General features: G+C 44.5%; 4 protein-coding genes and 2 long non-coding RNA genes across 14 annotated transcripts; 4 read left to right on the plus strand and 2 right to left on the minus strand.

The window, feature by feature from the left end:
• Nucleotides 1-11,707: 11,707 nt before the first annotated feature.
• On the plus strand, nucleotides 11,708-16,892 carry LOC126074738 (uncharacterized). Of its 2 annotated transcripts, none has more exons than XR_007517021.1 (4): nucleotides 11,708-11,888; nucleotides 11,996-12,174; nucleotides 15,903-16,086; nucleotides 16,708-16,892. It is a non-coding gene; the product is annotated as an uncharacterized LOC126074738 (long non-coding RNA). The 2 variants fall into 2 exon arrangements; XR_007517022.1 differs by having other exon boundaries at nucleotides 15,903-16,077.
• A 10,499-nt stretch (nucleotides 16,893-27,391) lies between these two features.
• CBX5 (chromobox 5) lies at nucleotides 27,392-63,454 on the minus strand. Of its 4 annotated transcripts, none has more exons than XM_049883338.1 (5): nucleotides 63,318-63,454; nucleotides 46,491-46,669; nucleotides 42,143-42,329; nucleotides 38,605-38,702; nucleotides 27,392-36,988 (listed from the first exon to the last, which is right to left on the minus strand). In XM_049883338.1, the coding sequence occupies exons 2-5, from the start codon at nucleotides 46,625-46,627 to the stop codon at nucleotides 36,838-36,840; spliced, it is 573 nt and encodes a 190-aa protein (XP_049739295.1). In that variant the 5' UTR covers nucleotides 46,628-46,669; nucleotides 63,318-63,454; the 3' UTR covers nucleotides 27,392-36,837. The 4 variants fall into 4 exon arrangements, with proteins under 4 accessions (XP_049739295.1, XP_049739292.1, XP_049739294.1 ...); XM_049883335.1 differs by lacking the exon at nucleotides 63,318-63,454 and adding an exon at nucleotides 48,499-48,606 and having other exon boundaries at nucleotides 27,393-36,988; nucleotides 38,605-38,705; XM_049883337.1 differs by lacking the exon at nucleotides 63,318-63,454 and adding an exon at nucleotides 48,258-48,465 and having other exon boundaries at nucleotides 27,393-36,988; nucleotides 38,605-38,705.
• A 573-nt stretch (nucleotides 63,455-64,027) lies between these two features.
• On the plus strand, nucleotides 64,028-70,606 carry HNRNPA1 (heterogeneous nuclear ribonucleoprotein A1). 3 transcript variants are annotated; one of them, XR_007517217.1, is made up of 12 exons: nucleotides 64,028-64,134; nucleotides 64,708-64,824; nucleotides 65,108-65,254; nucleotides 65,376-65,586; nucleotides 65,672-65,764; nucleotides 65,846-65,938; nucleotides 66,273-66,347; nucleotides 66,574-66,726; nucleotides 67,360-67,515; nucleotides 67,693-67,758; nucleotides 70,179-70,273; nucleotides 70,469-70,606. XR_007517217.1 is itself a non-coding variant. In XM_049883343.1 (11 exons), exons 1-10 carry the CDS (start codon nucleotides 64,120-64,122, stop codon nucleotides 67,746-67,748), a joined length of 1,116 nt encoding a protein of 371 aa, XP_049739300.1. In that variant the 5' UTR covers nucleotides 64,028-64,119; the 3' UTR covers nucleotides 67,749-67,758; nucleotides 67,995-68,326. The 3 variants fall into 3 exon arrangements, 2 of the variants coding, with proteins under 2 accessions (XP_049739300.1, XP_049739301.1); XM_049883343.1 differs by lacking the exons at nucleotides 70,179-70,273; nucleotides 70,469-70,606 and adding an exon at nucleotides 67,995-68,326; XM_049883344.1 differs by lacking the exons at nucleotides 66,574-66,726; nucleotides 70,179-70,273; nucleotides 70,469-70,606 and adding an exon at nucleotides 67,995-68,326.
• Nucleotides 70,607-72,464: 1,858 nt separating this feature from the next.
• Nucleotides 72,465-73,978, plus strand: LOC126075515 (uncharacterized). Its single transcript, XR_007517218.1, has 2 exons — nucleotides 72,465-72,882; nucleotides 73,762-73,978. It is a non-coding gene; the product is annotated as an uncharacterized LOC126075515 (long non-coding RNA).
• Nucleotides 73,877-81,197, minus strand: NFE2 (nuclear factor, erythroid 2). 3 transcript variants are annotated; one of them, XM_049883342.1, is made up of 3 exons: nucleotides 80,977-81,197; nucleotides 76,421-76,591; nucleotides 73,877-75,244 (listed from the first exon to the last, which is right to left on the minus strand). In XM_049883342.1, exons 2-3 carry the CDS (start codon nucleotides 76,532-76,534, stop codon nucleotides 74,237-74,239), a joined length of 1,122 nt encoding a protein of 373 aa, XP_049739299.1. In that variant the 5' UTR covers nucleotides 76,535-76,591; nucleotides 80,977-81,197; the 3' UTR covers nucleotides 73,877-74,236. The 3 variants fall into 3 exon arrangements, with proteins under 3 accessions (XP_049739299.1, XP_049739296.1, XP_049739297.1); XM_049883339.1 differs by lacking the exon at nucleotides 80,977-81,197 and having other exon boundaries at nucleotides 73,877-75,668; nucleotides 76,421-76,486; XM_049883340.1 differs by lacking the exon at nucleotides 80,977-81,197 and having other exon boundaries at nucleotides 73,877-75,665; nucleotides 76,421-76,475.
• A 20,417-nt stretch (nucleotides 81,198-101,614) lies between these two features.
• Nucleotides 101,615-121,503, plus strand: COPZ1 (COPI coat complex subunit zeta 1). Its single transcript, XM_049883346.1, has 9 exons — nucleotides 101,615-101,688; nucleotides 112,949-113,017; nucleotides 114,300-114,381; nucleotides 114,963-115,054; nucleotides 116,223-116,278; nucleotides 117,582-117,659; nucleotides 117,822-117,873; nucleotides 119,237-119,275; nucleotides 120,084-121,503. The coding sequence occupies exons 1-9, from the start codon at nucleotides 101,671-101,673 to the stop codon at nucleotides 120,129-120,131; spliced, it is 534 nt and encodes a 177-aa protein (XP_049739303.1). The 5' UTR covers nucleotides 101,615-101,670; the 3' UTR covers nucleotides 120,132-121,503.
• Nucleotides 121,504-123,015: the final 1,512 nt, after the last annotated feature.

Raw genomic sequence — 123,015 nt, forward strand, 5'->3', positions numbered from 1 at the left:
TGGGTCAGCATCTATTCATCTTCTTGGGTATCTCCGTTTTCCTTGGGCCTCTCCACCGCCCCCCCCGTCCCTTACCCCTCAGTCTCCCCTCTGTGGCCCCATCCCAGGCCCTCTGTCTCAGGCCATCTTTCTGCCCAGTCCCTGCTTTCCTGCTCAGCTCTGAGAGGCTCCCACAGGAACCAGGACAACCCTCCAGGGAGGGACAGAAGGGGCCAGGGATCCAGCCCTGAGGACCTGAGGAGGGAAAGAGCAGGATTGGATAGGCTTCTGTCCCCACTCTGGCCAGGCTTAGGCAATGAGGCAGGAGGCACCTTGGCAGGGAAGGTAAAGAGATCAGGACCCTCTACTCCCTGTGGCTCAACCCCAGACAAAACAGACTTAAGGAGAGAGGCACAGGGTGGAGTGACTGATTTACTTGTTGTTTGTATCTCATTTGCACCTTCCTAATTCCCAGCCACCCTCACCTACCCCATCCTTCCAATTTTCCAATTCTGGGCTCTCTCTAGCTCTGTTTAGCCCCTAGAGGCTGGGGGTGGGGGGTGGTGTAGAGGTTAGGGTGGGGCTCCCATGCTGCTGCCCTTGAATCTTTCTCACGCACCTCCTGCTGGCACAAGACTCATTCCTGCCCTGCCAGCGGAGCCTCCTCTCCTATCTTAGTGCCAGCATCTGAACCCTGTGCTCCACCCAAACACGCTCTCCCAGGCATGACTTTTACTGTCCTGCCTTTGACTTTTGCCCGCATGGTCCCCCCAACCTTCCCTACCCTTCTCTGTTTAGCTCAACCTTAGTCATCCTTTAAGGCCAGGCACCAAACCTCCTCTTCCATGAAGCCTTACTCGGTCATACAAACCCAGAGTGATCATAAAACTGCAGCTCTCAGTGCTGAAAGGCACCTCAAGAAAATGAACAGCCTGACTTACCTTCAGGTAGATAATGCCTTGGTGTTGCTGTTGTTAGTTACAGTTAAGTCGGCCCCCAACTCATGGCAGTCCCATGCGTTATAAAATAGAACTGCTCCATAGGATTTTCTTGGCTGTAATCTTTATCTTTATAGCAGTTTTCCAGACCTGTCTTCCGCAGAACTGCTGGGTGGGGTCAAACTGCCAATCTTTTGGTTAGCAGCTTATCAAAAATTGCTTGAGCCACCCAGGCTCCTAGATAATGCATTATTATCCCCGTTTTATAGATGAGGCAACTGAGGCCTAGTATGGGTTAACTAAATTCCCCAGGGTAGTATAATCAACAAGTAGGGAAGAAATGAGAACACTCTTCTCAACATCCCCACCTCCTACCCTCTCCTACAGAGCTATTGGCAGTTCCCTGAATTCTCTTTGCTCTTAGAAACATCTTTGTCCATGGTGGTCTCTCCGCCAGAATTGCCTTTCTCCTCACCTCCTTATGAACCTGGCAAACTCCAGCTCATCCATCAAAACCCAGCTCAACTATCACCTCCTCTGTGAAGCCTTCCCTGATGTTACTCTTCACTCCTAGCACTGTAGGTAAGCTTCCAAGGCAGCAGTTGTCACACTGCTGCCAACAGCTCAGCCTCCCTCCCTAGCCACCAGTCCTTCAAGGGCTGGAACCACCACATCCTGTTCAGCTCCTTCCCCAGAACTCACACAGACAGAGGCACAACATCTTTTAGTTGAACCAGATTTCATTACCTTCCTTCCCCATCCTAGGCTCCCAGAACACAGGAGCATCAACCTACTGGGGAGGTCAGGAAGAAAGGCCAAGAAGTTGGGGCAAAAAATGCAAGATGAGAGGTCCCAGGAGATGATCCAGGGGTGCAGGATGTACCTTTTTGGTTTTCTAAGTAATCACTTTCACCTAACTTAGTACTTAGTGAATGAATGAATGGAGAGAGGAAGGTGGAGAAACAGAGGAAGTAGAGCTGAAGGGGAGAAGGAAAAAAATAGAGACAAGAAAGAAAGGAAGGAAGGAAAGAAAGAAAGGAGGTAGGATGAGGGACAGAAGGGGGAAGAGGCAGAGAAGGGCAAAAAGAGACAAGGGAGGGGAGTGAGCAGAGAAGCAAAGAGAAGGAGGGAGCCAAACTCCTGACCTTTGAGCATGTCCAGCAGAGATCTTGGCCTTGGGCCATAGTCTCACCCCTGCCCCTATTTTCCTGTGTGAGAAATGGAAACATCTGCCCTTCTCCAGGATTAAATGAGACTGCCTGGGTGTGGAGGGGGGAAGGGGGAATGGAAGGACCTACTGTGCACCCTGAGGCCCTTTCACACACATTAGCTGAAAAAGCTCACAGCAGCCCTGAGAGGTAGGAATCATTATTTCCACTCTAAAGATGTAGGGACTGAGGCAGAGAGGTAAGCTATTTGCCTCCATGAGGTGGGGTCTGACTCCAAAACCCTGCTCTTCCCACAACTGCAAGGCCCTCTCAGCACTGAAGAGGCAGAAGACATCTCACTTTCTGCTGGGTAAGTCGAGATGCAGAGGATAGAGGGGGATCAGTCACCTCAACACCCCAAGAAGGGAACTCCCTGCACCTACTCAGTCTTTACCTAATAGGTTGATGATGTTCAATCCAAGAATCTGAAGACCTAACAGGGGCTCTGAAAACACAGTTAAGTAGATGCAGTAAACAGCTCAGTCATTTCCTCTGCCAGAGATCAGCAGCCAAGGGAGTATTTCAGGTGTTTCCCCGTCAACCCCTTTGAAAGGCACCACAGGGATCTCTTGGCTCTCTTCCCCATCCCCAAAGCCCAAGAGTATAGCAACAGCCATGGTTCCCTGAGGCTCAGAGATGCACAGTGGCAAGTAACGGTACCCAGCCCCCTAACCCCACTGGGAAGTATAGATGGGGGGGGTAACGAATCACAGAGGTCTCCCCAGCCCCACAGGACCAGAGCCTCACTCCAGATGAATAGGCAACTTCCCTGTGCTTAGCCTCCCTTAGATACCTAAATCCAGTGGTCCATGCCCCTCTATGTCAGGAAGTCCCTCCTGATGTCTAGCTTACATCTCTCTGGTTATCTATACAGTCCTCAGCAATGATGGGAGGGCTGGAGTCTGAGCTCCAATGGTCAGGAGACTGGCAAGAGAGCAAGCACTTCCCTTCAAGCCTGGAGAGGGGATGGTAATGCAAAAAAGAAGGGTGGCCCAATCTCTTCCCCCTAGTCACAGCAGGAATTGAGTGTAGACAGCTGGAAGGACTTACGGAGAGAAGAGAGGTACTTCCGAAATAGGATTATGACAGGCAAAGGCTGTGTCCCCCTCCAGTGTTCTCCCAGGCTGGCAGAGACCCTCAGCAGCTGCAGGAAGATAGCCCCACTTCCAGAAAGGCCTTGTGCTGGGGTTGCTGGAAATCCTTGCAGCTCCAGAGGAAAGGAGAAAAACCAGGCCCCGGAGCCCCCTTGTGGTCATACGAGGAATGACAGGTCGCCCTGCCTCTCTCTGCCCCAGAGGTCAGAGCCAGAGTCCAGGGCGCAGATGGAGGGGCACAGCGCCCAGTACCCCACCTTCAGTGAAAGGCCCAATAGACAGCCCCAAGGGCACCTGGTCAGGAAACAGAAGGGCCCCAAGAGAACTCTGGAAGGGGAGACGGATAACCCGGCTCAGCGCTTAATCTAATCTGCTACTCTCCATGTATGTGACCCTGGGCACACCTTCCACTCCTCCTGCGCCCCACCCCCCGCACTGACCCACCAATACCTTATAGGAATGTGATAAGAACCAAATGAGATAATAATGCTCTATATGCAAACAACTATGAATAGTTTTTAAAACCGCTTTTCAAATACGTGGGGCGAGGAACTGTGGGGTCAGGAACTGGGAAGAAATTTCAGACTTGGAATGGAGGGTACAGTTGGGACTAATGGGTTCTGTCCTTCCCTAAGCCCCCACTCAAGATCTTTTGGAGGAAAGGGGCAGGGGGCTAGGAGCCCTTAGAAGGAAGAACAAAAAGTACCCCAATACAGAAGATGAGAAACTAGAGTAAGGAAGAGGGTTATAAGCCTATATAGAGGCAGATCAGTCTTTCCCCCTGGATACACATCTTCCTTTCAGGAGTGCTCTCTTTGGCTTTTTGGAAGTTCTCCCAGACATCTAACCTCAATCCTTCCTGCTGGGGTCAGAGAGGATTTCTCCTGGAGATTCCTCTAGCTTTTTGACTTTGTCATAAGCTAAACAAACAATTCTCAAATCCTAAAGAGGAAGGAGGGGCAAAGATTTGCGATGGATGAGAGGGAGGGAGGCAAGGGGGAGTCAGGTAGGACAGGTGTCAGAAAGGAGGTCCTTTCTCCTCTGTACCCGTGAGGCAGGACCCATGAGATGGACTCCTCTTGGAGGAGGGACTTAGGGCAGATGACAGGGAAGAGTTCCCAGGAAAGGGTTGATGAGGACCTTCTCTCTCTCTGAAAATATTTCAGATTATTAGGAACTGGAGATGACAGGGAGAGAGAGAGGGAAGAGGGTAGGAGACGGGAAAGGGAAGAGTCTTATGCATCCCAAGAAGAAAAACCAACACAGAGTGGAAAAGAAAGCTGTGGATCGGAACCATTGGGACCTAAAACAGAAAAAGCTCAGGATTCTCCCACTTATTTCTCTGGGCTGTAGTTTCTTTCCTAGGATGGGGGGTGATAGTATGTATCTGGGAACTGAATGAACATGGTATAATGTCTAGTACTGTAGAAAGTCAAACACAGTGGCTTCCTCCAAACCACAGGCTGACGAGTGAATCAGAGCAGGAGGGGCCCTGGAAGGCCCTAGCCTTCAAGAGGGGCTCTAAGATGTCCCCAGGCTTTAGGATGCTCCCCTTCCCCCACCTTTCGAAAGAGGCCTTAGAAGGTCACCAGACTTCCAACTCTACTCCCGATCACCCAGAACCGATGAGAACCATGGCAGGGCTTATGGGAATAAAGCTAGGCTCCCACCCCAGAGCTCCCAAATCAGACTTTCCAGGCTAGGCCCAGGAATCTGAATTTTAGCCAGCTCCTAGGTGATTCTAACTCAGCCTCTGCTGGTATAGCCTCATGTTGTCATTTTGCAGGGGAGGGAAATGAGGCTCAAAGAGGTGTGGCAATCTGCCCAGGTCACCATCTGAGACTGGGCCCCACATGTACAGGCAGGGAGGGCTCCTCTCCTCCCCTCCAGAGCTCCTCTGTCCCAAACTCCAGGAAAGGTCTTCCTGGCCTTGTCCCTGGGTCCTGATAGGGCAGGGGCCTCCCTCCTACTCTCTGGCCCCTGTCCAGACCCCTCCTCTTTTAGCCACCAGGACCAATGTCCATCCCAGCACCTGACACAAGGGAAGTGTGCAATTGGAATTTGCAGAATGAATGACTCCAGCAGTGATCCCTCTTGGCCCCAGCCCAGAGAGCAGGGACTCCCCTGGAGTCCCCGGATGAAGACAAGGATGAGAGAGAAGTGTTTTCTCCTATTTCTTCCTGTTCAAGTTATATGGGGAGTTAGGACCCAGGACACCTTGGCTCCCAGTTCTCCCTCAACCGGAAGAACATAGGACCCAGCTCTGAGATGTGGTTTCCTTGGGGAGATGAGGGGCTGGTTTATTCATCCTCGAGATAAACCTGTAAGTTCACAGACCCCTCAAGAGACCAGGCAGTGTGGGTGGCATAGAAAGACCAGGGGTTATAGATGTTCCATCCCAACCCCATCCAAAGCTCTGGGCTGGAGATCAATCTGAAGGCTGCTGCTAGATGCAGGGGTGAGGTTCCCCCATCCAGCCTGGCTCATGCAGGAGGTACATCCCCCAGCCTGGCTAGGGAGGAAACCCACCTTCCTGCTCTAGGTTTTCCCAAACAGTCAGGCCCCTCTCTGTCAGCCCCAGGGGGTGCTGGCCTGAGGTCTCTGCTGCAGAAGACCAGAGGGCACAGATCATGAGAAGATCAGGTTGAGCCTGAGGAGGGGAGAGTGAGTAGGCTGTCCATGCAAATTGGTCAACAAGCATTCAAAGTAGCACCTGTGACTCTTGAGTCCCTGCAGGCTGGGAACAGGTGGGATGGAGTCAACCAGAGAGGAACAGAAAAGGGAAGATATGCCAGAGCTTGGAGCGTAGAGACAGCAAGAAGCAGAGAAGGTAGGGAGAGGGAAAGAAAAACCAAAACACACAGGATGGGGCCAAAGAAAGGAGGGTGATCTGCTTCCACATGCCTTCATTTCCCCTGTGAAGCTGTTGCCCGTAACAAGCACTCATCATCCAGCCTGTCGAGGGAGCCCCCAGTCCTCCAATTGTCCAACAGTGGGACCCCTCTATGAATTCTTAGAGCACCCAAGACCCTTTCAGAAATAGCACAGAGCACTGGACTGGGAGTCAGGAGCCTGGGTCTCGTTGCCCATCTGTCACTAATGTGCTCAACGCATTGCCATCAAATCGAGTCTGAATCATAGCCCCCCTATAGGTCAGAGTAGAACTGCCCCATAGGGTTTCCAAGGCTGTAATCTTTACAGAAGCAGACTGCCACATCTTTCTCCTACGGAGCATCTGGTGGGTTTGAACCACTAACATTTTGATTAGTAGCCAAATGCTTAATGACTGTGCCACCATGGCTCCCCTACTAATGCACTCAGTGACTTTGAAAAGGTATCTACCCCCACCAGGTCCTTAATTTCCCCAGCTGTTAAAAAATAGGGGGTGCACTATTGTTGTTATTGTCAGCTGCTGTTGAGTTGGCCCTACTCACAGGGATCCTATGCACAACAGGATCAGACCATTGTGATCCATAGGGTTTTCACTGGCTGATTTTTAGAAGTAGATCACCAGCCCTTTCTTCCTAGTCTAACTTAGCTTGGAAAGCTCCACTGAAACCTGTTCAGCATCATAGCAAAAGCCTCCACTGCCAAACGGGTGATGGCTGTGCGTGAGATGCATCGGCCACGAACCCAGGTCTCTGGCATGGAGGGTGAGAGCTCTATGACCAAACCACCAAAGCCCCCAGGGGGTACACTAGGAGGTCTTTAAGATTGTGTCCACCCACTCCACTCAGAGAGGTCATGATGCCACATGCTTTGAGATGGTATAAGGCAGTGGCAGGGTGGCATAAAGGGCCTAAACTGAAAATCTGGACTCCTAGGATTCTCGTATTTCACAGATGGGGTCACTGTGCCCCAGAACAAGCCCATTGTGCCAGGACTAGGAGGCACTACAGACTTTGGAGCTCAAAGTATGATCCATATACCAGCAGCATCAGCACCAACTGAAGCAGCTTATAGATACACAGCATATCAGCAACGCCCCCCCAGACCTACTCAATCAGAATCTGCATTTAAACAAGTCCTCAAGTGTAAAGTTTGAGAGCACTGAGACAGTGGATAGTTAAGTGCATAAGTTTCCCATGAAGCCACAGAGCTCAGACCCAGGCCTTCATTTTGCTCATCTGTAAAATGGACAAAATCTGCTTCACAGGATTGTTGTGAGGATTATAGCCAATATTGAATGAGATGTGTTTGACACAGTGCTTGGCACATGGTGAGCACCCAATGAGCAATAAGAGATGGTTTGGGAGACCATGGTTTTCACCATTGTATGGGATATATTATGCCTAAAATATCCGTTGCCATTGAGTAGATTCCGACTCATAGTGACCCTATAGGACAGAGAAGAACTGCCCCATAGCGTTACCAAGGAGCTCCTGGTGGATTCAAACTGCTGAGCTTTTGGTTAGCAGCCAACCTTTTTAACCACTGTGTCACCAGAGTTTCCGTACATTATCTCTAACCCATTAAAAAAAAACCCATTGCCGTTGAGTCGGTTCCGACTCATAGTGACCCTATAGGACAGAGTAAGGGGCAACAGTATGTCTAGTACTTGGCAATTGGTTGGGACAGCCTGGTTTCCTGCTGGCTGTGTGATCTCAGGCAAGGCCCTTGACGTCTCTGGGCCTCAATTTCCTCATGTGTAGAATGAGGTCAGAGTACCTTCCTTGTAAGATTATTGAAGGATTAAGTGATTAAATGATGCAGATGGTAATAACCACTTCACAAATGTTGGCCACAATAATAGTAACAATAATAGCTTCTACTATCATTATTATTATTATGAGAGCCCCCATCTCAGATACCCAGATTCTAGGGAAGGAGGGAAATCTCCTTTATCCAGATTGTTAGCTGGGGCATGAGGAAGAAGCCAGAGCAGAGATGGGAGCCAGAGAAGCAGAGGACAACTAGACCACTTCCAGGACGGAGGCAGCCTCAGCCACGGAGGACTAAGCCGTCACTTGTTCTGAGGCCCAAGTTTCTGAATGGAACAGGATTCACACCCACATCATGCTGACCCACAGACCCTGATAAGAGCAACGGAGTAGGAGTCTGAAAGCTCTGCTACAAACTCACTGTGCAAGCATGAGCAAGCAGCTTGCCTTCTCTGGGCCTCAGCCTCTTCACCTGAAGATAGGAGGATTGGACCCTTAGACAATCACCAAGCTCCTTCTGGCTGTAGCAGGCTGATTTGGTGGTTCTGGTACATTCTAAGATACACACCTGCCCCTGTAACATGGATAACCACAGGGCAGGCCATCTGCCTCGCCACACATACACACACAGAGGCACAGGAGTAGGAAGAAGGCACCCTGGAATCAACTTGGCCTTGCCACAGACACACAACCACTGTGCTCCCTTCATTGCCCTCCTTGCCCACTTCCCTTTTAGGGCCAGGTGAGCCTGGGCACACCCCTTCCTGGGTAGCACAGTCTAGGCATCTGCTGCCCCCTGCTGGCTAGCTAAGGGATGGCCGCCTAGCTTGCAGAGCCAGGCTCAGGGGGCCTGACCTGGTAGGAGGTGGGATGTCCATGCACCCTGTCCTCAGAGCTGCTCCATCCCTCCAGGATCAGGGTGAGAGTTATGAGAAGGAATTAAGAGAAGAAAATCCATTGGTCGACTGGATCCCTCTGCAGGGAAGAGAAACGAATGAACAGACACGCTGATACTTATGACATTAACAATGAGGTGGCACTTATGAGCTAGGCACTGTTCTAAGCACCTTAAAATATTACCTCATCTGTCCTCACAGCTAGGGACTGCACTATTTTCCATTTTACAGGTAAGGAGAGGTTCAAGGCAGGAAAGTTCCAAAGTTACCCCACACAGAGGCATCTGTCTAGACCACTAGGCTGTTCTGCCCCACAGACAGGAAGGGGCTGAGAGAGACCAAGCAGAGGTAGAGACACTTGGACACTGCTGTGTGAAACAAGAGAGAAATCTCTAGAAGAGAGGAGGGAGATGGGGGGGGTGGAAATGGGAGGGGGAGGGAATAGGAGAGAGCAGCAGGATGGCCAGGACAGGGAGTGGAGGGAGGCGGGCTCCCCTTTGACCCCAGGGCCCCAAAGATGCTATCAGGCCAGACCCGGCCGGAAAATCCTTCCTAGATCCTTCCACATTCCAGCCTCTGCCGGGCTGGTTTTACAGCCTTGTAGTGCAGCCCCGACACTGTTTATGACAGCCCCATTCTCCGGTCCTTGTCTCCAGGCCCCAAAGGCATCTGGCCAAGCTGAGGGACGAAAGGCTTGTGGGGGCAGGGGTCCACCGCCCAACTTCCCAGCCCCTCCTTTGAACCCTGCCGGGCGCCGGAAGGAGGGGGCTGGGTGGGCGCCACCAGGGCCCCTTCCAGGCTCCTTACTTTGACTCTGGGAGGGAGGAGGCATACCCCCAGCATGGGCCACCGTGAAAAGGCCAGACACTTAATTCTAGCTCTGCCAGTTCCTGGCTCTATGACCTTGGGTACATGATTTAACCTTCTTCAGCCTCAGTTTTTCCTTCTGTAAAATGAAAATAATAGTATCTCACATTCGTTTTGAGAATTTCGCTTATTACATGTAGAAAGTGCCTGCCCTGAACTGTAGCTGGTATCATTAGCTATTGTAGAGTTTGTGGATAAAACGAAGAACTAGAGATTCCCACCCCATTTAGTATCGTCTTCATGGTCCTAGAAGTGTCCTGCTACCACTACCCCCAAGTCAGTCATTACGCTGCAAGCTTCCACTGTCTTACCTCTCACCAGGGTCACCCCACCCTGAGCCCCTCCGCCTCCTCACCCTTCTGCCTGGGTTTGTGTGTGTTGCCCTCTGCTGGCAATGGGCAGAACTGCATGCTCTTCTCCCCTTGGCAATCTGGAAACCTGAGGAGCCAGAAGGTTCTCCCCAGTGCTTGGGGTGTCTGGGACAACCACTAGGGCATCCATAAAAGGGCCTTGGAGTATAGGGCCCAGGGATGAATGGAGTAGGATTCGGGGACTAGAACACCTGTTTTCTAGAGGAAAGTTTGGGCAGATGAAACTGAATGGAAGAAGAAGAGACTTGAAGGAGGGATTCCCAGTGATGCTGGGCAGGGTTAGCGAAGAGGAATGGGGTGAGAGAAAGTATAAGACACCTTTTTCCAGAGAGGTCCCAGCCTAAGAAAGACTGGGGAGAGGGAAGCACATGGAGACAGAGTCGTATCTGTGATGTCTCCTAGAGACATACAGAAAAGGGGGGCACCAGGAATGGGAGGAAGATGCCCTCCCAACATACACCAAGGATAAAAAATTAGGAAGAGTTTAATTGAGTCTGTCTGCAGTCAAGAAAAAGACTCAGGCAGGGCTGGAGCTGGTTCCCTGGAGTGTCTTCTGGCTGAGGAGTGTCTTCTGGCTGAAGACTGTCTTCTAGCTGAAGACTAACGACCCCCAGTGAGAATCTGGAGGGAAGAATACGCATCCCCTGCCCTCCCCGCTCTTACCCCTTCCACTCCCCACTCCCCCAATCTCTTGCAGAGAAAGAGATGGAAGTAAGACAAGGGGAAGAACTTGTAACCTTGGCTGAGACTGGGCTGCGTTACCCTTTCTGACCCTGGGGTCCTGAGAACCCACCCATGCCTGTGAGGTGCCCACTCAGAGGTGGTACCAGGTGATTTCCTAAGAGGGCAAGTCAATCTCAGAGGACTTTGGATGCTAGTCCTTTCCTTCAAGCCCTCAGCAACAAGTCCTTGAACAATGTCAAGGGCTGCAGGGCTGCGGAGCTGCGGTCCCCCTTTCCACCTCCCCAGACTTTGTCAGGTCTGCTCTCTCTGCTCCATACCCTTCCCCACCAGCTGCCTCCACCACACACCGCCACCATCCCCAACCGCCAAGAATTCCAAACAAGAGGCCTGGTTCCCGGCCCCATGTTTATCTCATGACAGGCTCTATCATGTCAGGAGCTGCCCCTGGGCCTGACCCCCTGCCCGCCCCTGGAGCTCTGCTCTGATGAGAAGATACACTGAACAGGGATGCCCAGTGGACAGGCCCCCGGGGGCCAGGGTCTATGGAATGCAGGAGTCCCATAGCCTTACAGCAGCCTAAGCCCCAAACAGGTGGGGCCAGACATTTGAGGGCCTCTTCTTTCTCAGGATCTCTGGGCCACCTCCAGCTCCTTCCTCTTCCCAGCTATCCCTGCATTCAGCCTCCCCAACCCAGGAACCTGACCCACCACCACCACCACCACTGAGCCCCCTGTCAGCCTGACTATCTCCTCTAGTCGGCAAGGTCCAGGCTCTCAGACCGAGGCCCTCCCCTTCCCTGTTAGAGCAGGGTCTTGGTGAAGGGCCTGCAAAGAGGGCACCAAGAGAAGGAATAAACAAACAGTGAACGGGAGAGGAACTGGAGATACAAAAATGAAACTGATCCCGAGCAGGTCATAAACAAAGCAGTACCCACTATAAATAAAGAGTAAAATTTACCATAAACAGAAAGTGAAATGAGCTATGAACAGAGGGATCTGGAGCAGTTAAAAACATGATCACAAATCTCTTCCCCCTCCGCTGAGTAGAAGGAAGGGGATCTGGGAGCACCTGGCCCCGAGGAAAAGGAGCCCTGGGAAGTGGGACACAAGGGACAAGAGCTCTCGGTTTTCTGAAGGGGCACCACATAGGCATATAGTTGATGGTATCTCCAAACAGCAAGATGGATGGAGGTAAGACTTGCAAAAGAACTTCCTGGTGTCAAAGGCAAATATAATCTGCTACCACTTCACTATCCATTTTTATTCTCACATCTCCCCTTAACCGCCCTTGGCTATAGTCCCAGGAAATGGCCCAGAAGGAAAGATTCAAGGAGCTGGGACCCACTCCAAACCTCAGGAAAGAGAACCTTGAGTGGGGTGAGAGGTGTGGAAAGGAGAGCACAGAAAAGGAATCCCCAGCCACCCCAGCAAGACAAAAATCCAGAATTCTGGAGCTGACAGGATTCCAAATCCAAAGGTAAAGAACTATTTCTATCCTTCTTCCTCCTCTTTTCTCCTTACCTGTCTCACCTTGCTTTTCCTCCTCCCTGTGTTCTCTGCCCCTTCTATTTCTCTCTGTCTCTGGTGGCATCTACACCATCCCAAAGCGTCATGTCCAAAGGCAGAGTTTTTAATCAATGCCAGAATGGTTCTCATGCATCAAATGACCAGTCAGACCGAGGTAGTGGGAATATCTGGCACCTTAGGGACTCTCTCCTCCAACCCGTCTTTCCCAGCTCCGTTCCCCCTCTGTCCCATACACACAAGTGTGCAATTTCTCTTCATTTCCCTTTCATTTTGTGTACATCTCCTGCCTCCTTTCTTCTATCTAAACTCTGGAAGACAGGAGGAGAATGTCGACATGTGTGCTGCCCTGGCAAAGAGACCCAAATAGACCCACCCATTTCTTTCCTAATCTCAAAGTGTGGCTGTGAGGGTGAGGGAAGAAATGGGAACTACAAAACTTCTCAAGCCTTGCTAGCATCAGGAGGAAGTCCAGATGAAGCCAGACCTCAGAGCCATAACCTGCTCCACCACTGCTCCCCCGACACACAATTACTATGCATAGTGCACAGCTGGGTGATTAATGACCTGATTAATAATTACTCAGGCTAATAAAATAATTAATTAATTTGGCAAGCCATTTTTTATCTGTTCATCCTCAGACTGGAACTCTGCAACTAGGAGTTTGGGAATCTCCCCTCCAGGCTCTTTCAGAAATGTGATCATTAATATGGGGAGGGAAGGGCAGAGGATGACACTCCTTCACCCTGAGACCCTCCCAAAGTGGAGAGGAAAGGGGCCCAGGGCTCTCTGAGAATGAAGACTTGGGAAGGACTGAAACAAACCGACCAGGTAACCTCAAACCCAGGAAGGGAGCTGACCAGGGAGGCAGAGGATTGGGCTGGGGTAGGGGAGATAGAGAGCACCACAAGCAACTTAGGCTAGGGGTCTGAGCTGCCGAGTACCCAGGTTTTGGGGAATTCTTGGATGTGTTCTCTCTAGCAAATGATTGATGATGCTATTTTCAACAAATGGTCTTTATCTCACCTCTTGTCTCCCAAATTCATGATTTTCCCCCAAGCCCCAGGCTAGACAAGGGGGACCCAGGGAGTTCTGTAGTAGGGGTAGACCGATTTGGGGATGTAGCCCAGGAGTCAGTGGGGAGTCTCTGGACCTCTATAGAGGGGAGAAGCCTTCCCCCAGCTGTTTCCAGGCTCTTGCAGTACTAAGTTCTGCATCGGACTTAGATTTGGATCCCCAGAACCAGAGGATCTGGAGTGTTCCCTCCCCACAGGAGGGAGGAAGAAGGAGGGTGGGGGAGAGGCAGAGGCCTGCCCGGAGAGTGAGGTGACTGATCAGGCAGTCTTTAAACAGATAAAGGCAGCCGTGCCATGTTCCGGGCCCAGGGGCAGACAGGAGACACCCCTTCTCTGGAGGCAGGACCGTGTCTGGGACTAAGGCACCTGTCGGCCATTAGCTAGGCTGACCTATATCGGGCTCTCAGTTATCTGGGCTTGAGGTTATCTGGTCAGCTTGTTTCAGTCCTTCCCAAGTCTTCATTCTCAGAGAGCCCTCAGGCCCTTCCACTCCACCTTGGGAGGGTCTCAGGGTGAAGGAGTACCAATCCCAGCCTTTCCCTCCCCCCTCAGACCTGGCCCTAGAGAACTCTAGTGCTAGAGGGAAAACGAACTTGTAATTAGAGAACACCTCAGGATAAATGGCATTTAAAAAAGAGATGTTGAAAAATGTTGAATTGGCAAATGTTGTTTTATATATATATATATATATATATATATATATATATATATATATATATATATATATATATATATATATATATATATATATGACTTTTTTTTTTTTTTCCTAAGTGTGTATAAAGTCCATGCTAGCACAGGAACATCCTGCCTGGAGTGTCAGAGGAAAAAATTCCAGAGGAAAGGACATTTGAACTGGGACTTGAGGAACTGGAAAAAAAAAAAAAAAAAACCGCTTGCCATGAAGCTGACTGACTCATGGCGACACCATGTGTGTCAGAATAGAACTGTGCCCCATAGCATTTTCAATGGCTGATTTTCTAGAAGTAAATCACCAGGGCTTTCTTCTGAGGTGCCTCTGGGTGGACTCGAGCCTCTAAATTTTTGGTTAGCAGTGGAGTGCTTTACCTGTTTGTAACACCCAGGGCTCTCGGCCTTGAGGAATGTAGAAATTTGCCAAGTGAAGACAGAAAAGCATGTGCGAAGACATGGAAGAGCAGGGTGTGTTTGAAGAATTGCTAGCAGGGAGGCAAGCAGGGAACCTGATGAGATGGGAGGCTTCTGCTTGGCCAGATGACAAAGGGTCAAGGTGGCATGAGCCACAGTCTGGACCTTTTCTTGTAGGCAATGGGGAGACTGGACTTTTAAGTGGAAAGCGATCTGTACAGATTTGTACGTTAGAAAGAAAATATGGGCAGTGGAGAGGAGGGGCCATGGGAGGCAGGGAGCTAGAAGGCAGGAACAATCATTCAGGTGAGAGATTCTGAAGGATTGACAGGTCGGGACCAGGCAGTGGCCAGTCATCTGGGAGAAGGCAGACTAGATTTCAAGTCTCCATAAGCCTGGACATAAAGAGGTCCTGGTGGCGTAGTGGTTAAGAGTTACGGCTGCTAACCAAAAGGTCGGCAGTTCGAATCCACCAGCCGCTCCTTGGAAACTCTATGGGGCAGTTCTACTCCGTCTTACAGGGTCACTATGAGTTGGAATCGACTCGACAGCAGTGGGTATTTAAGCCTGAGGCTGTTGAGATTTTTCTCCTGGCCGCCTCCTGCCTGCCGTCCAGTGTGGTTGCGGAACTGGGCAGAAAACTTGGGACTTTGATTCACCCACACTTCTAGTGACGGGAGAGAGCTGGACCCACCACGGAGCTGAGGGGTGGGCAGAACCGGGCCCAGCTAGGGAGTCGGACGTCCTGACTTCAGCTGGAGGGGCGTGGCGGGGATAAGCAGAAACCCGCCCATTTGGTGGCGATAGGAAAGAGGGCGGCCGCAGTGGTGCCCCCCATGGCCAGCAGAGGGCGCGCGGGAGGCGGGCCGGACCTAAAAAGGTCTCTATAGCTGCTGCAGTCGGCGCCCTCTGCCGGAGGCCAGGCCCAGAAATTCGGTCTGGTTGCTCCCACAGTAGGGCCTCTCTAGTCCTGGCTTCCTGGGCCTGCGCCACGATGGGCAACACCCAAAATCCCCCAGGTAACTAGGATCCTGTTCTGGAGAATCAGATCCTGGGTCTGGAACAGCAGGTTCCGAGGACCACCGGTCGCATTCTTGGGTTCCCTCTCTACATCTAACAGCTCTCCAGCTTCTGCTTGATAACCTCCAGGTAACCACTCCAAGAGTCTCAACACCGGTGTATGTGAGTGTATCTACGCCTGTGCACGCAACTGTCAGAGTGGCTGGAACTCCCGTAGCTTACATTTGCATAAAACAAGATACTTGCGCTTCCATTACTTCCCGCAGTCCTCCTTTTGACAGCCTGGGAAGTGAACAAGACATGAGTGCATTTCCATTTCACAGATAAGGAAATGGAGGCTTAAGCCGAGGTCACTGGTTAGTAAGGGGAAGACTTAAACCCAGGCCTCCACCCCAAGGCTATATGTGGTGTCCTTGTTGCTAACTGCCATCGAGTCCATTCCGACTCCTGCTAATCAAGGTGTGGTCCCTGTTCACAGGTAAAGAGTCCACCCAGGGAAACAAACTAGAGAAGCGAGAGGACTCCAGATCTGGCTGGTGCAAGCAGAGCCGACTACCTGGAGGAGGGGGCACTTATGCTGGGCCCCAGCAGCCCTTTTCTACAGATGGGGGAGGACATCTCGGGAGTGAGCCTGAGGGCGCCAAGATGACTAGGTGGGACAGGTGAGGTGGAGGGCTCTGAGGGGATCTGTGAAGCCCGTGTGTGGCCCAGCCTCCGGCTCATCCAGACACAGCTCGGCTCATCCAGACACAGCTCGCCGCATTAGGCTCAGGAGAGGCACCCGAGAATACCGGGGCAGGGGCGGGTCGTGGGCCACCCAGGTGTCCGTCCCGGTGGGCGATCAGAGGAATAGCACCTGGTGGGACTCAGCTTACCCCTCCGGCTCCACTACCTGTTCCCTGGGGGAAGGGTGGCTGCCTCCTCCTAGGCTTTAGCATTCTGCAGCTGACCCGTAGCTATATCCCACGGCCATTGAGGAGTTTTCATTGCAAAAATGTTTCAGAGGATTCACTTCCAATCCCGGGAAGGACCTCGTCATACTCTCACCCCATCCCCCAGGTCTGACACCAATGGGGAAGTCCTTCCTGGTATCTGACCACCCACTATTCCACCTGTAACAGCTTCAGCTAAACCTAAAAAGTTCTGTTCTCACTGGAAGAAGAGTGGGTGCCTCAACTATCCTTCTCTGAGCTAAACAATCCAAAATTCCAGCCCCTTTTCCATGGTCACACTTCATTTCCCCATCCTGACAATCTTTCTTCTCTCCTTCCTTCTGTCCTCAGGGTAATCCAAGCTGCGTTTCAATTGGCCGCTCCCTCCCTTCCAATTTTTCCCTCTCAGCACAGGACCTCCCCAGCTGTGCTGATCTCACACAGCTGGACCTATCCATGGCCTCAGCACCCTCCTGCTCCATCCCATCCAGGTTATCTCATCTCTCCTTCTTGCCTCTGAACAGAGCACAGTCGCATTTTTTTTTTCACCTTAAAAACATTTATTGAACTCATATTGTGTGTCTGCCTCGGGTTCCTTGCCTGGCTCCCTGCACTCCGGCAGTTCCCAAGGCTCAGAGGAAGGAGCAGGGAGCTACGCAGTGCAGATCCCCAGCCCCGAGCCCGGAGAACGCGGCTGAAGGTCGTCCGCGACTGGGCGAAACTGGTGGGGTGGGGTTGGGTGGGGGACAGCGGGACACCTAAGGGCTTGGGCGCTCTGGGACTGCAGGGAGAACCCCACGCCGGGTGACCTGCCTCCCGGCGCTGGAGGCTTGCGTATTTCCCATTCTTAACGCAAGGAAGACCCCTTGTGGCCATTGTGGAAAGATCCAGTGAGGAAAAAGGGCCAGAGCGCAGAGAAGAAAGTCACCAACCCAGACACACTTCCAGGTCCTGCTTGGGGCAGGGCTCGGGGGTGGGGGCGAGGGGGAGGTTTTAGTGGCTAGCTGTGCCCAGCAATTCTTCACCCCATTCTCACACCCTCAAAACCTAACAACTGGAACTTCGGGAAGAGAGTGTTCTTGCCAAACCTAAACTAGCAAGTGTGACTGTGGTTAGACTTCTGGAAGGACTTCTCAAGAAGCGGGATGGGAGGCGGGAGGATGGATCAGCAATGAAGGAATGAAAGAAGACAAGCATCCTAACCCATCTCTTCCCCGGCGGTAAGGAAAGAGAATTCTTCGAGGCTGGGGACAAGTGGGATTCTCGGACCCTACCCTGCGACCCCTACCCTCCCATGGTGAAGGAAGCAAGTACTGACCAACATAGGAACTTAGGCGTTCTTGCGCCAGGGGTCTTCCCTCTGCCAGCACCTTACGCCGGATGGGGGGGGGGTGGTGAGAGCGTGGGAGCACAAGGTCATTGGGGACACGCTGTCACGGTGAACGATCACGGTCCTGAATCGGGACCGTCAGGACAGGGAAGATACACCCTCCACCTGCTCTGAACTCCTTTGGGGAGCAGAAAAGCAGTAACGATGCTGTTCCCCTTCCCCCGCGCTGTGACTCAGCTCGCCACCAGTACTCGGCCCGGACAGCGCTGATTTGCACACATTAGCATACCCAGCTGTGCGCAGCTGCATCTGGCTTTGGGCCATAAATTCGTGGCGGGTGGCTCCAGGCGAGCGGGCCCTAAGCGAGGCGGGCGCTCTATCAGCGCGCCTCTGCAGCGGCTGTTCACGCCCCGGGGGCAGGCGGGTTCCCAAGCCTCTGAGAGCTGCCGCCGGTGCAGCTCTGCCCTGACCAGCCTCCCGTGGCTCGCGCCACCTTCTGGGCATCTGTCTGCCTCGGCCTCGCACAGCCGCAGGCCAAACCTGAAACTGCGATGCGGGTGCCTGTCACTCTTGGATTGGACCCTTTCAATGTCTCCTGAAAGTGCGCAATCACCTTTCCCTGACGCCTCGGGCCAGGGATGTCTGGTCAGGTTTTCCTGCCAGGATTGGTGCATAATCTGTTAGGTGGTAGTCGTGCCTCCGGGGGTACCTTTCTAAAAGAGATCTGACCAAGGTCAACAGCTTAAAACACTGTGGACTTCCTAGGCTTGCAGGATAAAGCTTATGGTGTTCACAGTCACCAAGGAAAGCCCCTCCTCATATTCTGCCTGCTTCTGTCTTATCTCTTGCATGAGGCCAAATCCAGGCAGAAAACTGAAGCCTGTACTTCAGTTACACAGAACTGCTCAAGATTCCTGAAACTACATGCACTCTCTCCCTCTCTCTGTCCTTCGCATGAGCCTTGCTTCCACCTGGACTGTTCTTCCTTTTTGTCTGCTTGACAAACACATTCTTCAAATATTAGTTCAGATGTTTCCTCCTCCAGGCAGGCCTCCTACAGTCCTCTCATCCCCTGCAGATATGTAAAGCCATCTATTAGCATTTACTGAGCAAACGTTCTGTCAGTTGCACCCACCAGATTGTGAGCTCCCTCAGTTAAGTCAGAGACCTTGTCTGTTCGTTGCTGTGTCCCAGTTACCAGGACAGAGCCTGAAGGCCAGGAGATGCTCCGAAATACTGAATGAGTGAATTAACAAATGAATGGAGCCACGACTCTTCCAGGCACCCCTAGCACACAGACATACTCAGGGCTCTGCTAGTCCCAAGCAGCATTTACTTGACAACCACGAGCCCATAGCAGAACCCCCTCTTCCCCATAACTTTTGGGTCCTCACATACTGCTCCAAGCACCCCAAGATTGTGAGCAGTGGGAAACCAGGGGGATTATGAAAGGAGAGCTGTGAAAGGGCACTAGACTCAGTGTCAAGAGACCTGGGTTCAAATTCTGGTGCTGTATGACCTTGGAAAAATCACTTCCTCTCTCTGAGGCTGTTTCCTCAACTGTAAAACGGGAATAATATTGACTGCTTAATCGGAACTTTGTAATGATTGAATAATATAGTACATAAAATGCTTACATATGTCAAAGCGTGTTAGATTTCTTGAGATTCCAGACAGAAGACATGAAGATCTGTCTTGCCCCTTTTCCCTTGGGGAGGACAGCCCCTCCACTAACATCAAAACCAAGAGGCTTGAGGCTTTCAGGGCCTAGAATTTCAGCAGTATACATTCTGCAAGAACATGCTGGACAGCAAGATATCCATCTGGTAGGATTAGGGTCCTGGGCACTAGTTTTTTTGTTGTTTTTTTTTTTTTAAGGACTTAGAGTGGCCCTCTCTGCTGTTCCCACAATGGCTACCAGAGGGCAGCACAAACCCCCCAAATGGCCTCAGACATCATTCAGGCTGCCTAACTGGACTGCGTTTTCCACCAGGTTCCTTAAAGGCCTATTGGCCCTTCTGGGTCTTCCTCTGAGGATTTAGTTCTAGTCCAAACATCCTTCTCCACTTTCCCCCTCTCCCAGGCAGGTTTTGGTCCCCATTTCCCAGGCCACAGTGTTTTCTGTCTTTTCCTAGGGCTTTTTGCTCTGCTGGCTGACTTAGAGCAGGTGCCAAGGCCCAAATTACCCAGGCTGTCCTTGATCACAGCCAATCATGCCCTAATTTTGACCCATGAAGAGACATAGTCTGGATTCAGCTTCACACAAGACAGGGATGTGCTCAACAGTAAGAGACTGATATAGGACTCCTGTCCACTCCACCTATAGAGTCCCACCAGGCATCTTTTCTGAGTAAGACAACTGAAACTCAACTACCTTATAGAGACTGGGGGTAGGAGGGTCAGGACTTATTTTATCCAAGAGGTTGGGGCACCACTGGAATCTCCAGCCCTCTCACCCCTCATCCTAGGTTTGATGAAGTTGTCCCTGCCAAGACTCTCGCCACCTTTCTTTCATGGTAAGTGCCTGGACAAAACTCAGAGAAACACTACCCTTACTCTTACACCTTATCCTTCTCACTTTTCTTTTTACTCTTTTCCTCTCCTTTAATGCACCCATCCTTTCTACTTCCATTTCCTCACTTTCATTGAGGCTAAGTTCCTTCCTATTCTTTTCACCCTGTAGAAATCCTCTCTCCATCCCAAATGCGTTCCCCCTAGAACTGTCACCACCACCTCCAGCTCTTCATCACCTCCCTCTAATCCTCTTCTCTGTACTGTGGTTCCTCTCCCAGGAAATCACCAGAGCCCAAATGATTTGCGAACCACGTTTTGGAGACCCCAGACTCAGAAGCCAACACCTTCTGGTGCTGCAAGGGGCATCAGGTGCAGCCTCACTGCTGGAATTAGCCTTACTGGTAGTGTATCGGGACTAGAACAGTCCAATGCAGAAACCAGCAAGGAAGAGGGAGGACTGTGGACAACAGTCTGAGCAAGTGAAGATCTTGCCAACCGTTGTTGGTGTTCTTGGTGACTTTCAAATTTGCTGATGATGATGGAGACAAATCCAAACTCTCTCATGTCATATAATTTTTCACATCCTTTTTCACTGTTCATCTTCAGAAAGTCTGTAATGACCATCCCCAAGCGCCAGCTATGTCTTAGACCATGAGCCCCAGAAGGCAGGGATGACATATAACTCCATCTGTAAAGCTCTTTGCATACTATCCCCTGGGACCAGATGTTAATGAAGGTTTTTCGGGGTTGCTGTCATTGATGAGATGGTGCAGGCAATGGAGTTAATAATGCTGGCTGTGAAGGGAGTGTGGTCATGATGGAGTTAATGATGGTGACAAGTGAGGGTGCTGACCAGTGGCAATAAGGACAGCACTGGTGAAAATGAAGCAAGCAGGAATCATGATGCTGACCACTCATTCATCCCACAAATATTTAGTAGGCACTTGCCAAGAGGCAGGAATCGGGGATCCAGAGATGAACTAGAAATGGACTCTGTCCACAGGAATTCAAGTTTATATCTTAATATAGATGAGATGCTGAGGGCTGTGAAAAACACAGAAGAGGGAGTGAGTAATTCTACTTAGAGAAATTCATGGTCTCAGGGAGGAAGGAACCACTGAAAATATGCAGAGTGGTTTGGTTGGGGGTGGTGGTACATGGTTTGGCCTGGAGCATACCCAAACCAAACCTGTCACCTTCGAGTTGATTCTGACTCATAGTGACCCTGTGGATTTTCCAAGGAGCAGCTGGTGGATTCTTGACCTTTCGGTTAGCAGCCAAGCTCTTAACCACTGTGCCACCATGAGGAATGCAAGGAGAAGGGAAGGAAAGGATGCAGTAAAGGGAGGTTTGGGTTAGACTGTGAAGAGTCTACATTTGAGGAGTCCCCAGGACGCTGACGAGGCAGCAGCAGAAGGCAAGTGAGCAACACAGAGAACAGTTGAGCCCTAGAGATACAGATTTGGGGTCATCAGTCCATAAGCAGTGGCTGGGATTATAAGGGTGGAAGAGATATCTCAGAAGGAGAAAGCAAAGTGGGATGAGAATAAGAGCTGAGGATGGAACACTGGAACCACTACTACTTCAAAGGTAAGAGGCTGAGATGAATGAAGTGGTCAGAGGTAGAAGGGGGACTTCCAGACCACAGATACTGCTAGAATCCACGCAGAGTACTTTATCATTTTAAACAATATTAAGAACATATAGTGTTCCAGATGTTTGTGATGTTACATATACAATATTTATATAAAAATAGGAATTTTTCTTATATGGGCAAAATCTGGTGACGCACACAAAAATATAATAAGGTGATAGGAGTATGGTTTCTAGTTTTCCCTTTATTAAATTTTTTGTTAATTTTTTAAAAGATAAACTATTTTGTGAAAATAAAATTATTCAACATTTGAACTAAATTCCCTCAGGAGACTGATGTCCAGAGAGGTGAATTAATTTACCCAAAATCACAAAGACTGTGAATGACAAAGCCAGGCTTGAATTCTCATCTAATGATTTTTTCTCAGTGCTCTGGGACCTTATATTGCCTCCTAATCTCCCTCAATCCACGCTTTATCCTGCCATTGTGTCTCTAACCTTCCAACAGCATGCTGCCCCTGAGGCCCTCATTGCTTTTCCACCTGAAGAGGCACAATGCCCGCAAGTTTTTGCTTCGGATTTGTATGGTTGTCTTGGTGCAGGTCTACAGCAGTACCCCTTAATGACTTCTTCCTGGCCCAGAGAAGCCCACAAGGCACCTTCCAAAGCCTTTCCTGCGTGCCAATCTATACCACACCCAATGGTCCAGTCAGCTAGGGTTTTGAAAAGTATCAGTGTTCAAGTATCCTCATGGTGGACAATGCATAGCAAATGTCTAACTCTGAGACTGCTTGCTAAACCTCCTCCTGTCCCTCTCCCATCTTTGCCAGCATGTGCTCATTCTAATGCTGATCCAGGCAAAACAGTGGATCTGCTGGGGAATGGTGGTGAGGGATCCAAAGTACCTTTCAATCATAGTCATAAATGATTTGGGGAGTATCTGGTGCTTTGAATTGCCTAGGCCATTGGTTACCTTCCATTAGAGTGATTCAGCTTGGGTTCAATAGAGCTTAATATATTCAAATGAGCACAAATGTATGGAGAAAACCCATTGCCATCAAGTTGATTCTGACTTATAGGACAGAGTAGACCAGCCCCATAGGGTTTCCAGGGAGCAGCTGGTAGATTCAAATAGCTGACCTTTTTTGCTTAGCCGCCACAGCTCTCAACCACTGTGCCACTAGGACTCCAATGTACGGAGAGCTACATTTCAATTACTAATATTCCTCCAACTCTCATCCACATCTGGGCCTGTTTCCTTGAGGGGCGGGGGGCTGTTTGCCCCACTTCATCTTTGGAGACAACAGCAGCAATTCAGTTCTGAGAAATCTCCAAGGTGCAGTGAGGTACCACTACTTGTGGCCCACAAGTCCTGTACTGCCCACCTCCCTCCCTATATGCATTCCCTGGGATCACCTAAGCAGAACCGGGGATTGAGGGAAGAAATATTGAGATTCCAGGTTCTTCGTCCCCCATTCCAGCATGGAAACTGAAGTCATTCGGGATGCAAAATCGTCTTCTGCAATAATCAAAATAGTTTCGATTTTAGGGAGGTCATGCAGTCCAGAGCAAAGACTATTCTAACTCAAAACACATGAGGATGAATGCTAAAATGATTCATTGCCCAGAGCTCCTCAGTAGTGAAGTTCCAGCCATCTGTGTTTGTCTGGGTGAAGAAGACATTTTGCCTGGAGGCAGGATACACAGCCTCAGAGGGTCTCGCCTGCCCTTCTCTGAGCTTCCACATTCCTGGGATCTGTGTCTTGGCATACACGTGTCATCTGTACATCATTTGTTTTCCCAAGGCTCTCATCGTCCACTCTTTCTTATTTCATTCCTCAGGATCCCACAGTTTTTCAAAGGTACAACCTTGTGCCTCTCTCCTTTTTTCCTTTTACCTCCTCTATCCAAGCTTGCAACTTGGTTCCCAACCAACCCCAACCCAGCTCCTTAATCCAAACCAGAAACCCTCTTCTCTGCTTTTAATGAAAGAAGCATGGGGAGAAGTAAAGGGTGGGATGAGAGATCCAATCTCTGTGCCTGCTACTGTCCTTCACCTCCTCCGTACAGGCAGGCTGGGCCTGTCTACTAGGGATGTGGGAGCGGGTCAGGAAAGTGGTTCTCCCTGCCCCATGGTCTCTTAGGCTAATAAATGGGGCAAAAAGAGATCCCCCCAAAAAAGAAGAAAAAAAATTTTTTTTTTTCCCAAAAAGGGAGCAAAACATTCAGGCAAATAAGAATCCAACTGATTTAACTGGGCACTAAAGACCAGTGATTTCCAGTCTTGTTTCAACACCCCAGATGGCTCCAATCATCTCAAGGAAGCCTATGAAATTCTCAAAAATGAGCTCTTAATTTTAACAGAAATACACCACAAAGAGAACTGGCTTTGTTTTCCTGAAGATGGCAAGGGCCTCCCTCACACACTCAATTGCTAGGAACCCTGTAAGAATTGAAACTATTTTTCAAGGTTAAGAATCCCTGTTTTAGACATCATTGCTGAGAGAATCAGGAGAGCTGAGGGTGCAGAGATGCTAGAGAAGCAAGTTCCTCCTTCCCTAGAGCAGCAAAGGGGAAGAGGAAAAACGATCTATACTTTTCCCTTTGAACGCCTCCCCCCAACCCCTCTCATTAGCTCTCTACTGGCAACATGAAACTGAGAAACAGGTTGAAGAAAAAAGGAAAAGAGGAACTGAGAAGATGGGAAAAACAGTAACTGAGAAAGGGCGATGAATGAGGAGTCAGGGAGAGAGAGAGAGGAGGTTAAAGACAGAGAAAACACGGAAAGGGTGTATCCTCCGAGTCCTGGTCTAGAAGACAGGAGAGATGTGCCCGCACCCTTGAGCAGCAGATAGCCCCAACCCTGCTGTCTCCTGGGGCCTTGTGGCAGCTCCAACCCCTTTACCTCCCAACTCCATGTGCAGACATGACTAGAATGCTGAGGCAGAAACTAGAGGTATGTGACAGAGGACAAAGGAGCACAGTCAGACCCAGGTCTCTGGGAGCTGGGCTCTCCCGGCCCCTGCTAAGAATAGCTGAAACTTAAAAGAAGCAGAGGATTATAGTGGGGATGGGTTGTGCAGTAGGAAGGCAAGGGGGAAGCAAGCTGCACAGGGAGGTGCTGTATGGTATTGGAAAATGCATGAAAGCATGGCCCACCCCATTCCTGCACGGCACAGGCAAGGGCCCCAGATCACCCGCCCACCCCCCACTCTACTGCAGAACTCTCCTGCCCTCCCTCCCCCCCCCACCAGCAGATATAGGAGCAGAAGTTCACAAGCTGGAGCAGCTGTGGCCAATGCCTCAGCTCCCTACCAACTTCCTTCCCCAGAAGACAGCAGCAGCAGGAAGGGGTAAGAAAAGGGGGAAATAACCCCCAAACTTATTAGCAAGCTCAATTCTCAGCATCCCTTCCACTCCCCCTGGCTCAAATGATCAAACAAGGGTGAGAAGAGGCATGAGGCTACTGAGCCGGCATCACTTCTAAGTCTGGGAGGGCGTCACATTATACACAGAAGGAGCTGCACCTGTTTCCTAGAGATAGCCGGGGGTAGAAACAGCTCATAAAGAGTCCCAGATTGCTGCAAGAAAGAATGTGATGGGGCTAAAACTAAATGTCCAAATTGAGGTTGCTTATGAAATTTAAAGGGAGTGGAGAAAACACAGAAATGGGAAGAAAAAAGAAAACACACACACAATACAGTAGAAAAAGGGGAGAAACCACTAAAAAAAAAAACAAACAAACAAACAGACGCACAAATAGATAAGTTGAAAGAACTGGGAGCCAGAACTTGGAAAGCAAGACGTCACAGCTGCAGAGAGGGTGGGTAAAGTCGGAGAGCAATGGGGAGAAAAAGGACCCCGAGCAGGAGCCAAGAACCAGATCCTTCCGCTCATCTGCCTTCAGCTTGTCTTTGACTTTATGGAAGCAAGTTCTTGGTTTTCTGTACAATCATTCTCCCATCACTGCTTGAATAAAAGAACCCTACTCCGCCTGTGCAGGCACACAATAGTTAGCTCAGCTTTTGCCTGTTTGCCAATCTGTAACCCCTCCCACCCCCCGACAGGTCACTCTCAAGGCTCGGGTAGCAGCTTCGCGTGTCCATAAGCTCTAAGGGACTCCACTCTGCACATGCTCTCAGCCCCAGCTCACACTCCCTTCCAAAGACAGAGGCTGTCTGGGGGCTGCCGACTGTAACATGGCGCTTTAGAGCTCTGCGCCGCGATCCCCTTAAGCGGCCCTCCCATTTTCCCCAGGCTGCCACTGCTGCATCGATTTCACTAGCTGTGCAGCCAGTCAGTGAAGACAGAAGAGGAGGCAGAAGTGCTCAGCTCTGGACATCTCCAGCAGACTAGGAGATTCCCGGGAGGAGTTATGAGTGGAGTTCATCTGAATGGAAGCCATTCAGGCACAGCCCCAACCTCACTGGTTTTTAGGTGCCGTCAAGTTGATTCTGACTTATAGTGACCCTATAGGTCACGATAGAGCTTCCCCATAAGGTTTCCTAGGCTTTAATCTTTATGGGAGCAGATCACCAGGTTTCTCCCACAGAGCCACTGGTGGGTTCGGACCACCGACTTTCGATTAGCAGCTGAGCACTTAACCAGTGCACCACCAAGACTCCTTCAACTCACTGGAGGGAAACAAAAACCAAGACCCAGTTGTTTAGGAGTGGGAGTAGGGGTATCAAAATCCTGCAGTCACACTTTCCAGTGGGACTGACTGAGGCAGAGACAAAGCAGCAGGATGGTGTGAACTAGAGAGCAAAAGGACAGGGGCAAGCAGTCCAGGCTTCAGAGGTAGGAAATAAATAATGTCCAGAAGGGTCTGGCTCTGAAGTGGACCAAATGGCTCTCTTGTCCCATGTTTATGGGGTCATGGACCATTAAGCCAGCCAACCTACAGATGTCTTCATAAGACTTTACGAGATTAGACTGATGAGACCCTATAACTCAGCAGCAAGAAGGGAAAACAAGAGGAAAGAACTGCAGATAAGAGATGGTGGAAACACAGGACTCGGTCTTCAGAGTCACATCTCAGTGGAGGACGTGTGGGTTCCGGGAATGGCTCCATCTTCACTTCTCACTCTTCCGTGACAGTTTATGCCCATCTTCATTATTCAGAACTGCATCAGGCTTAGACCACCCAGTAAATTCTTGATTAGCCATGTAACTCTTCTTCATCATCCAGCTTCCAACTGTTCCCCCAGATTCCTGGTTCTTATCCCAAAAGCATTAGGTCCTGAGAAAAGACAGTTTCTTTGATATTTTATGAAGCAAACCAGAAAGATACTAAAATACAAAGCTATCAAAAAACAAAGCTACTTTCACAAGCACATATTGGAATTTCCAAACCTGATTTACATCATTGATGTGGTGATACAAATTCTAATAACCATGAGCTGACTGATGTAGGGGCCCCTGGGCTCCTAAACGATAACGTTTATTCTCTCAACAGTCCTGGACAGACAAGAGCATGAAAACCAGGAAGGCACACAATCTCAAGTGGTTAAGGGATTAAAGTGCTAACACAATACACTTTCTCTTCGGAGAGCGTACGCTTCCGCCACCCAGCAGCTATTTGCAGTAAGTCTGAGACCAACAATCAGAAGCTGGGATGAGTGACTGCTGGCTGACACTCCAGGGCCCAAATTAAAGAAGGGGTGTGAGACCCATATCTTCAAATCACCACTCAGGATCCATATTTGAAAAGCAACCATTTATTAGAACCAATACAAGAGTATGAAAAGAGGGAAAAGAGGAAGGTGGAAGAGGGGGAGAGAATGAGGTCTGCATTGGATGTCAGTTGTGGAAACACATAAATGCCTACTTTTAAACACTTACATTTAAAATGTGAACATATATATATATCACTTATCCTTAAAAAAAAAAAAAAAAAAGCAGACATGTTTGGCTGAAATAAAACCGAGACAAAACCTAAACTCTCCCACAAACCAAAAAAAGTCCACAGAGAATCCAATTTCCCACTTTCCATTCGGAAGTCTGACTACGAAGTATAATTTGTTTTGCTACTCAGGATGGTAGAGTGCTGAAAGAAACCCAGCCTCTTGGGCCTTAGATGCCATCTTGTGGAAAGTGGTGGAGAGGCCAGCAGGCCACGGGCAAGTTGACTCCTGGCTACTTGGCAGGGTATCAGACTGTGCTCCCCCCATCCTCCACAACTCCACAGAACCGTCTGGCATACCAAGTGCTGAGTCAACAGTGGGAGCAAAGTCCACAAAACACAAAGAGAACCGCAATATGACAGCAGCAAGGGGCCAGGACCTTGTGCTTTTTTATGGGTTACAAATCGAGGGCCAAGGAGAAAGTGCCCTATTGGGAACAGGAGCTGGCTGTGCCCCTACACTGAGATGGGAAGAGTAAGGCTCTTGAGCCCACACCTGGGCAAACAGAAATAGTGTCCAAAGTTTTCCTAAACCAGAGAAAGAAAAGGTCAGGTTCAGCCTGTGGACACTGAGAAAAGAGATGACAGATGCCAAATACAGTGAACTCGATGACGTTTTAAGGAGTATCAATGCCCAAATCTGAGTGTTAAACGTATTTCTGAAAGAGAAAAAAAACTTTCAATGTGGCTCTTTTTTCATGGGGTGAGGTGGGGTGGAGGTGGTAGTTAGGTTTATTGAACCAGCTGGTTCCTATGAGCCGGAGGCTCGGGTACAGATACTACTAAGGTGTGTAGTGACTGAGCTGTCCTGGCATCAGTTCAAGGAGTGATAAGCAAGGATATAAATCAAAACCACTGGCAATCGCTTTGCTCCTGGGACACCCTAAGTATGCTCCGAGGCCAGGAAGAATGGGACCTTAATCTCCAAACTGCAGAAGAGAAGTAGAATCTCTGCCTCATGATTCCCTAACCCAATGCTCTTCGGTCTGAAACAGTCTTTTTTTGTGGATGCAAGACATAGAAAATACTAAGTGCCTTCCCCCATAACCTCTTAAGTCTGGTCTATTAAAACTCCAACATTCATGAAAACACTGTCAACATCTGAACTAGCAGCTTTGATGAGGGGTGGGGGGCAAAGAATTTGCTGAGATCACTAAGTAGTTCCAACCCTGGAGACAGCTCAGTGAGGACTGAATTAAGCGTGTGACAGGCTTAGATTTCGGCTCAAGGCATCCTCCATTGAGAACTCTATTTTATCAACTTTGATTTACAATGCCTCACAACACCCCTGTGAGGTAGGTCAGTATTATTACCCCCATTTGACAGATGGGGAACTGAGGCATTGAAAGGAGTGACTTGCCCAAGGTCAGTCATTAAGAATCAGTTGAGGAGGTTGGCAGATATGGTCAGCATCCACTCAATTCCTATTCTACTTCCTAGAGCATTTTACTTCTCAGAGAGCACATGATGGCAAAAGGAAACATGCTGGTAAGTACACCTCACTCTGTGAACTCAATCAATGCACAAGTATTAACTGAGGGCCTGTTATCTACCTAGTATAAAGTGAGGAACCTTGCAGAAACAAAATGCTTCTGAAAGTCATGTTAATGGATGTATAAGATTACATTTTAAACATGAAGGGCATCACCTATTCACAGGAACCCTGATGTGAATTCTTTTCCAAAGAAATACTTTACCCTCACTCCCCTTTGAGTTCAAAATTTCATGTATTATATTCTTTCAAACCTATCCCTAAGAGGTGAAGAAGGACTAAGTCACACTGATTTCTCAAAGTTCTATATCGAGAAAGAGAGATCCCTAAAATCTAGAATGAGGCGAAGACTGCACTCAAGCTGGAATAAGAATGAGAACCATGTCCTCACTGGTGGTCATGGTAGTGTTGTCTCAGTTGCAAGGCTGGTGGGGAAAGGTCAGCAACAGCAGTGGTGGCAGCAGCAGTAGCATTCTCTCTAGGTTAAGCTAGTAGCTAGAAATCCTAGCATCTCCAAACACCCTCCTGCTGCTTCTCATCCCTTCTCCCATAATACCCAGAGGGCAGAACCTCTCCCCTTTCTGCCTCAACTCAATGTCAAGAGTTGCAGCATCTTCAAACTCAGCTAAAGACTAAGGATGTAAATGGTGACCCCTGCTTTTCTATTGGGGGGTGAAGGGAATGAGTGTCTAACTAGTCAGACTCTTATAATGTTCTTTCCTCCAGCCAGAGGCATAACTTCTCTAACAAAAGAAAAAACATCTAATGTCTCTCCCCTACCCCCCATATTTATTCTGGATTCTGGTGTAAATCATTATGTCCTTCATCCTAAAATGAGGGCAGAAGGGGAACTAAACCCATAGACAGCCGTGGTTTGGAATCAAATCCTAACCGCAAAATACTAACTTCAGCTCTGAGTGTTATGACACAAACTCTATCTTTTCAGGTCTTCTCAAAGGCAGGAAGCCTCTCCTTCCTTCCCTACCCTCTCACAGCAGCCAGTGCTACACGATTCTACATACAAAAGCTCAAATAACAATTTATCAACACACACAGTACGATCACCAGGGATACTCCAGTCACAGGGAGAACCAAACATCCCAAGATCTAAACATAAACTTTCTTTGACTGCTCATCACACTGGACAAGTCTAGGTGGTAGGAAAGTTCAAGACTAATGTTTAAAATGACAATGACAGTTCAGGTTCAGTCAGTATTTGGAGTGGGCAAAATTCCTTAAAAAGTGTGATGAATCAGCCACTTGTGCCTGAATCAATGCTTAGGGTCACACCTGCCAATCCCAGGGAACATCACAGAAAAAAAGACAGAGAGAGAAAGAGAGAATGACAAGATAAAAAGTTCACTGGATTCAATTTGGCCTAATTTCTTGATAATAGTTTCCTATTAGATTTTCCGATTAATACTGATGGCTCTTACCTAGGCTGTGATAATTAGGTTTTGATCTATTGTGACATTAATGATCACAATCAGTTGACTTTGAAATTGTCTTAATTAATGGCTCTTTCCTCCCCAGCTGCCTCTAGTGCAGGCTCCTTTGATGATCACTGTCACCTCCCCCAGCACCTTGTTTTAACTCCTTCTCTTACTGACCTCAGAGACAAATAGAGGATCACTTTCTTCTCATATACCAAGATTTTAAATTATTTTAAAACATTCTGACAGAAGAGCAAGATGAGATGATGTTAGATTAAACGAGGATCAAGGTGACAAAGCAGGAGAACATGCTATCACTGAACAGGAAAAATTCCATCTTAGAAAAGATCCCAAATCAAGCATGTTAAAATGGCAAGGACAAGAAGCTGAAGTAACTCCAAAAAGACAAGATGAGGTAGATTAAAATTCAAGAAATTCAGCTCAAGCAAAAAAGAAACTAGAACTGTGTTGTTTTTCTGAAGCTATTCAAAGAACCTTTATACTTTTCAGAACAGTTCATCTAACTTCTGAGAATTCTGACTTCCAAAGCTAGTCAACATTGAATTATTCAGGCAGGGGTAAGTATCTTTTCTCGTGGTCACATGGGTCAGAACTGAAAACCTTAAGGTCAGGCTGTTTCTTAAAGGGGTTAGGCCCCACCCTAGACCTCTCTAGATCTATTGAATCAGAAAGTCCAGGGAATACGTATTTCTAGGAAAGGTTTCCACATAATTGATATAAGTCCCTACTTGGAAAACACTGCCCAAAATAAATGCTCAGGTGTTAAAAGATGTGCCCCAAGCTTCCATTTTAACAAATCTTTTGTCATTGAAAAGCACATCCCTGCTTTAGGCTCAAAGCTGGCCTCACTTTACTGTCTCCAAAAAATAAAATGGTATGAGCAACTCTGATAAAATATCCATGAGGAACAAATTTTGTTACAGAACCCACAATAATGTAACCCATAACTGGACCTGCAATAGTCAATACTTCCTACAACCAATGATTAACCATTAAATACTATGGCAAAGAGCCTAAAATAGGGACAGAAATCAGAGGTTCTCAAGCCCCCCAAACCTGTTGTTGCTGTCTCAGTATAACAACATTTCTAACTAGCCCTCAGACATATTTATTTTCTAGAATAAAACAAACCTTCCTGTGGTCTATGGCCAGGTAGCTCAGTTCAACCAAGGTCTTAAGTCTTTTCCACAGATGAACCAATCTATGTCACCCTCCTACTCTAAAGCCACACACTGGACTCACATCAGCCAGTTGTCTCTGCTTCCATGTCAGAAACACATACCCCTGTTTACAGCACCTATTACACTGAAATATTATTATTATTGGTCAGTTCATCCTTATCCAGTACAACAGTTCTTGATGGGGGTGGTGGTAGGGGGTAGGCCTTTTGTCTTTTTGAACTTTGTATCCCCAGGGCAAAAATATTTGTTGAATGAAATGAATGCTGTTGTAGGCTAAAGTGGATAGAATATAGACCCGAAACCCAATGCTGTCAAACTGATTCCGACTCATAGTGACCCTACAGGTCAGAGCAGAACTGTCCCATAGAGCTTCCAAGGAGCACTTGGTGGATCTGAACTGCTGACCTGTTGGTTAGCAGCCATAGCACTTAAGCACTACACCACCAGGGTTTCCAGAAAATACACAGTTCAATGCAAATCCACCACTATGATTTGGGGGTGGGGGGGCAGATGGCACCCAATTCAGAGCATCTAGTTTTAAAAACGTAATTTTTATGATTACTGGGTAAGGCTAGCATGAACCTGGAATATACTGGGTCCAGATCTTTCCCTTCTCTGCCTTGCCGCAGGTACGCCTGGTGGTCTGATTACAAAGGCATAGACCATAACACTGTTAATTTTTACTCTAAAAAATCTATACCAAAAGGATGGGGTAGTCATAGATGTAAAATGAGCTTTTCCTTTGACATCCTTTGTGGGAAACAATTTCTGTATTTCAAATCTAATGATCTAACTCTTCCTAGGGTTCTCATGCTGTTGCAAAGTAGTATTTTAGGCATCAACTTCTAACTCTAAAGGGCAGAGACAATCACTCCCCAGCCCTAACACAGATCCCTCGGACCCCTTATTTTACCTCAGGTGAGCTGGGTCAAATGAACAAAATGACACGATGAAAATTCCCAAAGACCTTTCCCAAGGTCCTGTAATTTGGCCTGAATATAAGGAAAATGGACTGCAGTGTGGCTACCAAACAGGAATAAAGAGTTAAGAATAATCTATCTGCCCAAGCTATGGGAACAGGACCAGCCCTTCATCAACAACAAAAAGCAGAAGGCAGATATGGCTGGAGGACTGCCAAGGATCATCTAAAAACTTCTGAGTGTTAAGGAGCACCACAGCGCCAAATGCTCCCTAGAGCAGACAAAAACTGGACTGGTATTTGAAGGAGGGAAAATGATATGCCTCTCTACAGGTTTAAAATGGGCGCTTGCATCCAGGGTGACTTTTTCAACAGCTGACCATAACATTATGGCTATCTGCCTAGCCCAAGAATCAGACAGCTGCTAAATGCACCTTGGTAGACTCTGCTTGGTGAAGCTCTGCAACAGTTTGTGGAAAGGGAGATCATTTAATGCTGATTACTAGAAGAGATGTTTGAAAAAGGACTAAACACAGAAAAAGTATATTTTGAGAACCTGGGACCTAGACTTTTAAGGGTGCTTAGCCCACATCTACTAACTCTTAACGTATGAAAACAGGTTTCTGTTTGAGGCTGCAATTCTCCAAAAGGGCCAGGGCAATTCCTCAACACAAACAAATGCCAGGGGCATGGGCGGACATCTATCTGGATTCCTTTGTGCTGAGGGCTCAAATCAGTATTGGCCTCTGGCTCCCTACATTTCTACAGAACCAGCTGGGAGTAGATATGGAGAGAAAAGAAGTTGTTCTAGCGATAACTCAGTACAAGACTGCGATTCAATAAAATAAGGACAGGAAAAAGATGGAGTGAAGAGTAAGGTATTAAAGGGTGATGGGTACATGATGATAATGGAATTATTTTGTTAAAAGAAAATCAGGTTTTGATGAATGTCTTAAATATTACCAACCACGTGACCCAGATTTCTCAGGACCAATCTCAGAACCAATTCTATTGTGCTGTTCATCCACATCCTAGATTTTTGGTTTTAAAAATATGGTCATGGCTTGAAGGTAAAGGACCATATAGGCTTGGGATAGCTATGTCAACTGGCACAGCAGAGTCCATAAAAACAACGTTCTGCATCCTACTTTGGTGAGTAGCATCTGGGGTCTTACAGGCTTGTGAGTGGCCATCTAAGATACAACTATTGTTATCTTCCAGTCTGGAGCAAAGGAAAGTGAAGAAAACCGAAGACTCAAGAGAGTAATTAGTTCAGAGAACTAACGGACCACATAACTACAGCCTACACGACCCAGAGACCAGAAGAACTAGATGGTGCCTGGCTACCACTACTGCTTGCTGACTGGCACCACAATAGAGGGTCCCGGACAGAGTGTGAGAAAAATGTAGAACAAAAAGATCAAATTCACAAAAAAGACTAGACTTACCGGTCTGACAGAGATTGGAGGAACCCCCGAGACTATGGCCATAAGACACCCTTCTGACCTGGAATTGAAACCGTTCCCGGAGACTGCCTTTCAACCAAACAACTGACAGGCCCGTAATATAAACAATAACACCCCAGAGAAACGCGCTCCTTAGAACAATCAATTATATGAGATCAGAAAGGCAACATTTACCCAAAAGCAGACAAGAAGGCAGGAAGGGATAGAAAATCTGGACGGAAGCTACCTGGGAACCCAGGACAGAAATGGGGTGAGTGCTGACACGTTGTGGGGAAAGTAACCAATGTCATGGAACACTCTATGTACAAACTATCCAATGGGAAACTAATTTGCTCTGTAAACATTCATCTAAAGCAGAATAAAAAATAAGGAAAACAAAACTATGGCCATTGCAGTTTATATGCCCACTGCCAATGGGAGGTACACACTCACTACATAGGTAAGACTGCCATTTTCTCTGACTACAAGTCAAGAGACCCAGATTACCACCTCAGGGGCTCTGGCCCACTCCTGTCCTATTTTTGTCTACCCTAGTTGATACCCTTGGTTACTTATATGACAAATCTGCTTCCTGATCATCATTTCTTTTTTCTTTTAGATGCCCATCAAATTAAGTACTAACAACTGTCAATTATCTAGCACTTGATTTTGGCCTTTAATTCTTTTAGAGAGAAAATAAAGGAAGGTGGAGATAAAATTCCCACCTACTTCAGCTTTAGGTTATGAGTTCCCACCCAATCAAATTACCATTCAGAAGGATCTCCCTAGATGACCTAAACCAAAAGTTTCATTGTTCCAGTCCGTCACATCACTGCAGCAACAGCTTTCTCAATTGTGCAGTATAATTTTTTGACATAATTTACACACGCATACAGAATTCAATCAGCAGCTGAGCAGGGAAGCAACGTTAACAAATGCTATGAATGGGGATATGATTTGCATATTGTTTGGCTCATCTGTGGACTGGAGCAATCTATCCATTCCCCTCATTACTGTGAATAATCCAGAAATGGTTGAACGCTCCTGGCCAGATAACTGTATGTTTTAAAAATCAAAAGCAACAACAAAAACAGCCTTAGTGGCTAGTGAACTCTAGAGTTAAGGCTATTTCAAGCATTTATTCTTATTTCCTCAGCTTTGAGGCTGGGACAAAGATGCTCAAAACCCTGCTTATTTCCTTACTTTTAGTCCTGATCCTCTAGCCCTCCTCAACTGCAAAAAGAGGGTAAAGAGAAGTAGGGCATTTCTTGGGGGACAAAAGTAGGATATGTTCAGAAAAATAACCTCAACATAATGGCAAAGCAAGAGAAAACCGAAAAGGAAATATTTTGCTGTGACGGGGGAGACGGTTGTGCCAACATGCAAATGCCAGGGCCTGTCATTTTCTGAGGTGATAGTCTTCCAAGGAAATGCATTTTAAAAAATACAACTAAAAGCTTAAGGGCAGAAAAAGGGACGAGCATTAATACTTTAGGGACTCTTGGTGGCAAATCCAAGAGTCAACAAAGCAGGAAATGTATGACTACAACAAACACTACGAATGTTTAAAATTGGTATTGTGGCCAATGGCTCCCCTCCAAGAAATTCCCACTGAAAATAATCGCATGAAGGGGCAACTTGCATCCACTGAGGAGTGAGAGTCAGGTCTGAAGCCTCTTTGGTAACAGGAATGCTTCGGGAGGCCACAAAAGTTGGCAGGGTTAGAGGGTGCCTAGCACCTTGGCACAAGCAAGCACCAGGCAGTCACTCATACCTACATAAATACATATTCCAAATATGAGAGATGGAAGGAAATAATACATATATACCGCATGTGATAATAATAAAGACAATTGTATCCTACCCCTACCCCATCACCCTCACGTACGACAGCTAAAAATGTCCACAGTTAATAATCTGGCCATCTTATGGCAGACTGACACCACCTTGCAGAAGCAGAATAAGGGACTGCTAAGAAACAGGGCCAAAAATCCTGGGGCTCAAGAAACTTCACCATAAATTTTCCAGTCCTCCAAAGGATGGAGTTATTCTGGGAGGATGGGCGAGAACAACAACAGACGGTGGCCCAAAAGACCACACCAGGAACCCCGTATTCTTCTGGGTAGGGCTGAATGAGACTGGGAAAGCCCCAAAAGGTAGGCAGTTGCTGCTGGCTTTTTAAACAGATGGGCAGCATGCTTTCCATCTCAACATCTCAAAACAAAGGCCAGCTGGTCATCAACATGTTCTAAAAACCAAAGCAAGAAACCAAAACTCATCATCATTGTAACAAAATTCCCCTATCTAAAAAGTGGCCAATTCTGAAAAGACCAAGACTCTAAGGAGATTAAAAAGTTAAAATGCATCTTGAGGTCACAGGAGAGCAGGAGGAAGAGACTGGGCAAGGAAAAGGTCGTAGGAATTACACACAGTATGTAAATGCCTGGTCTTCACAGAGACACTTATCATGAATCAGACCATCAGTTATGTTACAAGAGAACCAATACCAACATTTCTCCTGTGGAGCACAGTGATAAGCACATTTTTTATGGATGTGTTTAGGATAGACAGGGATGGGTAGAAGGGACAGGAGGCAGGGAAGTGAATGTATTATATACAAAGAGAAATGACAGAGACCACCCCCTCCTTTAGCTCTTGGCCGTTTCTTTCTCTTTGTTTTCTGCATCCTCAGGATATGCATGCCATGTCAGTCTCTCTTCATAAAATGCTATCACAATCTGTGGACATTTCACATTAGCTTCTTTTGCAAGAACCAGGTCAGCTTCATCTGTGTCTTTCCTGGAGAGAAAGAAAAAAGAGGCTTATGCCATTGCATGGGTTTAGCTTACCTGATTTCCTTTTCACTCTGATTTCAAGGTGAAAAGGACCCCAATAGTTCAATATTTTCAAGGAGAAATATAAGTAAAAGAACTAAATTACTCATCTTTATCATTTAACTACTACATCAGACAGAAACAGGAGTTTTCAGCTAGAATTTAGGAGCAAAACATGGTAGGTTCAGTCAAAAAGACTGAATAAGTTACATTTAGTCTGCTTCCATAATACTTATTTGTGAGCATATGAGTGAACATATAATCAAGCCTACATTCAGACCTATTGATCATGTATAAGTTGATTAATCTAGTTTTTGGATCATCTAAGTGAAGAGGTCCTAGCCCTCCTCACCTTGTGGACTTTTAAACACTCATTATCTCCTTGGTCAGAACTGTGGATTGGAACAATAAGAAAACAGAAATTTACATCAGCAACAGTACTTCTAAAAGGTGGAGTAAGGAAGAATGTAAAATCTAGACACTAAAATGAATGTAGGATTAGCTGACTAACTTCATTTATACAAGTTACGCACAGGCTCTGCTACACATATAACAAAAATCTAGCAACATCTCCTTAACCATGATCCAAATGAAGAAAAAATATTTTGAATTAAAATTCTGAGACGCAGGCAGAGATAACTACCTCCTTTTCTAGAAAGGTGAGATGTTTAATTCACAGAAGTATTATGGGCCAAAAGGGGAATACACACAGCTTAGAGAAGGTACTTAAATTTGGACTGTGGTGGAAAAAGCTAGTTAATACGTACATATAAACCGTAAGTATCACATATAGCTGAGTGGGAAAATGCAGTCTCTAAAGTTCCTTACTTCTGACAGAGTACAGTGATTCTTTAAATATAGGCTTGGGGGTAATTTATCAGCAGCATTTCAATCAGATATAATATTAAACCTTTTGATTATACAATTTTTAAGGTCATTAGCTTCCTTAGTGGCACTGTAGCCCGAGTCCTCTATTTAGAGACCAAGCGTAAATCAAAAGCCCAGAATACTTGGAAACAGAGAAGTACTGAGGGCCACACCATAAATCATCCTGTCTTTAAAAACCAAACTGAGGGGAAGGATTACACTTTCCTCTAAGAGCCATTCTTTCTGCCGGGTGAAATAACTTGTGCTTTGGCCAGTATTAGCCTTAATGCTTTTTGTTGAGATTATTTTTCTCTTTTAAATGTTATTCAGTGGTCTTGGCCTTCAGTGACGGCAGAAATACTCATCCAATGCCTGTCCCATGGCCACAAGCTCAAGGTCTGACGGTAAATGATTCAGAACTGTGTAAAAAAAATGGTTAGGTCATGTTTATAACTTTCCCTACCTCAATTCTACATTTTCCTGGTAAGCAGGCTAGTATCATATAATTTGGCTTAATACTAAAGCTTGAGAATGTTTTAAGTCCATTCTGAACATTAATTCCCATTTAATACCGACAGCTGGTACCGGTTGAGGATCCTCGACCATCAAAATACTCAGTTTGGGAATACTTGGTCTTACCACCCTATCTTCCATACAAATTCAAGTCCCTGGCAAAAAAACACCACTGTGAAGTGAGGCCCCAATATCTCTCACCATTTCATTAGGAACATTAAATCGCCACAGGAATCTGTTGCCCCAATGATCTTTTCTGGTTCCAGTCCTCTCTCAAAGCCCCGAGCGATATCATTGCTCTGCTAGAAATAGAAGATAAAGAAAGGTTACGGCTTGGGAGAAAGAGCAAAAACCCTGTTTCTCAGTTCAACAAAGCACAACCTAAGTTAATACCATGACACCATTTTTGTCACCAATTCAGAAAAATTCCTAGAGCTTAAGTACAACACTGGGTCTGCCTGTGACACTGATGCTAAGAGATGTCTCTACAAGAAGATATGGCTGCTCTTCCAGGTATTCCTTCAAAAGATTAGGAGTGATCCTTAAAATCCTTTAATATCACTTAAAATGTTATGTCGCCATCCAATTTCTCTAATCTCACCCTGAATTGCTTTAAAGTTCTAAGTTGACTGCCCCTAAGCTTTAGCTTGTAAGATGATAAACAAGTCCATGTTCACGCCAACTAAACCCTTTTTCATTTTATAAACTTCAAATATACCACTATTTTTTTTTTTACTTTTAGTTTACCTTAACATTGACCAATATTTGTAATACTTCTTTTCACAATCATCTATTCTTACGAAAGAACAGAGGTAAGAGGTAAGAATGAATCAAGATTAACAGTATAAAATGGCAAATTTCAGAGATCAGATATACCAATTCCCATGCACCTGGGTGGAGAAAAAGCCCTGATATCTGTGCTTCTCCCCTCTTGAAGTGCATGAGTTGTTAGCATTAGACAGCAGAACTGGACGGTGATTAAAACAAAAACAAGCTGATAATTCACTAGAGGATTATTGAAGCTTGGCTGAAATGCAATCCAGACAAGCGGCAATCCAGGTGTAATGGCACTGGTAAGAGCAAAATGGTATGATTTTATACAAACCAGGTAGTCTTTAGAAGAGAATACAAGCAAATCTAGTGGTAACACAAGAAGATTTAGAAAGATTGCCCAAACAAACTAAATCTCTGATATCTGATTTTCATAATAAAGTCTCTTTGATCTGATATTCACCTTGCTTTGCTCTGAGAGATACAAAGCATTCATGGTTCAGGTAGTGCCCAAAGATACCAGAACCCACGTTGAGAAGAAAATTCCATTTACGTACGGATCAAGCGGAAATACTGACTCTTAAAAACATAGCCTCTTTTGGGGGTGCTTAGGGGGAAGAAGTTCCCAGATGTGCACACAGCTGGTCACAGCTGGAATACTGGCACATGGACTGAGTCGTAAATCATAGCTGGCGGCTGAAAACAGTTTGCCACATAGGGAGGGAAGGGAGAGAGAATGAAAGAAAAATGTTCAAGCTGCTGAAAAGGAGCCGAACCGAGGAAAATGCTAAAATCATCACACAGGCAGTAATCTTAAATCAGGCATAATGCCGACTAACAAATTTCTTCTGCACTGGTAAAGAAAGAAACGTAACCCCCTCCTGTACCTTTAAAACATACAATCACCTATCTGCCCAGCTGCCTACCTGACTGCCGCCAGCACTGCTGCAAATGCTGCCAGGGGCCCCAGATGAACATTACGATGTAAGGGATGCGTGGGGGTTGTTTCAAGGTCGGCAGCATTAGAACCTGGGCTAGGAACAAAACTCCCTGCCGTAGCCAATGATTCTAACTAGATTGCTCAGATTACGCCTTCTTAAAAGGACAGAAACCCAAGGTTGAGGGAACACACACTATATGCCACAATGGCTAGTCAGAAGTCTTATGCTATGTTGTCTTCCCTTTCTTTAGGCATTCTGAAGTCCTTTATCAGTACAGCATATCACGATATACAGACCTTACCAGAATAGGGCAGTTTTAAATATAAGATTGTGAAAAATAAAATGGATCAGGGAAACAACTACGGACACAAACCCAGAGTGCATTTTCACTTGCACCTTCTAATCTCTCACGTTCATTTCAATTCTTTTTAGAAAATCTTTTTAAGAGTGGTGGAAAAACTTGGAAATGGATAATGGGATGGTTGAACAACATGACAAATATAATTAATGTCACCAAATTTGTATGTGAGAAAGGTTGAAATCACAACTGTTCTGTAACATATATAAATGTATGTATACACACACACATATATAAACATGTATCACCATTTCTCTTCAAAGGAGGCCAGGAATCACCTGTTTAAGCCTTTGTAAAGGTACTTCTGGCAATTCAACAGGAAAACACATGCTAGACCAATTAGAAACAGAAGCACAAAGTATAACTTGCCCTTTACTACAAATGGAAAATGGTGTGTTGGCGTTATTAAAAGGTACCTGTCTACTCTTCTCCAAGCACTGTGGTGAGATTAGAAACATACAAAAATATACAGATAGTTCACTTAAAATCAAACGTGCTTCACTTCACCCCCAGGAAGGATTCCCAAAGTTAAAAGGTGTCTTCCTTCAAAATTTATCTCTAAACAGTGGTTCTCTGCCTTGGTTCCATACTGGAGCTTTAAAAAATACCGATGCCTAGGTCCAACCCATAAAAATCGGAATTTACCTGGTCTGGGGTGCATCTTGGGCACTGGAGATTTCTTTAAACCCTTCTGGTGATTCTACTGTGCAGCCAGGGTTGAGAACTAATGCTCTAGAATGATGGGTATCCAAGTAAAATGAAGGTAAACAGGGGTGCTTTGCGGCAGTGATGCTAGAAGACTCCGAAGTAAACGTCTGCTTTTATTTTATTAAAGTTTAAGCATATGTTACAGCCTTTACAACAAAGGCCTTCACAACCTTGAAATAAATGAAAGGACTGGAAGCTCAGTGGAGTGTGCGTGCGCATGTGTGTGCGCGTATGTGCACGTGAGCACATTCAAGCAGATGGAAAAAATATATATAAAAAGAGAGAGGCAATTAACAGTGCTGGTACGGGTTACTTGAGAGCTAAAGATCAAAAGGAGTAAAGCAATGGAATCAAACCAAAATTTTATAAACACGCTTAACAGACTGAACAATTAAAAAAATTGAAAATGAAGATAAAAATTAACTTCTTCATTCAAAGTAGAAATAGGATTGAGAGTATAAATGCTACCAAACTGTATACTTTACAATTACTATCGTTTGTTACGTTAATTTTAATCTCAATAATAAAAAAAAAGAGGGAATATAAAGGGTTGAAAATAATTGCTATCTTTGGAACAAAAGAAAAAAGGAAGAGAAGTGGTCAACACTTCAAAGTCCTTTCCCATCCTAAAAAATTCGCCAAAGATCTTCCCTCTCTAAGATAACTAAGTCTTCCATTTATGGAGACAGCAGAGAATTGTTTAATGTTTTAAAGAAATTTAATTTTGCCAACTGCATACAATTCACTGGACACAAATTACGTTTCTCACTTAGCCAGGAGGGGGCGCTGCAGTTAATCAACACACCACACAGGAAACTCTTTGTTCCACAATTTTCCTTGTCGAACAGAAATAACGAAAATAAAGCTTTTCTTTTGAGGAAGAAGAGTCTACAGAAAACAACACAAAACAATAACAAGAACAAAGAAGAAAAAAAAAAAAAAACAGGGAAAGGAAGCTTACCTCCCTCTTTCTTTTAGATTTGATATCATCAGTACTGTTTGAGAAATTGGATTTCCTCTTGTTACTTTCTGACTTCTCCCTGGGCTTGTTATTTTCACCCTCCTTCATCTTCTTATACTTTTTCATAAACTCAGAAATTAACTCAGGACAATCAAGGTTTTTCTCAGGTTCCCAAGTATTGTGCTCCCTGGGCAAGAGGAATGGAGAAAAAAGCAAAAGAATGAAGGGGGGAAAAAAAATCCAATGCCCTATTTAAAGACAAAATGACATGTATACAAAACGGAAAGCAACCTTATGATTAAAGGAGATAACAGATTTTATCCTAAGAATCTATCCAAGAGAAGCGACAACCTATGTCTACACAGACACTTGTACACAATTGTTTATAGCAGCATTCGTAACAGCCAAAACGGGCAACAATTCAAATGTCTACCAACCAGTGAACGGCTAAACAAAATGTGGTATATTCACACAATGGAATACTATTCATCAATAAAAAGGAAATACCGATACCAACCACCACACTGAAAAACCTCAAAAACATATTAAGTGAAAGAAACCCGACACAAAACACCATATATTGTCCCATTCCATTTATATGAATATAAAATGTAAAAAAAAAAATTTTTAGAGAAACAGAAAGCAGATCAGTGGTTACCTGAGGCTGAGGGTAGAAGTTGGGATTAACTACAAACGGGCTCAAGGGAATTTTAGGGGGTTATAAAAATGGCCCCAAGACTGGATTGTGGTGATGACTGCACAACTCCATAAATTTACTAAAAATCATTTAGCTATGTAACTCTTGAAAGGCGGACAACCTAACAAATCATGCAACCCCATTCCACACTGTCTTACATGTTACTCATATTTTGAATGTTACTCATACTTTGAAATGCCAACAGATTATTGAAGATCAGAAATAGTTATTTTTGAAAGGCAATAAGGTTTAAAATCATTAGAATACGGACAAATGATAAGAAGGAGAAGTATCAGAAGTAGAATCTGGAATGTATTAGTTTAAGTGCTCTGGATTCAAGTCAACTGTCACAAGGCAGTCAAAATATATTTTCAAATTAATAAAAAACCAACTAAATGATCTGATTAAATTTGGATTAAGGGAGTCTTATTATGAGGAAAATAAACCGCTGGTATTCTCAAAGTTGTTCTCTATATTCCTGGCATAGGTTTTAAAAACCAAACCTCTAATTGCATCATTAGCTTATAAAATCCAAAGCCAGAAATAAACCTATCTGGGAAAAACTAGACCAGGTATCCTCTTCACCCCTCACCTGGTCACAGGCTCTCCTCCATAAATGCATCATAGAAACAATTTATGTAATCCCTCAACTGACTTGGGAAATTCTTTTAAAGAATGCACTACAATTTTAGATATTTTTAAAATGAAGTATCTTTAGATGGTTTGAACGCATGCCATAAACCTGATTCAAATAGGAAGCAGAATGATGCTACCCAGGGAAACATCTGAGCTATTTACTCAAGACCTAAACAACTTCCTACAAAAGGAGCTTAAAAATGAGACAAAACGTATTTCTAAGTCGTTTGGACTAATACTGAAAAGGCCTCTCCTCATATCACTTCTCTCTGTAGAAAAAAAATTCCGTATACAGTAACTTTCCCTAAAATTCAAACTAAGCTTCTATTAAGGGTGGTAGAAAACCTTGGAAATGGATAATGGTGATGGCTGAACAACATGATAAATATAATTAACGTCACCAAATTATACGTGTGAAAAAGGTTGAAACCGCAACTGTTTTGTAACATATGCATATACGTACGTATACGCACACATATATAAATATATATCACAGTTAGTTATCAGAGGGGGAAAAAAAAGACTACATAGTTTTACTATCCCAGAGGAAGTGAAGGCACCAAAGTAGACTTGGGAGTGGGGGAAGAATTTCTGCTGATAGCAAGGAAAACCAGTCCTATATTTGGATTATTGCTTTTTCTACCATTTTGCTACTATTGCTCCTACTCGACCAATTTTCACACACACACACAAAAAAAAGACAGCATGGTATAACGTAAAAAGAGCCTGGGCTTCAGGACCAAAGAAATTTGACACTGGATCCTTGTTCTAGTTCGGCTCTCATTTCTAGGGTAAGTTGTGATATTGCTCCCCTTTAGAAATCCGGGGGGCATTTTATGATTGTTGGGGTGATTGGGGGAAGGCCTTACCCACATTTAGTGCTCTAGGCCCAGAGATGCTAAGCATTGAATCTAAATGCCAACAAGTGCTTCAGATAAGAAATCCTGATCCATGTAATAAAATCACCTTCTGTAGGTTTCAAAGGCTACTGACTCACACCTTTATCCAAAGGCATTATCAAAATATTGAGTCTTTTAGTAAATCCTATACTTTAAAGCTATTATATTCAATTAGCTACTGAGTACTTGAAATGCAGCTAGTTTGAACTGAGATGTGCTATAAAATGTAAAATATACACTAGATTTTAAAGACCCAGTATGAAAAAAAAAAGTAAAATATCTCATTAATAATTTTTATATTGATTAATGTTGAATGTTTTTTGTATACTGGGTTAAATAAAACATTAAAATTAATTTCATCTTTTTTTTAATGTGACCCTAGAAAGTTTAAAATTACATACGTGGCTTACATTATATTGTTATGGGACAGTATTACTCTAGAGCCCAAACCAGCTTCTATCAGTTCACTGGGGTTCACAGAAATTCATTCTTTGTTATCAGGCACCCTGGGAAGATAATTCATCAGAAATTGAATCAAAATGCCTAATGATTATATAGTCTTAGGTATTTCGCCTCTAATCTATTTCTTCCATCTTTCAGTTTGTACTCCTATTTATTCTAAAGAAGAGAATAATTTACTTTAGCATTTCAACACAAAAGCCAGTTGCTACCTAACAAAGATTGTAGTCAACAATTCATTCTTAAGGCTCTGCGATTTAAAAACAGGGTTTTTAAGGTCTTTTAAAAGAGAATGATAAAGAGATTGATAGATTTATCCTATTAATATAATATTAATTGTAATAGGAATATATTAATATCCTATTAATACATTACAACGTTAATAGGAATATACACCAATGTCTACTGCAACACTATTCGCAGTAGCTGTGATCCTTGTTTTCTGATTATTGCAGTGATTGAGGGAAATAACCTAAATGTTCATCAATAGAAGAATGAATAAACAAAATGTGGTTCATGCATACGATGGAATATTATGCAGGCATGAAGAGAAATGAAGTCCTGATATACACTACAACATGGACTAACCTCAAAAACATCATGCTAAGTAAAATAAGTTAGTCACAAAAGGTCATATATTGTACGATGCCACTGATGTGCAATATCTAAAACAGGCAAGTATATATAGACCTAAGGTTATTAGTGGTTACCAGTGGTGGGTAGGAGGGAGAGATAAAGGGGACTCATTGTTTAGGAGACACGGAGCTTCTGTTACAGATGATGGAAAAATGTGGAAACAGACACTGGTGATGGCTGCACAGCATGATGAACACAGTATCACTGAGCTGTACGTATGAAGAATGTTGAAATGGCAAATGTTTTGTTACGCATATTTACCATACCAAAAAAAAAAAAAAAAAACCATGTTGCCAAGAAGTTTCTAAAGTTTAGAAAGACCACCAAAAAATAAATAAATAAATAAGTTTTTAAAAAGCAGAAACTATGTTTTATATTTGAGTACTGCAAATTTCTTTTGCTTTGGCTGTATGTTTGAAATTTTTCAAAATAAAATTTTGGGGAAAAAAATGTGGCCTCAGCTTTAAGTCTCTCCTTAAGATGGGTGCTTTGTTCTGCAACACTTCTGAGATCCAAGGATCATTTTGGAGAGTTATGGGCTATAGGATTGATTTCTTCTTTTTTGCTGAATTTATACATTTTAGCTTAGTTGTATCCAAAAGAATAGTAACAATAACAGTTTATATTTACCAGGAGCTTATCTGTGTCAGGCTTTGTGTATCTACCCAGAAGCCCTATGGTACAAGCACTATTTTTTATCCCTATTTTGTAGAGGAGGAAAAAAGATTAAGTAATTTTGCCAAGGTTAACCAGTTTGTATCATAGATGTGGAACAAGAATCTGGATCCAGGCAACATGTGCACCTAACCAATTCATTATACTGCCTCCCAAAAGGAGTATCAATAGAAGGTCAGCTCACAAGAGTGGAGACTTTTTTTTCATTTACTGCTATGTCTTTTGACTCTTAAGAAAGGAATGCAGGTAGGAGAAGGAGAAAGACAAAGATGGCAGTGGTTCATGGGGAAGTAAACCAAATGAGACTACTCCTGCAGAGTTCTAAAGCCTGAGAGAGGACACTTACTCAGAAAAGCCTTTCCACTTCAGTAGATACTCCACTTGCCCCTTAACCACACGCCTGTCTAGCACCTTCTCCACGACATACTCCTCCTCATCCTCTGAAGAAGAACTGTCAGCTGTCCGCTTGGTTTTCTTTCCCATGTCTCACACTGTTTCACCTGAAGAACTAAGGCCACCAGGTTCCTGCAAATGGGAAGGACAATATGATTAGAATCAATGTGAGGAGTTAAAACTTTGTTTTGCCTGGATGGGATGTAGGGGGCAGAACACAAAGTTGCCACATAGCCTTCTCTTGGGTCCTGGAGCATTCTGTAGATGAATACCAAGAATTTAATTTAAAAAAATAGGTCAAGCCCCACCCACAACTTTCCTTTCAGTTAAACAGACCAAAGTTATTAGACGCCACAATTGTCTCTCTCTCCTAATTTCAGATCCTAAAAGGCAAGTAGTGTGGTATGTTACCCCTGGCTACTTTTGTAACTATTCACAAGCCAAGAAGTCAAAGGGAAATGTGGAAAACCTTCAGAGTTAAAAGAGCCTTAATAGAATTAAAATCTTTCCTCCAGAGTGAATGAAGTTCTTTATAAAAACAAACAAACAAACAAAAGCCACCAAAATTTAATTTCCCTGCCTGAGCATCTTGACCAGTCTCTTAGCAGCATAAAAACGGTCTGCTCAGGCATCTTTCACCACATTTTCAGTGACTCGGTACATTTCCCTTAAACAAATTGAGCTTGTCCCTTCAGAGTATCCATCAGCTCACAAAAGCAAGGCTGACATCTCAAACACACTAAACCTCCTCTAGCAAACTCATGGATGGGGGTGGGGGGGGTGGGAGCAGGGGAGGGGTTTAGGGCAGGAAGGAGTAAGAATTTTTATTTTAAAATTCAAAATTAGTCACTTGACTGTTCAGTAATTCCCAAGGCTCAACTAAGCCAAATAGTTAAGAAGGTAACCTCTCCTCTCAACTGACATTGACTTCGGGCCAAAGGAAGAGGGGGAAGAAAAAGAAGTCTGGCCCCAGACTCAGCATCAACATGAAGTCTCAAAACACAGAGGAACCATTCATAGGCCCAAGGAAAGCTGCAGCAAGGCAACACAAATGGAAATTGAGTTAAACTCAGAAATATGCACACTAGGGGGTACGCAACAGAGGATCTAGTTTTTAAAATTACCATGTTGTTGCTACCATCATCATTTTTAAGATTTCTTCCTTAACCATGTTAAATGGTGCCTACAGTCTGGGTTACAGAGTAGCAGGAATTGTGTTCTTAGCTGAACTCCATTTTTATTTTGCTGTCATCTTTAAAGATGTTTTTCAGCACTCCTTAAAATATTTCCATCCTGACCAGAAGACCGCTCCCAGGAATAGAAAGAGCAACTACTAATCTCAGAATTATGTTCAAATCAAGTGATACAAAAGTTGCATTTATCAATTTACTTCAAATTTATAATATGCAAAAAAAGAAAGTTGGAAACCGTATCTCCAGAACTTATTAGCAATAGGTTTACCCATACAAAAAACTGCCTGTACCCATTACTGTCCTGTAATTAAACCATTTTCATTAAAACACTTTGTTTGGAAGAGGGAGTAGGTAAGAATGTAGGTATGGGGGGTTAAAATAATTTCTCCATGAATTTAGAAGGGAGCCCTAAGCTTCAAGAAAACATATCTGATTTGGTTTATTTGAAATAAAAACAGCCTCCAAGCTCACTAGAGACAGGAAATGGCATATTCCAGCGAGAGCACCCCACCCCCACCCTCACTCACCTTGGAATTTCCGGGAGCTGAGCAGTTTAGGTCAGAGCGCTAGGGTTAAAACCAGCCCCATGTTGGATGCATGCAGTTAAGCATTGTGGCTATGGCCTCCCCTGCCTCACCAGGAAAAACAAGGATTTACATATGTGTTCTTCAGTTTGAGGGAGGGAAGAAGAAAATCTCCCTTTGTACCTTCATGCAGAAGAGGAGCCCCAAAGGTAGAAGATGAATGGGGGTTCCCTGCTTTACCTACCGGATCGCCCCAGTTCTTTCTTTCCCTCTGGGCTAACAGGAGGGGCCTCCCCTCCTAGGTCTGGGGCTTGGCGGGCTGGCTGCTCCCCCGCCCCCACCCAGCTGCCTGGGCGCCACTGCGCAGCTGTCCCAGTCCGTTGCCATGGCAACTGGCAGCAGTACTAGTCCAAGGGGGGAGAGGCAAACGGAAAAGTTAAAAGGCTTAACTTTCCTTTTCAGTAAAGACTGGGTGGAGAAACTGGAAGGTACCTTCCTTGGCCTCAAGGGAATTGCTTCCAGGGTTTTAAAAACTTGTGCTTATTTCTCTAAAAATTTCACTAAGAGCACTGTAAATCAATCATCAGCATTTTAAGATCACCTAACAGGATTACAGCTCTACTGGAAGGGGGAGGGGAAAGACTAGGTCCTTCTACAGAAGGATCAGTACAAACCACCACCCCCTAATCCTGCCCACCAGGAGCACTTTGGACAAGGCCTTTTGTACCATCTGTCACTGAGCAGTTAATTAAAATTGCCTGAGGGGGAAAAATAACAGGAAAAAGCAGGGAGATAACTAAAAGATACAACTTTCCTTCTTTGGGGGATTACTAGATACAGAAACAGAATCCAGAGACTTGACGCACTACCAAAACACACATTTTCAAGTGAAATCATAACTAGGGAGGAAAAAGAAAAACAAACCACTAAGTAGTTAAAATAAAAAAAGAGGGAACAGCTCAGCGACAACCATTACTGTTATATTTAAGACCACTTCTTCTAATTAGTTGTCTCTGTAATGTTACCAGATTTCTTAATAACTATTACCCACTTGATATATATTTTTGATATATATTAATATATAATATAATAACAACTCCCTTTTTTTTTTTATAACAATACCTAGTACTTGAGGACTGAGATAAAGGAAAAAGATACTTACAGACCTCAAAGTTCCATAAATTTTCCTTTCTCTTGGCTCTAAAGAACATTTTTGAGAGCCCCTAAACCTGCTCTGCTAACAGATAAGGGTCTTTAGTCAGAGGTTGCTGTCACAGGAGAGTAATGAAAAGGGACCAAAAAAAAAAAAAAAAGCAAAAACCGCAACTGAGGAAAAAAGCAGAAAACGGTGATTACTTTGGCGGTCAAAAAGAAGAAACTACAGGGTATGAGGAGCCCTGGTCGCGCAATGGTTAAGAGCTACAGCAGGCCACGGCTGCTAACCAAGGCTGTTAACCAAAAGGTCAGTGGTTGGAATCCACCAGGCGCTTGCTCCTTGGAAACCCTTAAGGGGCAGTTCTACTGTCGTATAGGGTCACTGAGTCAGAACGGACTCAAGGTCAACAGGTTTGGTTTTATAGGGTATGAAAGTAAAATTAAAAAAAAAAAATCAATTACAAGGAATTTTCTCAAATTTGAATGGCACTATCAAGAAATCTGAGTGCAAGCTGCCTTTTTGGTCTTCTTTCTCCAACTCTTTTTTTTTTTTTTTTTTTAACTTTTCTTAGTTAAAGGATATGGAAACAATGCCAAAGGAATTAGATCAGGGTCCTGATTCTGTGATTAACTTGCCATGTGTGATCCTGTGTAAATAAATTTCAGATCTAATCCTGCATCACTAAAACATGCCAAATAAATCCCCACTGCCTACCTCCTTGGGAAAGAGTGCGCTTATGTTGAAACCAAAGAGCTGTTATGTCCCCGAAAGAGAAGCTTTTGTAAAAATATGCTAGGGCTGAATATAACAGCAGCAGGAAACATGTGACCTTCCAAATTCCTCAGCTGTTAAACCATATCACACACAACAGGGTAAAGTAACTCCTGCAGTTCAAAGTGTCAGTAAATGGCAAGAAAAGAGTAACAGTTTTTGTTAACTAGGCACCCGAAACTAATAAACCTTTCTAGTGGGTAGACTAGGGCAGGTATGTTTTCTCTCAAGGGTAAAACACTTATTCTATTTCCTTAAAACTCAGAAAAGCATTGCCAATTACAAAATTAAAAGACTACCTGACAGTAATTCTATGAAGGGATAAAGGACAGAAAAGAATGACAGCAACACTAACATTTTGCTAAAAATCTTCAAAAAAAGAACAGTGAATTTAGCAAGGAAATGAACAAAAATATTCTGGTGTCCACTTCTCCCCCTAAAATTACATCAGGAAATAGATCAATTCCCTCCTTTCCACCCTTAAGAACTACCTAAAGGGCACATGGACTGAGGTCCCTTTCTCTTTTGGAAACGGGTTTCGTAACAGCTGACAAATGAAATTGGGCCTGATGCCAGGAGTCAGAGTCCAACCATAATATTCTGTAAAGAATGGCATGCAATTGTCTTGTAAATCTCCTGGACAGTCACAGATCAGAAGCTGGCAAGGATGACGACATAGTTCTGATGGAATGTGTCTTATCTTAACCTTGAAGTTACAGATCTGCTCAGGAGCAGCAGTAAGAAATGAGAAATGCACTCAGACATCGGAGGGGACATAATTCTCTTTTAGACAGTGCGACCCAGTGTATTAGGGTCAAATGAAACACAAAGCCAGACGAACAATTTAAGGGCTAGAGCCTGGACCAGATAAAGCATCCAGACTGGTGGTTCACGCCGAGCTTGGGAGGAGGGAACGTTCCAGTATGAGAAATGAGACATGGCTGGCAGGATGATGGAGTGATTAAGGTAGAATCCTGAGACCACGACAGAAGGAAGAGAGGATGAGCCTCTGAGTGCAAACTTATCCTTGTGGAAATCTCCACGGGAAGGGGCAAGCAGCTTCTCAAGTTTCTAGAGCATCTTTCAGGCATGGCAGCTCTCAGCCCTCTCTTCAGTATAATCAGGAACTTTCTGGTAAAGGCATCAACAACTATAAGTGGATTCCAGCAACTAAAATCCATAAGAACAGGAGAAAACCGCAGGTTCCACCAACCCTTCATGTCAACAATGCAAGGCAAATTCACATTACAGGCTTCCAAATGCTGGGAAAAGCACCTAAGGTAGGAAGGCTTGGAAAAAACATCAAAGAGCTTGTGGTCAGGCAGTCAGGACCCACATTCCAAGCCGCTGACAGGAGGACAGGAGACTCCTTTAACAGACGAATCAACCAAAAAAAAAAAAAAAAAAAGGGCGGGGGGAAGAGGTGAGGAGGTGAAGCAGAAAGAGAAAAGGGAAAAATATCCCATACAAATAAGGGTAAAAGGAAGAGGTTTAAAAACTAAGTCCCCAGCAATTACAAAGAGAAAAAAGGAGGCATTACACAAAGCTGGAGAGACCCGGAAGGAAAAGAAATGCAATGGTTAGCTCTTTGCATTAACTTATCAATCCTAGAACCACAGAATCACCCACATGGGTCTCTGGTGTCTGCTCTGTCCAGTTCAGACTCTGCTCTAGTCCCTTCAGTCACCACTGTCTTAGTCAATGCCAGCTGTCTTAGTGGCTTTGCATAGAGCTTGGTATAGCAAATTTTATTTTCATCACCACATAACCAAAAGCATATATAATTCTAAATATTTCTCTAAGCTTTCTTTGTACTGTTTAAAAAGGAATGAAAAACAATTAGTAGGAGGTGGTAACCAGACTAAATGTCCAAAGGCCTAATCAATATGCTCTCTCATTTTAGACTTTCAATATAAATTCTGTAAGCCTACTAAAACCAAGCCAGTTGTCACTGAGTTGATTCTCAGCAACCCTACAGACTAAGAGTAGAACTGCCCCATAGTTTCCAAGGAGCCAGCAACTACTGGATTCGAACTGCCGACCTTCTGGTTAGCAGCTGAGCTCTTAATCACTGCACCACCAGAACTCCATAAGCCTACTAAGAAGGCAAAATCCTCCAGAAAGCAAGCCAGGGCTAAAGACCAGGGAAGGGCGAGGGCATATGTAAAGCTCCCTATCACATGGATTAATTTAATATGCCACTGATGGGTGACTTCAGTTGGCCCGGGTTTGAGAGATTCCCACTGCTCATCTAATGTCCCTGGGGAAAGAGAAGTGGCTTGGTTAAAAATTAAACTGTCAGCTATAGCATTGTCTTCAAGAAGTCCTCTATACAGCCTTATTGCAGCAAATAAACCCGATGAAAACAAACCAATTTACAGAACCATTTTAATCTGCCCTACATCTGTTCTTTGGTCTTTATGCATCTTGAAGTACTGATGGTCTTAGGCATGTTACACACATAGCACAAAACTAAAAGACCCTCTTATAAAGATGTTTTTTCCCACTGGATTTATGATTTCCAAAGTATTAGCCATTTTAACAAAACAGCAAAGAGACGCACATTACAAAGGTCCCGACTGTCTCAGGTTTTGTTAAATGGGCTGGTAACTATCACTACACCTCCACCAAAAGCTCATGAGCACCCAACTCAAGAAGAGTTAAAAGCTTTTTAAATGTCTATTTAAGAGGCTGGATTAGGAAAGAGTTGAGGAGAAAGATTAACTGTGGTCGTTAACACCCCTATCATTAACAAGGCACATACAGACAACAAAACTTTATTAATAGACAGGAGTGTCGAAAGAGGAAATGTTTTCCCTTTGGCTAGCTCAGCTCCAGATCGTGATCTTTTAGAAATCAGGCCAAGGCACTGCTACAACCACAGTCACAGAATTACTATTCTGGGGCAAAGTATCCTGTTTGTTGATTATCCATGCCTCCTGTTCCAGTGAGTAAGGGAGTAAAGGGCCCTTTGTTCTTTTAGATTAAAACACATACATTATAAATGGAGATAATTGCTGTCTTGTAAATTTTATTTGGCTGTACTACCCCAAGCTCTGATCACTATTTAAAAATATAAATGAATGTGGACTACAGGACTCATTTCTCAGAACTGCTTGAAGTTTATCATTCTGGAAAACTAGTATATTTAGCAGCAACACACAAATTCTTGGTATCTCATTACCAGATCACCGTCTCACAAAGTAATTTTATATGTGATTTATTTTCCGAAAAGCTACTAGATGTCTTCTCTCAAGTATCAGTCTTCTTTAAACTTAGGGCATGCCTAAACTCGCCAGTAGGCAAGAGGCTGGATATCCAATTGTTCAAAATTTATGAGAAAGCAGAACTTGGCACCACTATGGAAAATGTCTTCCAGATGGTGCTTTCCAACAACTCTCCTTGGAATGCACTGAACTCATCTCAAGGCCCTCAACTCTCAGGTGGGTGTTAATCTCACACCCACTCCTCTCTTAATTAAATGCGATGAAGCATGAACTAGTAGACCCTGTCACCTCTCACGAAGAACCTGGCTATTCCATCATAAATTACTCCTAAGAAAAGCGGATAATAGCAACGTTTGAGTAGATCACCATGAATCTTAGATTTATACACGATACCACCCTGGCAGATCATGTTCACACAATGTGGAAGGGTTGAGAGAGAACTGGAGTACCCACCCCCAAATAAAATTACGGTCACAGAACATTTTCCAAACATCAGTCATAAAATTAAGACTCAGCGCTGACATCAACTAGCTTACTAGGTTTTGGATATCAGCAGCTTGAGTTACAAAGACCCCTTCAGGTCATTTCAACAAATCCTCTATTGTATGGAAGAGCCTATACTAAGCTAGATAGTTTAGGTTCTCGCACAGTCTTAGTTTAGCAAAGGTACTAAAATTAATTTGCATAATCATAAACTAAAACCTCTAAAATATCTCTAATTGTTGAAAAGACATTAAAATTTAAACTAATATATGAAAATCTCGTTAATCCATGTTAACAAAAGAGTTTTTGTATAACTGGAGTAAGAATAACTCAGACTGTAAAACTTCAGGGAGTAAGAGACCATTCCTTCAACATATGGCATAATTTTGTGCTCTATATGTGCAACGTGAATTACACTGAAGTCACAGCCTACAATTTAGATAAAGTCAACCTGTATTGAACTTTTCCCCATCCCATATAAGAGGATTCTCGACAGCTTCTTGGCCATCTATTATGAGCCTGACCAATTTCTCTCTGTGGCAATTTAAAAGCTGTAAAAAAATACATAATGGGTGATGACAGGAGAAACAAACCCATACCAGAAGTTATTGAACCTTGGAGGCTTTGCAAGTGTCTCTATTGACATTTAAGTGTGAGTTACTATGCTACGATATAAAAGTGTGCTCCACACTTCAGATATATCGATAGTTAAATGCAAAGAAAGGCCACCAGCAGATAAATGGCTAAAGGGACGGTCAATTTCAGACCACCCAGCTCTTCAACTGACTGTTTTGATGTGTAACTTATGCCAAAAAAGCTTTTCCTGACTTTTTTGTTCTAGCTTCCAACTACATTCCTAATTCAAACCCTACGCCAAAGGGATGGTTAATACCGCAACTCTGAACCGTGCTCTAAAATTATTTGATTGGTTATGAAAAACTTATTGAGGGCATAATATGTATCAAGCACTGCATGGGTACTGAGGGTTTTTAAAGTTTCTCCTTGGTTAAGTCAGCACTGGTCCGTACCATCTCTGAAAGCTGGGGCTACTAAAAAGGACAACTTGTTAACAGTAGAAAGATCAGCACAAGGAATGAGACCTGGGTTCTGTCCTAACTAGATCACTAAAAGGTCAAATTGGACAGTTCACTTAACCTGGTTGTTGGTTATACCCTCTACTTAATCCCACAGATCTGTTTGAAAAATACAAAGCAAATGAATAGAAGATAAAATGTCTGACAGTAGATGAAAAAACAACTAAGACTTTGGTAAGTGTTCCCTCCTCTTCTATTTTCAAGAGTGTGTGGAGTTGATATTATTTCCCTGAAAGTTTGGTAAAATTGACCAACGGAGCCACTGGGCCTGTAGTTCTCTTAGGTGGAAGGCTTTTAACTACGAATTCCATTTCTTTAATAGATAAACACCAAACCCATTGCTGTCAGGTCAATTTCGACTCACAGCGACCCTACAGGGCAGAGTAGAACTGCCCCACAGGATTTCCAAGGCTGTAAATCGTTCTGGAAGCAGACTGCCACATTTTTCTCCAGCAGAGCAGCTCGTGGGTTCGAACTGCTGACCTTTCCGTTAGCAGCTGAGCACCAAGGCCCCTTAATACAGACCTAGTGAGATTCTGTATTTAAGTGAGCTTTGGTAATTTATGTCCTTCCAAGAAGTAATTCATCCAAGATATTGAATTTACTGCATAGTTGTTTATAATATTTCCTTGCTACCTTTTTTATGTCTCTAGTGTCATGATACCTCCTCCTTTAGTCCTGATGTTGGCAATTTGTGTCTTTTTTTTCCTGATCAGATTTGCTTAGTTTATCAATTTTATAGAATTTCTCAAATAACCAATTTTCAGTTTCAGTGATCTTCTTTACTGTTTTTATGTTTCATTAATTACTGCTTTTATCTTTATTATTTCTTTTCTTCTGGTTACTTTGGATTAAACTTACTCTTCTTTCTCTAGGATCTTACGGTAGAAACTTAAGTCACTGACTTTAGACCTTTCTTTTTTAATTGAAGCGTTTAATGTAATAAATTTCCCTCTAAACACTGCTTTAAATGCATCCCACAAATTTTGGTATCTCATGTTCTCATTTTCATTCAGTTCAAAACATTTTCTAATTTTCTTTGTGATTTGTTCTTTGATTTGTGAGTTACTTTAGAAGTGTGTTTAGTTTCCAAATATTTGGAGATTCTCCGGACATCTGTTATTGATTTCCAATTTAATTCCAATGTGGTAGGAAAACATACTTTATATGATCACATCTTCTTAAATTTGAGACTTATTTTATAGCCAAGGGGATGGTCTATCTTGGCTAAATGTTCCATGTACCTTTGAAAAGAATGTGCATTATGCTGTCCTTGGGTGGAGTACCCTACAGTTATCAATTAGATCAGGTTGGTTGATAGTGCTTTTCAAGTCTATTTCCTTACTGATTTTCTGTCTTCTTCTTCTATCAATTATTGAGAGAAGAGATGTTGAAATATCCATGTAATTGCAAATGTCTATTTGACCTTTCAGTTCTATTGGTTTTTCCTTCATGTGTTTTGAAGCTTTATTATTAGTTGTATAAACGTTTAGGTTTGTTATGTTCTCTTGATGAATTAATCCCTTTGTCACCTGACCTGGTACCTATTTCACAGGTCTGGCATGAAAAAAGAACAAGAAAACACTGAAAAATATACAGCTAATAGAGGGTAAAAAATTTGGTAATAGAGAAAGTTAAAAATAACTTTAATAAATTTTCTGAATTATCTAAGTTTTATCTATGCTTGTCTCCATCTACTCATATAAATGAGGTTTGCCTATGTCTTATCAGATCCTTAGGTATAATTTATCGTTGTGAAACACTGAACAAATTAGCAGTATATTACTCTCTACAACTCCCTGTGAGGTAACTGAGTTTTACTGATTTAGGGATGAGAAACAAAGCACACAGAGTTCAAGGATTTGCCACAGAAACAAAACGTAAGATAGATCTCTCAGTCTGTTAGTTGACCTTTTTAGCACAGGGCATTTTATTCCAACATAATTATGCCCATTGGCTCAGATATGAACTTGCTTTATTCTAAGAAATGTAGATTACAATCAGAGAAATACTTGAATTCAATTTATTTCTTCCTCTCCAAGGAATAAATAAAAAATGAGAACATGTTTTAAAATGGATCTTGTAACAGTCCTTTTAACTACAGCATCTCAATTCCACGTTTTCTAGTATTCTTCCTAGCAAAGAAGCACAATGGAACAGTCAGTTAGTAAGTCTGAAGAATAAGAATGAAGGTAAAATTTTTTTACCCTGTACATGTCCCAGCTTCTTTCAAGCAGAAAATCTGTCAGTGTTTAATTTTTACCAACTACTATTCCCTGATAGGTTCCTGGGTGACAAAACGGTTAAATGGGTGACTACTAACTGAAAGGTTGGAGGTTCAAACCCACATACAGGAGTCTCGGAAGACAGGCCTGGAGGTCTGCTTGCATAAGGTCACTGCCTTGGAAACTCTAAGGAGCAGTTCTACTCTGCACACATCAGGTCGCCACCATGAGTCGGAATCGACTTGGCAGCTACTAACAACTATTACCTGGGAAAGAAGTCCAGACGACACAGTTCACAGTCTCATAGCTATTGTTACCATTCCTATTCAGCAGGATGAATCAAAATGGCCCAGCTAGCCCATTACATCCTTTTAGAAAGTCTTTTCTTTCAAAAGGTTTAAACACACAGTTAACAAGTAAAGGTTTTTTATTCTGTTAATTCCCTGAGGAGCTGACATCTGCCAACAACTCAGTCTTCAGTCCTAGGCAAGAAAACTAGATCTACGCTGGTCCAAAATGTTAGTATGAGTTCTTGATTCACATTTAAAATTACTACTTCAATAACAAGAATTTATAATTATTACTTCAAAAACAAACTCCAAGACTTAGAGTCCACAAAAATTTTAAGTCTAGAACACTATTATCTATCACCTGGTGGTATAAATGGTTAATGTGCTCAGCTGCTAACTGAAAGGTTGGAGGTTTGAATCTACCTGGAAGTGCCTCAGAAGAAAAGCCTGGTGATCTGCTTCTGAAAAAATCAGTCATTGAAAGCCCAGTGGAACAGTTCTACTCTGACACACATAGGATCACCATGAATCAACTTGACAGCAACTGGCTGGTATCCAACTCCTCCATATAAACTGGAGAAAATAAAGACCAAAAAGGCCAAATGGCTCACCCAAATCTACACTTCTAGTTAATGGCAGAAGGGGGAAGAGAACCCAGGTTTCCTGAGCCTATTCTCCCCCCCTTTTCAGTTGCCTCTCCTTCATTTTTAAACAACCTTTTTAAACATTTTCAGGTCAAATTTATTTGAACAGGAGTTAGGAAATGAGAATGTAATGGGCTGGATGGTAGCCCCCCAAAAAGATATGTCCATATCCTAACTTCCCAAACTTGTGAATACTGTATGACAAAAGATGTGATTAAGTTAAGGATCTTGAGAGGAGTTTATCCTGGATTTGCAGGTGGGCCCTAAATCACACGTATCTTATAAGGCAGGGACAGAGAGAGTTTTGAGATATTCAGTGGAGGAGACGTTAAGACAGAACACAGTGAGATGTGGCCACAAGCCAAGAAATGCTGATAGCAACCGGGAGCAGGAAGAGACAAGGAACGGATTTCCCCATAGAGCCTCCAGAGGAGTTCAGTCCTGCCACAGCCTTTATTTCAGACTTTCCTGGCTTTCAGAACTATGAGAGAATAAATTCCTCTTGTTTTAAACCACCAAATCTGGGATAATTTGTCATAAAAGCTACAGGAAACTAATACACAGGGAAATTGAAAAAATCACAAAACTGGACATACATAACGTTAATTACTGATTTGAAAAGAACTGTGCTTCAAGCGATGCAAAGAATGCCCAAAATGTTCACTCCCTCATTCCAAAGGGTAAACTGAGGCAATTACAGGCGCAGTTTGGAAAAAAAAAAAATTGGCAGACCTAAGAGAAACTCAAATAGGTCTAATATTTACATAGCTGTGAACAAGAACAGTGTAGGTTTTTCCCTAAACACGCTCACTGGTAGAGCTCCTGGACAGACTAAACATAGGCAGCAGTTGTCACTGTGGGTGTTCTGCCAACACAAGTGTAAAGTTGTCATCAGAAATGAATCCGTGGCTTCAAATGGCTTACAGAAATCCAACAAATCTGTATCTTGGACTCTGTGCAAGCCAGCTCTTCTCAGGATGACCTGGACTCCTTCCCATTGGTACAGTTATCAATAAAAGCCATCCTTTATAAGCAGGGAAGGGAAATCAAAGTTTATGTCAGGGAAAAAAGATGATTGCCCAGAGTCCAAGTTCATGGATAACAATGCGTAAATAGTAGCCATACAGAATCAGTTACAGGTGATATCTCCCACTGTCACGTATAACTTTTAAAATCAATACCCACAGCACAGCTTAAAAACAGACCAAATAAAAGGATCAACAAAACCTAAAATGCTTTAACAGTGGGGCGTTATTAAACAGGTCATTCCAACAAAACATGGAAATCATGCTACATGGTTAAATTTAACTCCTCAACAAAAACATTAGTCTTTGTCAGAAGCCTCTGTATCCTGGATACCTTTTTCTCTTTTCTAGAGCTACTTTTAAGGGCCCTGAGTCTCCAGAATTTTCCTAAACATTTAACTCCAGTCACTTCAAATGTATGTTCCTTCTATTTCCCAGCTATCATCCTGCTGTTCTCCTACTAAGAAAATTCCAGGTTACTTTTCAGACAGACCAGTGAAGACATGTGATTTTCCCTTTTAGTAAACAATTCTTTAGGTTTTGCTGCAACAGTACGACTCTAAATTCTAAGCACAAGTGCTTTAAATCTAACTTTTCTAATACAGGCTCAACTCTTTAAATTAGCCATTTAAATTTCCCCACCAAAGACAAATGTCCATCAGATGTATTAACTATCATACTGGAAGTGAATTCACAATAAAACAGGCAATTTTTACTCATGTACCATGGAAAAAGGTTCTGTAATCTTTCAAAGCAAAATACACCAATAAATACATCAATTGAGGGGATCGAGATGAAACTGTGTATAAATCTGAGTACCTGGGGCTAGAGAGAGCGTAATCCCCTCGGAGAATATATAAGGTGGCACAATTTTGTATTCTTAAGTTCAGTGTTTTCGTTTTTCCTAGAACTGTGAGTCTGTACAGTGGTAGGCTGTGAAATCAGTTCGGTGGAAACTGACCTGCGTTTAGAAAATGAAATACTAGATTGCAGATGAGAAAATATCAGAGTGCTTTGCGCATGTAGTTGTTTACTGAAACTTTCTTCAATCTGTGTACAGGGTCAGTGCAAAATGTATTTCTTACTGAGGGTCTAAGTCAAAAAAGTTTGAGACATTGATCCAAAAGAATCCCAGGAAAGGAAAGAGAGCTAAATCAGATGAAAATGCAAGAAGCCTCTGAAGCAAAATCTACCTTCTTCAAAAACATATTTGTAATTATTTTGGGAAGCCAATACAAGATGCAGTCAATATGTTTGTATTGAAAGCAATAGTGAAAACTTAAGCCACTCCCTAAACACTTCATCTGCTCCCTTCTTTAATTTTGAGTGGGTAAAATAAAATATTTTGAAGAGATAATCAACTCCAGCATCTCTCATTTTAGAACAACAGTTTTCAACACTGGTGGAGATTTTGCCCCCTCCCCATCACATCTGGCAAGGTCTGGAGAAATTTTGGTGGTCAGAACTGGGGGTGGGGAGGAGCATAGGTGACTTGCTACTGGCATCTAGTGGATAGAAGCCAAAGATGCTGCTGAACATTCTACAATACACAGGTCGGAAAAAAAACACACAACAACAAACCTGTTGGCATTGAGTCATTATGACCCAATAGGACAGACTAGAATTGCCCACACGGTTTCCAAGGCTGTAACCTTTGAAGAAACAGACTGCCATGAAGCGGCTGGTGGGTTTGAACCGCCAACCTCTTGGTTGGCAGCTGAGCTCGTAACCACTGCGTTACCAGGGCACGCGCAGGACAGCCCCCCCACAATAAAGAATCATCCAGATCAAAATGTCAATAGTGCTAAGGTTGAGAAACCCTGTTTTAGGTCAAGATTGTACTCTTTCTAAACCTAAATAAATTGGGGACAAACACCCTAAACTCAGCTCACTTCAGTTCTTACAAGCTAAGCAACTGCATCGTACCATATCTACAGATAGAATTATAACTTTGTTGTTTTGCAAGTGCCAGAGAATGTGAAATCTCTGTTCATTATGAGTTCAAGGAAAATAATTTTTCATTTTGGGGGAGCAGTAAGTAGGAAAAGTATCTAAAGTGTACCTCATATGCAGTCAAGTTTATCACCATACACTACCTAGTATTTTTCTCTCGACTTAAATAAATCAGTGAATAATAAAGCAGTAAAGAGTCTGATACAGCCAATATGTAATGAAAATTTATATATTTTTCCAAAACATCCTGGAATAAACATTGCTTCATAGATGGGTCCTGTTTAAAAAAAAAAAAAAAAACTAGAAGAAAATATAATGAATAGGCAATGAGGTATCCAGGTGATGTATGGGTCTTCCTGTCCCCAACACCTAAATATAACCCTCCTTAAGCAGCTTCCTTCTTCTCCATATTCAGACATCGTCAAAGGAATAACAAAGAGAGACTAAAAATCTTTAAAAGTGTGGGAAGAAAAAAAAGGATATAGGGACAAAAATTCCTCAGAGACTAAGATATAGGCATTAACCAAACCCCTTGCTGTCAAGTCGATTCTGACTCATAACAATCCTGTGATCCTATTAAAAAAAAAAAAAAAAAACTAGTGTGATCCTATAGAACAGAGTAAAACCACCCCATAGAGTTTCCAAGGAGTGCCTAGTGGATTTGAACTGCTGACTTTTTGGTTAGCAGCTGTAGCTTCTAACCACTACGCCAGCAGGGTTTCCAAAATATAGGCATCGGAGACATAGAAAAAGCTTGTAAAGTGCTTAGCACATACTAAGTCCTCAAAAAAAGTTACCTATTATTTTCACACCAAGAATCACTTCAGATAAAGGTCTGCCTTGAGCATTATGCCCTGTTAAGAATCACCTATATGGGATCAAAGTGACAACAGCAACTTAAAAGATTAGATAAAAACCTTAGGATGCAGTGAATTTATGTTGAGAGAGGAACAACTCAAAGAAGGGGCGTGAGAACAAGTTGCACAACTAGAGGAATGTAACCGATGTCACTAAATTGTACATGCAGAAACTGTGGAATCGGGGTATGTTTTGCTATACATATTCACAACAATAAAATATATTAAAAAAAACTAAAATCAGAGCGCTTACCTCTAAAAACAAAAAGACTCACCTTAGTTCTTAAAGGAAAAACAAGACTCTTTAGAGGTGTAAGAAGGAAAGAAGTGGTGAGAAGTACCTGAATTACAATTGGAAACACAAAAAGAGCTACCTTTATTTTTCATTTAATCTTAATCACAATTATCCCTCCAAAGATTTAAATATTACAATTAAGATCTAAGTGCCCACTGACCAACCCAACCCACCTCCATCCCACTATATCCCTGGAAGTAACACTTTGCTGTGTACCTTTCCACAACTTTTTCTGTGTATTTACAGACAAATCTATTTGTCCATAGAAACGTGCATAATTTAGATTTTCCTCTGATGCCTGTCCAGGACAGCGTACAGAAGTTTCCCGTTCGTTTTAACAGTCATCTAAAGAAGCTAGTTGCCCAAATCAAAATTTCTCTCCTGCTTCCCACAAAACCTAGTGTGATGGATGGTGGGATGTACCGATGTGGGAAAAAATGCCAAATTCAAGGCTTTCCTACCAGGGAGGTGTATGGGATGGAGGCTCAAGGCGCCGTTACAGAAGTCATTGTGGATAAAATATCCACTCCCACACACCGTCACAGGCTTTGAATTCCCCTCCTTACAACCCCAAATGTAAGACTCCTTCTCTTGGAGCGCTGATTGGACGATTTGCCTACTGGCTTCAGATTTGGTCCATCCATTTACCGCCCGACTCCCGCATTCCCAACTGGGGTCCGATCCCCGCTTCTCGGATGGAGCCCAACCTATCGCGCGCTTCGTGCTCATTGGTTCAGTAAGCCGCTACTCAGGAGGGGAAAACCCGCCCCCCACATTCCGAAGGCCCAAGGACCTATCAGTCGGTGGCTGAAGGCAGACCCAATTGGCCTATAACCTCGCCAGTCACACGCTTGGGTTGTACAGCTCCGACGAAGCCACATAGATTAAAACATCCCGCCCCCTACTCTTCTATTGGTTGGGCCAAATCGCCGCTCCCCCTCCGCTATCCCCCACCTCGCGGTCCATTCATTTCACACAATAACGGGCCCAGCTGAAATCCATTTAAGACCTCGTACGGGTAGGCAAGATTGTCTGGCACTTACCAGCGATCGAGAGTGATCACTCAGGCTAACGTCTTTCCTGTTCCTCTGTGGCGAGGCCGGACCACAAGCCACCGCTGCCGCCGCCTTCTGCGCAACGCCAGCCGCCCGCCAAAACGGATCTTTCCCTGCGCCTGCGCGACCAATCCTGAGACCGGACCCTTTCTCCGCCCATTACGCCTGCGCATCTCCCGCCAGTACGCAGGCGCCGTAGGTTCACCGCCTCTCCCACCGCCATTTCACATGTTCCAAGTGGCAGCTGGAACTTCTTAGTGCGCCTGCGTAAACTCACCGTATTTTTTTTTTTTTTTAACATGCGCTGTGTAGGTAGTCTTCACCCCTCCCACCCGAAAGATTTTGTAACAGTCTAAATTCTTATCTAACGCACAAAAGTAAGCGTGCTTTGAAAAGGAATTGAATGTAATATTTGAAGAGTGGAGCGTCCAAAAGTTTAAATACGCTTAAGTACCTTCAAATATGAATGATAGGTCCGCTAGCCAATCAGACTAGTTAAGACATCACGACTCAGTAACCAATGAACTACAAGGGGTGGACACTGCGTAGACCGCCCAAACGGATGACGTTTCATAGCAGTGCGGCACCATAGACCAATAGTAGGAGGAAGCTATTTCAAATGTCCAATCAGAACTAAGAAGGGGCGGTGTCTACCAATGCCGACAGCGAGGAGGCGGGATAAAAAAGAGAGGCCGTAGGTAGGCTGGCAGATACGTGCGGTAGGTTACTCCTTTCTGCTTGTGGACGCCGCCGAGGGAACATCGTTAAGTAACCTCTTCTTACTACCGTCATGTCTAAGTCAGAGGTAAGCTACCCTTATCAACTTCATTTTGTTCCTCTTCCCTTCGTGAGTTCCGTAGATTTCGGCTTCGTTTCATCGCTCGAATTAGCCCATGCGGCAGTTCCTTCGGCCGCTGCCAGGGCTTACCCCTCCCAAAGTTGGAGTCGCCATTTTGTCCTCGTCGTCGCCATGAGGCCGCCATCCGGCAACCATTCGTTATCAGGCCAGGCTCTGGTTAAGTCCGGCAGAACTCTACGTCACGATTGATCTGTTTTTTCCCTTGATTGCATGGGCAAGTTTGTTTGTTTGTTTGTTTTTTTAAAGTTTCTAGTATTAGGTTGGCGACATACTCCTCCCGCCAAGTCCTATTGTTGCGCGTGCGTTTTAAAGCGCGTAGGGGCGCATGCGCTTGAGCTTGAGCTCTCGCGGATATTGCAGACTCAACACAGCGCCACCCCTGATAGGGAGAAGCACGTGGCTTGGAGCAGCCAGAAGGAACAATAAATGCTATGTACGTTGTTGCCTAGTTTTATGTGTCTGAACGGGAAACTGAGTATCGTTTTATAGCCTAACTTAACACCTGTTTTCCACCATTAGTCTCCTAAGGAGCCCGAACAGCTGCGGAAACTCTTCATCGGAGGTTTGAGCTTTGAAACAACGGATGAGAGTTTGAGGAGCCATTTTGAGCAATGGGGGACGCTCACGGACTGTGTGGTAAGACAAAAGGGTAGTAGTAAGACCGCCTTGGCTTGTTATTTCCGTAGTTCGTGTTTGAATGTAAAGATTGTTGATAGGATTGTAGTTTGGAAGGTATGATTTTGTTAATGGTTTGATTCTTCAGGTGTTCTTATAGGGTCTCGACTCCCCACAAGCAGTACTGAGAACTTAGAGGGCTTTGTAGTTACCCTACTATAAAGTTTTCCGTTTTCTTGCTTAACGTAGGAGTGATGATAGCTTCTGGGATCTTAGCATGTGCTAAGTGAATTAAATTTTTCAGGTAATGAGAGATCCAAACACCAAGCGCTCCAGAGGCTTTGGGTTTGTTACTTATTCTACTGTGGAGGAGGTGGATGCAGCCATGAATGCAAGGCCACACAAAGTAGACGGAAGAGTTGTGGAACCAAAGAGGGCTGTCTCACGAGAAGTAAGTTTTCTCTTTTAGCTATTTGGAAATGTGCCACTAAGTGGGTTTTAGTTTTTAATTTCATGTTCTCAATTTGGGGGTAGCTTTTGCTAAATAATTAAGTGGTGTTTTTCCTATTAAGGACTCTCAAAGACCAGGTGCCCACTTAACTGTGAAAAAGATCTTTGTTGGTGGCATTAAAGAAGACACTGAAGAACATCATCTAAGAGATTATTTTGAGCAGTATGGGAAAATTGAAGTGATTGAAATCATGACGGACCGAGGCAGTGGCAAGAAGAGGGGCTTTGCTTTTGTTACTTTCGATGACCATGACTCCGTAGATAAGATTGTCAGTAAGTATTAGATGACTGGAGCTTACTAAGGATTCTAAAATTCACCTGGTATTTGGAACCTTAAGGTTTTGTTTTCATTTTTTAGTTCAGAAATACCATACTGTGAATGGACACAACTGTGAAGTAAGGAAAGCCCTGTCAAAGCAAGAGATGGCCAGTGCTTCATCCAGCCAAAGAGGTGTGTTTGTTGCTCAGTTAAACCTTAAGGGTAATAGTGAGTAATCCAGTTTGTATGGTCTGACATGATTAATTTCTTAAGGTCGAAGTGGTTCTGGAAACTTTGGTGGCGGCCGTGGAGGTGGTTTTGGTGGGAATGACAACTTTGGTCGTGGAGGAAACTTCAGTGGGCGTGGTATGTGTGATTGTAGTTTCCAGTAAACTTGTAGTTTAGTTACCCCAGGTTAACACCCATTTTGCAATCTATGATAATATGTAACTAAAGAGCTACTGCTATCAAGTTCAGTACTATTCTTCTAACGCCTATGGGTCAGTAGAGATGCCCCGTGGGGTTTCCGAGACTAAATGTTTCACAAAAGCAGGCTGGTGGATTCCAACTGCTGCTGCAAAGTGCTTAACCACTAGACCCGTTTTATTTTTAAAAGTTCTTCTGGGTAATGAGTGAAATCACTGATTGGCGATTTGTTTTACAAAACAAAGGCTGCCGTTTAAAATTTAACTTTTTTCAGGTGGCTTTGGTGGCAGCCGTGGTGGTGGTGGATATGGAGGCAGTGGGGACGGTTATAACGGATTTGGTAATGACGGTGAGTATGGTTTTTTGGTTCATTTGTGGGTTTTTTATATGTATAAGGAACATGCAGGCAGTCTTCCGTTATCCTTAGAGTAGATTAGTAGAGACTAAAATTAGTGCATGGGAAGCTCAATTCTCACCATAATATGCATGCTGTGAGCAGGCTTTAGCCATTGCGCTTGCACAGATACTGATCATTGAATACTTTTGTCTTATTGAGAAGAATTGTATTCTTGTAGGTGGTTATGGAGGAGGAGGCGGTCCTGGTTACTCTGGAGGAAGCAGAGGCTATGGAAGTGGTGGACAGGGTTATGGAAACCAGGGCAGTGGCTATGGCGGGAGTGGCAGCTATAACAACGGAGGAGGCGGAGGCGGCTTTGGCGGTGGTAGTGGTAGGTATCCAGTGATCCAAGTCTTTGGTGTGATAGCTTAGACTAGCCTTAGTTTGCCCATTATTTTGGGGCTTGATGCTCTTAGAAGCATTATGTGTTACAGTGCATGGTATTCAAAAGTAAATGGACTTGCTGTGCTACCTCCTAGCTTCAAGCTGGGGCCGCCTCACTCCCAAAAAGATGAGTAAGTGGATAGTGGTGTCTTCATTTGGGGTTAGATTAGCCTCCGTTGCAGGATTTAGCATCTTAACTATTCTGTTGGGATCTTAGGCACTTAGTTGATATATCCAAGAAACTTGTCTGCAGTGGTCCTAGGTGAAAAGAAAAAAAAAAGAAAGCCTTCAAGGCTAGAAACAAAGTTCTTAAAATTTGTGCTTTAAAACTTTTGACACTCAATCTTACGGCGATTTGGGTTGATAATCAAGCTGCTGGATTGTTCGACATAATGCTTTGCCTAGACAAGATGGAAATGGAAGAATTACCAATTACTGGAGCCACCTTTTGGGTGGAGCCACCCTTTGGGAGGAAGGCAAGCAAATGTCAAAACAGCCTTTTTCACTTGTAAACACTAACAGAACTGGGAACTGTGATCTTCCTCCAAGTAACAGACAAAGGCCCTCTTTCCCTTCCTAGGAAGCAATTTTGGAGGTGGCGGAAGCTACAATGATTTTGGCAGTTACAACAATCAGTCTTCAAATTTTGGACCCATGAAGGGTGGAAACTTTGGAGGCAGAAGCTCTGGCCCTTATGGTGGTGGAGGTCAATACTTTGCCAAACCACGAAACCAAGGTATTGTGTATGTGTAATATTGGCTAATTGTAGCTATAGTTAGTACACTGGTAAAGGGAGCACTTCCCTTGCAAAGTTAGGCAAGGGCCATTTTTAAATGTTCTCTTGAACTTGTGATTTACCGTATGTATCATTGTCTCAAATGAGAGAAAATTAGAGCTTAAATTTCATTTTTAGGTGGCTATGGCGGTTCAAGCAGCAGCAGTAGCTATGGCAGTGGCAGGAGGTTTTAATGACTGCCAGGTAAGTAAGCACCTTTTCGTGTTTTGACTTAATTTTTTTTATAATTGCAAATGAACCCAGTAACCCTAATGTAGCTGAGCATTGCAACATAGTTAATATAATTGCAGTAAAATTGTGGATGGATATTAAGTTAATATTCAGAATAGCAAAATTTGTGGGAAACAACTTGCTATTGGATTGTAGTCTTGAGTCTTAATATGTTTAGATTAACAACTTTATTCCATATTGTTCAACAGGAAACAAAGCTTAGCAGGAGAGGAGAGCCAGAGAAGTGACAGGGAAGCTACAGGTTACAACAGATTTGTGAACTCAGCCAAGCACAGTGGTGGCAGGGCCTAGCTGCTACAAAGAAGACATGTTTTAGACAATACTCATGTGTATGGGCAAAAAACTCGAGGACTGTATTTGTGACTAATTGTATAACAGGTTATTTTAGTTTCTGTTCTGTGGAAAGTGTAAAGCATTCCAACAAAGGGTTTTAATGTAGATTTTTTTTTTTTCACCCATGCTGTTGATTGCTAAATGTAATAGTCTGATCATGACGCTGAATAAATGTGTCTTTTTTTAAGTGTGCTGTGTAAAGTTAGTCTACTCTGAAGCCATCTTGATAAACTGGCCCGACAGTGTGAAGTTTAGAATTCCTTCAGGGTGATGCCAGGTTCCATTCAATATTTATTTACAACCTTAGAAGACTGCTTGGGGGCAGAGCGAAGCCATTGTCTTCAGAAACCTTGGTGTAGTTGAACTGACGGTTATTGAGTTGTGACCTGGAGTTCACCATTACAGTGGTCACCCAAGCAAAATTATGGGATTTATTTGGTTATAAAAATGATTGTTGGCACATCCTATGCAATATATCTAAATTGAATAACGGTACCAGACAAAACTAGATGGGATTGAAACTTATGTATCCATTATCGTGTGTAATCAATAAACGATTTAATATCTTGAATGATATGACAACTGTATGGATTTGGGACTGGCAGAGATTTGGACGTACCCTACCCACTATCCCTGAGCAATGTTGAATGCCCTTCCAAATTCTCGTTCAAAACTCTGCCAGAGAATAGAGACCAGCTGGCTAATGGCTACCCCTTAAGTCCACAGATTAGAAGCATTGGGAGAGACCTTTTTAGAATAAGACCAGTACCAAATTTTATTCTCAACATTAAGAAATAGGTTTACATTAAAGGAAAACTGCAGTTTTTTTTTTACTGGGTTGTGGTTGGGTGAATCTTTGTATAGATTAAGCACAGTTCGCTGGAAGTTTAAAAAATTAGTAACGGTAAAGAACATAGTTGTTAGCCATATAAATTTGTCTTAACTGCAGTTTTCCTTTAAATATGGCACAGGAGCACACAACCATCTTGAAGTGTTAATTGTATAGAAAATGATTCTTAAATCTTCGATTGGTTACTTAATATCCGATAATTGTTATTTGTACGTAGGTTCTTCTGAACCTTCATTTTGGTGCCCTCTCAATTTCAGTGCCATTGTACCTAGTAGTAATAGAGCTTGTCAATCAATAGGACTGTGTATTTCATCCCATGGGTGTGTTGCTTAAAGTTTGGGGAGGAGGGTGGAGGGGGGGTGGGAGGTGGTGGATGGGGGGGAAGCATGGATGATAGTTCCGTGGGTTTGGTATTGGCTGAGTTTGCAATAGCAGGTGAAACCTTAACTGTTGAGGGAGTTTGCAGATACCTCAGGACTCCTGACAATGCCTTTAAAGATCCAGGAGAGATGTTCAGCTACTAGGAACTGCTAGCAAGTAATAGCGCGAATGGCTCCGAGCTCAGACACTCTACAGCTGAGAGTAGACACTTGTGGTATGTGAAGTACAGATAAGCCAGGGGCAGGCACGGCTCGCTCCATGAAAGCTAGGAGGGAGTGAAGTTTCAGTGACCATCGCAAGGAAGGAGGCAGACAAGAGTAAGGCACACACCTGACTCTTAGGACTAGCAGTCAGAACCAGAAGGAAAGGTTTTATTGCTATGCTGGTAGGTAAGAACAGATTTTACTTACATCCATATAGTTATCTAAAATCCAATTTTCTGTTAAATGCTTCTTACTATATTGAGCCAAAAAAAAAACTAGTCCGGTTAAGCTGAACTTGGTTTTTCTGGAGATGAACTGTAAATCAATGCCCTAGTCTTGCTGGCTCTCAATTGAAAGAAGTGAGCACTTAAATTATTTCTACTGTAATTAAATTACTTACACTGTGATATATTTTTACCCTTTAATTTTGATTTTTACTTTCCTTTTACCTCTTAAAATAACGGCTCAAAGTAATGCATTACGATCTTTTCCCCAAAATGATTATGGGAGGGTGGGTGGGCCATTAATGGGAGGGGGAGGATTTAGCTTGAGATGGGATTTGGTCCAGAAAAAAAGCTAGTTCTAAAGGTTGTCTACTTTTCTAGGGAAGAATCTGCTACTGCAGGCTTTCGGCTCTATTAAAAAAAAAAAAAAAAGCAAAAAATAAAACCCCAGTAATCTCTTCTGTCCAAGCTAAAAGGTAAGTTTTGTTTTTTTTTTTTAATCTCAGTACTTCCATAGTGTGAAGTAAGAATGGCAAACTGCCTTTCAGAACCAAGAATGCTTTCATAATCTGGTCGTATAGTAAAACTATATTTCCAGGAAAGAGAATGGAGTTGTGGAATTCCTTAGCTCTGCTTATGTAAGTGCTTAATGACATTTTCTCCTTTTGCAGGAACATCCTTGTGAGGACAGCCTTTATCTGAGCTACTGTGCCCTTCATTCTCACTGCCATGCAGTTCATGTTAGCTGCTATGCAGTTGAAGTCATTCAGTTTTGTGAATGGATTTTTAATAAATTGCCTTCAATTTTGTTCCATGTCTGTTTCTCTTTTTTCTGTTTATGGCAAATGAGATGCTGCACATTATTTCCCATTTCAAGTTTGGGCATGATAATTAGTCTTGTTTAACAGTCAAAGCCCCTGTGCCCCTACTCCTTACTGGTGCTTCTTTGGAGCCTTAAAATTAGTTTGTCCCATCGCACATCATGGTTTTAGTGAAAGTAGGGAAACCAGCTCCAACTGTAGGAGGACCTTGGCCCAGTATAAGTAAGCCGTTAACTGTCTTGCTCCACTTGAGCATGTTACTTTGTTAGCTCCCCTGGCAATGGAAGAACAAGTTATAAAACAAGCTAACAGCTGTCATTGAGCGTCAGTGAGTCTCTTCTGGGAGTTTTGCTTATAAGCTGTTAAGTTCTGGAGGGGTATAATGGGTCTCATCATAGTGAACAAACTGTATTTATTGGCCAGCTGTTTCAGAGCCTTAAGGGGATGAGCGGACTGTAGAAGAGAAACCTTAGTTTCTCTAAGGTAATCATTTTAAATGCAGTTGCTTACCACCTTCAAGAAAGGGTCATCCAGCCTCAATTTTAAACTAGCAAAAGCTAGGTTCTCTTGTGATTATAAGGGGTCGGGGCGGGGGGCAGATTTGCCTCTATGCTAATGTGACATACCCCCTGTATAGGATTATGTTGTTCATGAGCCCCATATACCACTTGAGTGATTTCAGGGATCTCGGGTCTTACATGTTTCCAACAAGTTTGCTACAGAGATCTTGGTGAAGACTGGTGTTGCTCATTCAAGATTTCAAGAAGTTGCTTCCCTTAGGTATCAGGAAACAGCAGTCTTAATGCTGGGATTCTGATAAGAATCTACGATTTTAACTGTTAATGTTTTTTACAAGAGGCTTCTATTTTGGGCAATCTAGGCTTTTTGGAGGGATAGAGCAACTCTAAGCCACCAAACACCAGTTGCCCTTGAGCCACTTCCTACTCATGGTGTCCTGCTTGTGTATCAAAGTAGACCTGTGCTGTGTAGGTTGAATTTAAAGTGCATTGCCAGGCCTTTCTCCTGAGGCTCCTCTGGGTGTACTCAAGCCTTCATCCTTTCAGTTACCAACTGAGCATGTTAACAGATGACTGCATGAGTTTTCTGAAACTTGGAAGTTTGTTACTATCCAGTTACACTCCCTATACTTCATGCTTTACACAAAAAAACCTGTTGGCTTGGGTGGATTCTGACTCTGACCTTATAGGACAGAACTGCCCCATGGAGTTTTCAAAGCTGTATAGTCTTTACAGGGAGAAGCCCTGGTGGTGCAGTGGTTAAGCAAGCACTTGGCTGCTAACCAAAAGGTAGGCAGTTTGAACCCACCAGCTGCTCAGCAGGAGAAAGGTTTGGTGGTTTTCTCCTGTAAAGATTACAGCCTTGGAAACCCTATGGGGTACTTCTGCTCTATTGGGTCACTGAGTCAGAATTAGCCTGAAGGCAATGACTAATCTTTACTGAAGTAGACTGCCATATCCCCTGTGGTTTTGAACCACTGACCTTTTGGTTAGCAGAGTGCTTAAGCACTGTACCACCAGGGCTGCTTACACTTAAGATTACTAAAGGAAAATTCTATATTTTATACATAAGGAAATAGACTTGTCTAAGTTTCAGCAACCACTGGATCACAAAACCCAGGTCCCTCTGGCTCTAAAGCCATGTTCTACTTTTTGTTTTAGGTCAGTGCATATCAAACTACAGCTAGGCCAGATTGTGCGTGTGGTACACGTAGTCCCCAGCTTAAGATGTGTTTATGGTGAACCACACTCAGGATTTTTTTTATATCTTATATTTAGTAGTGTATACCATATACAATGTAGCAGAATGTAATTTGCTGTTATTCTCAGATGTTCACTTGAAGATGTTCAATGTTATGATTTGTAAAGATACTGATAATAAAAGGCAATAATGAATGCCAAAAAAACTGAGCTATTCGACTTAATGACTGAGTCATCAGAATGGAACAAGTTGGGGACTACCTGTATATAAATGTGATCTCCATGAGAACAGGGCATTGTTTCTCCTCTTCACTGTATCTCTAATTATTAAAATAGCTAACTACAGCTTACTCAATATTTGTTGAATGAATGCCTAAATTTGCCTTTGAATTACAACCCATTGTGAGCTTGGTTACAATAAAAATCAACCCTGAGTATCTGATGTCCCTTAGGTGAGATGAACTAATAATTTCTGAACTGCTGGTCCCAAGTGCTATCCTTCACAGCATGATCCCACATTTTGAATTTTTGAGAGAACATAAGTTGGTAAGTTGCCTGAACATTGAAGTCTTCAAATCTACTAGAAACTTCAAGTTCCTATTAAACCCAGACCGTGTGTTTTCAGAATTTGCAGATGTGGAGATATCACATCTCCCTTAATCATTTCTATGCTTTTTGGTCTCAACATCTGTGATGTCTCTATCAAGAAACTTTGAAGTAAGGTTTCCCTGCTACAATGGAGCTAGTAAAATTGAATAGAAACGTAGAAGTAAAATACTCTGAAGAGGTTCAGTGATTGGGAAGATTGGAAACCACCCAACTCCAAGCAAGGAGGAGGTGTGGTATCAGGGAGAATTGATTTTGATTGATATGACTAAGCAATCCAAATCAATTGTATTCTCTTTCCAAATTAATAAAAGGCACATCTTCAAGGATCTAGAAAAGGGAGTTCAAAGCAAGAATTAGGTAGTGTTTGTCCAACGTAACCAGAGAGAAAACTTCACAGGAATGGATATTATACTCCATTGTGAAGCCGGTTTCACCAAGGCCTGGGTGTGAAATCCTCAGAAACTTGGTTTCTGATCAAATTCTCATTTCAATCCAGAGCAGCTCACTCAGTCTTCTGAGAAAGTGTTAGAAAAGTGGGGAGGGTAAGAACAGATGAAAGGCATTCTAGACTTTCTTGTGCTCTAAGAATTGAGAGGAGCAAACCTAAACCCCAGAGCCCTTGCAGAGAGTGTACCCAGCTTTGGCAACTCTCCTAGCTTTATAAATAGGGGACCACCAGGGAGTGTGGGGTTCCTTAGATCATTCTCCTTGGCTCTGAAAAGGGAGATGAAAGTGACAGAGCTTCATACCGCTTGAGGCCAAACTTTGTGTGTACTTCTCTCCTCATTTGACACCCCCTCTCTTTCTCCCAAACAGAGCTCACAGGTGAGAGACATGAGCTTGGCAGGATCCCTTCCCACCCCAACAAGCAGTAAACTCCAAGGGGTGCTCAGCTTCATCACCCTCCCTAGAGAAGAAAGACACACGGAAGTATATTTCTGCAGAGCACTTTATAGACCAAATGTTAGACAAGACCTGGAGGATGGAAACCTGGGAAACTGAGTCACAGAAGAGCGTTTCCAGCCTCCCCTCACATACTGGCCTCAAGGTGAACACACCCTAAACAAAAAAACAAACCCAGTGCCATCAAGTTGATTCCGACTCATAGCGACCCTATAGGGGTCGCTATGAGTCTATGAGAACACACCCTAGAGCCTCTAAATGCCAGGTGTGCCCATTGTCCACTCTAGTCTAGAAAACTCAGTTTCTTCCAGGCTCAGGGTTAGAGAGTACCTTTATCAGAGGAGAATGAAAGAAATCCTCATTACCAGTCCCACCCTTCTGGGTCAGGTCAGTCTGTGGCCTCCGTCTTGGTTCCCCGGGGCACCAGGAAAATGGCCCCATCAGCAGCCTGTTGCAATGCATACTCCTCAGGGGAGTAGCTGTTGCCTGCTCCATCCCGCAGGTGCTGGAAAATGTCCTGATACAGCTGGGTCAGCTGTTGGCGCATGGCCTCCAGCGTCCGGTCTGCCTCCCCACGGGCCCGAAGAAGCCTCTCCCGCTCACTGCCCAGCCGCTCCAGTTCCCGCTCCAGCTGCACGATGGTCTCCAGCTTTCTCTTGCGGCAGTTTTGGGCGGCCACCTTGTTCTTGCCCCGCCGTCGGATGTCCCTGACTAGTGCCAGCTGGCTCTCAGTCAGTGGGTACCGTGCCAACAACTCATTAAAGTCATCTACCGGCAAGTTGACAATCTTGTCCGTGGGAAAGGGGATCTTCATGGCCAGGGCCCTACGCTCATCCCGGCTCCCTGCCTCTCCCCGTGCAGTAGGCTTGGCCCGCACAGGGCCTGAGGAGGGCTCTAAGGCCAGGGGGGTCTCAGTAGGTGGCAAGGAGTAATTGGGATGGGCCAAGGAGTTTGGCATAAGTGAGTAGGGGTACTCCACTGGGTACATCTCTACATAGTCGTTGCGCCGCCGTCCAGCCTCTGTCCCCTCCAGCTCAAGAGATTCAGCATCACTATAGTTGAGGGATAATCCCGAGTCTGATTCTGGGTCTTCTTGGGGCTTGGGAGTCCCCGCAGGCAGCCCAATGTCCAGGAGGGCCAAGGGGTCTGAGAGGGGTTCACTGAGCAGGCCTGAGAGGGTCAGTGGCTTGGAGACTGGTATGGCCATGTTGCCATAGGAGTATGGGGAATCTTGTACATGGGATGTGGGTGCTGGGAGCTCATAGGGTGGTGGAGGAAGGGGAAAGCCAGCATCGGGGTGAATTGAGCAGGGGCAGTAAGCTGGGGGTTGTGGGGGCCCAGGGTATGGGGCTGAGGCTGGGGACTCAAACGATGGCTCACTTGGAGTGTTTAGGCCCTGCAAAGAAAGACAAAGATGTTTGGAGACATGCTGAGGAAGAGATGCCAGCTCTTTCTCAGGCCCAGGCCGGGTCCTTCCGAAAGACCCAGTGAGACAGTAACAAGGGAACAGAAAGTTGCTAAAAATCATCAGAAGCTTCTTATAAATCTGTGATGCATCTGTTCCAAGAGGAAAGCAGCTTAAGAATGGAAGTCACTAAGGTCAGATTTCGGAAAGGACTACCTTACATTGGAACAATTATGGAATCTCCTCAGACATTCTTACTGGGTTAAAATGGCTCACGTTCTTTTGTTTCCTTCAGGAAGACAAGGAGCTGTTATCCAAGATGACCTCGCAGAACCTTGCTTGCAGGGAGTTATCCAGGGTCCAAGGGTCAAGTTCAGACCCTGGCCTTGCTCCAGGTGCCCAGCAGAGGGAGCTGCTGTGTGGGAGGAAGGCCTGGGGCAGATCCTGAGGATGCCAGGCAGTGATGGCAGGGGAAGGAAGGAGGGCGGGACAAAACCAGGGCTGGGAGCTAAGAAACACCCCGGTGAGCCAGCCCAGGCTCTGCCCTCTCCTCTCCAGGCTTTCTGTCCCTTCCTAGGTGCAGCAAAGAGGAGAGAACATTCTAGAAACAGGGCCCCCAACCCACTTCGGGGAAGCCACCCTGCTCCAGCCCAGCTGGGGACAAAGGCACCATTGTTCAGCCAACAGACACCCCTTTGTCCAACTAGCCAGAGGAGAGGACCCCAGCATAGTCTGACTACCCTTCCTGAGGCCCCTGAACTACTACTGCTCTGTTACCTGAGGGAAAGGGGCCTAGCTACTAAGGGCAGGGGGAGGAAAACAGGGAAGATGATGGGCAGCATAGGAGGAAAGAGAAGGTGAGAAGGGGAGGCTGGGGAAAGAGAAAGGAGGTGGGGCAGGAGGTGGGATAGAGTGATGTGAGCAGAGTGGCTGCGGAGAGAGCCTACCCCCTCAATCAGATCCTTCCCTCTTCACCACTCTTACCCCCTGCTTGATATTCTGGTCTCATTCAGATCTCCCTCAAACTCCAGCCCTTCCTTCTCCAGTGCCTGGAACATTTTCAGTTTGAGACCCTGGCCCTGCTCCCTTTAGCCCCTGCCTCAGTCCAGCCAGAGCCCTTGCTTCTCAGCAATTCTCCTCTACTGCCCCACCCTCACCCCTACTCACCTGCAGCTCAGTGATGGACATGATCTCTTGCCAAGTCAGTTCCATCTCGCCCAGATCCGGAGTAGGCAGCTGTGTCACCCTGTTCCTGCTGTGCTGGGGAGGACAAGGGGGCATCCTACTGGCCCAGGGCCTAGTTCAGGTTCCTCCAAAGCCCAAACGGCCCCCAGCAACCTGTGGCAAAGAAGAAAAGGTTAGGGTCTCCACTGCTAGCGGTCTGCACCTTTGTCCTCCCTCAATTGAGTGGTTACCTCCAACTTCACCTGAGGGAAGGAGAGAGCTTAGCCCCCTCCCTCACCTGTGCTGGACTCACCCAACCAACTCTTTAAGCTGAAAGGTCTTTTTCTGCGGTGGACTTCTACCACACTTGCTGTGGCCGCAGGCAGTTCCTTTGGGAACACAGTTGGACTTTGCCTTTTTTTTTTTTTTTTCAGACAAGATGCCTTCTCTTTTCCCTTAGTTCTTACTCCCCAAAATTGGCCAGGGGCAGAAGTCAGAACTTCCGGGTTTTTTTCTTTTTTTTTCTCCTGTCCTCTGGGACATCAGGGGAACACCCATGCTTTCCTCATCCCGTTTTAGAGTCTCTGCCTTTTCTTCCCAAGATGAAAGTGAGTGCTTGGGAATCCCCAATGGGCGTGTTGTGGGAAGAGTCAAGCAGACAGCCCTTCCCCCTCCCTGAGATAGGGCCCAGGCCTGGTGGCTGATAGCAGCCCTGCCTTCGCCTCCTATCCTGGTCCTGGGCTCCCCTGCCTGTGCCAGATAAGAGGTTTATCAGCTGCATGCAGCAGAGGAGGAATGGGCTCTGGAGACACTGGACCTCTGCCCCGTGTCCCCGCAGGGTCATCTTGACCATTCCCCAACCCACACAGCCAGGGGTCTTTCCTCTTCTGAGGTAATATAAAAAAAAAAAAACATAGCAAAGACTTATTAAGCACTTGTCAAGAATTGTGCTGGTGTTTTATAGGCCTTAGTTTATGAGATTGATTTTTACAAAGCTCATCTAAGTTCCATTCAGGAACTGAGACCCAAGCTGGTCAACGAAAGGGTTAGGTCTAAAGCCTATACTGGCTGACTCTACTCTCCTATACAGCCTTTCAGACTTACAGATGACTTCCCATGCTGTTTCTGTGTCTCTGTACTCCATGCCTTTATTTGTGGTCTACACCAATCAGTTCTCTTTGTGGAGTCTCAGTCTCTTTTCTCTTCTGGGGAATATCTCTTTAGAGCCTTGAATATATCCTCCACTCCCACCCAGCCCCTTTTCTTTTGATCTAGGCTCTAGCTGCAGGTCTGCCACAAAGCAGCAGTGTGATGTTGGGCAAGTCATCTCACTTCTCTGGGCCTCTGTTTCCTCATTTGTAAAATGAGGGAGTTGGACAAGCTGTACTCAGAGGTCCCTTTCTGCGTGGACAGCTTAAAGTTCTCAGCAACTTCTCACCCCTGCCTTCGCCTTCTGTCAGTGCCTCTCCTTATTCTACCTCTCTGTCCCTTGACCCCAACTCTCCCTGCATCTGTTCTCCTTGCCTTGCACAAGGGATTCCCAGAAGCTTTGGAAGGGGCCTCCTGATGTCTCAGGGCCAGACCCCATAGCCTTGCCCACCCACCCATATAAGTAAAGGTAACCAGGCTGGGGTAGGTGGGGGAACTTGTAGAAGGACATTGAATAGGACTGGATGACCTCAAATTATATGACCGTAGACTACCACAAGGATGGCGCATCACAACGGTTTAATATGGAATCCACTCTGATTTACCACAAAACTATTGAGAACTACAAATTATCTTTTTGAAAGAGGATCTCCCAGCTCTTGCCCCCGTCCCCTTGTTAAATTGCCATCCCCAGAGCTGGGAGTTGGTGGCCAGTATGCAGAGTGGGTGGGGTGTTTATATCTGTCCAGGATGCCATTTCAACACCGGAACCCCACCCTCCCCACCCAGGTTCTGGCGGAAATTGCCCAAAGGCAAAGTGAATGGAGAACGGAGTTGGGGGGCAGGGACATTGACTCTTGCCTCACAGTCCTTCACCTCCCCCCTTTGTCCCTCCCTCTATCTTCCTGGATCTGACTCTAAGGTGCAGTACAAAGATTCTGCCCTAGGAGGCAGGGGACCACATTCTCTGGCTCTCCAGATGCATGACCTTGGGTAAATTGCTTCACATTTTTGGAGCCTCCTCTGTCAGTCTCTTCAGTTAAATGGAGACAAGACTAGAGAACCTCACGGGTATATGAGGCAGTAGACTGCAAGTACCCCAGGGAGTCACATACTTTAGTGTATGCCACTTTCCCCCCAGGGTACTTATAAAAAGATTCTTGGAGATTGCCCAGACCTACTGACTCAAATCCACAGGCACTTGTACCAGGAATCAGCATTTAACACCTTGAGAAACAATGAACAGGTCCAAACGTATGGATTCACAGAAAAGATCACAAAGCCAGAAAGGAGTCCTGTAAATGATCTCCAGGCTTCCTCTAGCTTCCAAACTTTGACCCAGGCAAGGCTGGGCTCCAGGTTGTCCCAGTCTCTGAGGCTAAATATCATCCCCTTCTCATTAAGCCCAGGAGCTCAGTCTCCCTCTGTCCCTGTGAGGGAACTGAGAACTTAGAAGGGGAGCAAGGGAAGGGAAAAGGCAGGGGAGGGGAGTTGAGGGGAGCCTCCTGATCAGCTCCAACCAGGTTTTGGTGCAGTAGCAAGTTCACACCAGGTCAAAGGGGGAGCAGTTTGTTTTTCCCTAGATGCTCAGGGATGGGTCATGATCTACACACCAAGCATAGGGCCCTTTGGGTCTTAAAACCAAAACCAAACCTGTTGTCATCAAGTAGACTCCAACTCATAGTGACCCTATAAGACAGGGTAGAATTGCCCCATAGGGTTTCCGAGGAGCTTCTGGTGGATTCGAACTGCCAACCTTTTGGTTAGCAGCTGTAGCACTTAACCACTACACCACCAGCGTCTCCCCTTTGGCTCTTAGGAGACTACATTTAAGAGGACAGGGGACTGGCAGCCAGTGGAATAGATCAGAAAGGAGGGTGAAGTCAGAATGGGATCAAACAGAACATCACAGAGGGTGCAGGAACTAGGGAGGTACTGGGAAAGAGGAGCGTGTCTGGGAGGAGCTGATCTAACAGAAATCTCCCAGTGTCTCTCTTCTTTTACAATAAAGAGTTCCCACTTTCCTGTTTAGCCTGCACTTTGAGGTCACACAGCTATCTTACTCCCACTGGATTGGTCTGTTCCTTCTTTTACTTTCCAACATCTTGGATCAGGTAAGACTGGAGCAATCTCCAGGGACTGGCATCCATCCTCCTCCTTCTTATCCAGACAATCCTACCCAGAATGGCTTGATCACAATCCCTAAGGACCCACAGAAGGGTACTGGAGCTTTATCGCTTACAGATACAGTATGAGGATCATTTGGAGAAGGATGCTAGAGAGAGGAAGGCATTCAGCTTCAACTGCTGCCCTGGTACTCTAATTTCCTGACTAGGAAAAGTGGTAGAGAGCAGGCTGCTTTGGGGTCCCTGTTTGGAGGCTTATCAGACTACCCTACCACTCCATGTGTCAATAGAGGCAGTGAAAGGATATGGAGGGATCAGGAAACTTGGAGTATGGAGTGACAGGTGAGCAGCCTATTTAGAAAGATTAGGGAGAACTCCAAAGAGGCAGAGGGACTCAGAGGCCATCTAGAGAAAAAGAATGTAGGACCAGGGAGGAGAGATTTGATCAGAGCAAGATTCAAACCCCTGCGGGGCATGCATGGCTTTGATCGGTATATGGGAACAGGATAGAGGGGGAGAAGCTTCTGCTATTCTGTCACCACATACCTAGACCCCAAACTCCAGTCCTTTGGGGGCTAATGACAAGAGAATTCCAGCCCCCAGCACATCTTATAGTTCCCCCTTCCCTTCTGCTGCTTCCCAGCCCCCTACCTCTCAAGCTGCCAATAGTTCCAGTTGGGAAGGGACTACATTGGGGGGTGGATGACTTCCTTTCCCTTCCAGTTACAGTAGATCTCTACTGCCACTGGGTCAGGAGAAGAGAAGGGGCAAAGGCAAGAACCCAGCACCCTTGCCCGACCACCCCATCATGCTACAATGAACACATTTTAGAGATCCAGGCATCCAGCATTCCCAATTCCTCAGAGTCCCCCAAACCTTCCCAGCTGGCTGGACAGGGCAGGGTTATGGCATGGGGTGGAGGGGAGAATGGTACCATATGCCTGGGAGTCTATCTGCTCCCCTAGAGCAGCCAGCCTGTTGAAGGCTCCTCTGGGCCATTCCCCAGCTCCTTAAGGGCCCTGGGGGACCACTGTTTGGTCCCCATCTACAGCTTCCCACCCCAAGGATCCCAGCATTCAAGAAACCATCTAGGACTTTTCCCAGAGGAGTTCCCAAAGATGTCAAATTCCTAAACCAGGGGCAACCTGGCCAGGCCCCAGATCTCCTAGGAATGTATTGAAAATAGGTTGTTTTCTCCCTTCACCTCCTCCACCTCCCCAGCCAACCCCTCATAAAAAAAAAAAAAAAAAAGAATTCCCCCTTCCCACCCCAGCCCTCGGGCACCTGTGGCAGAGTCCAGGCAGGGTATGGAGAGAGTTGAAACTCCGGGTGTCGTCTCTGAGGAGGCTGGACCCCGGGCTGACACCTCCTGGGTGAGGATCCCTCACTACCTCTAAGAGCCGGGCAGAGCCGCGCCCCGCCCCCGAGTCATTTCTGAGCACTGAGTGTGGAGGCTGCGCCTGAACTAGGGGAGCCCTGGGGCAGGGCAGGAGCAGGAGCCTCTTTGAAACTATCGGCCTAAGTTCTGGTCCTTCCCCCAACCCTCCCCTTTTCCCCGTGGCCCTCCTCTCCTCCTGCCCCTTCTGGCCAAGAGAGGAAACTTGAGCCCAGTGTGGTTTCTGCCCACACTCCCGCCCCTACCTTGCTCCTGGCCAGAGGGGGTACACATTGCTCCAAGCCTCTAGGAGCCCTCCTTTTGAGCCCAGGAGCCCTGCCGGTCCGCGTTTCGTCCCTATGTAGGACGAATCCTGACCTGATGGTCTGCTCAAAAGTAACCTCTAAACTTTATACAGGTTGTAGCCTCCTTCCCTCTGCCCCCTTGGCTCTCTTAGGGACAGGGAAACAGTCATAGCAAGGTGGAGGGCAGCTGTTGATAAGAACCAGGTGTCTAGGTTCCCAGCTGTTTAGGCAGGTGAGCATTTAGGGAGCAGGGTTCATTTAAGAAAAGTCTTTAAAAAAAAAAAATGTTCCCATGGGGTCTATTCTGACTCATAGTGACCCTATAGGACAGAGTAGAACTGCCCAGTAGAGTTTCCAAGGAGCACCTGGCGGATTCAAACTACCAACCCTTTGGTTAGCAGCCATAGCACTTAACCACTACACCACCAGGGTTTCCAGTGACCCTATAGGACAGAGTAAAACTACCGCATAGGGTTTGCAAGGAGTGGCTGGTGGATTTGAACTACTGACCTTTTGGTTAGCAGCTGGAGCTCTTAACCACTGAGCCACCAGGACTCTGGGAAAAGGGTAAGAGAGCTATTTTGGGGAGGAGGGGCAGCAGCTGCTTTGATGTATCCTTTCACCTGTAGCCTTCTCCCCTCCCCCCAGCCTCAGATATCCAAGGACAAAGGCCTCTTTCTTGGCCAGATTTTCTGTCTGTGTGCAAGGGGAGTTGAGTGGAGGGGCACCCAGCAGGGAGATTGTGTGCAAGGGGAGTTGAGTGGAGGGGCACCCAGCAGGGAGATTGTTCACCTGCCTTAAAGGGGCCTCCAGGGGCCTTCTGGTCTCTCTCACAGGAAAGGCAACCCAGTCACATGGCAGCCACACACCCTGGACAGGCTAGGGCAAGAGTGTAGGATATCAGGTCAATCCCTAAATACTCACAAGAACTCTGTGTCAGGCCAACAAGTATCCCTAGAAGTCACTCATTCATCCCTTTGCCTCCAAGCCATACGACCCAAACCTCAGGCCAAAAGGAGTTCTCTCCAGAAACTAGGGGAGAAGGCAAGTCTTGCTTCCTCATAGCTTTTAGTGGCTTTCAGCACTAAGGAAATCCTTCCTTATGTCTAGCCTCAATCCTTACAGCTGCAACTTACACTTTTTCTGTTTTTATCTCACAGTGTTTAAGTTAAATTGGAAACATTTAAAACCCTTTCAAGACCCAATTATTTTCTCCTTTGAGTTTTTTGTTGATACTATCTTTTTTCACTAATGAAGGCATGCCGATTAAAAAATCAATTCAGAACTTTTGTTACGAGTTATGAATTTTGGTACCCATTATCTGGGATTGTGTATATCCCCAGCGGACCCTGGATGATGTAAATCCTGCCAATATGAGTTAATGATTAAATTGGGTTTTTTTTTTTTTTAATCTAATTTCTTGAAAATTTGCAGAACATGAGGTAACACGAAGGCACCCGGCAATGACTGCACGTACATTTTATTCTAGTCCGCTTCTTCTTAGCCTTTTTATTATTTTTTGTGAAACTTTTCAAAACATGCATTCTTCCTTACTGCAAAAGCAGTACTTACAGCCCAAATTAATAAAGCCAAGGGATTTTTATCTTAGGAAAATTACCACTACAATGCATTCTTCATTACTGCAAAAGCAGTTCTTAAAGGCAAAATAAACAAAACTAAATGAATTTGAATCTCAGGAAAACTACCACTACTATGTATTTTTTGTTATAAGAAAAGCAGTACTAACAGCTAAGAAGCAGAAACAGCTGCCCTGGAATACTGTAGAACTGCTTATAGGGGTGCATTCCACCAGCTACATGTGGAACCAATAAGATTGAATGCCCTAAGATTGAATGCAGGGTAAGAATAATATATAGGAGTTCCAATGTATTGAAATGCACTATTCCTTATTGCAAAGGCAATAAGTGTTGAGACGCTAGAAAAGCAGGGAGCCAGTAACGCCTGGAAACACTGAATGGCATCAGAGGGAAAATGGTCACTATGACTTAATGAAGACTGGCAATAGCTTATTCTTGTGATAAGTACATTCTCACAAGAATATAGTAACTGGGAAACAGAGTGAGTAGGCTTGTCTCACAGAAATAAAGGAAATCTGTCAAAAGTTCAGAAAATTTACATATCTGGGAGGCATCACCTAAGACAATGCTCAATCTACACAAAAATGAGGCTCCATTTCAAAAGGCTCCCACCTTGAGGCTAAATTGTTAAAACTGGGCTACCCCCTTTCTCACCACACCCCCTTTCTGAAGAATTCTAGAGGCATAAAAAGTGGGTGGGAGTTAAATGGGGAAAAGACAGTCTCTTTAACAAATTTTTTTTTTTTTTAACAAATAGTGCTGGCATAACTGGATATCCAGCTGCGAAAAAAATGAAACAAGACCCACACCTCACACCATGTACAAAAACTAACTCAAAATGGATCAAAGACCTAAAGATAAAATCTAAAACAATAAAGATCATGGAAGAAAAAAATAGGGACAATGCTAGGAGCCCTAATACGTGGCATAAACAGTATACAAAACATTTACTAACAATGCATAAACACCCAGAGAGAAACTAGGTAACTGGGAGCTCCTAAAAATCAAACACCCATGCTCGTTCAAAGACATCACCAAAAGAGTAAAAAGATTATCTACAGACTGGGAAAAAGTTTTTAGCTATGACATTTCTGATCAGCGTCTGATCTCTAAATCTACATGATACTGCAAAAACTCAACAACAAAAAGACAAATAACCCAATTTAAAAATGGGTAAAGGATATGAACAGACACTTCACCAAAGAAGACATTCAGGCAGCTAACAGATACATGAGAAAATGCTCACGATCATTAGCCATTAGAGAAATGCAAATCAAAACTACAACGAGATACCATCTCACTCCAACAAGGCTGCCATTAATCCAAAAACCACAAAATAATAAATGTTGGAGAGGTTGTGGAGGAACTGGAACACTTATACACTGCTGATGGGAATGTAAAATGGTACCACCACTTTGGAAATCAATTTGGTGCTTTGTTAAAAAGCTAGAAATAGAACTACCATATGATCCAGCAATCCCACTCCTTGGAATATATCCTAAAGAAATAAGAGCCTTTACACGAACAGATATATGCACACCTGTGTTTATTGCAGTACTGTTTACAATAGCAAAAAGATGGAAGCAACCAAGGTGCCCATCAACGGATGAATGGATAAATAAATTATGGTATATTCACCCAGTGGAATACTACACGTTGATAAAGAACAATAATGAATCTGTGAAACATTTCATAACATGGAGGAATCTGGAAAGCACTATGCTGAGTGAAATTAGTCAGTTGCAAAATGACAAATATTGTATGAGACCACTATTATAAGAACTCAAGAAAAACTCAGGAAAAAATATTCTTTGATGGTTATGAGGATGGGGAGGGAGGGAGGGAAGGAGAAGTGTATTCACTAATTAGATACTAGATAAGAGCTATTTTAGGTGAAGGGAAAGACAACACACATTACAGGAAAGGTCAGAACAACTGGACTAAACCAAAAACAAAGAATAAACCGAATGCTCCGAAGGCCAGAGTAGCAGGGGTGGGGGTCTGGGGACCACGGTTTCAGGGGACATCTCGGTCATCTGGCGTAATAAAATCTATTAAGAAAACATTCTGCATCCCACTTGGGTGAGTGGCATCTGGGGTCTTAAATGCTAGCAAGCAGCCATCTAAGATGCATCAATTGGTCTCAACCCACCTGGAGCAAAGGAGAATGAAGAACTCCAAAGACACAAGGTAATTATAAGCCCAGGAGACAAAGAAATCAGAGAGGGACTACATCAGCCTGAGACCAGAAGAACTAGATGTTGCCCGGCTGCAACCGATGACTGCCCTGACAGGGAACACAACAGAGAATCCCTAATGGAGCAGGAGAGCAGTGGGATGCAGACCTCAAATTCTCATAAAAAGATCAGACTTAATCGTCTGACTGAGACTAGAGGGATGCCAGAGGTCACGGTTCCCAGATCTTCTGTTGGCCCAAGACTGGAACCATTCCCAAAGTCAGATCTTCAGACAGGGATTGGACTAGACTACGGGATAGAAAATGATACTGGTGAGGAGTGAGCTTCTTGGCTCAAGTGGAGACATGAGACTATGTGAGCAGCTCCTGTCTGGAGGGGAGAAGAAAAGGCAGAGGGGGACAGAGGCTTGCTGAATGGACATGAGGAATACAGGATAGAGAGGACTGTACTGTCTCATTAGAGGGAGAGCAACTAGGAGTACATAGCAAGGCATATACGAATTTTTGTATGAGAGACTGACTTGATTTGTAAACTTTCACTTAAAGCACACACACAAAAAAAAATGTGGGTGGAATATCTTGTGTCCCACTAATCTTGAAAGGGTTAAAGACTGGAGAGATGTCAGACAGATGCCACCCCAAGGCAGTGCTGGCAGTTAGCCAGCATGCCCTGATACGATTGTGCTCACTGTTAAAATAATGAAAATGTTCTGTCCCAACTGATAAAGAACATCTGCTCTGAGTCCTCCAAGTGCCCCCTACCACTACCTTAGCTACGCTACTACCCTTCACAATCCAGCAACACAGCCAAACAACTAAAGAGGCAATGCTGATACAGCAAGAGGACCCCTGCACAGACTGTGTGCGCTGGGATTGATCAGTAGTGTCCTTGTGCCAAACCCATGGTTAAATGTTTTGCATTCCATCCTGTCCCAGGAGATCATGACTCTAGTTGCGTGATTTATGTACGACAGGTGGTGACAAGACCCCCAATGACTTCATTGCATATTACATGTGGGTTCAGAATTCCTCGATGACTTGGACTTGAATCTGAATCACATACTTGGGGATTCAAATACAGCTCTCTCACACGCATACTTATTTAGGTTCCTCAGAAGGGATGAAGAGTAGTGGTAATCATACTTGTGGCTAATTAAATAATGATATCAAGTTACAGTTAATCAACTAACACTCACTGAATGAAAACTACCAGTTTGTAGTACTGCAGATACAATTATGGATAACACAAGCCTCATCATGCATTCGTTCAACAAATGTTTATTGAGTGTATACTATGTTTCATACTCCAGGGACACAAAGATGAATAAATCATAGTCCATGTCCTCACTCACAGTACATAGTCAAAGAATATGTAAAGGTATATATATATATATATGTATATATATATACGTATATATATATATACGTATATATATATAATACTATGGAGTGGAGGAGGGAATAAATTCTGCCTGGGGAAGTTCAGGGAAGGCTTCATAGAGGAGGTGACAATTGACCTGGGCTGTGGAGAATGGCTCTGAGTTCACCAGGCAGAGAAGGGATTGGGAAAAGGGTAATCCAAGCACAGATGGAAAGGCACAAAGGCATTAAAGAGAATGAGGTTTGGGGTGGGATGTGGTATAAGTCTGGAAAGTTTGGGTCTAGATCGCGGTGGCACAATAGTTAAAGTGTTTGACTGCTAATCAAAATTGGCAGTTCGAACCCACCCAGCAGCTCCATGGCAGAAAAGACCTGGAGATCTGCTCCCATAAAGATTTATAGCCTAGGAAACCCTATGGGGCATTTCTACTCTGTCCTATACGGTACTTAGAAGAGATTGTAGAAAGCCATGCTAGGAAGGTATTTCGTCCTGTAGGAGATGGGGCTTCACAGAAGTGTCTGAAACAGTTTACTACTTACATGGTCATATAGCGTGAGCTAAGCAAATACACAGCCTTCACTTAGTCCACTGAACAGGAGGATGTGTCCCTCCCATCCCCCTCATTCCCCTCCTGTAGGAAGAGGCCGTTACTGCGGTTCCCAGGCTATGTCCTGCCTCTAGAACACTCTCTACAGCCCTCAGACAGTTCCTTTAGTCCCCTCCTCTCAGGTTCCTGAGGCCCAGAGTCAACACCTATCAACCTTAAGTCTCCTTTGCTTGATTTATGATTTGCAAGGGATTAGGAGCCCACGTGCCAGCCTGAATGGGTTGGATAATGTCTGTGGCTTGGCAAGGAAGGGATGCCTAAGATTTTCCCATTCCCAAGATCCTCCTATTTTGGCAAAATTAGCATGGACAGAATATGGGGAAAAACATAGCCATGAACCTTTATGACTATACCGCCCTCCAGCTTACCAGCTCCTAAAAGGTTAATATGTCACCCCTGCTCAGCCTGCCCCTACCCTCACCCCCACAGTGCATGTGCACACCACCACCGGCATCACGTCAAGCCACAAGCAATGTTGCCAAACACCCCCACTGGGTTATGCAACCAGCTTCCCCCGAGAAGGGTGAGAAGGGTGGGTGGGGAGGGCAGAGGTGGAACCAGGGGTGGGCAATGAGTCCCAGAGGGAGCTGGCTGCTTTGCCTGCTTGTCTGCTGGTCTGACCACAGTGGCCCCAGGGGGCGGGGGCAGGGTTGGCCCTTTATCAGCGCCCTGCAGCGTTGCACCCGACACCCCCTGGCTTCCTCTCTCAACAGACGGAAAGGGGAGGCAGCCACAGGGGGCAAGGGGAGGGCTGGTTATCCTAGGCAGCAGAGCCAGGGCGGTTGCCCTGACGGCTGAGGGAGGTGGTAGAAGGGGTCTGGGACCGGGAATAGCAAGGCTGCTCTTAAGAAAGTAAGAGGGAGGGTAAACTGAGGCCCAGATGGTAGAGTCAGACCTCCCGAGCTATCCACTCTTTTTTTCTTATATTCCAGTTTGAGTAAGGATAGGATTAAAAAAAAAAAAAAAAAGCCTGATAAAAGAGGTTCTTTTTCTCAGGTAAGAATTCTTCGAGGATTGACTCAGGAGTTGAGGGGAGAATGAGACCCTTTATCAGGCCTAAAGAACTTGGAGTTCATTCATTTTGGGGCTTTTAAGGGTCCAGGAGTTGGGTGAGACTGAGGTTCCCAGTCCATGGCAACTAAGTGATATGCCCTGCTAGCAAGGCCCAGTACAGAGCCCTGAAGGAGGGACTGAACCCAGAAAGGATGAAGGCTGATAGATGAGTCCAGAATAATCCAGAAGAAATAACCCTTGGCGCTTAACTCTAAATTGAGAAGAAGTTGCGTGGAGTGGTAGAATGAGGACCAAAATTTGAATCTTAAGACCTGGGCTTCAATCCTGGTCTAAATTTTACTGCCTAAGTGACCTTGGGTAATTCAATCTTTGTTTCCTCTGAGCTTTGTTTCCTCACCTGAAAAATAAAGATAATGATGATCATATCTATTTCATGGAGGATGAAATGTGATAATCAATATGAAAGTGAGTCTGTTAAGATTAGGACATGAATGGTGCCTGGCTACAACCGATGACTGCCCTGACAGGGAACACAACAGAGAACCCCTGAGGGACCAGGAGACCAGTGGGGATGCAGACCCCAAATTCTCATAAAAAGACCAGACTTAATGGTCTGACTGAGACTAGAAGGACCCCGGTGGTCATGGCCCCCAGACCTTCTGTTAGCCCAGGTAAGGAACCATTTCCAAAGCCAACTCTTCAGATGTGGATTGGACTGGACAATGGGTTGGACAGGGATGCTGGTGAGGAGTGAGCTTCTTGGATCAGGCTGGACACTTGAGACCATGTTGGCATCTCCTGCCTGGAGAGCAGATGAGAGGGTGGAGGGGGTTAGAAGCTGGTGAAATGGATATGAAAAGAGAGAGTGGAGGGAGGGAGTGGGCTGTATCATTAGGGCGAGAGTAATTGGGGGTATGTAACAAGGTGTATATAAGTTTTCGTGTGAAAAAACTGACTTAATTTGTAAACTTTCACTTAAAGCACATAAAAATTATATATAAAAAAAAGATTAGGACATGAAAATTAGAAACCTGGAGGCCAGAGTGCCTAAAGGGCTGGTGGAATTGAGAATGAACTATAGGGAGTCCAGACTGGTAGAGAGACGCTTGGGACAGAACTGGAGAACAGAAGCGGGCAACTGATTCTGAGAGAGAACCAGGGCAAGGATGCAGCAGTGCCAGAGGGGTGGGGGTGGGGGGGGTCTAGATTTTCAGGAGTCAACTCTCAGGCCATGGCTCTCCCACCCCAGCACTACTGGGCGGGGCCACTTCTAGCCTTACGATGGGCACACTGCCAGCCTCAAGGGCTGCATTCACCTTCCAGGAACCCCAGAACCCTCACCCACCCCACAGTGTTGCAATCCTCTACAGTGGGTGGAGCTGTTCAGGAAGTCCCACCCTCTGCTCCTCAGAGGATGGTAAGCCAGATGCCTGGCTATTTACTGTCCCAATTTCACAAGCACCTTGCTCGCCTCAGCTTACCATCTTTGTTCCTGCTCCCCTCCACCTGGAATGCCCTCCTTGGTCCTTTCTACCAACCTGAGGCAGTACGGAATGGAAGAAAGATCTGAGTTTGAATCTCCATTCAACACTTGACAGTGCGGACTTGGGCAAATTTTTTAGCTTTTGACCTCAGTTTCCCCTTGGCAACCCTATCACCAGTAGTTGTGAGGGATCAGATGAGACAATGTACATACAATGTTTGTACAGAAAGTACATTAATGTTGGTTCCCTTGCTGTGATCCCCTCTCCAAGGCTCAGTTCAGTTCAAGTTCTATCTCTACAACACTTTTTCTGGCTACCTCAGCCCATATACATATTCCTCTTTTCTGACTCCTTATGCAATTATATATTATATGTATCATAGAATTAAGAACTGCATTTAAACATTTTATTTTCTAATTGTCTGGACCATATAATTTCATGTTGTATTATAGCAACATGTAATAGTGATGGTCTTGGGCACCACAATATAACAGTTAAGAGCATGAATTTTACAGTCAGAAGTGCCGGCGCTCAAATGTTGGCTCTGACATTCCCTTTGAGATATCAAGCAAATTCTTTAATCTCTCCGAGCCTAATTTTCCCCATCCATAATTTTTTTTTTTTTTTTTTTTATAATTGGGGCTAATAATAATACTTACTTTACAGGTTTATGTGAGAAGTAAATTAGTTTTTAAAAAATAGATGTATTTAGTTTAGTGGTTCAGTGCCTAGGACATGGTAAGCACTATTAAATTGTACAGTTATAGGACATATAGTTATTATTAACTCACAGGTAAACTTATTGGGAGGGATTGTATTTTATATTTTGTCTTTTTTATATATACCTCAAAGGATCTAGTTCTGAGCCCAATATAAATTCATTCATTCAACAAACATTTATAGAGTATTCACCAAATTGATAAATTTCAAACACCAGCAGGGTTACCCCTGGTGGATAGGTTTCAGCAGAGCTTCCAGATTAACTCATACTAGGAAGAAAGGCCTGGTGATCTACTTCCAAAACTTAGCCAGTGAAAACCCTATGGATTAGACAGACTACTGTTTGATAAAGTGCCGGAAGATGAGCTCCCTAGGTTGGAAGGCACTCCAAATACACAGTGGCCACAGCGTGCTCGAGCATGCCAACGGTTCTGCTGTACCAGGGATGACCACGAGTTGGGGCCAACTTTATGGCAACTAACAACAATAACAAATTTTGAGGATTCCAGAGTAATTAAGGTGTGATCTTTGCCTTTGGGCATTCACAGTCTAATGGAGTAGACACATCTATAAACAGAGATGGATGTGGCCAGTGGTAAGAGGATGAATAATAAGTTCTGTAGGAACAAAGACGAAGGAGCAACTGCCCCAGGGAAGTCTTCGGAGAGGAGGGAGCCTTTCAACTAGTCTCGAAGATCGGAAGAATCTGAGTTTTCTGGAGAAAAACAATATATGTAAAGGCACACTTATGGGGGAAAATTCTATAAAAGTTTGATTGATTAAAGCATGAGAGCCCCAGGGTTGAGAACAGGAGGTCTGGGTGGGGAGGAACTTTCCCGTAGTTTCCTGGGGCAGCAGAGAAGGTCAGGGTGACCAAGACTCAGGGTTATGCCCTCATATAGGAGTCTAGTTGCCTGTCAATGTTCTCAGATAGCCCTCGCCCTCCAAGTACTCAGGGCAGGTTGGGCTGACCTATCCAGGAAAACTCAGAGGGCTTTACTGAAGTATTTCCAGCCTGTATAAGTGACCACCTTGCCCAAAACTAACACAGAGGGAGAGTCCTGTAGTTAACTGTGATGGGCCCTGACCCCGTTGTTTCTCCTAGTCTCCTATAGAATACATCAAGACTCAGAATGAGAGGTAATTTAATTTGCCCCAGTGCCTCTGGACCCCATCCAAAATTCTGTTGTGTTTAAAGCTCTTCTCAGTAATGCTGTCTCCACACCAAGGTCTCATACCCTCACTTTTGGCAGTTCTTCTAGTCTGTGTTCTCTCCAGTTGCAGGTGAAACTCATGCTTAGAACCTGGTTGCTGTTGCCTTTGGCCATGTTTTCCCCAAGGGAATCACTTGCCACAGAGTGAGACTCTCACCAGGAGGAAGGTGTAGGGCTCCTGGCCTCATCTCCCTCAACTATTAGCTTTCATTTTTCCAGAATGAAGAGACAGAAAAGGAGAGGCAGAGACCCATACTGAGGATTGGTGGCAAGCTATTAGCTCAGTCGCTCAAACAGGAAATGAAAAACAGACTCCATTGCTCCTTTCTGTCTGGTGGGAGGGGAGGTATTGTGTGCCACTGAGTTGATTTTAGCCCACAACGACCCTATAGGACAGAGTAGAACTGCCCCATAGGGTTTCCAAGCTGTAATCTTTGTGGAACCAGACTGCCACATCTGTCTCCCATGGAGCAGCTGATGGGTTTGAACTACTGACCTTTTGGTTAGCAGTGAAGTGTTTAACCATCGTGGCACCAGGGCTCCTTAGAGGGGAGGTAGAAATAATAAGGGAAAAACAAGGATTGGAAAAGAAAAGGAAAAGATGGAGCAATTAAATGCAAAGAAACTCCTCTGAAATGTTTATTTCAAATATTTCATTACCATCTTCTGCCTTTCCTTCTCTTACCCTGATATTCTTCTTCTTATACCCAGGAGTCCCTGGGTAAAACGGTTAAACACTGGGCTACAAGCCAAAAGGTTGGTGATTCAAACCCACCCAGAGACACCTCAGACTAAAGGCCTGGTGATCTGTTCTCGAAAGTTCATAGCCTTGAAAACCTTATTGAGCAGTTCTACTCTGCACACATGAAGTTGTCATGAGTCAGAGTCAACTGGTTTGTTTTTTTAGTTTACACTAATATCCTTCCTACTACCCTAATACCCTTCCTTCCACAAGGACCTCTAAATCATTGGTACTACCTTTTTACTATCAGAAAATATCTATTCACTCTCCCTCATATCAAGCACTATAAACTTGTAGACATTCTTAACTTTCTTGCTCCTCTCTGTCTCCATTGAACTCTCCTAGAAAGACACTCAATTTTGGTAAAACCCAATAACTAACCTTCACATAATATTTACCTGAGCAGCTAAATATTGATGGAGAAAAGTCTGAGACTCTTGCTGACTGGTATCACTGTAAATTTATGCCCCCCAAATGCAACAACGTCAGATAATTCTACATTTCCCTGGTAAATTCTCTTTTCTACACTGCACAATAACTGTTCCACATCTTTTCTCTTCGAAAGTCTCCAACACCCCCTTCACTGCTCTCTCAGCAGATGAGCTTGCCTCATATTTCATTGATAAGGCACCTTGGAAGAAAGGCCTGGCAATCTACTCCTGAAGGGTCACAGCCATTGAAAACCCTGTGGAATCCAGACACTACTCAATGGCAACTGGTCTTATTTTTCCAATACCAAATTTACCAGCCTACTTGCATTTGTCCCCACATGCTTGGCCTTCTACCCTATTATGATGAAAGAAGTACCCCTGCTCCTAAGTAAGGCCATCCCCTCTCAGCTCTGTGAAGGAATGAGAAAATTAGATTCCTTAGAGTTCATAACTAACATTCAGTTTTGCACCACAGCAAGAATGCTGTTTATATAGCTGACTGTGTATGATGCAGCCTTGCGGAAGGGTGATAAAATAATTCAGAGGTAGGGCTGGATCGCCAAAGGTTCATCCAGGTAGCACTCCCAACCTAGTCCCTTGGATGAAAGTAGTAGCTATAACCCCCGCAATCTTCCTCTTTGTGGTCTTCAGTTTCATCATAGTTATATGCTGGGGAGACACCTCCTACACCTAAGAGACAAAGCCAGACTGCTGTTAGGTCAGAAAGATGCTACTCTTCTTCTACGGTCTCCCTGACAACCGCTTCACTGCATTGGAGTGTCCCACTGAGCAGCCAAGCACTGATCATGCTGTGAGGGGGGGATGTGCCACTTCTCCTGGGAGCAGTGGTAGCTGCCCACACTCCGCTGTCTGTGATTACCAGTGTGCCATGCAGTTTCCCAGGCCGCAGGGGCTGTAGTAGAAGTAACCTATGATTGCTGTAGCAAGATGTGGAACAAGCCGGCTAGGAGTTAGTGCACTGTGGCCCTAGGCAACATGAATCACGTCTCTAATTCTCTGGTTCAAACAAAACAATGAAAAACTCTTCTCACTTTCTCTCTCAGAACACTTGGAATAAGGCTCCTTCTACACCTGGGTTGGAACCCTGGTGGCGCAGTGGTTAAGCATTCAGCTGCTAATAGAAATGTTGGCAGTTTGAATACATCAGTTGCTCATTGGAAACCCTATGGGGCAGTTCTACTCTGTCCTACGTGGTCACTGTGAGTCGGAATTGACTCCATGGCACCGGGTTTGTTTTTTGGTATACCCAGGTTGATGTTAGGGTGACAAGACATAGAAACATTGTTGTTTTTTTGTCTCAGAGGCTCTGAGCCTCAGCTTGAATGCCCAGAAATTTGATTTTATCAATTAATTAGGCTCGGAAGAACCCATTTATGGTGACCAAACTTATAAGAGCCTGTTACATAAGGCATATGGCTGATTTACGTATTTGTACGTAAAAGTTACAGTGGCCTAGACAATCCTTTGGAATGATCAAAATAGTTGATGACTTCAGAAGCTTTGAAAGTCAAATATTGTAATCAGAAGGTTGCTTAGTGAACAAGTGGAATTGTTGTTAGGTGCCATCGAGTCTGTTCTGACTCATAGTAACCCCATGTACAACAGAAAAAAACACTGCCCAGTCCTGTGCCAGCCTCACAATCATTATGCTTCAGTCCATTGCTGCAGCCACTGTGTCAATCCATCTTGTTGAGGGTGTTCTTCCTTTTTGCTGATTTTAATGGCTAATTGAACTGTATATTAAACGACGCAGGAAGCATCAAAAGAAAATAGGAAGAATACACCGAGTCGTTATACGAAAAAGAATTGGTCGACGTTTAACCATTTCAAGACGTAGCAAATGATCAGGAACTGATGGTGCTGAAAGAGAAAATCCAAGATGCACTGAAGGCATTGGCAAAAAAACAAGTCTTCAGGAATCGACAGAACATCAACAAATGGATGCAGCACTGGAAGCACTCACTTGTCTATGCCAAGAAATTTGGAAGACAGCTACCTGGCCAACTGACTGGAAGGGATCCATACTTATGCCTATTCCCAAGAAAGTTGACCCAACCAAATGTGGAGATTACCGAACACTATCATTAATGTCACATGCAAGCAAAATTTTGCTGAAGATCATTGAAAAGCAGCTGTAGCAGTATAGCCAACAGGAAACTGCCAGAAATTCAAGCAGGATTTAGAAGAGGATGTGGAACCAGGGATATCATTGCTGATGTCAGATAGATCCTGGCTGAAAGCAGAGAATACCAGAAGGATGTTTACCTGTGTTTTATTGACTGTGCAAAGGTATTCGACTGTGTGGATCATAACAAATTATGGACAACGTTTCGAAGAATGGGAATTCCAGAACACTTAGTTGTGCTCATGAGGAACCTGTACATAGATCAAGAAGCAGTTGTTTGAGTATACATACTAGACTATGCTGGCATTTCCTGTCTGGAGGGGAGGTGGGAGAGCAGACGGGATCAGAAGCTGCCCGAATGGACGTGAAAATTGAGAGTGGAGGGAAGGAGTGTGCTGTCTCATTAGAGGGAGAGCAATTAGGGGTATATAGGAAGGTGTATATAAATTTTTGTATGAGAGACTGACTAGATTTGTAAATTTTCCCTTAAAGCACAATAAAAAAAAAAAAAGAAGCAGTTGTTCGGACAGAACGAGTGGATACTGCATGGCTTAAAGTCAGGCAAGGTGTTCATCAGGGTTGTATCCTGTCACCATACCTATTCAATCCATATGCTGAGCAAATAATCCAAGAGCCTGGACTATATGAAGAAGAACAGGGCATCAGGATTGGAGGCAGACTCATTAATAACCTGCCTTATGCAGATGATACAACCTTCCTCGTTGAAAGTGAAGAGGGCCCGAAGCACTTGCTGATGAAGATCAAAGACCACAGCCTTCGGTATGGATTACACCTCAACATAAAGAAAACAAAAATCCTCACAAATGGACCAATAAGCTCCATCATGATAAATGGAGAAAAGATTGAAGTTGTCAAGGATTTCGTTTTACTTGGCTCCACAATCTATACCCATGGAAGCAGCAGTCCAGTAATCAAAAGATGCATTGGATTGGGTAAACCTGCTGCAAAGGACTTCTTTAAAGTGTTGAAAAGCAAAGACGTCACCTTAAAGACTAAGGTACGCCCAACCCAAACCATGGTATTTTCAATGGCATCATATGCATGTGAAAGCTGGACAATGAATAAGGAAAACCAAAGAAGAATTGACGCCTTTGAATTGTGGTGTTGGCAAAGAATATGGAATATACCATGGACTGCCAAAAGAAGGAACAAATCTGTGTGGGAAGAAGTACAACCAGAATGCTCCTTAGAAGCAAGATGGCGAGACTCTGTCTTACATACTTTAGACATGTTGTCAGGAAGGATCAGTCCCTGGAAAAGGACATCATGCTTGGTAAAGCACAGGGTCAGCAGAAAAGAGGAAAACCCTCAACGAGATGGATTGACACTGTGGCTGCAACAATGGGCTCAAGCATATAACAACGACCGTGAGCATAATGCAAGACCAGGCAGTGTTTCGTTCTGTGGTACATAGGTTCACTATGAGTCACAACCAACTCGATAGCACCTAACAACAACAACTGAACTGTATCCATCTCCTTTCTAAAGATACAAGATATTCATTTGGGTTGACCAAATAGAGTCACTTCTCCAAATATCCCTAAAGAAATATTGACAAATTTTGTGGGGGAGAGAATTCTGTGCAGACGCTCTCCTATTCCCCTTCTATGAAGACAAAGTACAATTCAATTGCTTGAGTTTCAGCTCCAGCCAAGTTAATATAATTGATTCTGTTTATGTTAGCCTCAGTTATTTTATTATAACTGATTGGGTTAGAGTTTTGATTGTGTTATGACTCCAGCCATTTTACTTTAAGTGATTAGGCAAGCTAGAGCTTTAGATACGCTGATAGAATTATGCTTTTCTGAAACTACATCAAGTCATTTGTTACTTCTAAGAGGGACAAATGCCTGATCTTGTCTGTTCATTACATTTTGACTTCTCTTAATTTCACTTTTAGGGAGCCCCAGTGGTGAGGTGGTTAAGTGCTTGGTTGCTAACGGAAAGGTTGGTGGTTCAAATCCACCAGCCAGTCTGTGGGAAAAAAAGACGTGGCAGTCTGCTTATGTAAAGATTTACAGCCTTGGAAATCATATGGCGGTAGTTCGAGTCTGTCCTGTAGGGTCACTATGAGCTGGATAACTACGGGTAATTTCACTTGTGGGGCACAATCTTTTGGGGACATTTTCTTACTGTCACTGTTTTGTGTTCACTGCAACCTACAGAACTTCAGAGCCCTCATAGTTGGTCTTTCTACCTTTCACCTCTTCTCCCCCAATACTTCCTGCACACACAGGTGTCAAAGTGATCATCGTAAACGTGCTTCCATAATCTCATGCTTTTGCTCAAAAATGTTCAGTGGTTCCCAGTTATGTGTAAGATAATAAGTAACAATAGCAAAGCATTTAACAGTTTACACGTATTTTTACACATATTATCTCATTCAACCTTCACAACTTTACCTTCATTTTGATGTACACTCTTTTTCCCTTTAAAGTAAAATTTATTTTATTGTAGTGAAAAGATTTTTTTTATTAGTGCTAAACTATATACACACGTTTGTTGTTACAAAGTCCCACTATACCAACACATATAAAGAAAAATTATTTAATAATCCATTCCTTCCATCTCACCCTCTAGGGGTAGCCTATATTAGTACTTCTCTTACACATCTTTCTTTATATTCTCTCTTCCTAGAATACATTTCCCCCCAAATAACAATATGGCTCATTCCCTTACTCATTCTAGGTCTTTTATCAAATATCTCCTTCTTATTAAGGTCTTCCTTGATCATCTATTAAACCTCTTTTCTGTCACTTGCTTCTCTTCAATTATGAATGGTATCACTCCAAATTGTGCAATGGTTTGCCCCCCTTCTCCTTTTAGTTTTAATTTTCTCCATAACACTTATTACCACCTAACATCCTTTATGGAAACCCTGGTGGCATAGCAGTTAAGTGGTATGGCTGCTAACTAAAAAGTTGGCAGTTTGAATCCACCAGGTGCTCCTTGGAAACCCTGTGGGGCAGTTCCACTTTGTCCCATAGGGTCACCACGAGTCAGAATGGACTTGATGGCAACAGGTTTTTTTGGTAACGTCCTTTATAGTTTACTTATTTCTTCAGTTTAATTTCTGCTCCTGCTGCCTAGCTAGAATGTAATTTCCATGAGGGCAGGGATTCTTGTCTGTTTTGTTCACTGCTATATCCTGAGTGCCTAGTGTGACTGATATCCAATAAATATTTGTGGAATGAAAGAGTATATTTACAGAAACATACAAACATCCAATACTCGTCTGTTGGTTTGTAGTTCTGTGGTGGTCTACATGTTGCTAAGATATAGGAACCTATGCCGCTGGTATTTCAAACACCAGTAGGGTCACTCTGGCGGACAAGTTTTAGCAGAGCTCACAGACTAAAACTAGGAAGAAAGACACGGTGGTCCACTTCCAAAAATTAGCCAATGAAAACCTACGGATAGCAAGTGAACAAATCAGTCTTAGAAGAAATACAACCAGAATGTTCCTCAGAAGCAAGGATGGCAGAAACTTTGGCTCACTTACTTTGGACATGTAATGAACAAAGACTAACCACTAGAAGAAGACATCATGTGTGATAAAGTAGACAGTCAGTGAAAACCAGGGAAACCCTCATGAGATGGAAAGACACAATAGCCACAACAGTGGACTCAAACATACCAACAATCATGAAGATGGTGGAAGACTGAGTAACATTTTGTTCTGTTATACTAAGGTCATCATGAGTTGGAGCCAGTTTGATAGCAACTTAAAACAACAATAACATGCAAACATAGTTAATTCATTATTAGAGTCTGTTATGAATTGAATTATGTCCCCCCAAAATGTGTGCCAACTTGGCGAAGCCATGATTCCTGGTACTGTATGGTTGTCCACCATTTTGTGATCTGACGTGATTATCTTATATGTTGTAAATTCTAACCTCTGTGGTGTTAATGAAGCAAGATTAGGTTACATTAAAGAGGATTAGGGTGGGATGCAACACCCTTACTCTGGTCACAGCCCTGATCCAATGTAAGGGAAGTTTCCCTGGGGTGTGGCCTGCATCACCTTTTATCTTCCAAAACCCATTGCCAGTTGAGTCAATTCTGACTCATAGTGACCCTATAGGAAACCCCCATAAGGTTTCAAAGGAGGGGCTGGTAGATTCAAACTGCCAACCTTTTAGTTAGCAGCCTCAGCTCTTAACCACTGCACCATCAGGGCTCCAAAAGGGGTAGAAGTGAGCAGAGAGTTGGGGACCTCATACCACCAACAAAGAAGCGCCAGGAGAGGAGCATGTTCTTTAGATCTGGAGTCCCTGCACTGAGAAGCTCCTAGACCAGGGAAAGATTGATGACAAGAACCTTCCCCTAGAACGGACAGAGAGAGAAAGACTTCTGGAGCTGGTGCCCTGAATTTGGACTTCTAGCCTCCTAGACTTTGAGGAAATAAACTTCTGTTAAAGCCATCTACTTGTGATACTTCTGTTATAGCAGCACTAGATAACTAAGACAGTCTTAATTTTTTTTTTTAATGAAAAAAATGGAATCACACCATATAAATTACTCTGGAACTTACTTTTTTCATTTAGCATCCCATGGATATTTCTTCAGTTTAATGCATATAAATCTAACATTCCTTTTTATTAGTTGCATATTATTTCACAGTCTGGATGTACAATAAGTTATCCAATTATTCCTCTGTTGATATACAATAATGTTATTTTTTTGCCATTGTAGACAATGCTGCAATAAGCAGTCTTACATATGTATGTATGTACATACAGTCTTATACATGAGTGTACAGACACACATGCGTATACTGGGTTGTTTTTGTTTTTTCAGGAGAAGATATATTCATGTTTAATTTTTCACCGTATTGACAGAACACTTTCCAAAACCTCCAAGTTTGATTATCTCCTCTCTGCTCCTCACCAGCAGCTTTCTCTCTAGTCTTCAAATAACCAAGCATAAGCACCCCTGATTGAACTCATAGTCAACTTTCATGCCTCTTGTTTTATGTAAAGTATCTTAATCTGGATCTTCCCCAAAACTTGGCTGAAAAACAGTCAAATTGGAACTTGCCTGCTTTGAGATGGCTCAGATTGTGTCTTTCAAAGGTCCTCCCCTAAAGAGGTTACATGTGACAAAGAGGGTCCAGTTTCCAGCCTCATCAACTGAAGCCTTGGGGTGGATCTCTGCTTCCTTAAACTATAAGCTTCTAAGTTCAGGCTTTCTCAAGTCCATAGATAATGGACCTTCTGGCTTTGTTTCCAGGGTTCAGCATCTAAGCAATTCCAAGAGGACAAAGTGATAAACTAAGCTCAATCAGGTATAAAAGAAGTAATTTCTCACACACCATCCCCTCAACCTTAGCTGACTTTTCCAATTTATATTTGGGGCCCTAGATTATTGAGGCTTGTCACTTGGGACTTCACCAGAATGTCATTTAAATACCTTCCTTCATAGCATGTATTAGCTCTGTAGTTTGTTTTTGTACTGTTTTTTTTTTTTTTTTTTTTTCCTTAGGTCCTATGACTGTACTCCAAAACAACTAGAAAAACTCTTGGATGGGTCTAGACTGTCTTCTTGGAGGGATTCCTTAAAGACATAATTGTCAGAGACGAAAAACAAAAATCCCTTTAGGAATAATATGAGATAATGAAAAGTGTCTCTGATCTAAGACGGTCGGGAACCAAGGAACCAAGGGGTGGGGGAAAGTCAAACTTCATCAAAACCCTTCCCCGTTATGAAATCTCTGTAGTCAGTAAACTTCTCTTTTCTCATTTTGCAATGGCTTGTCCCTACTGGAAAACCACAGACCCTGCTCCCCATGTCCTCCCTTATCCTGGTCCCTTTACCCCTTTTGTCCTTTCTAATCTCTCCTTTCTGGTCTCCAAAGCTCTAACATCCCATTTCATATCAGGCTACAGGAAAATCTGCTTTTAGAAACTCCCTAGCTTCTCCCACTTCCCTCGGCCCGGCAAAGCCTGGGACTACATTTTGGGGAGATTGTTACTGTGGTGATCAACTCCTGTCTCCGTGGTTCATCTAGTTAACACGCTGGGCATCTCGTCTGCACACTCTATGGTTGTGCAGACTCTGTGAGGTCACTAAAGTGACCTGAGGAAGCTTGTGGGGGGGGGCGGGAGCTAGCTGTGGTTGTCACAGCAACAGACCCGTTGCAGTCTAGTGGGTTCCTACTCATAGTGACCCTATAGGACAGAGGAGAACGGCCCCATAGATTCTCCAAGGAGCGTCTGGTGGATTTGAACTGCCGACCTTTTGGTTAGAGGTAAGTCCTAACCACTACGCCACCAGGGTTTCCCACAGCGGATAACACAGGGATTCGGGTAGGATTCTGTCAGAAGCTGTCAATGTTAAGGGACAAGGGGGAGCATAGCGCCCCCTAAAGAGAGTGAGGATTAAAATGTCTAAAGCTGTCGGACAGTATCACGTGATCTCTGCCCTACCAATTGAAAATGAATAATCGCATCCTCTGTTCCCCATGGAAACAGCCCCGCCCAACTGGCCCTCCCGCCCTATTCCGTCGGGCCATCTTGGCATTTTATTGAGTGTTCAAACTGACAATCAAATGTCTGTGCCTTCTGACTGGACACCTTGCTTCCGCTAAGCAAGATAGTACAATGATTGGTCAATAGGGCAATGGCTGGCATTCTGTAGTCCAATGACTCTTATCCTGGGCGGGGCCTAATGGGGACGTAGGGCCAATCAGCGGCGGCGTTGCTTTTGCGGCTCCACGTCGGCACCAGCTGCGGGGCAAGATGGAGGCGCTGATTTTGGTAGGAGCCGGAGGGGCCGCGGAGAGCTGCGGTGTCCAGAGGGGCCGGTAGTCAGGGTTCAGCCCGACTGAGAGGGAGGAGAAGGGGGACTTCTGGGTAATTATCGGGTACTGAAGGTTCTGCTGGCTCTGGAATGAGTATGTGGCCTACTGCAGGAGCTAAAGCCTCGGATTAGAGTAGGAAGCCATGGGGGAAAGAAGGCATAGGGTTGGTGGAAAGTTGAGGGGAGCACATGGAGTCCTCAGGATACATAGAATTGCAAGCGTACTGGATTGGGGCCCTTCAGGTTCCCCCTAATTCTTAGCATCTCCTAATTTGAGTTTTCTCAAATCTCCAAACTCACCCCAAATTTTAAGACCAGAGTTCAGGTGTTTTGTCTCTTCCGGATGGTTGTCAGAGTTTGACTCTTCATCCTTTGTCACATTCCTTCAAAAACTTTTTTTTCTCCTTACATCGGTTTCCCGTTAATCCTTCTTATATATGCCTGTCATGAGAGAGAATCATTGTGTCCATCAAAGCTCTGGAATACAGTTCTTGATAAAGTTAGCATAGATTGTGCAGTGTTTTTCTAGACTCCTTATTCTTTTTTTCCTTTTCCCTCCGTATTTAGACTTTAGGAACTTTTATTGTAGGATCTGATATGCTGACTCCCTCTTCTGGCAGTATGAGAATTTGGGTGGCTTTAAAGGGGTTGCATTAGCTCCTTGGTCCATAAGATCCGTTTTGCTTGTTTAAATGAATGAATTCCTTAATTGAGTTGAATTCTAGGCCTCTTTCCAGAGCACCTTTTCTTGTTCTTTCCTTCTGACCTAATACACATACACCTGTAGATCCTCATCAGCTAAAACTGAGTAATAGGTTTCTATACCCCTCTTTCAAATTGGTATAGAAATCATTTTGTTCTCATCATCTAGGTTGGCCCAGTGTAGATAGAAAACTTAAATTGCAGGCAGTTTTTAATATATCTTGTTTTCAGGCAGTTACCCGGTATTCTTAACCAGTTCACAGATTTAGGACAGATGCTAGGGAATTGGTTTTTTTGGAAGTTTTGGGGAATTTTTAGGCTCCCCTATTTCTGTTTAGAAGGAAGCCTGCTTGGAGGTAAAAGAGTGAGGGAGATGATACTTGGGGAGGCTTTTTAACAAGGCACCTGGGTCTCTCTGTAATGCTGAATCCAGGGAGTTCTGTGTGAAAGAAAGTCTTTGTCACATTTTCTCTTACCTCAGTTTCCTGTTCCTGCTTCTGCAGTGAAGTCTGTTTCAACCCACTTCTTTCCTATATCCAATTAAATGCCTAAGATGCTGCGTTCATGGTATCTCTGCTGACTTGGTTAGATACCTCCGAACTTTGGTTTTGAAACTATGTTGTAGTTGATTCTGACTCATAGCGACCTCGTGTGTGTTAGAGTAAGTAATGATTCTTTATTATGAGGAACCTATGTAATGGGATTTAGGGAAAGCAAAGTATAGGGAAAAGGGCTTGCTCAAGAAACACAGTGTCAGAACTAGGATTAGATTTTTATTTCTTCAACCTCCTAGACCAAGTTTCTCTCTGATGTGTTACTGAGTTTGTCTCATCATGGGCTTTCCACCTCTTTATGGAATATTGTCCTTTCAGCCATCAGTTACATAAACCTTTGGACGGAGACAGAGTACCAACTCCTGTACTGTACCAGCTGCCAGGGTTCTTCGGATATTAAATGCATTTCCCTTGCTCTGGGTTAGCTCTTTCCAACATTTTTTTGCTCCTTACATTTTAATTTATTTTTGTCCCCCAATTAAAAATATATATACTTTCCCCGCATCCATCCAGCCTTTCTCAGCTGGAGTCTTATGAGAGAATTAATCCATGATGCCCTCAGGCATCTATTGTAAAATGGAATCAGCTTATTCCTCTGCATCGAGAATGGCATTAGTTATGTACCATCCTTGGGAGAAATGAGAAAAATAGTCACTTCAGTAATTTTTTGTGTTCTGTGCTTCAGATGAGGAACCCTGGGTGAGAGTCAGGTGATATTTCCTAAATCTCTTTCTCACCTCACTACCCTCATATACTGGCCCACCAAGTTAGGTCCATTTTATTAAGAATCAGAGCCCAGTTGGTGCAGTGGTTAAGCGCTCAGCTGTTAACTAAAAAGTCAAACCTACCAGCCGTTCCTCGGGAGAAAGCTGTGGCAATGCTTCTGTAAAGATTTACAGACTTGGAAACCATGTGGGGCAGTTCTCTCTCCTGCAGGGTCTCTATGAGTCGGAATCAACTTGATAGCAGCGGGTAAAAAATCACCTTTCTTCACTGCTTCTTTTTATCTCATTGCCTCCTCTGTCTACTCAGCATCATCTCCTGATTCTTAGGTGGCCATCTTCGTTATGAGAAGAATGAGGAATCTCTGAATTTCCCCTTAGATCTCTACTGAACTAAAGAGTTTACCTGAATAATATTTAGCAAGCCACTTCTTGGAACAGATTGCTAACAAAATTTCTTTAGGTTTCCTCCCTTCACATTTTATTTCCTGGTTTGGTTGAACCTCTGGGGAAGTCTTATGAGAGCATATTCTTCTATCCTCACCTCACTTCTACAAGGCACACAGAGAAGGGAAGGGTGAGCTAGGGATGGTCAAGAAGAACTATTGACCAAAATTTGCTCTGATTATGGGAATTTTTTTCTTTTTTTGTACTTTAGATGAAGGCTTACAGAATGAACTAGTTTCTCATCAGACAGTACACACATTGTTCTATGACATTGGTTAACAACCCACGACATGTCAACACTCGCCCTTCTCAACCCTGGGTTCCCTATTACCAGCTTTCCTGTTTCCTCCTGCCTTCCAGGCCCTGCCCAAGGGCTGGTGTGTCCCTTTAGTCTTGTTTTGTTCCATGGGCCTGTTCAATCTTTGGCTGAAAGGTGAACCTCAGGAGTGACCTCTTTACTGAGCTGAAAGGGTGTCCAGGGGCCATACTCTTCAGGGTTTCTCCAGTGTCTGTCAGGCCAGCAAGCCTGGTCTTTCTTTTTGAGTTAGAATTTTCTGCCTTTTTCTCCAGCTCTGTCCGGGACCCTCTATTGTAATCCCTGTCAGAGTAGTCAGTGGTGGTAGATGTGGTCCATTAGTCCTTTGGACTAATCTTTCCCTTGTATCTTTAGTTTTCTTCATTCTTCCTTGCTGCCGAAGGGGTGAGACCAGTGGAGTATCCTAGATGGCCCCTCACAGGCTTTTAAGACCCCAGATGCTACTCCCCAAAGTAGAATGTAGAACATATCCTTTAAAACTATGTTATGCCAGTTGAGCTAGGTATTCGATTATGGGAATTTCTAAATACCAAAAAGCTTCTTTCATTTAGGTGCTTTAAAACAGGTGACATTTCTTTCTTGAATTAAGTAATTCAGGCATAGCTTCCAAGCTGATTTGTCTCATCTTTCTCGGGTCTCCTTGGAGTTTCTAAGGAAAGAGACCTTTATCTCTCTTAGTTCCCAGTGTTTAATAATAATGCTCCCAGCTGCATTTTTGGACTCAGCTTCTTTTCTCATGCTGTTGCTGCTGATTCCCCCTTTTTCAGTTGTGAATGGAGAGGGATCTCAGTAGGTCACCATTCTCCATTAATAAGTTATGGAATATTAAAGATCAGTCAGTGACTTATCTCCTTCCCACCTTCCCCTTTTACCCTTTTTCCTCAAAGCTGAATTACTCTAGCAGTCTAGATCCTTAAATCTTTCCTCATAGGTTTTATTTTTCCTAATCCTGTCTAGATAAGGAGCCCTGGTTGCACAATGGTTAAGCCCTTGGCTGCTAAGCACAGGTCCGTGGTTTGAACCCACCGATTGGCTTTGTGGGAGAAAAGTCCTGGGGATCTATCTGCTCCTGTAAAGATTACAGCCTAAGAAACCCTATGGGGCAGTTCTGCTCTGTCACAATGGATCGCTGTGAGTCAGAATGAACTCAACAGCACACAACAATCCTGCCTGGATTCACTTTCTGACTGCTCTTCCAGTGCTTTACAGACTAGACTTCTAATTCTCTCCCCTCCTCTTAATAACGTTTCTGTCCTAAAATAGTGACCAAATCCCAAATTCTAAGTGTCATTCAAAAATCAGGCTATACAAAGTGCACAGGATATGTGTATATGTGGAGTAAGGAAACTCTGCAAAGTACATCAGTGTCTCTTCAAGGCCGATGTTGCTCTGTGGCCTTTTCTTCCTGAATCATCTTAATGGGGCTTTTGTTAAATTCCTTTGGCACGAACAGTAGAGGTACTTGGCTTAAATGCCCCCTCCCCCTGCTCTAGGCAAAGGTATCAATTACATTAAGCCCCCAAAGCACTCCCATCTCGTTCCTGGCAGTCCCTTGTGCCCCTCTCCCAGCTGCGTCCTTGCTGGTGCCTGGCCCCTCCATTTCGTTAGGAGAAGCAATCTTGTTCCTGCTCTATGGAGATATATTTCTCAGCTAGGGCTCAAGCAGTGCCAGCACTGCCCCCAGTGAGGTCCCTGGCAGCCATAAAAATTTTTATTGTGATTATGTTGGTGTCGGGGTGTCCATCTGGGTTATTGCACACCTAGTTTAATTGATTGAAGTTTAATTTATTGACACTTCAAATTAAATGATCAGAATAAACTGTGCTGTTACTCTGGCCGGCTTGTTTTAATGGTTGATTGCTGGAAGCAGACCTTGGCTTGAACTAAAACCCCTAAAGAGCAATTGACGCTGCTTCTAACTCTCCCCATGTCTTGCCCTCCAAGAAGACCTCGTTATAGATTTCCGACGTATTTATATATGTTTTTTCCCTCTCCTTCACAGTGGTGGGAAAGAGTTGGTCCCTGGCAAGGTATAAATTATATCAAAGGTCTAGGGGAGCTGTCACATGGTCAAAAGAGGCGGAGGGGGCCTCCATGTGAAGAAAGCCAGACCCTTGAGAAGTCAGGTCTTCTCAGGGAGGCAGAGGGTGAATGTAGTTACCCAGATATTTGAGGGAGCGTAGTGGCTTTATGGCAGATTTAGGGTCTTTTTCATCTAGACACTTGCTGCTGTTTTTTACTTTGTCAACAAGGATATTGACAAGAAAACTAGTTGTGGAAAGAAAAACTAGAGGATGGAATAGGAATAAAGAATCAGCGCCTACCTAACCACTTATGCTATTAAAAAAAAAAAAACCTGTTGACATTGGGTTGATTTTGACTCAGAGCGACCCTACAGGAAAGAGTAGAACTGCACCATAGGGTTTCCAAGGAGCGCCTGATGCATTTCAACTGCCCATCTTTTGGTTAGCAGCTGAGCTCTTAACCACTGCGCCACCAGGGTTTCCACTTAACACTATAGGAATTAGGAAAGGGTTGCTGAGTCCAGTACGTTATAAGATGGCTGCACTGGCAAGGGCCCTCTTCACAATGTTCTGCCCTGCCTCCCCCAATTCTGGGCATATTATGCCTTCTCTCAAATCGGATTGGTTAGAGGGAGCTGTCCTGTCCCTAGATTCCTTAGCCTCTGTCACCTCTTCTGGTATTTTAAACCCCATCTCTTCAAGAAGCCCTTCCTATTGTGTAACTGAAGTCATAAATGGTGCAGCTGAAGCAGGGTCCTTATTTGGCTTTTTTATTTTCCCAACCATCAAGGCAGATATTCTCATTGACAGCCCGTTGACCTGGATAGCTCTATCAGTTTTCCTATACTTCTTTTCTACTGTCACATTTTCAGAGAGAGAGTAGACGGAACCAAGGAGAACCAAGCAATTCTCCCTTAGGGGTTGATTTGGGGAGCAAATAGACTGAAAGATGAACCCAGAGGCTATCAGTTCCATCTTTCAGAGACTGGCTTTTTCTTTTCAGGAGCAGGAATTGGGAAAGGCATAAATCATGAAACAAAACATGCCCAAGGACACATTAGAAATGGATCCAACCCTATTTGATTTTTCCCTTTAAACGTGAGCTCCTGGATGATTACCAAACTGGAAAGGCAGAAACTTCTAATGTTGCTCTAGGCCTCAGGGTGTGGAGTACAGTCAGATTTTTACTTGTTCATTTCTCTTCCCAGTAATGCTGCTTTGTCCCCTCATTTTCAGTGATTCTTTGTACTTCCTTGATAGTTGAAGAGTTAGGGACTGTGTGATCCCTAATTTTCCAGCAGACAGGCTTTCCGAATTTTAAGGAAAGGCCTGAGACTTTGCATTCCTGAAGGGCTTGGGGCCAGGTTGTCTCTGTCCTGCCCATTTCACAGCCACCACATTCTGCCATTGAAATCTGGAGGGGGTGAGGTTCTGATATTTGCTCCCCCTGCTGGTTGTGTTAGTTTTTTCAGTCATATTCATTAATTTATGAAGGCCACACACATTTATTGAAGTCATTATTAGGTGCTAGGCAAAGGAGAAGGGGTGGGGTGATTTGCAAAAGTATCACTCACTTTCCTCTTTTTTCTACCTATCCCTATACCGTCTTATCATCTTCAGAGAGACTCAGATTTAATTCTAAACCCAGGTTTTTGAACTCTCTGAAGTCATAAAAGATTGTGAATGTATTTTTTTAGGAGCAAAGGCCCATAGATTTCATCAGCTCATCAAAGGGGTCTTGTGTAAGATCACAAAAGGTATTAACCAGTCTAGATCAGGCCTCTCATTTCTCTGATGAGGAAGCCGAGTCCCAGAGAAAATAGTACTTCAGTTTATGGCAGAGCCAGACTGTAATATGAGTGTCTTAGGAGTTCAGAGACATTTTCTCCTGTTCCTTGTATGTAATGTCAGAATTCTTGGTGACTGTGTGTCATGGATTGAATTATGTCCCCCCAAAAAATGTGTGTATCAATTTGCCTGGGCCATGATTCCCAGTTTTGTGTGGTTGTCCTCCATTTTGTGACTGTAATTTTATGTTAAAGAGGATTAGGGTGGGATTGTAACACCCTTACTGAGGTCACATCCCTGATCTAATGTAAAGGGAGTTTCCCTGGGGTGTGGCCTGCACCACCTTATATCTTACAAGAGATAAAAAGACAGGGAAGCAAGCAGAGAGTGAGGGGACCTCATACCACCAAGAAAGCAGTGCCGTGTCCCTTGGAACCCAGTGTCCCTGCACGGAGAAGCTCCTCGACTGGGGAAAATTGAGGACAAGGACCTTCCTCCAGAGCTGACAGAGAGAGCAAGGCTTCCCGTAGAGATGATGCCCTGAATTTGGACTTCCAGCCTACTTTACTGTGAGGAAATAAATTTCTCTTTGTTAAAGCCACTCCCTTGTGGTATTTCTGTTACAGCAGCATTAGATGACTAAGACACTGTGTTTTCCATATTTTGTATCTGTGTCAGGTAGGGAGATTATTTCTGGGTGGCTCTTCTTACCATCAGTTCTCCCTAAGACATGTGTTCAGTTCCTTCCAGTGTTTGGTCTCGTTTCAGCTGGGTAATGTTCCTTAGTACCTGTGGCTCCTATTCTTTCCTTAGTTGTGTTTATTGAATCTAAGCAAACCGTTGGTTGGTGTGTGAAAGCTGTTCTTCTCTGTCAAAGACTTTAGCTAATTCTTTTCTTTTCATCTGAAGTCCCTAAGCTTGTGGCTGACAAATTGGAGCCCTCAACCCCAGGGGAGCTCTTCATTTTAAAGAAGTTGGCACAGAGACAGAGAGTGAAATACCTGCTTACCTACATGGAGTTGGGAGTGATATCTAGGAATTTCTCCTTCTAGTGTCTCTGACCTGTCTTGGTGTTACTTTATAAATAGAATTGAGAAAAGAAAAATCGTGTTTTAGTTTCTGATTGATCAAGACATGTTGCCAGGGTACTTACTCCCTTTTGACGTGGCCCTAAGGATTTCTTTAGAAGTAGGGAATGAAGAACTCATCCAGATTCTTGTGCTTTTTTTTTTTTTTTTTTTTTGCTGTGTGGATAGCATCCTCTAACTCCTCAAAGTCTTCTTGTCCCACCTCCCAATGCATCAAATGAGCAGTTAGTCATAGCCCTCATATATCTTCTTTGTCAGTTTCAGTCATTGTTCTCCCGGTCATATTCTGGTGGCATAGCAGGATCTTACTCCAGCGTGTTCTCTTACTATATGTATATTGTGAACAGACTTAATTCAGTGCTTTTTCAGAGCTCTCCTCTACTAGTTTGACTTATAAGATGCACAATAGAGAGTTTTTATTCAGAGCTGCCTTTTTAATGTTTTTGCTAATAAGCCTTAGGAAGCTGCAGGGCAATTGGCAGGCCCACAGGGGGCAGCACTAGGAATGATTCTCTCCTTTAGTCCTGCATGTGCTGGAGGAGAGGGTACTGGGAGATGATGTTTTTCATCAGGTTTCAGAAGCCCGTGATTGAGATCAGAGACTCATTTTCTGCAGCCTAGCTGTTCATATGGTGTTGTTTTTGCTCTCCTGAGGAGAGTACTTTCTAGTTTTTTTGATAATAAAAACATACATGAAAATCTATCAGAGCCACCCAGTCTTGCACAAACCAATCTGCCTACACATCATTTCCAGGCACTGTTAGCATTTGAGGTGAAGTTCTGTTATACACTCAGGCTGTGGCTCTGTGAAAGTCAGTGCATCACAGAACTTTGTCTCGAAAGCTTTCTAGCAGCTACCCGTTTGGGAGGTAAAAGGGAAGAACAGACCTTTTAAATCCTTTGAATATGGCCCTAAACTTGTAGGGCCTTTCTCAGCAATCATCATGCAATGTGTTGCAAGGTCAAGCCTAATCCATTGTCCAGTAAGCCTATTTCTCAATAGCTGGGAGTTATTTATAAACTTGCCCTTTGCAAAAACTTAAAATGAAATCATATTATCAGTTATGGCTTCCAGGGCCTTTAAACTGGCTGGTTTTATAGCACGAGGGGCTCTTCTGGCCCTCCCCATTCCTGAGAGGTAAGGGACCCAGGTTGAGGTGGAACGAGCTGCAGTCAGGACGTGGCAGGAGAAGTAAAGGAGAAGCTGCTGGCTCCAGCTCTAGTAGAGTGGACTATTAAAGCAGTGTTTACACTCTTGCCTAAATTGCCAGCTTTTATTAGTGTGAGCCTTCCTTTGGAAGCTTGAAATGGCCAGTCTTGCCTGCCTTTGCCAGTCTTTAATTCTTCCCAGGAAGAGCCAGTGTTTCTGATCTTGAGGTTTCTTTGACAGTGTCTTCTAGGAAGCCAACGAAAAGAGCCAGGAGCAGATCCCAGGCATGTTTCTCTTTTTGCCAGCATGGCTGTCTTAGATACTTGCACGATGTTGGCCATAAAGGACCTTGCCTGACTCTCCCAGTTGGCTAGTGGCCATGAGGGTTTTTCTTTCCTCTGGGTTCCCATTCCTTCTAGGGATGCCAGACTCTGTGGCTGTGAGAACCAGTTACCTATGCCAGATCAATGCCCACTTTAAATCATCAGGCAGCTCTCTGAGGTACAGTGCTAAAGTATTCCAAGGAAAAAGTATTTTGTTCCCTATGGACTGCTTTTCTTCTATTACAGAAATTTAATGCATTGATGTCCCCCTTTTGGTGAATTTAGGATTCATGTTGCTATAGAACCGAGCCTGCCTTATGGGAAGATCTTTCTGTGGGAAATCAGGAGTTAGGAGGGCTGCTTCTTTTTGGGAACTTGTAGACTCTAGACTTCCTTCTGCTAATCACAGAGTTCCTTAGTTTGAGAGAGGAGTTCCTCATGCCTTGTTTATTCCAGAGGGTAATGTTTATAGAGTAGGCATCTCTAAGGAGAATTTATCAGAGGAAAGACAGAGTTGGTAGTAGTATTACCCAAAATGGCCACACCAGAAAATCCATCTATACATGGAAGTTTTATCATAAGAAGGTCTCCTAGATGCTTACTGCATTAGGAAGTTTTTACTTTATTCTCAAACTTTATTTTTGATTCAGCAAATATTGAGAGTTTAGTATACACGTCAAAAGTTGTAGACACTCGAAATAAATCAGTTAACAAAACACAGAAATTGCTGCCCTCAAATTCAAGTGGGGAAGCTTACATACTCGATAACCTTGTTCTCAAAAGACTACGTTCCCTTCACTCCCATTCTTAATTACCCCTGAGCTAGGATTGGTTCTTTACAAGGGACAACAAACCTGGAGCCCCATGGGAGAGTTTACCTTTGCAAAGGCTGCAGTTTCTGGGACACTGGCAATGATTCTTTCCTCGTCACCCTTGAGTCTTTGTTGAGATGTACTTGGAGGATGTGTTTAGCCCCTTTGAGTACTGTGGGTTTCCTAAGTAAGACCAGAAAAAAGAGGTAGCAGAGCAACAGCCTTGTCTCATAGCACAGGGATACCCATGGTGAGTAATGTTGATTAGAAAGGAATCGGAGGCTAGAAGCTCCTTCCATACACATACTACTGCCTCTTTCTTCCCTTCTGTCCTCTCCTAGTTTGCTGGTTCTCTAGAAGTTGCAGGGAAAGAGAAGAGAGAGCATCAGGCCACCACCGCTTTTGCAAAATGATATGCTTGTAATTAAAGAAGGGAATTGTTTGAGTGTACCCATCAAGGTTGAGGCTGCAGTTCCTTCACAAGAGCCAGTTTGATTCTTGGTAGTAAAAGAAAACTCCCTTCCTGCTCACTATCTCCAGGCCCCAAAGCGTTTCTCAGGTAGATCCTCTTCTTATTGCGTCTTAACTCTCCCAGCATTCAGGTCAGTGCTTATCCCGGGAAGTTATGTGGTTGGGGCTACAGTGGGGAATTGGGATCACTGGAAGATGAAGGTCTCACTGGACTGCATTTAGAACTGGTGTGTGTGTGTGCACCCGAGCGTGCCTGCATGCACGGGTGTGTATGCGCACGCATTTTATTTCGTCTGTTCAGTGTGTGGGTGGTTTAAGGAAGGCTTGCTTTATGCCTCTGCATTGCTACTGCATTGGAACTGCAGAAACTTCCAAGTACACTTGGGCATTCAACCCTGTTTTCAGATGGCCTTGTGCAGTGCCTATTAATTAATCTGGTCACATTTCCTACCCACTGGTACATGGAATCCCGGGGAGGGAGGGTAATTTGGAAAATAATTGTGGTATAATATTTGGAAATAATAGCCCTCTATTAAAAAAAAAAAAAAATTTTTTTTTTTTTTTATGAGTCTGGCTCAGATAAAGTTTCTCCGATGCTGCTTTAGAGACCTTTGTTCAGGTGCCCCCTTCCTTACCTCAGTTTGCTCACCACTTGGTAATTCTCACAGGGAAATGTTAAAATCTAACCACGTTGGGGTAGGGGACATACAGAAGCCCCAGTATATCCCCTTGTAGCCCCAGTGGTACCGAGGGGAAGGCGTCTAGTTTTCCAGTGGTTGTGGGAACTTTTAGGACTGAAGGTGTGTTCATATCTCTTCAGGAACCCTCCCTGTATACTGTCAAAGCCATCCTGATTCTGGACAATGATGGAGATCGACTTTTCGCTAAGGTGAGATTCTATTTCAAGTTAGTTTAGGAGCAGGACAAAGACTTACCCCAAGATTTGAATCTTGGGACTGACCTTTTAAATTCATGTTCCTTGATACTATAATTTTGAAAATTCTTCCATCTTACTTTGACCACTCCAGATAAAGTCTGAGCTGCTTTTGTCCCTTAGTTGCCTTGCTTCCCTACTTGCTGTCTTCAGACTTGTCCTCCTTTGTTATCTGTATGAGAGCAGGGAAAAGCTTCAGGGTCTTGACTCCTGAACAAAGCAGTGTCTAGACATGAGAAGCAGTCTTCCCGTGGCTGTAACTCCTGTCGCCTTCCCTCCTACCTTATCACCCTGCCTGAGTTTTTCCAGAAAACTCTCTTGCAGGTCCAAGGTTCCAGCCCTGGGTCTGCAGTCACCATCAAGCTTATTATCTCCTGACTTTCCCAGTGTGATGTTTCTAACTTCGGGTCTTTTGAAAAGAGGAGAAAGGACACCCCTCTCCTCTCCCTCTGTATTCTCCCCCTCCTGTAGAAATTTCTTCTGTCCCTGGTGTATTAACTCCAGGCTAGCATAGCATAAATCAATCAGCAGGTAGAGATTAGTTTAGAATTCACCAGCTGTTCCTCCCTGTAATTGGATGTAACTATGCAGGACACCTTTTGAAACAGTTACCCAGTTACTAAATGCCAGACCTGTCATAGGTCTTCAGCTGACTGCGACGGATTAGCCCCTAAAGAGCAGAGCAATTTAGCAGCCCGCATCTCCGCCCCCTTGCCAGGGAGAGCTTGGGAGTGGGCTCAGCGATGTGCTAGATTGCCTCCTGCTTCTTTCAGTTTCTGGAAAGAAAAGGTAAGATACTAAAGCACAGGGCAGGGTTTTGCAGCTTTTCCCCATTCCTCAGCTTCATACAGCAAGTGAGAGTCTGAAAGAAACATTCTTCACTCCTGATGTCTTTTGTGTTCACTGGCACTGCTCCGTGATCCGGGGTAGCTCCTAAGAAGTACTTGTTGAGAATGGCCTCAGGAGAATTCTCCTAGAGCAGAGCCTGCTTGTAGGGCTCATAGGTCTCCTGCCCTCACACAGTCTTAGGAATGTTAAGTGAGGAACCTTAAAAAAAATTTTTTTTTGTATTAGGTTACTCATTGGCCATTCCCTGCTTCTACAGTCCTTCCTTCTCCATGTTCATATTTATCCTTTGCCCCATGTCTTGAAGGAGAGACATCCAAGACCCCAGTCACTAATCATTCTGGGCTCCCAGCTCTAATGACCCAACCCTGTCTCCCTTCCCTCTGACCAGTACTATGACGACACCTACCCCAGTGTCAAGGAGCAAAAGGCCTTTGAGAAGAACATTTTCAACAAGACTCATCGAACTGACAGTAGGTCATTTTCCTCTCACTACACCCTGTGTTGAGGGAACCATGGTGGGAAGGGGGTGGTGACAAGACTGTGAAGAAAGAATAAAATGACTCTGTCTCCTTTTTTCCTCCTCCCCTCGTATAATAAACTCTTCAGAAATGTAATGGGGAGGTGAGTGTACCTCACACGGGAATACCGTGCTGGAAGGATGGCTGTTAGCTACCTGTCTAGTCCCTGGATTTATGAGCCTCACTTGACAAATTTAACTGCAGCTCTGCTTATTGTACCGCATCCATTAGGGCAGGTAAATGGAAGTCTGTAAAGGTGACCGCTCTGCATTTTCACCTCCGAAAGATCGACTAGTATCCTGTCTCATACGCAAGCAGGGAAATAAGGGGTAGTGGAGAAGATACATTTAGACACCCCAAAGTTTATGTATCTGTTTTTCTCCCTCCAGAAAACAAAAAGCAGGTCAACTTTGGACTTTGGGGGTCATCACAACCTGTCTTACCTCAGCCCAAAACAGTTGGATACCAGTTTATGGTAACTCCTTCTGTCGTCTTTATCTCATGCTACCCGCTGTTTCCATCTTTCTCCCCAGGTGAAATTGCCCTCTTGGAAGGCCTGACAGTGGTATACAAAAGCAGTATCGATCTCTATTTCTATGTGATTGGTAGCTCCTATGAAAATGAGGTAAGCATTCCTACCCTTTCTGATTCTATTTCTTAAACCCCAGGCACTGGGCCCTAGGAATTATTCCTCTGACTTCTGGTTAGTCTAAAGAAGTCGTCAGAGATCCCTGCCAGCCTCACAAACATGGCTGAACAAATAAACCAGCCTAGAAAGGACATTTTCCCAGATTTATCTTTCATCTCCATGTAGGTAATACTATGTATATTTAATGCATACTGACATATAATATCCCCGTCCTTCCCTGGATAGTGTTTTTTAAGATGGATTTCTGAAGTGCGGTCAAGGTTGGGGAGTTACCTCTTCTTACTTTGAAGGATCCACACCTGACCAGGCTTGAACCAGTTAGCCAATGCTCCGGAGTTACGTTGAAACCATACACTTTGAATGGGTCACTTCAGAAGGCTGTGAATGTGGTACTTAGCTGTTTCTGATATGGGTGAAAAGCTGTTTACTTCAGGTAGCAAATTCTGGGAGAGTAGGTGAATGAAAGTAAGCATTCCTACCTCCAGATTATATGAAGAAAAAGTTTGAGGAACCTACTGACCTCTTATTATTGCTATAAGAACATTGTAAGCACATTTGTATTTAAACCTTGCAACACTTCTATGAGTTGTATCTTTAGCACCAGGTGAGGAAACTGAACCTTGAGGAACCATATGAAATTAATTGTATTTGATCACTGTTGAACTATAAAAGGGATGATTTCATAGGGTTCCATCTAATAACTTTTCCAGGGTCACCCATCTAGAAAATGGCTCAGTGGGGACTCAAACCCAGACCTGACTCCACAGCCCATGCTCTTTCCATTCACTCTGCTGCTTTCCCCTAACCTCAACTATTGCTTGGTTGACTTCTCTACCTAAGACATTAAAAGAAAAAAAAGACATTAGGTAACATATATAGTTGGTGAAGACATGTAGAGAACTATGACATGGAAGTTCTGTTTGAACATTCTGGCAAAAAGAGACCTCACATTTTGGTATCGTGTAGCAGAATAATTTCCATGAGAAACCACAGATCCTGTCTTTCTGTCACTTCCACCTTATGCTTTTGGTTCTTTGTGAAAGCATGTGCCTTTTGATGCTTAATAAATTAGAGGGCTTTGCTTTCAGGTAGTTTCTTTGAGGGCCTTGAACCTTATCCTTTTGCTTCCTGTATCTCTCAACAGCTGATGCTCATGGCTGTTCTGAACTGCCTCTTCGATTCATTGAGCCAGATGCTGAGGTGAGCAGGCCATTTTTGGTGTCTGTTTGTGAGACAAAGTAACTGTTCTTCAGATTTGTGGAGGATCAGCAGAGGCTCCAGGGAATTGATTTAGTTTAAGAAGCTGGAGTTTTTTTTTACCTCAGAGTTACTCATACTGACAGGAAGGACTAAGATGGAAAGCATGTGATTCCCATGGAATAGTTCTCCTAAGGAAGGTGATTAGGAGGGAGTAGAATCTTGACCTCTGTGTATCCTTTTGTATTCCCCAGGGACTCTGTCAGAATTCTAAGAAGCGCCTTCAAGGTGCTTTCTTTGGCTTCATTCTTTACATTAGAGGAAGGGAAAAGGCAAGCATAGGGAAATGTCCAAGATGAAGTATCAGTCTCTGGAAATGGCGGCAAGACTACAAACTTTTCTAGCCCTTAATTTTTCCCTTCTGTAGAGCAGGACCCTCTCTTCCCCTTCTGCCTCCCACCAGCCCTCTGGTCCTCGTGTACATTGGCAGTAGGAAAGATATAAGATACTTTTCTTGAAAATATCCATAGCTCTGAACATCATTTCCCCAGAAGCTCCCATGTGAACCCAGTACAGACAGCCATCCGGAGCAGAGCAGCAGGCGCTCTCAGCCTCACAAAATCAGCAGGGCGAATGGCACAGATTTCCTCAGGAAGGGAATGATTTATTTCTTAGCCAGGTGAATGAATAGACTTTGTTTTGAGTGATCTAGTGAAGGAGTCAAACTGATGGATGTGACTGGCCACATGTACCAACCACTGAATCTGAGGCTGGTGGATGAGGGCCCTGACTATTCCTGGCCCCCTGGTTGGGCTTCTTTTCAGGGTCTGAGCAGAGCTGGAGAGGGAGGGAAGTAAGGGGAAATGGAGAGGGACTTAGGAGGCTTGTCACTACTTGATGCAAAGAGTTTGCCCATCAGCCCTCCCCTGCCTCTCACCACCTTCAGACTGAGTTTTAGCTTCATGTATTTTTCCTTTTTCCACCCACTGATGTCAGTGTTCATGAGCAGTGTCAGGCACAGCATCGTGACAGGTAGGAAAGAAATAATAGATCTGGGTAATCAACCCCTGAATAGTCAGAAATTGGCTGTATTTTAAAAATCCATTTCTGATCCTTCCTCAGCAAGTAAGAGTAGGAAGGGATTTAGAGTGGATTTAGGGAAAAGTTCTTCTTGACCTTATTCTTTTGTCTGTGTGGTTGGTGGAGACATTTATTGGTTTAGTTTGGGACCTCCAACTCAGACAATGTCCTAGGATTTCTTTTACACACAGGCTGATTTTTCTTTTCTCTTGGTGGGGGCGGTCAGGAAAAATGTAGAAAAGCGAGCTCTGCTGGAGAACATGGAAGGGCTCTTCTTGGCTGTGGATGAAATTGTGGATGGAGGGTGAGTTCTCTGCCCTGACTGGACCTCCCTGGGTCAGAGATAAGGTGGTGGGGTAACTGCCCTGTCCTAATGCAAATGGGCTGAGTGCCCAGAGGCCCTATCCTCCTAGTAAGTTGGTCCTTCAGGACAGAGTGAACAGTGTTCTCTTCTTTGTCTTCATAGGGTGATCCTAGAGAGTGATCCTCAGCAAGTAGTACACCGGGTAGCATTAAGGGTAAGTAGGAGTGTGTTCCCCTGAACCCTCCAGCTACTCACAAACACCCTCCAGGGCTAGACCTGCTGAATGCTTTCTTACTTAAATGCCTCGGAGGGTCAGGGCTCATAGAATACAACTTTCTTCTTCCCTTTTAAATTCTTATTGTCCCAAAGAAGGGAAGCAGAAGGAACTTATTTCTGCCCCTAACATCTCATAAAGTCTGCACAAACTGGACATTTAATACATAAACTTTCTGAAGGAACTTGAGGTGGTGTTATTCCTTCTTTGGGGATAGATCCTAGTCATCTGAGGCAGATGAGTGTCTTCGTTATCCTTTAAAGCTTTATATTTATCCTTTAAAGCTTTATATAACTGAGGACCAAAAAAAAAAAAAAAACACCAAACCTGTTGCCATCGAGTCGATTCCGACTCACAGTGACCCTACAGGACAGAGTAGAACTGCCCCCCATAGAGTTTCCAAGGAGTGCCTGGTGGATTCTAACTGCTGACCTTTTGGTTAGCAGCCGTAGCACTTAACCACTATACTACCTGTACCTCTCAATCAGAGAGTACTTATTTGTCAGAATCTGTCCTTTTTGGTGCTAGTAGTATTAGGAAGGGGCCTCTGAGTTAGCTATAGAAGGCTCTGAGTCTGTTGGGGAGACGATGGTGGCTGCAGAGAGAGCTCACCAGAAATTGTGGGGGTATAGAGATGTCTGAGCAAAGCAGGTCTCCCCATTTACAGAATGTCCCAGCTCTGACCTCCACAGAGTGAAGGCTGACAGTGCCGGGTAATGGGAAATCTTCTCCCTTAACTGCTATGGGCTCCATTTGCATAGTTTAATCTTCTCCTCTAACATATGTCTCTATGTGGCAAGAGAGAGGGTCCCCCCCACCAACCCCCCTTCCCCTTCTCAGGCTGCTGTTGCAGCAGTTTATTTCTTCAAATTAACATGCTGTCGTTACCCATCAGGCCTTGCAGGATCCATTAAACTACCCCTAGCTCCCCCTTACCCTTTCCCTATCCATATTGATATTCAGGGAAGGTCTTCTCTGACTAGGGAATCAGGTCCCCACCCCCAAGTTGAGGGAGTTGAGGATCAGATAACTTGCTGATTACTTGGAATGGAATACATCTTTTAAGTCCTCCTGCCTTAAAACAGAGAGATGGAGGAAATGACTCTTTTTTGCTCACAGAGCCTCAGGCCAAGTGAAATTTTGACTGTATTATGGTGATTCCTTCCCAGAAAGGACTGAGAAGTTTGGGTCTCTGCCCTTTGCTTAAGCTTAAAGAGCCACCTCTTTCTTCTCCACCACCAAATTCCAATCAGGCCTTAACTCCACCTTTCTCCCATGCTGAATGGCTGTCTCTGTGCCATAGGGTGAAGATGTCCCCCTCACGGAGCAGACCGTGTCTCAGGTATGGCTTTCTCCCCTCTTCCTCTCCAGATGGAATGAGTTATTAAAGAGGCTAGAATAGCATTCCACCGTGACACGCCAAATCTGAATGGCACTAGAGCCTGAAAACACATCTTCCTAGGCTCCCTTTTATTACAGAGAACTGGGACACAGAGAGTCAAAGGCTTCTAACCCCCACCCCCACCTCCTATCCCAGGTATCCCAGTTTCCTGTGAGCAGTGGCTGTCAGCTTTGCTGTGTACCCTTCAAACCCTCCCTGCCTGCTGCCTCATTCAGTGATTTATTCCCCAGCAGAGGCTTGCCTTAAGCAGATGGTCTGTGTGCACACACACTCACACTCTCTCTCTTATTATTCAAATGAGGGCCAAGCTGGAAATGCATATTCCAGAACATGCAGGCTTTGCAGATCCATCCTGCTACCTGACTGCAGATAGATTGTCCACCTTAGCTGGGGGCAAGGGAGGGATTCTGTTTTCTCCCCACTGGCAGATCTCTCCAGGAAGTCCATCTGGATGTAGTACCACCCTCCTTTTTAACATACATCTAGTAACCCCCAGTTTTTTTTCTTTCCCCCAGGTATACCTCTTCTCTCTTCATTCCCCCAGTGGATTTGAATTTTTTTGGAATTTCCCAAACTGACAATCCTCTAGGGCCGTAGAGGGCTTCTTTCCATCCCTCTTCCCTTGGGGATTTTCTACTCCCCATTTTCTAAGGACAGGGAAGGCAAATGAGGGGAAGGAGATCCCCAACCCCCCTGCCTACCCTGGCCCCCTAGTCAGCCTTTCCCAGTGCTGCCCTTTTCTCTGCAGGTGCTGCAGTCAGCCAAAGAACAGATCAAGTGGTCACTGCTTCGGTGAAGACCCTACTGTTCCTGGCTCCTCACCTCCCTCAAAACATCGCATGTCTACTGTGACTTCTAACCCAGTTCCCCAGCTGATACTCTCAGGGTCATCTTGGGGATCACAAGGGATCCTTAAAACTTTATCCTGTCTGTGGTTGTGCCCCCTACACACACACACTTTTTGTTTGTCTCACTCTTCTTGCAGTCCTGGGAGTAGAGCTCCCGCCAGATTTAGACACAGGACGGGGAAACACTCTCTTCCTTTCTAGACTGGATTATGCTCCCAGTCTCTCCTATCCGCCATATTTTCTCCTCAACTTATGTGCCCTTTGCCGCAGCTACGCCTCAGATCAAAGTAGAAGAAAGAATGTGCTGAGTGTGTTCCTCCCTTTGCCTTTGCCAGGGCTTCATCCCAACAGCCATATGTCCAGCGAGGGGAGGGAGAGAGAATTCTTTTCTATAGAATGAATGGGGGTGGGGAGAGGTACATGCAGTCTCAGCCCCAGCCCCACTTACTGGCCTCAGCCTGTTCTCCCATTCCTTCTTACTGCCCTGTCTTCCAGCCTTGGAAAAGAGATTGAGAGCAGCTCACAGGGAGGGGACAGAGTAGGAGAAACAGTGATTTTAATTTTATTGGATGAAGCTTATAAAATTCTGTATTTCAGACACAGCTGCATTCTGTACCCTGATCCTGGCTTATAGCTTCAAAACTGCTGTGGTCTGTGAATGTTCATTGTGGGAGTGTCTATCTCTTGGTCCACTGCCTTAACTGTCCACCTTACTGCCTGTGGGATCTTTTCCTGGCTTGTCCTCTCTGTGCCCTGGAGCAAAGCCAGTCCCTGGACCTAAAACTCCATTCTAGTCTTGGGAAGAAGAGTTTCTGCTCAGACCTGGGGAGGGGGCGGAATTTATGACTTGGGCCTCTGGGCTCTCTCAGTCCCTTAGTCTCCCCCACAGGCATTTCACTCCTCTACCTTGGGTCTACAGTCTCTGCTGCTTAACCCTATCCTCTCTCTGTCTCTGCCTCCATCTCACATCCAAGCAGTAGGTCTGGGTGCTTCTTCTGCCTGGGTTGTTGAGATAGGTGTCTTTCTTCATAAACCTTTGGGATGTGGATTTCCCCAGGAAGATGGAGGATGGGAACAGCTACTCCTGGGTCTAATTTTTCCTGTTGCGTCAAAACTTTCTTCCCACAAAAATATCTTAAACAACCTTAAGACTTAAGGGTTCTCTCCTCATTAACTGCCAATTCTCTCAGACCGAAGTGGGCAGGTAACTGGGCATATTGGAGGGGCCATCTTTGTGTAAGAGATGTATGGAATCAGGAGACAGCCACCTTCATACACTGCTCTGTGCAAAGAGGAATAAAAGAGATTTCTTTTTCCAAACTGCCTTTGTGTGATGTTTCTGTTCCTCTCTTTTTGGCAGCTGCTGCCATTCCTCCAGCCCCCCTCACTCCCCATCTTATAATAGTTCTTCCCTTCTACCTCAGAGACTCCCTCAGCATCCTCCCCCCATCCCTAATTTACGGGACTGTTTGCCTCCTTGGCATCTCTCAGTCCCCTCGCCTGGAAATTGGCGCCAGGGGTGGGGTGGGGATGGTATTTTCTCAGTGGGAGTCCCAGGGAACTGAGTTCTCCCCCCACCACTCCCAAAGCCAGCTGCCTGCTCCCGCATCAGCCATTAGTAACCCGGCGACGCGCACCTGCGTGGGGGCTCTCCTCCAGCCCTGGCTCCCTTCCTGCACCTCCCACTCCTGCTCTGAAACGGCACTGAGCGGGTTATTTATCTGAGCCAGTGCTGCTCCAGAAGGTCAGGACGGTGGTGTAAATAACCTCTTGCCATTTCCCCGTCCCTCCAGAGCCTGCTCCCCTCCCCTTCCTCCACCTTTATTCGCTCAAATGAATGTGGCTGGGCTGGCGCAGAGCCTGGCCCTGCATCTTAATGGGGCGGTGAGCTCACAAGATGGATTTAGCTGGGGGTTTTATGGTTGCTGCGGCGACAGGAGAATGCTTTGGTTTTCTTTACCCCTTCCTCTGCAGGATTTTAAGGAGGGTGGAGTGTGGGAAGCCCCCCTCTCCGATGTGATTTGAAGGGTCTCCTCAGTCACCTCTACTGCTCATAAAATGGGCCTGCAATTCCAGGATTAAGCAGGAAACCAAATTAGGACCTCGGATAGGGAAGGAAGGTAACCGGCGTGGGGAAACCTCTCCAGCATCAGGACGTGAAACAGTTGTCCAGTCTTGCCTGTCTTTTCCATAAGAACCTGACAATTAAGCTCAGCAACCTGTGCCTAGGATCCCCTTCACCAGATTTAAAAACAAAAAAATGCTTGGGTGTACCACCCTGCAGTTGTGCATTGAAAGTTGGAGTACAGGGGGCTGGATGAGGGCTGGGTATCTTTGCCTTGGCCAGTCTGAGCTGGGAGAAGCAGTGCCCCCAGCCTTACTATTTTTACCACTCTAATCTTACTACTACTCATCCAGCATTGATCAGGAGTGGTGCTGAGAGCGGCGTCCTATTTAATCCCCAAACTTGGAGTTCTCTGAGCTTGTTTCCCCAGCCTGGCCTGGTTTGAACTTCCCCTGCCTTCTCTGTTTCCTACTAGGACTGGAGCTCTGGTGTCCCAGCCTACCCAGTCCTGGCCTGCAATTTTCTTTCAGGCTATGAGCACTGACCGCAGCAGAGACTGGAAGAAGGGTCTGATTATTTCCCCCCCTTGGCCAGTTTCTGCTGGATTCTGGGCCTCTGTCTTTTTTTTTTCTCTGTCGTAAGCCTTTCTCTCTTCCCCATGGGACCCTGGGAGGCCCCTCCTTCCCTCTCCCCCCTTTCTTCCCCTTTGGCTGGGAAAGTGACTACAGCCTGAACAGTGCCAGACACCTGCCTGCCAGATGTGGCGA

This window comes from Elephas maximus, chromosome 4, assembly GCF_024166365.1.
Source record: "Elephas maximus indicus isolate mEleMax1 chromosome 4, mEleMax1 primary haplotype, whole genome shotgun sequence".
Lineage (NCBI taxonomy): Eukaryota > Metazoa > Chordata > Mammalia > Proboscidea > Elephantidae > Elephas > Elephas maximus.

Bases quoted from the DNA above. Each gene is read 5' to 3' on its own strand.
- CBX5 (XM_049883335.1), bottom strand. From the start codon at position 46,627: ATGGGAAAGAAAACCAAGCGGACAGCTGACAGTTCTTCTTCAGAGGAT. The intron at 42,330-46,490 runs GTAAGTGTCCTC...CCTCTTGCCCAG, and splicing joins AAGTGGAAAGGCTTTTCTGA to GGAGCACAATACTTGGGAAC. The intron at 38,706-42,142 runs GTAAGCTTCCTT...TTCTATTTCTAG, and splicing joins AATCTAAAAGAAAGAGGGAG to CAGAGCAATGATATCGCTCG.
- HNRNPA1 (XM_049883343.1), top strand. The intron at 65,587-65,671 runs GTAAGTATTAGA...TTCATTTTTTAG, and splicing joins CTCCGTAGATAAGATTGTCA to TTCAGAAATACCATACTGTG. The intron at 65,939-66,272 runs GTATGTGTGATT...AACTTTTTTCAG, and splicing joins AGGAAACTTCAGTGGGCGTG to GTGGCTTTGGTGGCAGCCGT.
- NFE2 (XM_049883339.1), bottom strand. From the start codon at position 75,376: ATGATTTTTAGCAACTTTCTGTTCCCTTGTTACTGTCTCACTGGGTCT.
- COPZ1 (XM_049883346.1), top strand. The intron at 115,055-116,222 runs GTAAGCATTCCT...ATCTCTCAACAG, and splicing joins GTAGCTCCTATGAAAATGAG to CTGATGCTCATGGCTGTTCT. The intron at 117,660-117,821 runs GTGAGTTCTCTG...TTGTCTTCATAG, and splicing joins GATGAAATTGTGGATGGAGG to GGTGATCCTAGAGAGTGATC.